Genomic DNA, 109,679 nt, shown 5'->3' on the forward strand with positions numbered 1-109,679 from the left:
CAGGTAATGCGCCACTGCTATAGGTTAAAACAGATTTTTTTCAAGATAGCAGGCACCATTCAAAGTTGTCTGGTAGCCTGTGTGTTTTGTGATTGACTCTTTCTTTGTATGGCATCTTGCGCAGGAATATATGATACCGGTATGTGAATATATGATATATCTATGTATATATGACTTTTGGTGAGGAAAACGATAATTGTCTTTTCATTTACTACATATTCCACTTTAATTAAATGTTGCAGTACATGCGCGTCTGTAAGGAGTTTTATTTTTAAAGGTGCAACCGGAAGTCATGTGTTGTATTCTGGCTAACTTGACACTGGTCAGAAACTAAGACTCCCTAAAGTTATAACGGAACCGGGGCATCACCGGTTGCGAGAACGTTTCATCCACGAATCCCACGAAGATGTGATTTAAGTGATTCCATATTTTAGTCTGTAAGAAGAAGAAGAAGAAAAGCCTTCTACGAGAGAGTCAACTTTCTTTCAACGTACTGTGCGTCATGATTTCCAAACATAGGCCGCCGCCGAGTGATACCAGAGAGGAAAAGTTTTGGACCGTTACCGTTGTTGAAACAAATGGGAGTTGAATGGAAACGGAATAACACTTTAATTTAGGAGATGAATTTTGGTGTCCCGGCCAATTCGCTGCTACTTTTCCGCGCCTGCGATGAAGGGGACTACGAAACGGCCCGGGGGATCCTGGAGCCCGGAGCCCCGAAGGAGTCCGGGAGGCAGAGCAGGCTGCGGTCAGAAGCGGGGTCGGAGTGCAACGCCGCGGACATCTTGTCTCTGGTACCGGTGGACTGTACCGACGAGGAGGGGAACACCGCTCTGCAGTTTGCCTCGGCCAGCGGCCACGAGAACCTGGTCCGGTTTTTGCTACGGAAAGGGGCCTCGGTGGATAGTCGGAACAACTACGGTTGGACCCCGCTGATGCAGGCTGCTAGGTGGGGCTGCGGACTGGAGCTCTGTAACCCCGTCAAACTCTATTAAAAATCTGACAATTTCATGTATCTCTCCTAATCGGCAACGGCACATACCTAATATAACACTGGTTAAGATCTTTTATAAATTGCCAGGAGCCACTCTTCAATTCGGTATACATATAATCAAAAAAGCAAAACGTCTTTCAGTAAAATGTCAACTTTTAGAATTGCTTCGCCTGTTATTCCAACGGGATTTCTTCCACCAAAATGCATTGCGGTAGGCGGTAACAAGCAGTTTGAGCAAATTATAAAAGTTGAGATTTTATCGTAATAAAGATATATTGGCAGATTATGTGTATGCCGAATTGAAGAGTGGCTCCTATCGATAAAAAAAGGTATTGACTCTTTACTTTATGGGGTATGTACAATTACCGTTATGCAAAGACGGTTTAAATTGCCAGATTTTTAAATGGACTTTGGCTTGATATGCGCTATATACACGATAAAACGGCAGTTTGAGAGGCTACGTGTATCCTTGTGTAGGGTGTTGCCGAGCCTTTTGTTAATTTTACTCTGTTCACTTCTTTTCTTGAATTTATAGCCAATTAATACCGTCCTGTCCTATTGTGCTTTTTATTATATCTTGGAATAAGTTAATTTTAACGGTGTTTATTTTAACTTAAAAGTTTAAAGGTCCAGTGCAATGAGAATCACATTTCCCATTATAACTGTCAGTGTTGTTTGAGAAACTGTCCTTCTGGTTGTCAACAGCAAGGAGGTTTTATATTAACAACAGAATCAAACTGTTTTCTATATAGTCTACTTCCTGGTATAAATTACATCAAATATACACACATTTTAATTAATGATTTGATTGGTTGACAGTATGCATAGTTAACGAGCTTGGGAGCCAGTGTGGAAGAAAGAAAGAAGACAAAGTCAACTCACACATTGCTCTCCTGACCGGTGAGAGCAACATAGGCTGGTGAAAAATGACAATAATGCAGTTATCTCTCTCTCTCCTCCCCAGGTTCGGTCACCTGACTGTAGCCCACATCCTCTTGGAGAACGGGGCAGAGATTAATGGACGTAACCGGCTGGGTGCCAGTGTCCTGACTATGGCGGCCCGTGGGGGACATACCCATGTGGTCAAGCTCCTCCTGGAGGGAGGCGCCTATGTCGATGACTACGATCACCTGGCTGTTGCTGCGGAGGCAGTCTCCAATGGCAACAACAACAACAGCTGCAGGTAATACGCCACGTTACAAGAAAATTCAGTTACACATTTACAGAGATACTGGCTCTTATGCTGTTTATAGGCTGTTTAAAAACCCGCTATGAATAAACAGAATTTCTGCCCATCTGTGTTAGTTACAACTACACTGAACTTGTGCAGACCACCTAAAGTGATGGCAAACAGGAAACAAACAATGTTTACATGTCAGTATCCTGCAAAATATAGGACTATCCCAAGTAGTTTATACAGGTTTCTCATTTCTGGGATAAGAATTTATCTGGATTACTGTAAATGCCTCCCATTTAAAATAACCCAGATAAGCTCTTATTCTAGCTATTAGAAACGTAAGTATTCCAATATTACCCGGGATGCAGGCACATGTAAACATGTTATCATGTTTACCGATGGTTTTCATGACCTGCACAATCTCAGTTTTGCACAGAATCATGGGTAAAGTTATTTAGTCAAAACACAGCAGGAAACCTTGGTAAGTTCAGGTCATCTTATATGCTGGGTGAAACAGTGCTTCCTGGAAAGTGTATGAGGCTGACAGATCAATAATACTGTAATAATATAATAATGAACTTTATTTATATAGCACTTATCTAAAAGCAGAGTTAACAAAGTGCTTTATAGGAAGGTATAAAAGCAATAATAGAACAATATATGTAAGGAGCTCAGTACCTCTGTGGCACTGTCCCTGTTGTTCCACAGCGCGACAGGTTTTGGAGGCGGTGAAGGCTGTGTGAGCGGTGGACTGGGGGGCTGTGGAGGCGGAGGAGGAGCAGGAGGAGGAGGCAGGGAGTTCATGGACATCACGGCCCTGCTGGTGGCCTCCCAGCACGGCCACGAGGCGGCAGTGCGCCTGCTGCTGGAGTGGGGCTCCGATGTCAACTTCTCCCAGAAGACCACCGGCTGGGGAGCACTGATGCTGGCCACACTCAGCGGGAAGGTGGGAGGGATGGATGGATGGATGAATGGATGGATGAAAAGGTGGATGGATGGATGGATGGTTGAGGGATTGTGGGCATCAGTTGGGTATGCCAAGGTATACTCTACCTTAAGTGGGTCCAAATTTGGTCTTGTAGTTTTTATAATCGTAACGATGAGCAAAGGTCAAGCAAAAATCCCCACAAATTTATATGGAAGCCAAATCTAAAAATACATGTTCTTATCAGGGGAATATTCAGGATCATTGTTCCTTCTAAATTGATATTTTGGTGACCTATGTCTTATAATATATCACATTTGACCAAATATCTTGTCATCGGTCATTGCTCCACTTCGTCCCCAGAAAATTAGTCAATATAAGTTTTAAAGGTTTGGAAGTTTTGGTAACAAATGATATTAGATGCAGAGACTTTGCCATAGTTTAGGGTGTAGTGAATTGATGCACCTGTGAGAGGATGAATGGATGGATGAACTCCTGAAATGCTGATCTGTTTTATGGATCAGTTGGGGAGGGAGATGAGAGAACAAACAAATGCTCTCTGCTCCAGAGAGAGGTGATCTCGGGCCACGCAGGAGCGATTGATATGAAGTCAGAATGTAAAAGTCAGACTGACCTCTCCAAATGTTTCGGTTTTTGTGTGTAGTTTGTTGAAAATAGCCAAACGATGCTAAACAAATCACAGAGTAAATAATCAGTCACTGACAGTGAACTTGGCAGCCAAAACGGGATGAAGTGGAAAAATTAGATTCTGTTTGTTTACACACCTCTGCTTGGTGAATCTTTTTTTTCCTAGTAAATGACTACACCGCACAACCACATGACATTGTTGATAAACCGTTTCATTTGTCAGTTGGCAGTGGAAAACATAACCTAACCATGGAAAAACTGTATCAACGTAACACTTTGACTTATTGGTTTGGACCAATTCAGACAAACTAGATGAGAGAGACAACCTAAAGCTAGAATCACACTTAATGCTCTGATGAACGTTCGATGAAGGTGTTACATGCATGAAATTGCTCAGCTCATGCATAATACATGGATAATGCATGTGTAAATGAAAACATGTTGTTTTGCCTCATTTCTTGCTAGCTCTCCAAGTGTTCATGATGAAAACGTTTCGCCAGTGAATCAGAGTTGCAACAAAAGGTTATGTTGTAATACTAGAACTGATAACCACATCTGCTCAATTCCAAGTACATTTGAGTCACGAAATCCTGGTGTAAGATTCAAGAAGAGCAAATTCTGCTGCTGTTGAGCTTTTGGTAATAAATAAAAAAAAATAAATGTGTGTGTATTTTGAAGGTGGGCGTGGCTCAGCAGCTGGTGGAGCGCGGGGCCGACCCGGACCGGGTCAACGTTCTGTCCAAGACGGCCTTCGAACTGGCCCTGCAGCTCAAACAGAGAGACATCAAGACCTACCTGGACTCCATCACCACCGTACGACCTCAGACAGGTAGGGCCTCCGTGTGTGTGTGTGTGTGTGTGTGTGTGTACTGCATTTAACACTGAGGTGAGAGCGAAACTGTTTGTCACTTTTCTAAAGGAACAGGCTGAGTAACACCTTCACACACTCAACCTCTTTGATGTCTGTGGGCTCTTCATGCCAGTAACACAGGATTTAGGTCAGTTTACCTGTCATAGGAACTAACCTTTAAAAGTTTGACCATGGCATTACTGGAATAACAGGGAAATCTGTGACCTTTCTTCTTTCTTTCCCTGTGTGCAAGTGCATTTGTGTTGTTGTGGTGAATTGCAGTGTCCAGTATTTGTGTAATTAACCCCCCACACTGGCTCATGGTGGTGTCTCTGTGGTTTCTGGCCACGCTGGACTGTTGTTTCAGCCTCTTTCAGTCTATCACAGCTCTTTTCTGTTCTCAGCGTTGCTCTTTCCTTCACAGACGATGAGAAGAGAAGGCCAGACGTGTTCAGCGCCCTCAAGTTGGGTGAGTTAGGATTGGATTGTAAAAAAAAACACATAAGACACACTTCCGTAATTTGTGCACGTTTATGCAATCGTATGCTTGTGTGCGTTTTGCTCAGGAAATTCCCAGCTTGTCAAAGAGATCTTGGAGGAAGACCCCGCCCAGGTGAATTCGTCCAATCAGGAGGGAGCGTCGCCTCTGATGATGGCAGCGGTGAGCGGCCAGTTAGAAGTGGTGCAGCTGATGGTGGAGAAGAACGCAGATATCGACAAACAAGATGGCGTCCATGGGTGGACCGCTCTAATGCAGGCCACCTACCATGGGTAAGCAGGAGCTGTTTTTAGATTTATCTGTCTACCTATCTGACACTCTGTTGATGCCCCGATTGAGAAATTCTCTTTCTGCTTGCCTACCTCCAAGGGGAGGTCAAAGGTCAAAGTCATCGACAGGACAGCACCCCTGGAGCTGGATGGGGTTCTTTCAAATATTGTAGCTTTTATTGCCTCGGGTTCCTGACATGAAAACCCATTACATCAGACTTTGAAATGTAATTAGTTAAATCTTAACACAATTACAACCTGTTATAAGAGGTGTGCACACTTAAGGAACCAAACTGTTTTAATTTTCCATTTTAGTACATTGTCATAAATGAGTAGTCTTTTGTTTTCACCTACCTATTTTGCTGGTTACTATATTAAAATGGAAAAAAAGCCCTGATTTAATAGGTTTTCATTTCATGCCTCAAGGTGGTAAAAACAAAAAATCTGAAAGTATGTGTAGATTTTTTTTTTTTACTACTGTATGTCAATATCATGATCGATCTCTTCCTTTCTTTCTTTCTTTCTTTCTTTCTTTCTTTCTTTCTTTCTCTCTTTCTTTCTTTCTTTCTTTGTGTCTTTCTTCCCTCCCTCCCTCCCTCCTCCAGTAATAAGGACGTTGTGAAGTACCTGTTGAATCAGGGGGCCGATGTCAACCTGCGAGCTAAGAATGGATACACAGCCTTTGACTTGGTCATGCTGCTGAACGACCCAGGTACCTTCACCCTCATCTCTCGCTTTTACGGCATGTTGGGTAAATTTACTCAGGCTTCCTTCCTTGCTTCCCTCTTTTTCACACGTCATTGTCTTCAGCACTTTTTTCTACAAATCATGTCTGTCCTTCACTGAGCAGTATGCAATTAATAAAAGGAAGTAGAAGTTGGATTATTGTGAAAGTTGAACCGTGCCTACGAATCATGACACCATAGCTGTGAATTTTCACATCCCATAATCCTCTTCTCACATTCAAATGTAAATTTACATAACGCATGAACTTACTTCCAGGTTCCAGGTTGCAATGCAGTGTTTTATGGCAATATATATATAGCTAAATCTTTCCATGATCATAAGATAGCACGCACTCTGGCATTTTATAATAAAGGAAATTGTTTTCTATGTAATAATGTTGCTAATGCTAATGTTTGTATGTAATATGTTATAAGCTATGTTTGCTGTGCTGTTACTCTATTCTCCATTGTTACTTTATTCTCCATTGCGGCAGCTGACCAACTAGGGAGCCAGAGATTTGAAATCACATTCAAATAAAAGTGATAATTTATTACATCTATATGTCATTGCCAGAAATGCACCGCGGCACTGAACAGAATCTATCTATTATCCCTAACTTTTGTTAATCCTTCCCTTCACTGCCTTCACTCACTGACTCCCTCCCTATTGTTCCCTGTTCTGTCTGTGGATGTGGTCAGACACGGAGTTGGTGCGTCTGCTGGCCTCAGTGTGTATGCAGGTGGACAAGGAGAAGTCCAAACACCGCGGCAGAGCCTCCATGACCCACTCCAAAAGCCGCCACTCCCTCAACAACGTCCCCGTGCCGCCTGACGACAAGGGAGGCCTGAAGGTAAACCGGTAGTCGGTGGTTTACATTTGCAAGTTCAGCTATTTAGCGCACACTCACGTATTTGACTCCGCCCCCCCCACACCCACCCCCTCCAGTCCTGGTGGAACAGGATGTCCAATCGCTTCCGGCGGCTGAAGTTGACCCACACCCTGAGGCACGGCCTTTCGTCCAATCGCCTGGCTCCGTTTCCCGACGACGCCGAGGCTCCCCTGGACGCCACGATGAAGGCGGACAGGAAGACGGCTAACGGGGCCAACGGGGCGCCCACTCCTGCCGTGGGAGGAAATGACATCAGCACCGCCTGGGCAGTCAAGACCAAAGATACCGGTGAGTCATGTCGATAGTATTGATCTAGCACATTTTTAGAGCTCAAATACTGCAGTCATTGTAAATCTTTAAAAGGCAAAAATCTGTATTAAGAGAATAAAACCTTGGGATGGCATTTTCCAGGTCTTGGCAGGGCGGGCTCAGAGAAGGAGGACTTTCTAATAACCACAATGGTAGGAATGTTTGGTTTAAAGCATGTCAAGCATGTTTCACTGTACACTTCTTCAAGCTAGGGCGGTTTTGTAATGACAGTGAGTCACCTTACACACCTATTGTGTGTATGTGTGTCACTGCTGTATGTAGAGAAAACCTGCCTTTATTTAATTTAGACTTTATATATTTGACTGCAATGCATATTATGCACAACGTTTGCTGCATCAATTTTGTTGTTTTTTTATTTTTGAAGTGCTTTGTGTTTTCAAAAGTACTAAATAAATAAAGATTATGACTATTATTAGTAGTAGTAATAGTACTAGCAGTAGTCATGGCTTTCTCCATCCCCTCTAGCTGAGAAACGGCGCTCCCCTGACCCGGCTGCCCAACGACAAGCTGAAGGCGGTGATCCCCCCCTTCCTGCCTCCGTCCAACTTCGAGCCGTGGAACTCGGACCGCTCGCGCCTCCTCAGGGAGGGCAAGAGCGAGGCGCCCCGCCTGCCCATGCCTCCGCAGAGGAAGCTCAACAGCAGCGGAAACTCCGATATCGTGAGTGTGTGTGTGAGAGAGAAATAGTTGATGATTTTCCGGGTTGGTGTTGGTGAAAACCCTCTTCATGTGTCCTCGGTTGTCTTCTCCCTCTCCGTCCCGTTTCATCAGACGTCTATCAGCCGCGTGGTGAGCAGGTCCATTAAGTTTCCCAGCATCCCTAAGGGGCCCTCCTCCTCCTCCCCCTCCAACTCCGGCCACTACCACTCCCCCCACTCCTCCGGAGGCTCCAACGGGGTGGCGGGGCTCAACCGGGACTCTCACAACCGCTCAGGTACGTACACACACACACACACTATGCACTTGCGTATTATTCATTCACACAGGAACAGGAACATGTCTGTAATAGATTGACTAATTATGTAGAGTTACTTTGACCATATACCACTACACTATGTGCCTCTAGTGACCGTATGGCTGTGTTTCCCTCTTCCCTCCACCAGGGGGCAGTGCAGACAGCGTTCTGTCCCAGATAGCAGCCCAGAGGAAGAGGGCAGCAGGCCTCATGGATGTGAAGGCCCAGGCTCCAGAGAAGCAGCCCAGCCAGACCCAGAGCCAAGCCCAGCTGCCGGCCTCGGTGTCCAGCCTGCCGCTGCCCGACATCAGCCTCCCCGACATCCACTCCCACCCCAGCCTGGTCACCTCCGACATCCACTCCAGACGGGTTCATGTTTCCTTTCCTCTTTGTCATGATTGAGATCATTGTATAAAATGCCCAAAGTTCAGGAATACTGTAAAATATCTGGCAGCCAGTTCAGACAGCAGAAATGGAGTTTAAATAACCGAACAAGTACCAGCACATTTGTATTGAAAGCATGGGTTTATGTAGAGAATACATAACATGGCAAGTGCTAAGGAGATAGTGCTGAGTCATAGGAAACATTTGGCATGCATGATTCCTGTTTTGAGTAAGATTTGGCCCCTCAGCATCTCTCTGTGTTTTAAACATGGCATTAATCATCATTAAGGCTCATTAGGACCACTAATGAGGCTTAAAATCAAAACAAGCCCAGAGACTTGTTAGAAAAAAAGCCCTTTTTATGTCAGTGCATTGATTCTGTACATTGTGTTAACCGTCCCCCCGCGCTCATTCCATGCAGAAGATGGAGCTGAAGAAGAGACCTCAGTCGGGGAACTCCTCCACCTCCAAGAGCACCTCGCCCACCCTCACCCCGTCTCCTTCCCCGACGCCCAAGCCCCCTGCCGGGCCGGGGGACTCTCTGTCCTCGGCCTCCTCCCACCCTCGCTCCAAGAGCAGCGGGGGCTCCAGCAGCGGGACCATCACCGACGAAGGTGAGAGCAGACCGGATTCAGGTTTTAACTGAAAGGATCGTCGACTGACTGACTGACAGAATGAGCCTCGTTACTGTTCTTTTCTTTTCTTTTCCTTTCTCTTATCATTTATTTTCTCTTTCTTTTCCTTTTTTAAGAAAATTGTGTATTGGATTTTTCATAAAATAACATAAAGAAAGCCATGTTTCTGACTGTCAGGGATAAATACATATCATGATGCATGTGTAGTCCACACAAGCCAAGTCTGCCTACAAACATACTTGCCCACTCAGCTTTTCTTGTCAGCCCTTATAACTCTTCAAGTTACTGCTTCTAGAGTCCATTTAATTTATCTGTAGCTACCACGTATTTAATAAAAAGTTGTGGACCCTCAGATCATATATTGTCTTTTTCTTCTCTTCTCCCAGATGAGCTGTCCAGTATCCTGAAGAAGCTGTCGCTGGAGAAATACCAGCCCATATTTGAGGAGCAGGAGGTATGCTTTCTTCTCCGTCAGAGGGGAATTCCACACAAATCGGGCGGTTTAGGTTGTTATTCTGTCAAAGCAGACATTTTCCTCAAACCATCAAGTATTTTTTCTTTCGTTTTATGAGTTATGAGCTCTCAATATGAAGGAAAATGCACTCCTATGATCAAAAGGCTGCGTCACTCGGTTTCTCAAATTCTCCAAGAAACTGTAGATGTTTAATAGACAGCACGGCTAAAAACTGCCTCCCATCATCAGTGCGCTCGTTGGCTGTGATGGTTCATATTCGTCTCTTCACCCCCCCCCCCTCCCCCCTCCCTGCCTCCAGGTGGACATGGAGGCCTTCCTGACTCTAACAGATGGAGACCTGAAGGAGCTGGGCATTAAAACAGACGGCCCCAGGCAGCAGATCTTGGCTGCCATATCGGAGCTCAACGCCGGGAAGGTGCGTTCGGGTTCACATACACGGCTATGGTTGTGCAGTTGGAATGAATCTCATTTTTGCTTTCAGTAAAGCTTTTCGTAAAACTATTTTAGGCCCTTCATATAATTGCAGTCTTCTGTGAATGAATTTAAAACCAGCTATAACTTGTTTTTATATCCCTCCACCATGGAACACAGTGTGCAGAACATTTTGTCGTCATGGTGGCATCTGTCTGTCTGTGTAGACACATACTTGGGAACACAGTAACTCCAGAACAACACATGATAGAAACTTCATACTTACACCACAGGTTCCCTCTGTAGAGTAGATTGGAGACTTGCTTACATATTAATGAGGAAAAACTGATTTTCTTGAAATTATAGCTCCTTAATGCTTTAAGATACGGAGTTCATATTAATACCACCCATCTCTTGTGTAAAATATGTTGACATAGAAGATATGTCCATTTATTATAACATGATGATATAATAAATGCCAATGGAGATAGGCAGTATTGTTTTGAGCAAAGATGGACATTGATAGTGAGAAGTTACTGTTGGCCATAAATGTTGGCAACATTTCCCGTCTTTTTTGCCTGAAAATGTTGCTGGTGTCTAATGACATAAGTGTTGGCTGTCTTCAGGGCCGAGAAAGGCAGATCCTTCAGGAGACCATCCATAACTTCCAGTCCTCCTTTGGCAGCAGCGCCAGTAACCCAAGACAACCAGGACAACCACGCTGTGAGTCTCAATCCTTTAGCCGCTGATGGAGAATTTCAAACTAAAAGCAAGGACAGCAGAGTGATCTCTCTCTCTACCTCTTCTCCCCATTTTTCTCTCTCTCCATCTCTCTTTTCTCCAGCTCCGACAGGCTGGATGAGACACCAGGTTCGTTCCTCCAACAAGAGGTAATCCCCCGCTGCCCCGACCCCCACTTGACGGAGCGCGACCTTTCCTGCCAAGTGCCCTAAAGGTACTTAAAAGGTAAAAATAAATGTAAAATGCCGGTGACCCCCAGCCAAGGCGCGAGCGATGTGGAGTCTCCTGGACGCCAGTGTCCCAGAGCACTAGAGATGTTAGTGCAGGAGGACGCTGCAGCAAAAGGACCGGTCAGGCCCTGAGAAGCCGCCCTCATCAGACCCTCCGGGACAAAACCGCCTTCCTGGCTTCTTCTGAGGGATCCTAAAGCAGGGGAGGTGTGACGCAGGGCCGGTCGAGTCCAGCGCCCTGCCGCTTTTTGACAAAGCACAAAGCGATGTGCGGTGAATAACACTCTTTGCCATAGCGATAGGGCTGCCACACATGCTGCTGATGCAGTGAATGGAAAATGTAGAGAGGGGAGAGAACAGGAACAGGAAAGACAAGATAAGCGTATGCATTATAAGATTGGCTAGTTAAACAGAAAGTCGAGGAAGAAGTGAGAGAATGTGAATATAGCATATGAATAAGATACATAATAGCTGTGATTGAGACTTTGGAGCGATTGTAAGGATCAACAAAAGTGTGCACTGACGAGGAAAGCAACTGGAGAGAGAGAGAGCCAGACTGTTTCTTAAGCCATCCAGTCTTTTAGACTGCTTTTACTGGTGTGTTTATGTCTAAGTTTATAGATCAGTATTTAAACAGATGATTTTAGTGTCAAGACTGTGCTGTCATGAATAAATAAACATTGTGATGATGCAATACATAAATGTTTTTTTTATCTTTTAAAATCTTATTGGACTTAAGATGAGAAGACATTGGCAAAAACATTTTAGGGAACATTTTATGAGCAGTATAAATTTAGTTTCAAACAGAGTGCATTGAGCAATAGTTTCCACTGGGCCTGTTCTCTTTTCATATCTGGCTCCACGATTCAACAGTCTGTCCGCATGCAGACAGATGGAGTGGTATATCATTCTTAAATATCAGTTACTCATACTCCATCTCTTAAATCCAAAGGATGGGTTGTGGATTTGTTCAAGATGGGTCTATTAAATATGGGATTTGACTTCTGTAAATCCACAACACTGAGATCACATCCTGTTTGGGACAGTATCTGTATGTCATGTACTGTGTCTGAGAAGTCAATATGAATAAACATGCTGTACCTCTTCAGCATGGACTCTGAGTCTGGATGGTGAATGCAATCAAGACAAGATTGTATGTGTAGTCAAGCTTATATGCAGCAATACAGCGTCTACTGAACAACCTATTAGCCTAATCGCCAGTTACTGATATAATAAATTGATGTGATGGTTTAGTTTATTTGTACATATAAAATGATGAAATAAAAAGAATGATAAAAGTGAAGAGGAAATGACAGTTTCAGTGCGTAATGTAAAAAACCCCCAGGACTTTTAAATAGATGACAACCAAAACATAACTGAGATGCAGAACAAAATAAAAGGGAAATGGAAAGTGTTCTTTGAGTATATGACAGCACAAATTTCATGGTCAAAAACTGTGAGAATACAAACTATTTATAGCGAATTGATTTGATTAATCGACACCAGGTATCAGGTCCAGCTTTGTTCCTATCAAAACCCTGGCCCTACCATCTAGAATGTAAAACCATCTCCCTTCCACAAGATGGCAGTGACCTTCTATTGATGCAATAAATTAACAGAGGGACAGTGTCCCATAGGAACTTTATCCTCCACAGACCTTGTTCTGTGACTGTGTGTGTGTGTGTGTGAGTGTGTGTGTGTGTGTGTGTATGTTTAAGTCATGTCCATCCCCCTAAGAATTTTATAAGTCATGTCCAACCCCCTAGCAGCTGTATAAATCATCTACAGACTCCTAGGAGCTGTAAAAGTCATGTCCAGCTCCCTTTGTATAAGTCATGTCCAGCACCCTAAGAACTTTATAAGTCATGTCCAGGACCCTAGGGACTGTATAAGTCATGTCCAGCACCCTAAGAACTGTATAAGTCATTTCCAGGACCCTATAGGAACTGTATAAGTCATGTCCAGGACCCTATAGGAACTGTATACGTCATGTCCAGCACCCTAAGAAGTGTATAAGTCATGTCCAGGACCCTATACGAACTGTATAAGTCATGTCCAGCACCCTAAGAACTGTATAAGTCATGTCCAGGACCCTATAGGAACTGTATAAGTCATGTCCAGCACCCTAAGAACTGTATAAGTCATGTCCAGGACCCTATAGGAACTGTATAAGTCATGTCCAGGACCCTAAGAACTGTATAAGTCGTGTCCAGGACCCTAGGAACTGTATAAGTCATGTCTAGAACCCTAGGAACTGTTTAAGTCGTGTCCAGGACCCTAGGAACTATATAAGTCATGTCTAGGACCCTAGGAGCTATATAAGTCATGTCCAGGACCTTAGGAACTATATAAGTCATGTCCAGGACCCTAGGAACTATATAAGTCATGTCTAGGACCCTAGGAACTATATAAGTCATGTCCAGGACCCTATAGGAACTGTATAAGTCATGTCCAGGACCCTAGGAACTATACAAGTCATGTCCAGGACCCTAGGAGCTATATAAGTCATGTCCAGGACCCTAGGAACTATATGTCATGTCCAGGACCCTAGGAACTATATATCATGTCCAGGATCCTAGGTGCTGAAGAGCAGTTTTCAGCACCTGAAACAACTTGAGAGAATCCGTGTTTGGCAAATACACCACAGTCCATGTTGGTTTTGAAAGACATGATGTAAACCTAGACACCGCAAAAATAAAGGTTTTAAGAAGTTGCAGTTGCAGTTGCTGAAACTACCGTCACCACATAAGTGAGATCCACTGAAAAAACATGTCGGTTTAAACCGGAGAGTGTTGCTAACCACCTCCCCTTCAGTCCAAATACACAGACCGTCCCACACATGGCCAAATAGCAACGCACTGGCGTTGCTGAAATCATTATTGATGACCTGGATCTAGACTGGCCCGACAGGCAGGCGACAGGGTTCCTGTAGAGTTTAATGAAAAGCATCACTCAGCGCAAAGACAGCTCGCCTCTCCGCCGGGCCCGGGCCGCCCGAGCGCTCAGATGTACGGTCACATGTGAGCTGTAACGAGAGAGACAGAGCAGGAGAAAGCGGAGACGCGAGAGAAATACATTTGGAATATATTAACATCTCTGTGGCATGTGGGAAGCAAATGGAGTGACTCATTCAATTTCCTCCCGATTGTTTTCAAACACATCGGGTTTTGATCGGTATTGGCCGCGCATGGGTGCAGTTATCTCGCGGAATGAATAACATTGTTTGTAACTGTCAATACGGTAGTCATGCAGTAGTAAAGGACAGTGCACATTGATCATGGGATGCCCGCAGTTCATAAAGTCCACAATAATAGAGATAGTGACTCAGTGATGTGACTATAAACCCAGGAATGAAGATGACTAACAGAGAGAAGCTAAAAAGGCAAATAACTAAGAACTCTTTGGATGGAGAAAGGTCATTGCTTTGAGGCCAGCAGCTAAAATCCTTCACGCACAAGATGACTGTCTTAATGAATAACAAAATAGAAACCAAGCTCTGTTTTCATGAGGTTCTAACCCGTTAGATCATTACCCCAGCTACTGGTAAAAAATCCCTCCGGCCTGAGCCAAGATGTCTGCCTCCCGGGCTGAAAGCGGTCTCTCGTCTATGGTGAAAACCTGCTGACTGAAGGGAACCGGGTCCGTCTGAGTCGAAGCCCAGGTTAAGCTTCCCGGTAGAGAGTCGTTTTCACCTCGGCAGCAGCTTTCCGCATCTTTATTCCCTCTACATTTGCATGTTCCTCAACGGTGACGCCAATGTGGCTGACCATCCGCTAACCCCTAACTGGAATAAGGTAGTTTCACAGAGCAGGATTGATCAAGAGTTCTGTTTCAAAGTCAGAAACATAGGGGAATCTAAATTGAACAGGGAAATTCAGAAAGTTCACTGAATGATGTAGTGCGCTGGAGAAATGTCCGTCTTAACAAGTCCTTTAGTCATATTCAGATTGAAATTCTTGTTTTTCTTAAGGCACGTAGGTACCCATCTTAGGTGAGATAATTCACCTTCAAACAAAAATATCTTCAATCAAGTGACAATATCTTGAAACAAGGCAGAATAAGGCAGATCCCTCTTCAAGAAAAGTCTTGAAACAAGTTCATTTGCATTGGAAACAACTTATCTCACCACATTGGCCGATTTTTTGTCCACTTGCTTCAAGAAAAATACGATTTTAGGACCCAATGCTAGAGTGAAAAATGATTCTGTAATGCGTTAGGCGTACAGTGTGTGGACAGATTTGGGGTTTGGGTGAAGTGCAGAGCTAATGACTCTTCCCCCAGCGGTGACACACTGTACCCAGTTTGCCAGGTATAGAGGGATTTCCCCTCCAAAAGCCGGGGTGCCATAACCATGAAATTCACTTTGTGGCCATCGGCCTCTGGCTGTACAAGCCGGTGCGGTTTTTTTGAGACGTGCATCACCTAAGGCAATAGCTTTACTGCCCTCTGTGTGTGTGTGTGTGTGTGTGTGTGTGTGTGTGTGTGTGTTCAAATGAAGGGGGGGGGGGGTCATCTAGGGCTCTGCATTTGAAAGTGAATGTGAACCAGACTGATGTTTGGTCTCAGCCTCTGTGATTTAGTGGGTAGCAGGGATTGCAGGATTGAGCCCTCTGGAGCTTTTCCTCCGAACCCAGTGACCTTATGTTTTACACACTCCCTTCCACACTGATGCATCTCTCTCTCTCTCTCTCTCTCTCTCTCTCTCTCTCTCCCCGTCTCCCTCTCTCACTCTCTTCCCCACTTGCCCTCCTGAATTATTCCTACCCTAAGCTGAGGACACGGCGACACTTGGAACACATGCGTAAAAAGTATATAGCTTTTCTGAACTCTCGTTAATTACGGCTGCAGCCCATAATGGACATGCGCTGTTATTATAATTCATAGCCTTTGCATATTGTTTGTGCAAACTACGTCCAAACAAACAGACGCTGCCCGATTTCACATTAGCGTTCCACTGTCAACATTCATCCTTGCAACAGTGACTCATTTGCTCCCAGGGTCTCCCAGCATCCCCGATGTTACACAACAGCGTGGCCCTCTCTCTCTCTCTCTCTCTCTCTCTCTCTCTCTCCATCTATCTCTCTCTCTCTCCTTCACACACACAGAGATACAAACATGACCACAAACACAGACGCAGGCCGTAAAAACCGGGCGCTGGGAGGGGAAGGCAGCAGATTACAGAGATGGAGGGGAGCAGAGGAGGAAGACAACCTCCGTCTGACCCTCGTTCTGACCGTCAAACGACCTCCGAAAAGCCCGAACCCGTAATCCAAATGTCAACAAAAGATTATCCCCACCGCACAGTCCCAAAACACAGTTTTCCCTCTCAAACTGATTGACACGGCTGTCGATACGGGGACGGACAGAAATGTGACAGCCAAGCGCGAGCTGTGGGTGTATTTTGTAATGCGTTGTGTTATATGGCTCATAAATAGTGTATAGTATAAGCATAATAAGACAGATGCAAGCCACTAATTCTATCCAAACCTAAATTGATAAATTATTCAAAACAGTAATAATTACAAAAAACTGGCTAATTGCGGGATGCAAAACCTGCAAATGCTTCTGTTCCATCTACAGCTCAAGCGTTGCGGATCTTTTTTTTTTTTTTTTTTTAAGATTTATTTTTGGCATTTTATGCTTTATTTTAGAGATATAGTGAGAGAGAGAGCAAGGGGAGGACATGCAGCAAAGGACCACGGGTCGGATTCGAACCCGGGTTGCTGCGGGAAGGCCTGAGCCAAATGGTACGCGCCCTACTTGGTGAGCCACCAGGGTGCCCCACGTTGAGGATCTTTGACATAATCTCAACTTCATGGATTATTGCTGTCTTGACCCTCCAGTGACCTGCTAGACTCAAAACACCAGCTTATTCCTGGAACAAGGAACTCTTTTTTTGAGAAGTTTAAATTCAGTTTCACACATCACACCCGTTTATCCAGAGAAAAAGAAGACGCTTCGAAGTGTAACAGTCCTGTCATAATGTGGAGACTTTTTTTTTTAAAGCACCCTGGTAGATTTGTAGCAGGATTTTGTTCCTTGAGTGTATATAGATTGTGGTTTGGACATTTTGTAAATTTTGGAATATTTGAAAATTTGAAATCTGTGATGCCCTTTCCTTTGTGTTTAGAATATTCTAGTCCTGTACCACTGGCCTGTTCACCAGATCTATACTGAGTCGAGACCTTTGTCCCACCAGAGATATTTCCTAGACATTTAGTCCTGGTCAGATTTTTTCAAATGAGTCTGTGTGTTGCAGTCCATTTCACCCCGTGCCATTCAGTTTTGTTGTCTAATTTTGTCCGATGAGTTGGGGTTTTGTCTCGTTTTATGCTGGATTTTTGGTTTTGTAGTCCTGGGCGATGGAGGCGGATCTATCCCTTGTCCCTAGAAGACCTTCAATCTGTTCAAATGTGGCATTAGACACTTTAGGGTCAGTGTGTGCGTATGTGTGTTTGCATCTGCGTCTTCGCATGTGCATGCGTTGGAGCAATTAATGCATGTATGCATGAAGGCTTGTGTGAATATCTGTGTGTGTGTGTGTGTGTGTGTGTGTGGCTGGAGCATGCCTCCTGTCTGACCTAACACGACCTCTTGAGCTAGACTTTTCCATCAACAACTCTCTACTGTCATGGATTACATTCTCGCTCCCCCCAAATCCTGACGGCACCGTGCCCGCTGTGCACCAATGAGAGCTCTCGTCCAGACCCATGAACCCCCCCCCCCCCCAACCCCCCCTTCCTGATCTGTGAATGAGGTCATCACCTCCCACGACCCCGCCCACTGTTAGGATAGGACCAAATATTTAGGCCAGCAGCCTCGATTCCACCATATGGTTTCTCTCTCTCCACGTTTTGTCACATATCCACAAGGTTGCACACTCATTAAAGTGTCGGGTTGCATTGCATCTATGTAGGATGATAAAATGCCTCTGATGTTTTATGTGTTAACTACATTTCAATCGTTTATTGTCTTATTTTGGCAAATAGCTTCGCTTCTCACTGAGCAATCACGCCCCGCTTAATGACCAAAAAAAAGAAGGCCTTGCCCTAAATGACAGTGACAGATATAAAACGAGTGTATGCTTTTTGATATCGACCGTCCCATCAATTATGAACGTCCATTAGAATCAAGCCTGTCATGTCACGGCTCTCTACATGTCTGCTGAAATCCCACAGCGAGGCAGGCGGAGGCATCTTAATCAATGAAAGCCACACTATTGCACCTGGCAGATGGCTATTTGGGACTATAGTCATTATTCTGAAATGTGTATTTAACCACACACATGCACACCAGGACACAGACACGCACACACACACACACACACACACACACACACACAAGGTTGCGTGCAAAGGTCTGCCCCTGCAGCGTTGGCCGGGGCTTACCACAGCTCTAAGCCAAGGCTAATCTGGAAGGCAGCTTGGATAGGGTTGCCAGTGGATTTGCATTGATACCAAAAGCTCCCCATAGCTTTAATGGCAGCCACTGACAGTGTTAACAGGACCTCAGGACCTCTTCAGCCCCCCCGGCTCCACCTGCCACAACAAATAAAACATCACCCCTGACGGACACTTTGATACCACGGCATGACGGACAGCCATCTGCTCTGGTCAAGGTATAATCCGGTCGGGGGGGAGGGGGGGGGGGGGCGGCTTCCAGACCGGAGAGTCCCGTGAATATCGCCTCAAAACAAGAGTCAGGAAAGTATGAAAAACCACGGTGGGGTTGTAGCAATCTGCCAGGTTCCCCTGCCTCACAAAGGCTGTTTTCCTGCTTTCTGTTTCATACACTGAATGTATTACTTCTGACATTAGTTTGAGCACCACTGGTGATTAAACAGTGATTTACTCTGTCGTTAACACACTGCCAAAAGTCCCTCTGGCCTCTGTTAGCTGTGGAAGGTTTGCTCATTAGCTCGCAGATTAGAGTTTTAGTTCTACAAACATTTCTCTGAGGCAGAAATAATCTGACTGGTGGAGTTAAACCTCAGTGGGCGGAGCCAAAGAACCACAAACAGGCCTAGTGAAAAAGGCAAGGAGAGGAGGAAGCTAAAGAAATAGATAGAAAGTCTATTGCTGTTGTACTGACTGAAAAAAAGTTCAAACTAGCTATACTAGACTATAGTTATCTAGGTAAAGGCCTTAATCAGTAACGCAGTTTATGTTTTGGTGAATGTCACTCCACACACACGAGACAAATTATCTATAGGCGCTACTGATGCCAGAGACAAATCATGTATCATGCCACCAGATCAGAAGCCCACAGCCCACATTCTTATCAGTATAAGATGTATGAAGTGAGTTCCTAATGTGGGCTTCACTCTTTCCTACTGTGACTAACACATCTCAACATCTCACCTTGAGCTGCACAGGACTACCATTCGGTACAATAAGTCGTTAAACTGATGTTTTTTAATTTTAAGCATATTTTGTACTATTATTAACCTTAAAAAGCTTGAGATTTACATTCTGTTGTCAGCAGTCTTCACAGGGCCTGTCCAAATACAAAGAGGCGGCCATGAAAACTATTTGCCTTGTTGACTTTTTGGACATTTATATTAAAAACAGATATATTAAGCAAAAATCTGGCAAACTGGATAATCCATTGATTCATAAAACAGAAAAAAAGAGGTACTTTTTAAAATAATTCACAATGTGTTTGTTTCATTTGGGTTACATTGCCTTGCTGGAACATATTTGTTCACCATTGCATGGAATTTATGAGATTCCATATCTTTAACTTAAATAATTACAAATTTTGAATATTGTTTCATTTCACCATTTTATAATTCTGTCTTTCTGGGTAATGTTTTTAATATCATTATTATTATTATTAGTAGTAGTACTAGTAGTGTAAAAACCTCTTCTGAAGGATTGAGAACCCGTATATGTTCTTCACTAACGTCCTCTATTGTTTCAATTTGACGAAACTCTAAACCAGCCTCAGGGGTCTTTTCTGTGTGTGTGTGTGTGTGTGTGTGTGTGTGTGTGTGTGTGTGTGTGTGAGTGATCATCTCATCACATGTAGCGCATCATCACCAAGGGGATTATCCTCTGCTATATCATCTTTATTTAAAGAAGACAAGAAGTGTATCCCAGCCACAGGCTTGCATGATTTACAGTAGATATAAATACACAATAAGCCATGGTTGTGCATAAAGTTGTTTATATGAGTGTTTGTGCAAGTGCACGCAATTGTACACTAGAGTGCAGTGTAGTAGATTATAGTAAACACTACACACAGATTCCCTATTGACTGTTCCTGTTGCTTGAGTGAAAAGACACACAATGGAATGCAATGGCAAAAACTTTATTCAGTGAAAGTTGTAAAAACAATACAAACAAAACATTACCCTGAAAAGTCAACAGATACAATGACTTATTTTACAAAAGCAGACCTACATACACAGAAAAATGAGGTTTCTTTTGTTGGGGTATTAATTAGATCCATGATGAAGAACCCAAGGTGGTTCTAAAATTTCTTTCAATCCTGATCATTTTGAATAATTCATGCATTCCTAAGGGGTTATTTACACCCTTACATTTGCAACCTAATTCCATTTACCATAACAGTCTTTTGTAGATCCATTTGAGTGAGCATGGTGCTATAATGAGCATTTCTAGTAGGGATCTGCTCAGGTTCAAGCTGAAATAACCATTTTCTGGCACTATATAGAACCGTTTTGGTTGTTTTCAGTACATCCTCCCTTATCCACTGATCACTGCAACCATTTACAGCAACAATAACTGTCCTGCAATTATCCAAAGATCACTCAACTAATCAGATGACCATTAAAGCCTGGAGAGCAAATCAACCCACTCTTTGCATATAATGAGGCACCATAATATGAGGCATTTGACTTTGCACCTTCATGCAGTGAGTGACCAACTTAATGCAGTGAAACTATGGATTAGAATTTGGCAGCAACCTCAAACTTTTTTTTTTACAATGCTGTGACCTGCACTCGGTTTGAGTGCAGGTCACATGTTTACAGTCATTACAATAACCAACAATATAACCCATTAAATACATACATAAACAGATAGGTCCGCTGCTCAGAAATGTTAATGTGCTGCCGCTCACCAAAAATACGGTACTTACAAGTTGCTTTGCAAACATGTCATATGTTTCGAGGCTGAAAAATGTTTTTTTTTTTATCATTTAATTGATTAAATAATAAAAAAAATTATTGGACATTTGGCTTCGTTACAATGGTGTGTTCTTACAGTAAAGCCACTCGAGGCAGTGACTTACGGACATCTAAAAGAGGTGTTATTCCCCTTCACGTCGAGCCTAACAACGCCTGTTAAATGTTTAAAGGTTACTGTAAACCACAGCTTCTCGTGGCCTATCGCTTAATTAATTCAACTGTGGGCGATGTACCCTACAGTAATCTATGCAGAAATGGAAACTAATCTTAAAAACAGTCAAGCCCGCCAGTATAAAACACAGGACTTCCGGCTATGACTTTCAAAATAAAACCATGATTGACAATGCAATGCATAGAGTTGGCAGGTTAAGAAAGTACCAACATGAAACGAAATAATTAATTTTAGGAGTACTCTGTAGTACATTAAAATACTCCTTTTCCCCAAAATGCCCTTTTCGCTGCATATGTTCGTACTTATGTAGGATGCAGATGACATTTTGTGTGATCTGCTGCCTACAAAACATTAAAATCACTCAAAACATATACCAGGCATGAAGGATGTCCACGACCTCGAAAAAGTCCTTTCTAACTCCATGCCGTTGTTTTTTCTCCGAGCGACAAGATTTCATGGTCATATTTTGAAGGCAAAATCGCCATATTTCCGGCAGTATTCTGCCTAACTATAATTAACTTGACGCAGCTGCTAAAAATGTCCAAACGAACCAACTCGATCTGGACGCTGCATTCAGCGAAATTATAATCGTTCAGAATCCCAGTCCGGTCCAACACGGCGTGATATCCAAACTCAGTAGCTTTCCGTGTAAAATATATGTATTTTTCCCGTTAACGCGTCGCTTCCTCAAAAATTTCCGTTCCGTGAGTGTCGTCGAGCGGAGAATGACTCGATGTGAATCTGGAGATTTGTTCCTCCGCTGCCCCTCGCGTGTGATCCCTCCCCTCGCGCTGTTCAGAATGTGTGTGTGCGTGTCCCGCGCGCCCTTCCTACACAGTGGGCTGCTGCTGCTGCTTTCAAGTGCTGCTCGTGAACTTGTAAATAACACTCACCGTGCATTAAAAGTGATTTTGGTCCGAAATAAGAGAACTAGACATATAATAATAACACAAATGGGAAAAAGTAGGTGTTTTGGTGGCTTTTTTTAATTTTAGAAATCGAGCCGCTCAGTGCTGGAGCGGCGGAAAGAAGAAGATATTATTTAGCAGTGTGCACAACACAGCACGATAACCTTAGTGATAACAAATTTGGTGTTGTAGGTTTTATCATTAGGGTATAATAGAAAGCAAAGATCGAGTAAAATTGTCACAAATGTATGTGGAGACCATGTCAAAAAATACATAAAAAATAAAAATAGGGGAGCATTCAGCACCAATGTTACTGGTAAACTGATAGTTTTGTGACTAACGTCTAATAATTTATAACATCGACCAAATAATTATATCTTGTCAGTCATCAGTCATTGCAAGATTTGATGGGAAATAGTGTGGCCGCTACTACTTTGTTGTGGTCGTTGTTGTGCTACCAAATCTTTATTCCCTTACTTTCCGACAGCACATGAAGGCAGCATAAGCCTCGGGTTTGCGTGCATATGTATGTGTGTGTGTGTGTGTGTGTGTGTGTGTGTGTGTGTGTGTGTGTGTGTGTGTGTGTGTGTGTGTGCGAGCGAGTGTGTGTGTGTGTGTGCGGGCGCGCGCGCTCTCTCGCTCTGTTTGTGAGGCAGAGAGTTGCGTGCGAAGAGCTCGACATGTCATTCAGAGGAATCCGCCACCTGAAACGCGAGGAAGTGAAGGCGACTCAATTGGGTATAAAGCATCAGCCAACATCTGCCCCGAGCAGTGCAAAGCTGATGAAAACATCAGCTCGGAGCTCGCGCAGGACCTCGCCGCCTCATTTGATTTTTCCCGTGGATTTATCATTTGGTATTGCCGGAGTCGGTGCACCCGGACAGACGCATCTCTTTTCTCCATTTAAACTGAATGTGACTCCACAGCAGAGACTATACTGGAATTAACTGACAGCCACACAGCGGCTCGGTGGGTGCTTTAATTTTGACGTTGTTTTTTAATCGGTGTCATCTTTTTATATGCATGTTGATGTAGCCTATTTATGCATTTATTTAGGCCTTGTGTATTTATTTTTATCGCATGTCAAGGATGCGACATGTCTTCTGCGCTTTTCTAAATGTGGATGCGATAAGTTGCAATATATATATATATTTTATTTTGCAACTATTGGGGTTTTTGGATTTTCCCAATACCGTAAATCTTGACACTTCGCTAATTTACACGGACTATTTTGTTTTAATCCTGATCATAATTATTTTACTTTAATTTTACGAATGCAGGCATTTACTGCACAATTCCCCCCCATGCAATCACTTTTTATGACTTATGTGCGACAACCGGCCTGTACTACATGTTTTCGCTCTCTCTCTCTCCATATGTAAAGTTAATGTCTCTCTCTCATCCGCAGCGCACCTGTTACCTCCGCGGAGCTCAGGATCATGATCCCTCCGGGAGACTGCATGTATGCGGGCAGAAAGAGGAGGAAGCCCATCCAAAAACAGTTAAGAAGCGCCGTTAAATCTGTTCAATCAGTGCTTATTGACAAAAAAGAAATGGAATAGCCGCATCACCCATTTTGTTGATGCGTAGGGGAAACTTGCTGTGAGTTGGTGTATTAAATGGTGAATTATTATGAATCATTAGCAGTGATGAAGTGGTAGCTACATGAAACAGTGGATAAACTACAGCAGGGTATAAGCTCCAGTTGATGGTGACCACAAGGCGTACAACCACCAGTGTAAAAAATAGTATTGATTTATGTTTATTATCATGTAGCTATCAGTTTGATTGCACTTATGATAGCCTGTTTTATTACTATAGCATGTTTACTACTTACTATAGCCTGTTTTATTACTATGCTCACTATAGCGTACTTAATAGGCTATAGCCTGTTTTATTACTATAGCATGTTTACTATAGCATGCTAAATATAGCCTGTTCTATTACTATGCTTACTACAGCATACTTAATATAGCCTGTGCTATTATTATATTTACTTAATATTTACATGTTTTATTACTATAGGATGTTTATTATAACATGTTTTATTAAGTAACTATCACTCTGATACTACTTACTATAGCCTAATCTAGGCTTTGAATTTCTATCATAAATATTTATATTAGCCTGAAAAAAATATAAAAAGATGGGTGAGTTTATAGGTGGATTCACCCTCCACTAAATCCCTGATTATTGGCTATGCGGTGAAAAGACTAACATGTTTGTAACTTTAAGTTGAGATGTTTTTAACTTTTAATTGGCATGCTTCAACCCAGAGTTCAGGATTATGTGGATGCTGTTTTCGGTGCCCTCAGTTTTTAATGCAGAGGGAAACTTTTTTTGGGCAGTCTTGTCAGCTGGTGTCATAAATAGTGAATCGCTGGTTATGTAAGATCTTCAGGAGGGAAGTGGTAATTTAACAAGGCCTGTGGCATTTATAAACTTTTCATGTTTTGCTATAACTTTGCTGCTGATCTGAAGGGAAATCCTTGCCACATCACATTGATATGTGTATTTGACAGAACTGCACTGGACTTTTGAATTTATAGCCTGCTGCTTCGGCCACTGGATGACATAATATTATATTATATTATTTCAATATGTGAAATTATTATCATTTAGTGCCTCATGCTGCAGTAATCTACTTGTTTTATATGAGGATCAACAATGCTGGTATTTCTCCACTGGTGCTTTTGCTTCCTCATATAACTGCAGCATATTTTTTATGTTTTATTCAGTGATAAATCCAAAGCGTCTGGCACATTTGAAACCCAGACATTCGTACATATCCTCTCTATCATTTTTCAACCGTTACTGGTGGAGAACGTGATGTGATTATTGATCAGGTCATCAGATGAGATCAAGTCAGAGATAGCGAGCGTTCATGTAAGAGTCCGCCTCTCTGGAGATGAACAGAAACTCCCTCGGCCGCAGAAATCGGACTCCACCAGCACATATGCGGATCATGTTTAGTTCAGCTGGTAAAGCTCTGGTACACCACTGAAATACACAGATAACTCTATCTCTAAGAAGCACTGTACACCCAATACCTCTAATATCAAGATCCACTGAAAGGAACTGATCTGCCACAGTGGATTTTAAGCGAATGGAGAAAGATCATACTGACGAAAACCTAGAAGTTTCATGCGAAGCTAAAAAAAGATCAGCTGATTTTGTGAGGACTCAAGCTCGATATGAGGGGATTACTCATACATCATTTATTGTGTCTTGGTAGGAAGTGGAAACAAATCTAACAGACGGAGGACAGACTGGTGACGGTGGTTCACGATGATGAAAGGACTCGATATAGAAAGAGAAATGCAGTAAAGAAAGAGGGAGGAGTGCAGAGTGTAGTTTATGATGGGTGTGGCTGGGTGTGGCAAGGCGTGGCACTCGCCATACCTCGGCCTAAGTGGCTTGTCGTTTTTATTATTATAATGGAGAGCAAAGAAGACCTGTGTGATTTAGTCTGAGTCAGCCTCAGACTTACACACTATCAGTAGCTTGGCTCATTAAACAGGTTATCCAATACTCCTGTGCTGCTGCCACTTACTGATCTAAATGAGGCGGCTCTCAATCTGGTCAGGTATTTAGTGTGAAACATGTGATTAAGTTGGAGGTAATTTAGCTAAAAACACTCTCGCTTTACACTTGAACGCATATAACACACACGCACACACCCTAATTCCCATTCAACCCCATCAACTTTTCTCTCACCTGAACCCAACTCCTTCTTCTCCCTCTCCCGTCCCGTCCCGTCTCCGTCCCGTCCCGTCCCGTCATCAGGAAGCCGTCCTCGTCCAACGAGAAAACCAACCCGTCCAAGCGGCACCGGGACAGGCTGAACGCCGAGCTGGACCGGCTGGCCAGCCTGCTGCCGTTCCCCCCGGACGTCATCTCCAAGCTGGACAAGCTGTCGGTGCTGCGCCTCGCCGTCTCCTACCTCCGCGTCAAGAGTTTCTTCCAAGGTAAAGGAGGTCGGGGGGCCCGCCGTTTCCAGTGGGAGGTGGAGGGGTTGGGGGGTTGTTTGTGTGTGTGTTTGTGTCCATGAGTTTGTAGGGAGTTGCTGGGTTTGGTGCTGAGTTGGGTTAGACCGATATATGGGGTTGATATTGGTCTTTTATTAAAAATGGGATCTGGTCCAGTCAGTGTTATCCACCTCTGATATGATGGATATGATGCAGCTTGATTGATTCCATATATATTGTAGAATTGATCAATACTACACTGGTTGACTATGGGAACACCTTAACCTGAATTGGGTCTAATGGGACTGTTTGACCAGATTCCACACAAGTAGGCATGAATATATCATTATTATTATTATTATTATTATTATTATTATTAATAGCAGCAGCAGTAGTTATAGTCACAAAATATAAGCACAAATTATCAGCTATTGGCAGCTGTAATACAAAAAAAATTTGGTATCGTCCTTCAAAAACCCATATACCCTACCCTGAGTGCTGAGTTGTGTTATGAGGTGGCCAGCATTGTGGTTGGCTTATGTGTGTGTGTGTGTGTGTGTGTGTGTGTGTGTGTGTGTGTGTGTTTGTGTGTGTGTGATGGCCAAATATGGTCTGAAAGGCTGATAGAAAGAGAGAGATCACGCCTGTTCATCTGGCTGGCTGATCATTTGTCAGTAGTTGCGTGTTACGGAGGACACCTTGCGGTATCGAGCGACACTCACTATTGCACAACAGTATCCCCCGGCTACAGACGCTCGTTGTCTGCTGAAATTGTCAGCGAGTCCACCATCACATGGCATCTTTGTCTAAAATAACAAGAGCCAAAAAAAGAAAAAAACGCAGCAAGCACACTGAGCAGCAGTAGCACTATTCGCTATGAGTCTATAATATTTATCTATACTGCTCAAATTACAAATCCAAGGAAGAATAAGATCTGATAATACATGCTTATTAAACTGAGATACTCTGTTGGAGTCCTGGAATAACCCGTGAACTTTTCCTATAGGCCTCATGACTAAGACTCCCCCAGGCTCCATGACATGAACTGACTCTCACTGAGGCCAACAGAGATACTGTCTGACAACACCAGGGGCCCTGGATAAACAGTACAGGGCACATTATAGGAGCTGTAGTCTTCTGTGTTGTCTGGATGCATTGTCTTCACCACTTTTTTTTTTTTACCTCGGTCACACTGTTTTGCGGTTGTGGCGTCTTTTATAAAAGATGTGGCTATGCATAATACAGTATTATCCTGTGGGATCGTGACATTTTAGTTCGGCCGGATAATTTAATTTTTAGCGAGTTAGCGAGGTTACTTTAAATTTGCAGAAGGCATCTGTAGTAACATCACAGCCATGACGTTCTCTTGAGGTGCACCGGACGATGAAATGGTTAGGGTTAGGGTTAGGGTCTTTTAGTCACATGTAATTAAAAGGTATATTGAGACGCACTCGTTGTCCCACCCTCCCTCCGTCTGCCGACTTCCTCCCGTCTTCTCCTTGCGTCCCCTCATAGCGCTCAAATATTCATGGCCTGCCTCAGAAAGCATTTTGCTGCCGGTGGCCTCGGCGGCTGCCATGTCAAAACAGAAGCTGCAGGCACAGCTGGATGTGACAGCGCTCAAGACAAGAGCTACCTCGTTTTTTTTTTTTTCCTTTCCTCTCCTCTTGTCAGGAAAAAAAAAAAAAACAACCTGCTAAATAAAATGCAAGGAGGACGAGGGAGGGAGGGCAAACAGAAGCAGCGGAGGGGTCTTCTGGGGCTCGTTGGCTTCCGAGTGCCGGGACTTGAAAGAAAGATCCTCATCGGAAGCGGTTTCTCAGAGGAATCGGGCTCAGATGATCCATGGTAGAGTCAAAAACTAGAGAGCTGCACTACTCTGAAGTGTTGAGCTTCAGTTAGAACCTAACCTAACCCAAGCAACATGTGAATACAACAGATGTAAAGAGAGACGCAAAGGCAGCAAACAGTGACATCAATGACATTGTAAGAGCTCTACTAGAAATGTACGTACATAAGTTCAAACCACAGGTGGCTCTTACAGTTCCAGGTAATATCACCATTCACTTCCAAATGTCCAGAGTTGCACCAGCCTAAAGTTTCTCCTTTGCAGCGTTGCAGTATCCTTAATCTGCCTCATCCGCTGCCTCGGTTTGGCATGGCACCCGACGACTTGACACCCTGGCGGTTGGGTTCACAAGCACACACACACACGTCCAACTCGCTCTTCGCTTTAGCCCGAACGCTCATTAGCTTAGGCATCACGCAAAGTTGCGGTACAGGTGCTAATCGGACTTGTTAAAGGTGCCTTTCCTGGATAAGAGATCACGCACAGCTGGGATCGGTACCGAGCGCGAGCTGCAAAGGGCCTTGATGGAAAGTGGAGAAGGTTCAGTCAGTGTAAAGTGTGCTGAAAGGTGTTGAAAGGTGTGTGGAAACTGCTGAAAGAGAGTGGTGGTATTGGCTGTTTCTTCTGTCTGGCAGTGGAAGAGCTCCCTGTGATCTGAACTCATGCACGCATCTCTCTTGGCTCACCTGGTATGGTGACACTAAGTTTTAAACCAGTCATGTCTACATTGAGGGACGAATGTATCTGGAGCTATTTAAAACCCTTCCTTTCTGAACTCTTTGAATGTCCCTGGATGTCGAGGCCTCTGCTTGTTCTCAGTGCCTCTCCTGGCTGCCGTGGGTCTCTGGAGCCTGTTGTTATCTGCGGCAGTAGTGACCAGCTTAGCTGTCTTTTGATGCTACTCTAATGAGATTAATGAGAGTGGAACAGGAGGGATTTGCTCCTCCATACGCTCTGCACCCTCTGCCCTCCCTCTACTTGGCAATTGTTTGTCAGGGTTGCAGTTTTTTTCCATTGATATTTGAACAGGGAGTGCGGCCAGAGCTTTTCCAGATAAATCTAAGATGAGCAATAAGGACATTTCCCCTTCCTTCCTGTGGTTTGGAGTGATATCGCAATCTTCTCTTTTCATTTGAAATGTGTGAGTCATTCACTGAAAACACGAAACCTGCAAACTTAGTTTCATTTGCCTTTCTAAACAGAAGCACGCAGCTTTACACAGCGAGTATGAAGGCTTTTCCACACATATTGATGCAGTTCTCCTACCAGTCCACTAGGGGGACTGTGTGAAGACCTATAGCCAGGATGCTGTTGTGACTGAACTGAATCCTACATTCACTTGTCACCCTGAACGGCTACGGCTGTGATTTGGCTGGACAGGGTGGACTCTAGATCTTGGCCAAGAGGTCATAGGTCGAACGAGCCTTTGTTTTGGTCTTTCAGAAACATTTTATTTCTTCTCTCTCACTGGAACACAGATGAACTCAATAGGACAGTTAGGGGAAACCCAAGTACAGCCTGTTAGCAGGTGGTTTTTGGAGGCTCCAGGAGACTCTGTTGTTGCGTGAGAGCACAAGGGTGGAGCACAGCGAACAGTGTGTACATTATGTGCTGTATGCAAATAATGCCTCCAGGCTGTGTGTATGTGTCTGCATGTGCGTATGTGTATGTGTAAATAAACAGCGACATCAGATAGAGATCCACTTCTCGTCTTAGTTTCCCTCGATCATCATATTCCATGAGATTCAACCTTGGCGCGATTCTTGACCGTCTCCTTGCTGTGTTTATGGGTAGGATGAGACGGATGACCTGGAGTGACTTTCTATATCAGTTAACCCCCCCACCCCCAACACACCCCATACACACACACACACACACACACACACAAATGAAGCAGTGCCTACTCATCCCTGTTATTTTTCCTTTTCGAGCGATTTTATTTGAATAATTATTAGAAGATGCCTAGAGGATGCAAATATCCATTACTGCACGAAAAAAAGAGAATTTATCACAAGGATGATAGACATGAAAATACATTTGGATATAAGAAATGTAATTATTCAGTTTTCAGGTTTTCTGTATGGCAACAGTTGAACTTGTATGAAGTGTTGATTTAGACGAGTTGAACTTATATGAAAAGTGTTAATTAAACGTTGAATTAAAAGAGGTGATGTGTGAGATGCTGGGTGGCATTTGAACTCTGAAGTTGTGTATGAGCGGGACTCATCATTGATCACATTCAGTCCTTCTCTAGCCTTGGAAACACACACACACACACACACACACACACACAGTGGGCATACAATAGGATCCTTGTATAGTTCCCAGCCTTTATGTTAGGAAGCTGTAAAGCATCAAAGCCCATTTCCTATCAGTGCTCTCAGTGGTCAGATATTTTTGTATTTTTTACTTATTTTTTTATTTTCCACTGGACAGCCCCAGTGGTCAGACCTCTGACCTATATTGTACATCAGCCGTATAGAATAGCGAATGCCTGCAGACTTGTACGCTGTTCACTGCTTGGTCATCCTTTCTTTGTGAGTCCAGAGGGACGAACCAAACCCCCCCCCAAAAAAATCTAGATCATCACTTCATAGCCTATAGGCTGTTTGGAACTGTTTGTCTGTCTGTAGTTGTTTATTTCGCTTTTATTTTAGGTCAGGGTTTCTATATTTTCAGCACTTTCAGGCATATGCGCGAGCGTGTCTGCCCGTGTGTGTGTGTGTGTGTGTGTGTGTGTGTGTGTGTTGACAGTCAGCGGGCTGTAATTCCCTCCTCTTCCATGTTAGGTCTCTGCCCTCGCTGTAATCGCTGAGCTCGTTAAATATTTACCCTAAGGATTAACTATCCCTCCTCCTTTGTCTTTCTGCCTCGATTGCCTTTATTTCTCCTCCTCCACCCCTGCGTATGTCTGTTTTTATGAGTGTGTGTGTGTGTGTGTGTGTGCGCGTTTCACTGCTTTTTATCTCATTGTTTGGAACGAGAATTCGCTTTGTATGTGAAATTCAATCTGCTTATAGTCAGAGTTTAGGAGGGATCAGGTAATTAGAGGGAAATCTTAAAGGGGATATACTGCGTCTTTAGTATGGTTGAAGCGTTCCTTTAGGTAATGAGTCTGTTAATGCTTAGAGGCTGACATAAGGTTGCGTTTTCTATCATAAGGATATTGAAATGGCATAAATTAATATCTTGTGAAGAAGTTGATGACTTGTATTCATCGCTTTGACTCAACATGAATCAGAAAATTGCGAGATATGATGTGTTACTAGGAAATGTGACATGAGATGCTTCTTGGTGTCTGCAGCTTCACTCATTTCTTCATTCTTTCGCTTTTCATGTCCTTTTTCCACTCTTCTTTTCTGCCTATTGGACTGTTATGAATGCTGATGGGGTCTAGCCATTTCATGGTGTGTGTGTGTGCGTGTGCGTGTGCGTGTGCAGAGGGCAGAGGAGAATAGAAGTCAACAGGGCTTGTGATGAGAATCAGATTGGGTTTTTTTTTTTAGGTTGAGGACCTGGAGCTCTGATAATAAAGCACATGGATCCAATAGATGCTAATGCATAGCTAGGGTTCCTATCAATGAGGCTAATGCATTGCACCGCCATAGGCTTGATATCAGCTAATGTAATTCATGCTAATGCATTATCATTAGCCGCTGGCATGATATGTTTCACAGTAAATTTATTTATACCGGCGCTCCTTCCATTGGACTGGTTTGCGTGCAGAGTGGTCACAACCTTGTGAGTCTGAGTCCAGCTTGTGGCTGCTGCTGTGTGTTTTCTTGTCTCACCCACACTCCCTGTCAGTCCGTGTCTCTCTGATAAAGCAGAAACTGCAAACAGAGAACAAAAAAAAAAGAAGTTTGTCAGTTCAATCCCCAGAACAGCTGGGAAAATGTGAATAAGCAACACTCTACCCTCCGTTTGAGCCTTTGAGCAAGGCATTTAAAGTCACAGTGCAACTGCATTTTGAGAGCATGTTGCCTCCTTAATGTAATGTATTTCCTGATGAAACAGGATATTGGGGCGGAGAGAGGGATCATTCAAAAGTGTAAACCAATGGGAGATCAGTTTTATTTGATGCGAGGGGTGGAGGGGCGGATTGTTTAACGGTTGGAATCTACATGATGAAGTCACCGTGTAAGACTTTTCCAAGTAGTATCTTATTTCTTATTTCCAAGTAATACGATTTTGATATAAAAAAAAGTTAAGTTAAGTAAAATTTCTGTCTTTTGTTTTGGTATAAAATGTCAAATAGGTGTATGGTACAAGTTAGAATGAGCTAAAAAGGCAAAAAAAAGTCATTTTTCATTTCAGTGTGACTTTAACTCCCAGCAGCTCAGTGTCTAACAGTAGAAGACTGTGGTTTTACTCGGCAGCTCCAGGTGTGAATGTGTGTGAAGCAGGGTGTTAACTGAAAAGAGCATGGCACCGAATTGATTTTTCCTGGATAAAAAAAGTTTAAAAACCCTGATGGCTAGGATGTGTTATGTACGTGTGTTGCGTTTGTCTGTCCTGGTGTGTGTGTGTGTGTGTGTGTGTGTGTGTGTGTGTGTGTGCTGGCCTTGGTGGCTATTTTGACTGTGGGTGCTGCGGTCGTCTGATGAGGTGCGACGGAGCCTTATTTTGACGGCGTCTGTCACCGTCTCCGGTCTCGACCCTCGTGGCCCGGCGATCCGATTCCCCATCGCTCCCTCGGGTGCAAATGGCGCTGGAGATAATCCATATGTCCCCCTCTCCGTCTCTCTCCCTCATCATCACCCTTGGGAGCGCTAGGAAGGAATGTATCCTTCAGCTCTATCGGCATGTATCCCTTACCCTCGCTGCTCCTCCGCTCTCATTATCGCCTCACGGGAATTGGTTTAGCGGAGCTTTCTGCCCTTCTTTTTCTCTTTTTTTCCCTCTACCACTCTCCCACACTACAGTAATACATACTGTATTTTAACAAGCCATTTAGTCTGGTATTGAACCATAATTCACTTGTTTCCAATAGTGGTTTCAAGATTTTTTTTTTAGTTTTCTTGATACTTGTGGAGTGATCTGCCTTGTTGTACCTTGTTTCAAGACTCAGACGAGTAAAACTGCATTGGAAACAAGTGAAATCATCCCACCCTCATTGGCTTTTGACATTTATATTTTCCCTCTTTTACCCCGTCAAGGTGTTTCTGTAGCCTGCTTGCTGTCTCGGAGCCCAACATCTCAGATATCATGGTTAATTGAGCACAAGCCGAGGCACGTTCCTTCAAGTGCTTCTGTCTCCGAGCATTTAGCAGCGGCTTTTCAACCAAACTGACAGCTCTGAGACCCAATTTGTGTCTGTCTCTTCCTACCATGTGGAACACTGTCTGTATGTAGGCTATCTGTGTATATGTGAGTGTGTATGTCTACCTATCTATCTGTCTTCCTCTCTCTATGTCCCTGTCTCTGCTCATTGGAGAATTGGCTGTGCACAAATAGCCTAATGTCTAAATATAGAACAGCTGGACAAGGAATAGACAGATACCTGAAAAAGAATGCTGTGCTGTGGGTGTTGCTCAGTTCAGTTATGTGAGTAAAAGTGAAAAGTCTGATGACGTAGATTTGTTTCAGATATAGGTTACTGTGACACAATAAACTGTCTTGTCTTTAGCCCAAAACACCCAATAAGTAGGCTATTGGTTTTTGGCTTTGATAGCTACCTAACTAGCTAGCAGGCTAATTTCGCAAAGCAATGCTAATGTTAACATGTGACTACTAGCCACTACTAATGCTAGCCTCTAGATACGTTAGCTAGTGCGCAAATCAGTTAATAACAGCAACAGTGTTAATAACAGTGTTAATAAGAAGATAGTGACAGTTAGCTGACCAGTTAGCTAGCTAGTAACTTTATCTTCCTGTATCAAGTTGTACGTTCAGAAACACAGTCAGTTGTTCACAGCTATTGTTGCCCAAGAGCTGAACCTCCAATATGGCCGCCAGAGAGTGAGTTTCATCACCTGAAAGCTCTCCATTGCACGGGAACATCAGGCATGTGAAGGAATCGTTTTCCTTTCGCTTAGCTCAAGCTGATGACTGACCTTCCACTGAGATGATAACCAATATGATATATATATCCAGCAGATTATGTTTGAGTATCTAAAATACCCCTTGGGCAGGGTGAGGTTGCACAAGGAGAGGAGGAGAGAGCCAGAAATAGATATCTGGAAGAAGTCTACAGAAGAGTAGGCTACACTTGAGTCACTGAAATCAGTCGCTCATTTTCAGAGTGTCACCTAAACGGCAAAAAAAAAGAGAGATCTTGACAGAATTGACACATGTATTCACACGTAGTCACATCCTAGATTGAACACACGCATGCACACACAGTCAGACACACTCCCATTTGCCTGTTTTTTTTGTTTTGTGCCTGTATTGCGTGCATGTTCACTTCCCCTTTTGTTTATTAGATTGGGCTTGCGGGCAATAGTCACAATAGTCATGCATTGATCATTATAAAGGAAACAAGGACGCCAGGTCACAGTGTGGCCACAGGCTAGTTCTGTTGTTTTTTAATGAAGTTGATGGAATGTCTTTTCCTCCACTAATTCATAAACCCGACATTCAACAGGCTGCAGTGAGATCCTCCAGGTCGGCTCTCATCCTTCTAATCTAAATGACTACAGCTTTCAGAAAATGATCTGCTGTGAAAATCATCAGTTCCTTATATGTCATATCAGCCCGTAACACCACCATTCAAAAAAATCGCATTCGCAGATATAAATGTCTGCGGTGTAACTCTATCCACGTCTGAGTCAAGTGTGTTTACAAGTGTGTGTCTGGAAGTTCTCTATTAGAGCCCCGCCTTCCCTCATAGCTGTCAATCCAGTCAGAGTGTTGACGGGGTATGAGGACACACACACACAAACACACACAGGCACACACACACACACAAAGGTGCTGAGAGTTGTTCCTATCTCTGCCAAGCCCAGTAACCTAAACTGCAGCTTACAAATACACAAACATACACACAACAGTCCCCGAGCCGGTGAAAGCCACAGTTTCTATATGTGTGTTGTCTGGCTCGAAATGCTGGATGAGCTGTAATAAAAAAGGGGAAGAGAAAGGCCACAGAGCCCACAGACTCACGCCAGGCTTACGTGAGCCGCTCATGACGTCAACCAGCAGACAGGAGACGGTTTTGTAACTGACCCGACTATCACGCTACGGAGGGAAGAGGGAACAAGACAAAACAAATCTGTCTGGATCTTTATTCTCTCATCTACGAATTTGAGAGAATTTCATAGGTGTAAACCGTCCCTTCCTGACTCATAAGAGGACATTTGGGTTCATCCTTGTCATGTCAAACCTGCAGCCAGTTCAAATCTATTATCTTAAGTAGGTAAAATCTCATCAATACAAGTCCAGACCATTCGATTTCACAAAGAGGGAAGTGCTGCAACATTGTTTCTGAATTGAGTCTTTGCTCAGGGGTGAAAATGTGCATCGGGTCACATTATGGACGGAACTTGTGTCGACTAAACTCTCAGTGACCCAGCACTGTCCCGTCCTTAACCCTGTCCGCTCTGCAACCCTTAGTCAGACGAGCTGGTAGGGCAGAGGCCATGATAAACCAGCAAGCCACACGGGGTAGAAATGAACATAGAAAGGTTTTGCACTAGAAAGGCCAAGTTGTGGTCAATTGACTGCTGCGTTGGATTTTAGAAATGAAATATCTCAGCTTTCAAAATGTCCCTCTGCGATTTTTCCTGGACCCGCTCTCAAACCAGAATTTCTAAATCATGCAAGAGTATAGTCATTTTAACAATTATTGACAGCTTGTTGGCTTTCTCTTAGACCTCGAAAAGCCATTGAAATTTGTTGTGTTAAGTATCTGCAGACCCATGCATATCTTTGCTCCAGACCTAAGATTTGTTCGCCCATTCATTTATTTATTCATACATTTTCTTACCCCACTTATTCCTATTATTCCTGGAGCCTATGCATTGGGCGGAAGGCAGAGAAACACCCTGGACCGGTCCATCCCAGTAAACCTAAGGATCCTTTCTGAGTAATTTTCTGAGTAATTGGAGAGATTTCTTGACCGCAGCCTGATGAGGCACTTGTTGAAATTTCGTTCCAGCCCATCCTCATGTTGATGCAATTAAGACTGGCAACAAACAAAGGCTTGTGGGTTTGACCTTTGGGAGTGGCATGCCACTGGGTTTCTCTGTGAATAGTGACATCTACCTTCTTTGAAGTAAACCCCCAAATCTGCTGAAGGTCAAACCCATTGACCTTTTCATACGCCCTGGTCGTTCCACCCAGCCGCGGTGTCAGAGGACAAAGAGTCGGCCAATAGGATCGTCGCTGTCAGTTAAACTTCCCGGTTAATTAGTATCAACTTGAAGAGTCGTGACTAAAATGCTGATTTCTTGGTGCCTTCGGTGTAGTGGACGGTTGCACATTTTAGTCCCACGGCACGCAATGCAGCAAAGCCAGAGGGAATGCAAGGACTTCAACCCATCAGCCCATCATATCAGTTGAATGTCATGTGTCAAAACAAGCCTGAAGACGGATACAAGCTGACTGGTCATCGCTGTTCCAGCGTTGGTGGCACGGAATCCGTAGTTTACCCCGAGCTTTACGTTACAGCACTTTTTAAGACTAAGCTAGGGGAAGATGTGCACGCAAAAGACACTGTATATGTAGGGTAAATCTCTCTGAAACGTCAAGAAAGTGGACAAAAGTGTAGCTCGAGATTTCATATCCCAGACTAACCAGAACTGTCCCACCAGCAGGTCATTAGATCATTTGATGAACCTTCTCATCTTGACCCATTAGGATTAGATCAATACACATCACTAAACCCATATACGTTTTGGTGATGTGTATTGATTGAGAGCATCCAGGGAGATAATGCATCGTAACATCCCATTCTGTCGGTGTGTGTGAGAGTGTGTGTGCTGGTGAGGCACAGAAAATGACCTCATGATTATCAACCTCAAACGGGGGGTACAGATTCACCCTGTCACCTCAATTTCTCTCCACTCTCTTTTGCCTTCCTCCCTTCTTTCTTTCTTTCTTTCTTTCTTTCTTTCTTGTCTTACTCTCTTGTTCTCCTCTTGACTGTGTGACTAAGGTTCCTTTGTCTCTCTCTCTCTCTCTCTCTCTCTCCCCTTCGCTTCCCTATGGGGATCTGCCCCTGTGTGTTTCACTGACCCCTGTGAAAGAAAATCACCTCTCATCTGCTTGTGCTCCATGAAGAGTGCGTGATCAGCCTAAATGCCAGCGCTCAGGCTTTTCTCCTTCCTCTTTACTCGGCATGCAACGTCTGTAATCCCGTGCCACGGGTTCTATATACAAAGGTAGATGTATGGCCGGTTAATCCATCTCCTGTGTAAATGTTAATGTGTTCTCGCTGTCATGGCTAACCTAATGCCAATGCTCAGGGGTTTATCATTCCTTTGCTTTATTTTGACATGCGATTACTGTAATTGTACGTTCTGAGTAGGGTTAGACCGATAGGGGTTTTGGAACACCCATAGAGATACTGATATTAATACCAATACTGATTCTTTGGATTAAAGCTGGCGATACTGGACATTTTGTGTAGATATTGTCTTTAACTTTGGCCCTTTTTGTGCCAAAAGAAATCTCATAATTGCAAGTTTTCAGTGTTTCCCTCAGAATTGCATTATTGTCAGGGTGGAAAAGCCTCTGAAACAGCATTTAGACCGTCATCGGACACTAAAACTCTCCATTGAAAGCCATTCTAATGGAATTCTTTTATGGGTCAGCAGCTCCTTAAAGCAGGGTGAGGCAGGTTTCACTGCAGGTTTTACAGACTGACACCCTGACGCTGTTGAGTAAAATCAGATCAATCATCTCCATCATATCAGAAATGGACGACACAGATTCTCTGCTACCCAAAAAGCTATTGCTATATTGACCCAAAGTATTGGCAAACCAATATATCAGTCTATGCACACTGGTTGAATGTTAATGTCTTCCTTCTGTTGCGAGTAGCGTAACGTTGTGACCCGCCCGATGATTCCATGCTAAACTGCACATTAGTTGCATGTCGTCTCACTCTCCCACCCACTTGCATGTGTCTTTGCCCCCTTCTACAATAATCTGCCACACAATAGCTGTTAACCAGTGCGACAGACCAGCCATGCTAATCCCTTGTATGTGTCGAGAGCGGTGAATGGGGAAGCCGCCGTATGCGTTTAGGATCCTCACAGCTAACTCATTAGTTGCTTGAATCAAAGGCGTGACACTGGCTTTGTCCCCGCCTGGCCTCTCGTGCCACGGACACTGAACTCGCCTGAGTGGACTTGTTCCAACAAAGCCCAGGGGGCCAGCGGAGCCCCCCGGGATCACAAAAGGCCATAAGTGAATTACTCAAATCAGTGCCGAGGGGGGGCCCCCCGTCAGACGCTAACTGTAACAGCTAGTGGCGGCCGAGCGGCGACGGGAGGTGTGCGTGTATGTGTGTGAACGGACAAGTCGAGTGTGTATGTTTGAGTTTGAGCGAGTGTGAATAGGCAGCCAGGACTCATGCAGAGGGAGCAGAAGCCTTTGTTGGCCCAACACTATTGTTGGAAGCTGTCTTGTGTAATTACTGTCACGGCTACCGCCTAGCGCGCCGCTTCGCCCGGGCCGAGGGGAGCAGAGAGGAGGAAGGAGGGAGGCGAGAGCACCGAAACCCCCGGAGTTTAGACTGATAATTATATTATGGTAGCGCTTTTAGCACGCAGCGGCACTACGAACGCAGTGACAAATCCTAGCTGTCATCGCACAGGCTCGTTTGTAATATCTTGACGTGTGGAATTCAATTAGAAATCTCACATGCTGCTCTGAAGAAAAGTGTATGAGCTCATCACCCTGCTAAGTATGCAAACTGTAGTTCATCTTCAGTTATTGAGCTATTATTTGACTTGCAGACAAATTTAATATTACAAACATTTGTTGTACTATGGCTTAGCAGTGTGGTTGTACTATTTTTAAAAGTACGCCACTCCAGCCATGCTCAACCCCCCACTACACCCCTCCTGGGTTAGATTTAACAATTTCACATTTCCAATTTATTTTCATCCCCCCACACAACAAACAAATAGACTTTGTTGATCTCCGTGCAAACATACAATATGGCTTACAGATTTAGTACTGCCCAAAGCCACATGTTGAAAGCCTATTTGATAACTCATTAAGCCTTGGAAAAGACTTTTCTTTTCTTTTTTTTGTGGTATGTGAGCACTTCTGCACGGAAAAAGCTTCCTGAGTTTAGGCAAAGTCTTGTGGCTGTTTATTGTGGCTTCGCTGAATTTTCAGAAAACTGAATCCATTTGCAAAATGCTGGAATATATTTGGCCAAAGAAAAAGTTCTGCATGTGATCTAAGAAAAAAGAATACATAATGTTTTCAAGTTTAGTTTCAGACCTCTCAATCAGGCCCGGGTTGGAATTTGATTTTGTATGACGCTGTAAATAAAAATGAACAAATCGATGGTAGCCTTGCACTTGTCACAGGTGGACAGGTTTGGACCATTAATCAGTCTTCTTCATTGTCAAGCTTGTTTGCGTGGATCAGAGACTTTGCACATGGTCGGGCCACAATGGACCGACTGAAGACACGACACAGATCGACTCCCCTGAACCCAGCGTTGGCCGCCATCCTGGCTCGAACCGCCACCGGTTTCCTCCCGGTGAACACCCAAGGCCTATTAGCTACAGCTCGACCAATTTAAAATGGCCGAACTCATAAAAGGCTCACTGGTGTCAGTAATGCGATCTGTTGATGGCTAAACCGAGCGGACGGGGAGCCTATTCACAGTGGCTGATGAATGAACTCTGTGACACCGGCCGCTCTGGCACGACACAGGGCAAAGCCTCGCCGCGGCAAACCATCGGCCGCTAGACCGTCCATGTGAAAGGAAGTAATCAACGAGAAAGTGACGACTCAATTTGGCAAAGTGCTGCGCTGCGCGGTCACACAGCACTGTACGCAATTTCTGACTGTGCACCGGTGTCTGACATCAATTTGGCTTCGAGCTGTTTCTAAGACGCTTTCAGGTTGATGCTCAAACTCTCATAGGGCAAAACAAAGGACACTGAATGCACAAAATATTAGGGACATCTTCCTGATATTGAGTTGCAGCCTCTTTCACACTGTCTCAATTGTCTCAAAGCTTCAAAATCCTTCTCAAACTTATCTGCTTCTCTGTCTCCTCCTTTGTGATTGGTTTAGATTTAATAAAGGAAATCAATAAGGGATAATGGCTTTTACCTGGATTCACCTCATCAGTCTTCATGAAAAGAATGTCCCAAATATTTTGTCCATTCAGTGTGTGAAATACCAACGCTGAGCTGCCACCAAACGATGGAATGAATGGAAATGAATTGAAACATCTGCCTTACATCGATTTTTTTCTACCGACCCATTCAGGATCATGATCATTTTGGCTCTTTGAAGCACTAGTACCACTATGCACATGCCTTCAGGTGGTGCCTGTACGCTGGGCACTTGGGCGTACTGTACATCGGGCCATTTGTTACGTCTGTCACTTCCATCTGTCTTAATTGAAGCGGCGGCCCGGGCCCCAGCGGCCTGCTGTTGTCCGCTAATGTAAATCGATATGTTTCCATGCGGTCGGAAAGATCGCTAACCAAAGGTGGCATATGACCCGATACAGCTCGATACGCTAACTCAGCCAGATGAGGTCCTCTTTCATCAGCATTTGATACGGGAAAACGGGAGTGGGGTAAGGCGCCCCGGTAAAAATAGTCCCTCAGATCGTGTCATATGAAGTTGGGGTTATTTGGGGAAGCTTTGGGGGTGCTTCGTTTTCAGTCTCTGATGAAGTTCGGGTTTGAGATCAATGTGAACTCCACATCCAGATCTCGCCGATACGAACCCAAAATATCTTTCCCCTTAAAAAAGCCGTGCACCTCAGTGAGAAAAAAAAGCCTGGTAAGGGCTAATTAAAGAGGACGTGTGAACGTGATGTAAGAGTGTTTAAAAGGGTTTGTGTGGGGGTTTTTTTTATATTGACTGGCAGGCCTTTCGCTGCACTCTGCACACCCAAAAGCAGCCTGAACTCTGGGTGAACTCCTTGCTCTCTCCCAAATTATGATCGAATGAGTGAACCTGACAAAATATTTTCGGGGGGCGGAGAGGGGCGCGAGCAGAGGGTCCGACGACGAGAGGGAGAGAGGGTAAAGACGACGCTCCCTCGTCTCACACACACACACACACACACACACACATGTTCCTGAGCACCCCAAAGAAAGAGGAAAGTCAAACCAAGCATCAGTTAAACAGTAGCAGGATCATATCTGACTGACAGCGTCCAGGCACATTATTAAAGAGGAACAGCTCTGGAGGGGGAAATGTCTCACCCCAGCCAGCCAGTCAGGACAGTGAGAGTGTGTGTGTGTGTGTGTGGGGGGAATGAATGCCCCAGTTCTTCCCAGAGAGAGAGAGAGAGAGAGAGAAAGAGAGAGAGAGAGAGAGCCCAGTTGCGTGACTAGTCCTTGGCTCGGCCCTCCAGCCCCCCAGGCATTATTTGTTAGCCAGCAGAAAGGAAGGTATGTCTTAAGTGTTCAACAGTAAACAGAACAGCGACGGGGCCCTAATGCTTGCTGGGATTTAGCCGGGATGTGTGTGTGTGTGCGTGTGTGTGAGAGTGTGTGTGTGAGTGTGTGTGTGAGTGTATTCTGCAAAAAGTGACAGGTTTGGCAAGGGGTTTTATCTTGTATCCAGACTTATCAACCTCACTTGACATTTCATCACATCAGTGATGTTAGTAAAAAAACACACACATACACTGTAAAAAAAAAATAGAAGCAAGGAATTCAAATTCATATTCAGACATATCAACCTCACTTCAGGATATTTTTAGTCAAATTATCTTACTGCACTGTAAGATAATTTTGCAAATTTCAATAAATGATTGTGAAACAAGGGATTAAATCTTGAGACAAGACATTGGTTGTAGGACAATTTCCATTATTTGAGTTACATTATCTGGAAAAAGGTTAAATTTCTTGATACCAGCAAAATTCTCTGCTAAAAATACCCTGGAATAAGCTTGATAAGTCTGGATACAAAATAAAATCCCTTGCCAAACTACTCATTTTTTGCAGTGCGTGCATGTGTGTGTGTGTGTGTGCGTGTGTGTGTGCGCCCGCAGGATCATTGGCCCCCACTGGAGTTTTTTACTGACATCACCGGCGCTAAAGGCCCGCTGGGGGAGTTCATGTTAAAAGCTCTCTGAGGCTTTCTGAGTGGCTTAAACTGTAGTTTCAGCCGAAAGAGAAGAGAGGAGAAGAGAGAAAAGGATGTAGTGAGTGAATAATGGAGGAGAAGAATGCTATTTTTAAAAAAGTTTTGTTTTGCGGTCCTTTCTGCTTTTTTCCGTGAGATGAGCTGCGGTTGTTTTTGTCTGTTCATGACATTCTTGTGATGTAAGGCGCTGGAGACCCGGTGTTGAAAACCAGCTCATTCCCCCACATGGGAAGTATCTTTACTATATAGAAATGTAAACCAAGATGCCAGTCTACAGCCACAGTCCATTCGTTGAAAGCAAATATATGAGTTACATTTACAGAATAATGGCACTGATAAATACATTTTAGCAGTCTAAAGTGGTTCGTTTTCATGTTTTTCTGCATTTTACAAACTGTCATTACTGCTGTCTGTCATTAATTTAGCTGGAAATGAGCTAATATGACCTAATGAATACAAAAAATAAAAATTGGGTGAATCTACAGTGTCTCAATTAGTGGGGATGGAATGCTCTTCTTTGTTGCAGCCCCATTTTGTGAATTAGGCTGATAAGACGGGTGTATTTTTGCCTAAAAGCTTTGATAAAAGGCCAGTATACCTATATATTGGTGTAACCCTGCAGTCCAACTTGACACTGACAACTCTGAGCGAAGTGTCCCACCGGATCACTCGTCTGTCATTGCGGCTCCTTTGTGTTCCGTGACCTTATTAGAAATCGAGCCGCCAGGCGCGGAGCCTCCGGACCTTTTCAGGAACGAACGGAGCGCCGATCTAATGACTTATTCATCGAGCACAATGGCACGAACTCTTAAAGACGGTGCATGACAGCGAGCGGGGGGCCGAGTCATATCATAATATCATAATATCATAATATCATGCGTGACGCGGCTGAGAGCTCGAGGTTTCAGGCCGGTGTGGGAAACTAAAAAGGAGCCTGGGACGCTTGCTGGCTTCTAAAGGTAAAGACTGTGAAAAAGGGTCGATCATGTGGAAGAAGAGAGAGAGCCAAGGTACTTCAAAAAGCCTTTATTCGCAGTTAAGTTGATTTACATTCATCAAGTTGATCCACAACTTAGTTAATGCAGACTGGAGCTGGAGAAAAGGGATGAGGAAAGGACGAAGGAATAAGAGGAGGAGGAGAGCAAGTGAAAAGGAGGGGATGTAGTCGACAGAGTAGCGCGATTAGGTAGAAAAAGAAGAAAGAAAGTGAGGAGAAAGGAGAGGAACGGAGAGGAGGGGGAAAAGAAGGAGGAAGAGGGGCAGACTGAGAGAAAACAAGGGAAGTGTCGGAGAAAAGAGAGAAAGCGACAGAGAGAGGTGGTGAGGAGAAGAGAAGTGTCGGGCTCCGTTTCTGTCCCCGAGGATCCTGTTTAAATTGGCATGTTGCAGAGTGAACACTGTTAGACTGAATTTAAACAGCTGCCGGGTTCACACCCACACACACGCACACACACACACACACACACACCGGGGCCCTCCCCTGGCCTAAGTTTGCGTGCGGAGCCGGGAAATTCTCCATGCTAATGTGCCAGGGTTTGTTTTCATCATCAGATTGCAAATGTTTTAAATATGCATCACACTCGCACACACACACACACACACACACACACACACACACACACACACACTTATCCAGTCGGGGCATTGACAGTCTAATCCTTGTTTTCATGCAGTGTCATCTGTCAAATATAGCGCTGCTTCATTTTGTTAGAAGTGGCTTCCACCCATGTTTATTTTTCATACACCACTCCCATAATTTTTCAATCACATTTGATTTCTAATGAAGGATTTCTCGACTTATAATAGATCTCAGTGCTTTCCCTGGCTGGCGTCTCCAGACGAACACATGTGAGGGCTTTTCACGTCGGCCCGATGCCGGGATACCGCTTAGCTCCAGTTCAGGGGAGATTAAAGGGAGAAATGAATGGCGTGTTGGCATGTGTGTATGTTGACTGTATTAACTGGCCAGTTATCTCAACGGCTGATGGAAAAAAGATTTTTCATCTCAGGCCCTGTCAGCTAAAAACACAAGTGGCTGAACGATGAGTCAAAGAACGCGCTGCGAGAGATATCCGTGTTAACAAGTCATTTAGTCTTACAATCTTGTTTTCCTAAAATCAAGCAAAACAATCTGCTGATGGGATAATTCATCTCTTTCCAAAGTGGTTTCACCTGCTTCAAGAATTGTCAAGACTGTAAGACTCAATACTAGACTAAATGACTTAAGACAGATATTTTTTGCAGCGTTATTTGACAGTGCGAATTTGGCGAAATTGTCATTCTGAAGTGAAAAAGCAGTGTAGAAATAGCACCAAAATGAAAGTCGGACGTCTACTTTTTGAAATCAGGACCTGAATCTTTCTGATATCAGTTCAAAACAGTTTGCAGAGCAGTTTTAATATGAGTTTCTGCCGTGCCTTGGCCATCTCCTGCACATCGCTGCCCATGAAATGCTTGCTGGGAGGCTCGATTTGATTTCCGAGGGTTAAACCCCGGCTTAAAGTCGTGGATAACCCAGTTTGGGATGAGTTTGCCTAGGGTCAAGAGAACCAAGTTAACCTTGGGTCAACATGTCAGCTATCACTTCAGAAGTCATTTTTCTATTACTCTGTTACTCCCTGGGAGCAGTAATTCATCCCAGTAGTTGTTATACAACTTTTCCATTACGCCCCCCAAAAATCATCCTTTCTACCTTGTAATCCTAATGTTCCCTCTCCTGCGAATGATCAGGAAAACCACACAGCGCTGACGTGCGACGTTCTTGTCATCCTTTTTTAGTGAAAACACTTCCACCCAGTAGAGACGTCAACTTCATGTTTTTTTTTCACCGAGGGGAACGGGGATGATCATAGTTCCTGGATGATTCAAGTTCAATCTAATTCTTAGAGGGGGTCATAACAAAAGATTGGTAGCTGGAATAAAATGACTGGAATTAAAACAGCGATTCGTCCAGCCCCTACCATGAGTAATATGAGGGTAAACAAGAGATCGCTGGAGACTCCTTCCCTGTGACTCATGAGCAACAAGTTCTCAGAAAGAGAGAGAGAGAGGGAGAGAGAGAGAGAGAGAGGGAGAGAGAGAGAGAGAGAAAGAAAGGGGGGGGGGGAGACCATAATAACATCATTGTGGCCGTTTGAAGTCGCATCAGCCCTATTTACCAGATACAGTAAGTACAGGCTGTCTGCATGTCTGCTGGCCTCTCGCCACTCAAAGGCCACATTCATGGAGGCGCTGCCGCCCTCACAGAGGGCAATTGGATCCACCGGATACCCTTCCCTTCTCACGCAATGTTGTGTAAACCCGGGGAAAATGACCTCAATATGTCCTAAACGAGTTAAGGATGAAGATGCCGCGCCCGCTCACATGTTTCAGGCATGATAATGTGATGATGGTGCGGTGAGTGCGCGCGCACATGCACACAGACACAATATTCTGCTGATTCTTCTGTGTTGGCTGTCAGTGTGATTTTATTGTCGGATCTCTTTTAAGGCGAACAGATCATCCGTCTGTTTGTATTCAAAACCTTTGTCTTTCATGCTGCCCATGGCTTCTTATATAAACTAGTCTAGAACATTTTTTTGAACCAAAAAAGTGTCAGAAGTGCACTAAACTTACAAACTGAGATTTCTTTGTCAATTAAATAGATTAAAGCAGGTTTGGCCTGCAGGTTTGATATTGGACTACTGCTTTTTGGAGCACTTGCATAGAAAATTTTACTTTTTAATTTCATTCAGACTTGATACATTGTTGTGTGCTGTTGGTCTGCAGCTTTTGTGTTTGTGTCGATGCTGCTTTATTGATCAGGTCTCCCTGGAAAAAGAAGTTCTTAATCTCAGTGGCACTAACCTGGTTAAACTGAGGTTTACATAAAAAAAAAATGGAAATGGTAATTGTTCACCAGAAGAGGCTAAATACTATTAAAACATTTCAATACACCTTACACAAGTCGCTTTCTTTGGGATGTACCTTATAAAACACACCTTTTCTCTCACTTGTTTTCTCATCTCACGAGCAATTCCACTGTTTTGACACGTGTCTCTTCTGTTAACATTTGTTTTTTTTCTTGATGTTTTTTTTTCCCTGAGTCCATGTGTCGAGACCTCAGGTGACGGTGTATTCTTTTACCTTGTTTTGCCAACCGGGAGCCTGTGGATCTGTATCTAATCCTCCCTCTCTGGCGGTGCCACCACTCCTTGGCCTGGAGGCCTGGGCAACCTCAGCCTGACTGCCGGCTCCTGGCGCGGCTTCAACCTGCCTCTCTCTCTCTCTCTCTCTCGCTCTCTCTCTCTCTCTCTCTCTCTCTCTCTCTCTCTCTCGCTCTCTCTCTCGCCATCTCGGCTGACTCACCCACCTCCCGATTGTTTCTATCTCAGCGATTGAGGCCTCTGTCTCTTTTTCCTCACCTTTCTCCTTCACGCCATCCTGCTTCTCCTTCTTGCTGCCCCCCCCCCCCCCTCTCTCTCTTTGTCTTTGTCTCTAATGAGTTTTCTAGACAGAAGAGGGGAGGGGAGCACTAAGGTTTCATTGAGCAGACACTGGAAGTGAGCATCGCAGCGCTGGCGGCAGATGGACGCTGCCAAACAAGAGGAACCCTCGCATCGGGGGCCATCGTGTCACGCAACAAGATAATGCCATGAGTGATTTTAACACAATGGCGTGTCAGGAGGATGGAGGTGGGGGGGGGGGGGGGGGGGGGGGGGGGCGCAAGGCAGAAAAGAGGCGTAAAACAGAGGGAGAGATGGGGGAATGAAAAAACACAGAGGGACCCTATTGCATAATTCATTGGGCCATCCTTGGACCAACGTCTTCATTAGATGTCAGATGGGCTAATTCATGTAGAAAACTCTCTTGACCCAATTGGCACAGCCATATATATATACACAATAACTGGATTAACCGTGATTCAGATTTTCCAGAAAAAAAACAAACCCATTCATTTAAGCCATTTTGTTGAAAGTTTTGCCACTTATGGTGATCTGGTTGCCTTTTATCTCTCCATCTACCAGTCAGTGAAGTATTTTCAAATATTTGCAGAATTCTTAACTCTTCGTGGTAACATCGCGGCTCTGTTTAAACATTTCGTGAAGTTGTTTTGAAGATGGATTTCAGACTAGAGTACAAATTGCACTGAGATCCAGGGTCTTAAAAGTACTCCTCTTGCTATGTAGAGACCCGCCTAGATAGGACCGTGGCTCATTTTCGTGCCAAGGAATAGTGGGGGGAAAAAAAAAGCCACCGACCTTCTGTAGAAATGAATAAAAAAAACAGTTAAGACAGCAGATTACAGAGATTACGGCCTGTCTCTCCGTACAGCGAACAGATTCTCCCGTAACACCTCCCATGTTTGCCGTCAGCAGCTGGATGGATAGCAGAGACAAAACACCTGCCAAAAGCCTTCGGGGCCTGAGCCTTTTCTCTTGGCAGGCCTCTCCTCCCTCGCTACTTCAAGTCCTTCTCCTTCTCATGCGAGCCCTACTCGCCGCCAAAATTCCCAGTCGATTCCCAGGCCCGTACCGAGGCTGTCTTCTGGCCCGGTGATGTCGGGGAGGGGGTTTGATGAGCTGGAAAATCTCATCCCAGAATTGTAAAAGAATTATCGTGCGTTGTGAGCGGGGTGTGCGTGTCAAAGTGTCGAACTTTGGTTTCACGGCTACGGCGCAGGTAATGATGTTTGAAATCATCCAGGTTTTTTCGGTGCATGGGTTTGTGTGTCTCTGTGTTCGCGATTGAGCCTTTTTAGACAAATTTAAGACAATTAGCACGGCACAATGCGAGATCAAGTGTCCACAGCCGCCCATCTGCGTCCGGCTAACGGTCCCAGTAAGGGCTTTGGATTCAATTAAGCTCGGCCTCATGCAACCGGCTCTCATCCCCCCCCCCTCCCCACCCCCCCCACCCCCGGTCTTCTCATGCAACTCGCCGAAGAAGGTGCAAACGACAAGCAGGCCTGGGTGGAAGTGGCCCAATTCCGATTTTTTTTTTTCCCCCCTTTCACATGTGACACAGATCTGATGTTTTCCAATCAGTGTGAACAGCAAAAACGTTTTTCAATTTCAATCTGAGATATGCGCCTACATGACGCTCAAATCAGAAATCAGTCGTCGTCATTTTTTTTTCCAGTTTGACTGTGAAAACCCCAACGGCCGACTTGATCGGTGCTTTTGGAGAGAGACGCCGCAAATTCAAGACTCGGAAACCCGGAATGTGCTGAAACAAGCAGCTGGAAACATAGGTACAGAAGCGGGCTGTGGCGTCCTTTTTTTTTGTTATTGTTACTCCGCGGCGTGCTTAGTCTTTTCGCCATTCGCTGTCGGTTCACGTTAGCGTCACGTATCGGCGGCCTCCGAGAATAGATACAAACGGGCGTCCAACGAAAATATCGCATAGGAGCAGCCATCGGGAGCGGAGCGGTATGAAGGGCCCCGCCGAGTGAACGGAGCCTTTGTTTGTCCTCCTCGCTCCTCCCGTCTGGCTCTGTCGCTCTCCAAATCCCCTCGCTTCATGTTCGCTGCCACTCGCGCGCTCTCTCTGTGCCCGCTCTGTCTTCCTTCTCGCTCCCCCCTTGTCTTCCCCACTTCCATTGCTCCTCGGGGCGATGGAAAGGTGACGGAGGGATAGAGAGGTGTCGGGAGAGGCAAAGAGACAGAAAGAGAGGGGGAGAGAGAGAGAGAGAGAGAGAGAGGGGGAGAGAGATGGACAGGCCGGGGTCAGGGCCGGACAATGTGAGGCTTTGTTTTCCCGGGAGCCGGCAGAATTCGGCGGCTCCAGACGGTCACTACCGTGTCACACGCGCACGCACACACACACACACACACACAAAGAAAGAGACCATCAGGGACAAAGGGAAATCGTAAAAGTGAAAATAGCAGCTCGAACGGACACATAATCTTTTGGTCTTTGCCTTGCCTCAGTAACAATCCTGTGAAAGTGTGTGTGTGTGTGTGTGTGTGTGTGTGCTTTGCGTGCATCGCTGCAGCGTTGACTCTCACCTACACTTAACAGCCGACATCATTAATTCACTTGTGGTTCATGAGGTAAAAGCAGAGCAATTGCTTCCTAAGTATGTGCTAACCGCATAGACAGACGTGTCTTAAGAATCCCCTCTAGCAGAATGTTGAACTCATATTACCAGTGTAAGGATGTTTTTCACATAAAGTTCATGGTATTTTGTGCAAAAATGCATGACACTAAAATTTATTAAAACAGCATCATCAGTGTAAAATGTAAATATTAAGTAAAATGCATTGGAAATTCATGCAGGTTAAATTATTATTATTATGCTCAGATTTCCGTACATTATCATGCATTGCAAAGGAAATGTAAAAACATTCCGAGATTTAGACTTAAAAATAGCATTTGCCGATGCTGCATTTGCACTCGGCAGCCACAGGTTGCATGTGTGATGCCAGCAGCCGAGGAATGCTTTGAAAACGCAGAGCCAAAAATAGACAGGCTGACCCTTTAAAAGAGGAGTCTGTAACATGTTGTGGCTGCAAGAGAGAGCGGCGCGCTGTCTCTTTAAGGCTGAGTTTAGTGTAGTGTAGTAGTGCTCTGTGTGTGTGTGTGTGTGTGTGTATGTGTGTGTGTCAGGCTGACTGAGCCGGCGAGGGGTTGCGTGACTACTGCAGACGAGGCTGTGACCTCAGAAAAGTGGTTATGAAAACGATCTGTCGAACTGAGAGAGAGAGAGAGAGAGCGGGGGAGAGAGAGAGAGAGAGAGAGAGAGAGAGAGAGAGAGACCAGCCCTGCAGAAATGAGTTTCCTACACTTGATCAACTGACTGTTAGGAGAGCAACAGCCACACACACACACACGCAATCACATTTAATTCCACACCTAGTCCTACAGGTATTTAAACGGCAATGCAATTGCACACACACACACACACACACACACACACACACACCTCTTGGTCTACTACTACAGGCTAGGATCAGTCTCTCTGTGCTGATGAGTGTTACAACAGAACGAAACTAAAGGCCAGATAGCGTGTTCGGACAGCAGCGATATAAAAAGCTGGGGATAAAAAAAGGAGAGAGAGAGAGAGCGAGGAGGAATATTCCTGTCACAGAGGCTCAGAGGGAAAGAGAGAGAGAGAGAGAGAGAGAGAGAGAGAGAAAGTCAGGTATCAGATTCCTACTGTGGGAATGGCATGCTCTGAATATCAAGGAGAGATTCCTGTGGCTGTGATGGAGGCCGACCGCATGGAAACAATTAGCGAGAGATGGACGGAAGGAAGGAAGGAAGGAAGGAAGGACTTATACTCTTCTCATGTATTACATATAGATTTTGAATATTTGGCGCATATTTTCCATTAATTTTGCCCTTTGTCTCAGTATGTTTAACCGCTATCTAATGCTATAGTTCATTTTTTCACACTTACATGCATTTCTACTTAATACATTCTACTGTTTAAATTGTCAGTTTAATTATGTTTAATACTTCCCATTATATTCTATTTCTCTTTGCTCTATCCTATTATTATTTTCCTGCTGCAATGACCCAGCCACACCTTGAGGATCCATGTCATTTATGTCACATGGAGAATACAGCACCACATTAGGTTATTTTATGTAATGTGTGTATGATTAGACCAGTGACAGGTCCTTGCTCACTTCTTGGCAAGCAAGAGAGGCTGTGAATCTGTGGTGGCTGTTTAAATAAAGAGAGGTGTAAGTTATGAATCTTGTCTGTCACAGCAGATAGTGTTTACTCTGCTAACCAAGCTCTCCGCACTCTGGGATCAACTGCATGTGTGTATCTGTGGGCTTTTTACCCTAAACATGAAATATGTTACTTATACTTTATTATTCCCTGGGAATTCATTGCAGTTATATCTCTGTTACATCCCCCAAAATTGGTGATTGCGTCCTCTCTTACATTTATAAATCAGGATAACTTGTAGTGAGTCACCCAGAGAAAGCTAAATAACTTTTCTGCAATTTCCCATCCAGACTGAGAAGACAACAACTCATTTTGAGGAAAACAAATTAGAGGATGGGGGTAATTTGATACTTAGAGGCCCTGATAACATAAGCAAGAACTTGTTTTTTTGATTGGTAACTAATATTAGCAGTGAAATTGAAGGGGAAATACACTACAACGTTTTAGTTATTGGGGAAATGAAGAATATTACTGTAACTCAGCCAACTCTGTCTGTGAAAGAGGGATAGAGAGGGGATGAAAGAGGGGACAGAGGGGGGAAAGAGAGAGAGAAAGAGAGCGAGAGAGAGAGAGAGACAGACATATCAGTGTACTGTGCAGATTGCGTGTGAACCGTAATGCTAGCCTTCAGAGGAAACAGTGGAGCACATTGTATCCCCACATGAGTCGCTCAACAGGGACAAGCAGCATGACGGAGGGAGGGAGGGAGGGAGGGCAGACCGGGACGAGGCCTGGGAGAGAGGGAGATGGAGAAAAACTGTGTGATGACTATTATAATCTTTGTTTATGTAGCCCTTTTTCAGAAAAACACACTTACTGCAGTGAAAACTAGCTTAGCGCTTGTTAAATGCTTGGCAGCTGCGAGCGTCTTGGCAAATAATGTAGTAAAATTAAATCACCAATAATAGCTGCAACTCAGAAACTAACATAACTGCTAACATAATAATAATAAACTTTATTTATACAGCACTTATGTCTATCTAAAAGCAGAGTTTACAAAGTGCTTCACAGGAAGGCAAAAGACCAGAATAGTAAAATACATTCTGGAGAGATAAAATAGGAACTCGGAAGTGTAAACACAGCGGAGCGATGCTAGGAGAGGCTAGCTGGCTAGCTAGCACGTCGCGCAAGAGGAGCAGCGTTCAAGCACAAAAACACAAAACGCAGCACAACCAAAGACAGTGTAGTCGTCGGACTTAGTTTGTCTGTTAAAAAGTTAAAAAGTCCATTAAAAGTCTGTTAAAAAGTTATGAATAGTTATTTAATTGTATGGAGAGCAGCATAGAGCTCAGAGGATGTTATGTCCACTTAGCAAGGCCTGCTATGCTAACATCACATCTTCAACAAAGGATTAAGCCTGCTTCCAATGAAAAAGACCAGAAAACAATATTTTATACCTAAATCAAACCATCTAATGTTGTGAAATGGCTTGACTTACCTCATCAGGAAACCAGGGAACTTGAAATAATATTTTTCACTAGACTAATGCTCCTAAAAGTTGAATTGTAGAGAAATGCAAAATGGAAAAAGCGATCTTCCAATGCAGCTAGAGTGAAAACTGAAATAGGAACAGTATGACTTAGCTGGCCTATAAAGGTTCCTACTACAGGTATTTCAGTCATAGCAGTTCAGCAAGGACCTGATGAAAATACTACAGTCTCTTACACACATCAGCACATGGAGACTGTCTTTCTGACAAGCATAAAAACAAAAACAAATGAATCAACAGCAAAATTAATGAAATCAAGGTAAGAAATGTAAAAGCAAAGCAAGAAACATAAAAGTAAACCATAAATGGGACGTCAAAGACAATTAATTAAAGGTTATTACATAGAATTACATCTAGAAAGGTGTGTGTGTGTGTGTGTGTGGCATCCTTCCCCCCGCTAGTGCAGTGTGACTGTTTCGCCCTCCTCTCCAGGTTCAATATTTACTGTTCATTCTATTCTGTAAAATGACTCACACTGCCTTACAATCTCTCCCTCCCTCCCCTCTCTCTCTCTCTCTCTCTCTCTCTCTCTCCCCCCCCACTCTCTCTCTCCACTGCCTGTCACTTTTACTGTACGTCTCAATGGCTGAGCGTGATCTAGGCCAATTATGGCTTGTTTTGAGCGTGCGGGGCATCCTGTGGAAGCAATACATTACTGGCAGCTCGTGCCAATCCATCCCTCCTTCCATATGTGTATCCCTCCCTTCATCCCTCCATCCCTCGCCCTCGTACTACATGCAGCAATTCATTCTCCACACAGCTGTTGCGTCAAGTCAAGAGTTGGAGTAAATGTGAATTTAATGGCACGTCGTTTGCGATGTATATAGAGGCTTTTCTCTGCTGTCCCGGGGCTTCTGTACCCCTACCTCTGCGTTTCCAAAGAGGATTCTTGTGTTCCGCGTTCTTGCACGACACCGAGGAGATCTGGTGACCAGAGCTGCTAAAGTTGCACCTTTTGTAGATTTTCTCCTTGGATGGTGCAGAAAAACACATACTGTAGTCGCACGAGACGGCGCGAAGAGTTCCAAAAAATGAAATATCCGCCGCTTAACATCAGAAAACCCCGCCGTTTGATCCGTGCGCTGGGTTCAGAGTTGTCAGGCCACTGGCGCCTCATTGACGAAATGTTATGGAAAAAAATGTAGCGTGCAAAAGGGGGCAAAACACTCATAGGCAATAACCAGTATCATTAGAATGATCTAAATGGATAACGGATGGAGGAGGAAAGGGAAGACATTCACACGTATAGCCTGTTGCTCTGGTGCTAAAAGAGATAGAGAAATTGTTAAAACTGTATTTATTTTCCAAATCTATTTTTTAGAATTCTTAAAATTCTGGCCTTTAAAGCTGAATTATATTTGAGAAAAATCATGGGAGGATAAGGATGATTGTATATACAGTGTTGGAGAAATGTAATTTTAAATCTCAATCTTGGCCTTTCTAGTGTTAAAAAGCTGGACACTTACTCCTTAACAGGATTAAAATAACAGGATAGTATTGAAATAAGCTGTTTTTTTGGTCAGCGCCTTCCCTTCATATGTTTTGGCGTGATACGGGCCTTACGCTTAAGCTTATCTTACAAAGCAAAAATACTTCAAACAGTAGTGTAGAGGTAAAAAAAAAAATCTGTTTCTATTGTTGTGCGTCCCTTTTAGCTGTAGTGTTGGTCACCAGAGGCAGCAGGTAGGAAGGAGGTGGCAGCCTGCAGCACACAAGCACACAATGGTATGGTTTCCCTCTGCTTCTCCACAGGATGCTGCCTACACATACTGTACACACACACACACACACACACACACACACACACACACACGCACACACCCTCGTACTCAAACGCAGAACAATGGATCCACACATGTTGCTCCCATTTACTTTACTACTGCTGACTCTTCTCTTGTAAAAAAAAAATCGCTCACATTTAGTCAACTGTTGATTCAGATCACCTGCTGGCTGCGTTCTCCGATTTCCCATCAAATTCAGCTTGTATCTGCTTAATAAGATGGAGGAGAGGATTTGGAAAACGAGTGGAGGAATCTTGGATTTCACAGCGTCCTCAAACTAGTCCGACCTCTTCTTTCCCCTCGATCCTGTTATATCCTGCATGAAACAGACTTATACTTGGCACAAGCTTCTATCTACAATTTATTCTCTCATTTGTTCTGCATTCTGGAGCATTTTAAACTCTACTCTGCAAATAAAGAGGTATAAGCAGAGTTTAGTCCACTACATCCTTGATTTTGTCCAAATCTCACACCAAATTCATCACGGTTACGGCCTCTTTGGTGCTCCAGCACGAACCGTCCTGCCAAATTCATGACAGAATGCCTGTAAAATTCCAGTTGCATAATAAATGCGGGTTCCTAAGATGAGGATAATCGAATCATAAAATCAGTGTAAACGGCTCTCCGTGCCAGCTCCCCTAACACACCTCCCTCATAGTCCGATTTCTTAACATTTGGGTGAGTAAATCGGTCGAACCTACGCATTTCATTGGAAATTGCTGCCTCTATCTGGAATCCCATTGGTTCGTTTCGAGCGGGTATGAAAATCCACAGCGCAACCCTCCACCTGGCTTGCTGCCATTCCAGTGTGGTAGCGATTACATGAAAATTACACAGCATTACAATACCTCAAAGAAGTGTTCAGATGCTTCATATCAACCATTAAGTACATGCTTTAGTTCTATTCATTGCCTCCCTTGGCCCTAGGACATCACCTCAGCAACCTGTACTGTGTCAAATCCAGATCGGTGCCGTTTAATTCTGTTCTGTCGCACTTTTCTAGCCCTTTTTTTTTTCTATTCAGTCACGCTCGGCGCAGATATATATACGTTCCGAGCGCTCGACGGATTGCTTCCTATTTTCATCAACGGCTCTAAAAGAAGAGGCCATCGCGTGTCCGTGCCGCAGCGCAAAGCCTGTTTAAGACCTGGACTTATGTCGGGGGGAAAAAACTCAATGGCATGTTGCTGAGCTAATAGTGTCTGACCGCATTCCCTGTGAGCTGCACAAGTGGTCCTTTGGGAATGAGAGAGAGAGGGAGAGAGAGAGAGAGAGAGAGGGAGCGGGTAGAGAGAGATGCAGAAAGAGAAGAGAGAGAGGGGAGAGAGAAAGTAGAGGAGAGAGAGTTTCTCCGGTGGATAAAGTGACCTCTCTGCCGTTGCGTGCCACGGTTTGTTTTCAATACTGGCCACATGTTTGAACATTGCATAACTTCTCAGAGGCGGTTTGTAAATCATGATGAATTTCTGGAGAAGAGAGAGGGGGGGGTGTATGTATGTGTGTGTGTGTGTGTGTGTGTGTGTGCGCATGCGTGTGTGCGCTCATTGCTAAGCATGTGTTTGAAAAGCTCACCTCTTCCCTTATGCAAAATTAGCAACACACTGACTAACAAGTCTTCTTGAACTTTAAATCTATCTTCATTGTCTATGCTGCAGCATATTTCGCACACACAAGCTTGTATATCTTGCTATTTTTGAGGAAACAAACACCTAAGTCATCATTTCTCTTTGAACTTTTATTTCCCAGAGGAAGATTAGTCGAGCCTGCATGCTCTTTTTCTGCAAGATCTTGCTCCTTCACGCATGCACTTCTCCGTAATCATCACAAATGCTGATCACACCATTGAGAACGGCTGATTAGTGACCGGTTGATGTGGGGAAAAGTAATTTCCCAGCCATTCATACAGTAAAGCTCCCTCCTCTGTGCCTGTCCGTTCCACAGCTGCCTGGTTCTGCCTCACTGTCTTAACTGTGGGAGCTGTGGCCCAATTAAAGGCTAATTAAAGGGCCAGTCCGTGAAAACAGGGAACTCTTTGTAGTGCTGTTTGCACAGGTGGCGCACATCACATGTTGTAATGGTGTCAGGTTTACACATCAAGGCAGCGCACATGGGCACATGAGCACATATGGACAACGCGCATGCACACACACACTTGCTGCATGCTTCCAGTAGCATGGGTTACTTTTCCCTTAATCCTGTTCATTTCTGAATAATTCAAACTGAAATTATGAAAGCAAAACAACTGTCTACATGTGGTAGTAAATCTGTCAAAGATGCCATCACTGGAGTTTCTTATCTGCTACCTATTACTGAGTAGTTTGACAGATAAGGGGGTATGTATACAGTATCTACCATGGTGGTTCACCTCCACACAGTGAAGACTGTTGTGATATTGATAAGAGAGTACAGAAAGATGGAGTCCTGGTATGCTTCCTAAGAATTGAGGGGTGTAAAGCGTAAACACTTCACTCTGATTTCTTACAAACCACACAACAGGAGGGCTTTTATTTTTGTAAATTCCCGCTCAATAAATTGACAAGTATTACATGAACACCTAGTGACAGCTGACGTCAGGATGGAATCAGCATTCATAAACATGCCGAGTAGCTGTTACGAGGCTCTTGTTCAGAGTTCATGTAAAATGTTTCCCATGAAGACGTTGGACTGCCGACCCATCCCATAATGCAATCCCAGCATCAGAGACGTCACAAGAGGCAGATGTTGATATTTAGAGGCTTTGGATTGGGGAATGAAAATTGAAGAAGCGGTAATGCCAAGCCAAGAAGCTGCCATCTTCTTCTTGATTCCTGTGCCGTACATGCTTTTAGCCACAAACCACTGTTACAAACGGTGTGGTAGTTTGTGATTGGTTAGCTCTAAGAGAGTTGAACCATCTGAACAATAGCAGCATCAATACCATACCTGAGGAGTTCCCAAAATTTTTCCTGTAAGGAATGCCCAAAGAGAGATGCTTTAGATCACAAAAATTGGACACATCTTCCATCTCAAGAACCCCTATCTAAGAAAATTGTCTCTATTGTAGGTGCGTGTGTGTGGGTGCGCGGGGTGGGTGCTTGCCGACATGGGTGCTTGAGCCCAGGTCCTCCAGTTGAAGGATGGTTTCTCCACCCCACTATGCCACCTTGATGCCAAACAAACCCCAGTTTGGGAACCACTAAATCCACCCATCCAGCTACTCAAGACCATTAACACCAAAAACTGGGCGTCAACTGGGATTCCAATTTCAGAAATCCCCCAATTCAAAATTCAAATTCCCCAATAAACGTTGCTCCAGTCAAGAAATGAAACAGCATTTTTGTATGTGGAGTTTTTGCAATAAGATACATCAACGGTCCAAAATGAAATGTACATGGGGCTGTCCTCGCTAAGCTTCGCTGAGAATACTTTGGAGGTGGAGAACCAGCCATTCTTCAGCAATGACATGTTTTGGTGTAGTCGGCCCATAATAGACCGCACCCTCTCCTCACCCCCCATGCTGCTCTCTCACACACACACACACACACACACACACAGAAACAGTTCAACCGGTTTTTCCTGTCAGATCCATTGTGGACTGACCACCCACGCTGCAACGAACGCTTTTTTCGCCAAGTGAGATTTATCGGCCCGACGGGTTCTTTCACTTCAAAAACCACAATTGTCACAAGGTGTTTTTTTTTCGATGCTGCTGTTGACAAAATTGCAAACATTTGTTTTTAAAAAAAGTCCGACAAAATATTCCGGAATGAACCCAAAAGCCAGTCTTTCTTGGAATCCTATCCAGCTCCGCCGGATCAACGCTCTCGTATTTTCATGAGATAAGTATCGCTCTGTGTTGCCGTGAGCGCTGCTGCGAGTGTACAGGGGTTATGCATTCCCACTGACATACATTGTGGAGAGCGGGGGGGTGGGGTGGGGGGTTGAGGTTAACCAGATGAGGGCTGTTACGGAGATAAGAGGTCTCATTTGGTCACGGAAGGACAAGCTATGGATTTAATGGGGATGACAGGTGAATAAATGGTTGAAATCCATTAACCCTCCCACGACACCGGCTTAAGCCTTACACCTCACCGTTACACTGGTCTCTGTTATGAGCTGCCGGTGTGTGTGTGTGTGTTTGTGTGTGTGTGTGTGTGTGTGTGTGTGTCTGTGTCTGTGTGTGTGTGCGAAGGCGTGGTTTAGCCGGGGGAGTCCCGCCCCGCTGCACGCGATGGCTGGGAATCCGTGCCGGTTGAGGATTTACTGAACACGCTTTGGGAATCCCAGCTCTCTCCCTCCTACACACACACACACACACACACACACACACACACACATATACACAGACACAGACACACACACACACACTCACCTCCGGGATGCAGAGCTGTCGTAGCTCGGTAACACTGATCAGGTGCACTCACACATGCAACGATACAACATGCACGCACACACACACTCTCTCTCTCTCTCTCTCTCTCTCATACACACACACCTCCAGGATGCAGAGTTGTCATAGCTTACACTGATCAAAAGTCACACACACACAAATCCACACACACACACACCATCTGCACCTGGAAAGGCAATCAGTCAAAGAATAAAGCGTTTTGTTCTTTCTTCCTTTCCTTTCTTCCTTTCTATTCTAGTCTTTTATTTTGCTCCTTATCACATCAAAACACCAAAGTTGATGATACTGAATGATTATGTGCCAGATTAATAATTTAAACTCAACCCAGATGAGAATCGAGTGTTAATGCCGGAGTGAAAAATTACAAAGTAGCCGGAAGCAAAACAGTTTCTAGTCCAGTTGGCAGTACATCAAAAGGCTCATTAAGCCTTGAGTCAACAAAATATGGAGTCAAGGTAAGGCAAGTGTGGCATTAGAACTATAGCAGTGTTTCCATCCAACTGCCAAACCAAAGTAAATATTTGAAATGTCACAGAATAAAATGCAAATTAGATGTAAATCTGTAAATAAATCAGCATCCTGAACATTAAAGAAATTCTGTTTATCAGTTTTTTTCAGCTAATGTCATATTTCCTGCTGTCTGAACATGAAAACAAAGAAATGTATTTGGCATTATAGTAATGTACAATCTAATGGCCATGCAACCACAATGGAGACTTAAACATGGGAGTGACAGGTTGTTTGACATTTCTCGGAGGTTGCGGTGGTCAGATATTTCACAGTCAATCTTTTAGAAATTTCCAAAGCCACTTCGGAATTCTTGAATTGTTGTACAATGAAACTGAACGAAGCCTATATGTCATTATGTATTCCACAAATGCAATTCCATCGCTATTTACTGCATAATTACTCTAATTTTCTAACTTTTCTGTGATTAAATTTTATAAAAATGTGCCACTTCCATTCTGCTATTCTAATTCGATATTCACATAAAAATACTTACATAGAAACCCAGCTTATGTAGCCCTGCTTTCTTTCTTTCTTTCTTTCTTTCTTTCTTTCGTTCTTTCCTCACTCCCCTCGGTTCCTTGAACTTGGTTGCCGCCAGTGATCGGTGGTGAATTTCTCTGTTGTGGCAGAAACGGGCCAAATATTGAGACAGATAGCTGTGAGGAGAGAGACAGGAGAGGAAAGGTGATGTCAGTCGCTGGCTCTCACGCTGGGGAGGTGTTACAGTATCCTCTGCATCTGCTGCCATCGCTTTCCCTTCAATTTCAGACACACGGGTCCCTGGAAAGCAGAACAACCTATACAGAAAATAAAATGCATGCATTTCACATATACTTCAGAATATGTTTAGAGGTATGTTTCAAAATCTACCAAAATTAACCAAAAAATTTTATTTGTTGAAATATTGAAATATATGCATTTCTTGTACACTGCTAACAATATTTATCTGCAAGTATACCAAAATATATTCTGGCCACTCAAAATGTATTTTGAATGAATGCCATGTACAAACATATCTCTAAACATAAAGAAAAGAAGAAAATGCTTGGATCTGGTCAAAATGCAAACAGGTGCTAATTCTGAAGATAGGTAAGAAAAACAAAAACTAACAAAAAACATTATATACATGAGATACTTGCTGGTGAAAATCTTGTTTCAAGGACCGTCGCTTGTTTTTAACTTTGTAGCCACAAAGCTAGAAGGGAAGGTTTTTTACAGTAAATGTTCTACCTGCATAAAGAGTGCCTTATTTGGCTTTTTTGAATTGGGGATGTAGGTAGACACAAAAAAAATCAACAGTAAATATTTCCACTTGTAGTGTCATTTTTTTCTTTATCTCTAAACTAACTCTGAGGTATGTGTGAAATGTATTATTTTTCCCTGTGGGGGATTCATGCATGGCCTGCATGAAGGTGCTGGACACAAAAAGACCCAAAAAGTCAAGTGCAATTAAAGTAAAAGTACAAAATACAGCCTACATGAGCTTCTCAAAACCCATAAACAGTGCATTATATATGATGTGTCCCAATAGGCAGATTAATAGATCAATAGATGGGATTTCCATTGTGTACAGGGATGCTTCATAGGTTTAAATCAAATATGCTTGTACAATTATCTTGAAAGAAAAGCCAAACCCAGGTCCAAACTGTGAGTGCTGTCTAGCATATGCTGACCATATGGTTCTGCCTGAACATGGGCCAGGCCGGGCTGCGTTGGGTTTTTATAAGAACCCCGGGTCCGGTTCGCTAAGACCCACTAAGAACCACTATGAAACCCGAACCATGTTTGAGACACATCTGGAGCGCTGTCTATCTCTCACAGTGCAGCGGAGCCGTGAGAGGATTTCTCCTTCCTCCTAACACATACTTTTTCATGTTTTATCGTCCATCGGGGGAAGGACTTTGAATCTCATTCTCTGTTCGTTTTTTTATGACAACTCCCTCTCTTCTTCTTTTCCTCTCTTTCTTTCTTTCTGCTTTGTTTATCTCCCTAAAGGAATATGTTCTTCTTTCCTCCCACCTCTTCCTTGTTAGTCTGACTTTCAGCTGGTAGCATGGGAGTCGATGCCTGAATTGACCTGCCCTCCGGGTTTCGTCTGAAACCCCAAATGTGACTCCAAGTCTAATTGCGTAAACAAGTTCATGATGGTTATTAGGACAATTCTCAAATAGCCTAACAAATTGTCTCAGAGTAATTGAAAGCATTTTGTTCTAACCTAAAGCAACTGGAAGGTAATACCTCATCATTTCACACATTTTCCTTATTTATTTGGACACTCTAGTCTTTGCTGACGATTAGAGTTCATTGTAAAATTTGCTTTAACACTAGAAGTTCTGCCTGACTTTAGTTTGGAAAAACATTGAACTCTGATAGCTTCAGCGACACGCAGTGAAAGTTCTCCAGGTCCCTTTTCCACTGCTGTTCATCCCCCAATAGGTGTCATGAAAACCTCGAAGGACGATCTGATCTCAGAACAGCGGATTTCAACCCGCGCGGCGCACTGTAAAATCCGGTTTAAATCTAGATGTGTGTGTGTGTGTTTAAATGGATAGATTACAGGCTATATAAAGATGGGGGGGCCAAAGCCTGAACGACAAGACCACACACTGTCATGGGGAGACAGTGGTGGAGCTCTGTCTGTGTGTGTGTGTGTGTGTGTGTGTGTGTGAGAGAGAGAGATAGAGTCCATACTTATGGGTATGTCTGGGCCTGTGTGTGCAAATGCAACCGCGCATGTGTGTGATTTGTCACCGCTAATTTGGAGCTAATTTGGCGTTACCTTGATGGCGATTTCTCCCGAGACGGTGACATCACTGAGCGTTTCGGAGCCTCGCCGTGAGCAGATCAGGCGAAAAGCGAACGCGCCGCCTCGTCCTAACCGCCTCGTCCTAACCGCCTCGTCCTAACCGCTCCGGACGAGACGCAAAGGTGTTTTGACTTCCCTAAAAGCGGCTTGGCGGCGCCGGTAATGATCACTGGTGCTTTTTCTAAACGGCCGTGTCTGAAACGCCGAGGGTGTCCCGTGACATCCTGGCATCGTCTGCCGCTTAACCTCTTCCTTCTGATTTTTCCATGAAATGCCCAATTTGGCTTTTCCCCTAATGGCAGGAGCCCGACCTTTTCTCTGTACTTTCTGGCTTTTTCTGCTCGCATGCGACTCCGTTCCCCTCTCTAATTTTCTCTCCCCTCTTTCCGTGTTTTAAAAACGGCGATCCTCCGAGATCCTTGCGTTGTTTTTTTTTATTTAGTCGCCGACTTTGGTGCTCGCTCGCTCGTCGCTGCGGTGTTTCCGCACCGCACTTCCCACAGATCACCTGTCAATCAAACAGTGTGTCCAGTACTGTGACTTTGTGTCTTTTTTCCTTGGATTTTCTGTTGTTGCAGTTCTGTAGGTGTTGGATGTTGCGGATTGTTACTTTAAACTCTTCCTTCTGATTTTCCCTGAAATGTCTCTTATCATCTATTCCTACTCCACTTTCTCTTCTCTTCTCTCCTCTCCTCTCCTCTCCTCCTCTCCTCTGCCCTCACCGCCACAATGGAAAAACCAGTCACAGTAATTAATAATTATGAGCTGTGGCAGGCGATAAAAAGAAGAGTAGGGGTGGGGGGGGGGAGAGAGAGAGAGAGAGAGAGAGAGAGAGAGAGAAAGAAAGAAGAAACAGGTTTCTCTCTGCCGTCCCTTCGGAGATGTAAAGCGTGTAAACTTGGCAGGGGCAAATTTGTTGATTGCGGGCTACTGATGTGACCCATCTGGGGTTGAAACGTTGCATTAGGCCTTCGCACGCTATTCCCCGCCACTCCCTCCGCTCAACGGCTCACCCCCCTTCTGTCACATGAGGAACAGTTGGAGTACTGTTGTTGGGCGAGGAGGATGTGGGTATTTGGTGTGTGTTTATTTTGTGTGTGTGTGTGTGTGTGTGTGTGTAGTGAGAGACTGCCCTCTGACTGGATGGTTCGATCCCGGCAACGTCTAAATAAAAATGTAAATCTGCGAGCTGCTTGCATCATGCCTCCATGTGAATCGGGGCGTGTCCGTCCGCATGCATGCCGAACTGGAAGTGGATCAGGACTTGGAATGATGTGCGACAGTCCCTCCAAACTGCATCAGTGGTGTAGCGCTCTCTCTCTCTCTCTCTCTCTCTCTCTCTCTCTCTCTCTCTCTCACTTCCTCGCTCTCTTTTGCAACGAGAAGGGCCGTAAAGAGTTTTGTGTTTCATGCTTTTTCATGTCCAGAGGCAGCTTCCCATTCCACTTTCCCACTGGACTAGATCAGATCTGAATAGTGAAGGCGGTGGATGTCAGACCGGAGCTTCTAACTTGTTGAGTCATTGCTAGGGTTCGATGGATATGGGGTTTCTGAAGCCTGATACAGATATTTTGCGCAAATATTCAATATCTTTAAATTTGGCCATTTTCATGCCAGAAAATTGTTTTAAAAATTAGGAGGATTCAGTGTTTTCCCCAGAGTTTTATTCTCATCAGGGTGGAAAAGCCTTTAGACCATCATGAGACACTACAACTCTTCATTGACATTGAGAATAACCATGCTTAATTATGTGGAATCTAATTAAAATGTCACATTAGAATCAATTATCCTTGTTTTTTTTTTTAATCAGCAAACCGATATATCAGTCTAATGCTTGTGATCGGCAAGTCTCTTCAGGTAAGAATGAGGGAAAGTCGCTCCCAGCAGACCCAGATTGACCCCGAGGGATTTCACAGCTCACTGCTAAAACACAATTAAGGCAGAAGTGATGAGTAAAGGAATAGAGAACAAGCCACAACAGAGAGAGAGAGAGAGAGAGAGAGAGAGAGAGAGAGAGAAACGCCTCGCCTTGTGTGAGCCGCTCACAACGAAACCGAGGAGCGCTTCGAGCCGCTAATACTTCCCCAAAATCGCCGATATTCCGGCTCATCCTGAAGCCATCGCCGAGGAATTCCTGCGGTCGCGGCTCGTAAATCAGGCTCCGGGCTGCGGGCTGAACGCTCTGCAGGACTCGTGATCCAAAGACCTGCTTCGGAAACACATGTTCTTCCACTTTGACCTCAGACATGTTCGGTTTGAGGCGTCGCAAACCGTGGTTTCTCGAACCTGGGAATCACAACCCCCGGGTTCTTCAAACGCAATCTATCGATCTATCATTTAGAGATTTCTATTAGCGAGGGAGGAGGGGTCGTATCGGGTGATTGACGGGAAGACTCAGGCCGAACCAAATATCGAGGGGTAAACCAAACCATAATACCGAAGTTGATTTTGGAGCTCACGATGGCCAAAGCAGCGACTTCATCTCTTGAGTCCGGGTGCCAAGCCACGAGACCTCAGCGCATTTTTCAATTGAGACGTCTCTTCCAGAGCATTTTGTCTTATAAATGCCGCCATCTTGCTTACCGCACCATAGTTAGATTAGATTACATGGAACTTTGATGACTCTTCTGGAGAAATTCGGTCATCGCAGCAGCAGAGAATAGGATATAGATAAGAATAAGTACAGATAGCGAGCATATTGACAATAATAATGATTTCACAATAAATAAAAATACAGCATCTTTAATGACAGATTTACAAGTTTGAAGCGTATGTGCAAGTGTGCATCAGTAGCTATTCACTTTATCAGGTGTACAGGTGGGAGAACACACATAAAGAAATGTGCAAGATTTACAGATGGAGGCACATGCAGAAATATGTGCAGAGTGTGCAGATGTGCATTGTCAGCTATCACCTTGTAAAAGTCTACAGCTGGAAATGAGTCTGGGTGTGCACATTTGCTTTGATCATATTTACACATGGAAGTAGCAAATGCACAGAAGTTGCTGCACATTGTGGCTGTTGCGTAAAAAACCTTGTATCTGCAATGTTGTTTTTAGCTTTATGGCAAATATTAAACCAGTTTCGAAGTGTTTCGTAAGTCCGAGAGGTGTGGGAATTTTCTCAACCCATAGAGGAGCATGCGATTCTTCAGTTGAAGTGAAAACGTGACAGTCACCAAAACTGGAGTTAGGAGGTTTTCACACACCAACAGCGGTGTGTAGTTGCGATACGGGCGGCCGGTCCAGCTGTGTTGCCCACAGGTCGCAGCTGTACGCCTGCCACCGAAGAGCCGGAATGGAGGTTTATTTGCCGCTGAGCCCGAACGGTGGTTTAGTCGCTCAGGGTGGTATGTGAAGTTCATTAGTGCGGAGGCGATAATTGCTACTGGGTTGTTTGAGGAGCGTGCCGCGCATTAGGTGCTGAAATGCCGCGTGCAGCATTCATAATAGTTTCTCCTCTTCCCTTTAGTCTTCTCCTCTTCTTCTCAGGGAAAGAACTTGGTTTTGACCATATGGAGGGGCTTTCTGAACCTTGAACTTTGAAAATTCAATGATTCCCGGTTGCTAAACGGACTATTATCCAAATACAGAACTTTTAGTCAGGAATCCTTATGCACCGACTTTGATGGATGCATGAATGAGTTTCTATTTGATTACATTTCTATCTCCAGCTTGAAAACAAATATCAGATGCATATGATCTCACAGTGCATTTCATCCAGGATTTTGAAAGAGGCTGCCTTTAGAAGTCACATAAATCACAACAAATCAAATTATAGCATTACTGGATGTTACATACAAATTACATAAATCAAATTAGCCTGCAATATTTGCGCTGATTTTTTTTCCACATTTATCCCTCGCCTCAGTCTTACAATAATATGCTCTTCTCCATTGGCAGATTACCACAAAGCACAAAAACGGAATGAAGGCACCAATTTATCATTTAAATATATGTTGTTTTTTTTTATACTAAATAAGGCTTTTCCATTGGGAAAGTTGAGCTGCATTTTGGATCGAACCTCTGATACGATGGGATATGATGCAGTTTGATTAAATAGATTTTGTAGAATTGATCAATACTACACTGGTTGTCTATGGGAAGCCCTTAACCTGAATCGATTCTAATGCAACATTTTGATAGTTCAAATCCAGTCTGGGACCCTGATTGCATGTCATCCCCCCCTGCCAATAACATCACATAAAGCCAAAAATGTCAAGCAATTGTTTTAAAAAAAAGTACATGTATCATTATTATTATTATTATTATGGGTTTCAATGGAGAGTTTTAGAGGCGTTTCCACCCTGCCAAGAATAAAAATTCTAAGGGAAATACTGAATAGTTGGCATGAAAAACATAATGAATACTGGCACAAAATATCAGTATCGGCCTTCAAAAACCGATTTCGGTGGAACTATATTTTGGACTATATCCAGAGACTGAAAAAATCCAGAGACTGTAGGTTCCAGCCTGTGAAAGATATAGTTCAGTGTTTTAGGAAGCCCCACAGCCGGCTGTATTGTGTCTGAACACGGTGATTCAGGGACAGGGAAGCTTTTGGGTCAGCGGATGGAGAGTCCCGAATCTGTCTGCTGACCCTGCTGTGCCCTACTGTACCCTGCTTAGCAGTCTAAAACAATCCTCCTTTCTCCCTGACACACATACACACACACACACACACACACACACACCAGGCTTCCGTGAGAAGCAGGGTTTCATTTTAGCTGACGGGGAGATCAAACCGCATGGTAATGAGATCATCACCAGGCTTAGACACACACTCACACACAAACAGACAAATGCTTTGTCACACACACACACATACACGCACACACAGAAAACAAATAAATACAAAGTCATACACACACAAACCTACATTGACATGCAGATTAATTCAAATACATGGCAGAAATATAAACAAAAACAACCACATACACACAAAGACATGTTTCTATTGCTATACTTGTAAGGACCTGCATTGACTACATTCACTAACCCCTAACCTTAGCCTTATAACCTCTCCACTACATGCCTAACCTTAACCCTAACCTAAACCTAAACCTAAACCTAATTCTAATCTTAACAATAAACCTAAATCCTAACACTAAACTCTCTTAAACTAAACTAAACTCTGTCCAGTGCGCATGCTAACGCTTTAGCATATAGTATGTTAAGCAGGCTAATAGTTTGTGACTAGCATTATCCTAAAAGCCAGAAAATGAGAACTTGTAACTCTACTAATGAGTTATATTGAGTTTATAAGATTTTGTTTTCAGAAGGTGTGAATCTACAGGTCATAGAATAAAAACCAATACCAATTTTGGATTACTAAAAGGTCTGTCTTCATACTTTGGATAATGCTAACTGCCTACGGTTACTTAGCATACTGTATGCTAATGTGTTAGCATGTGCACCGGACACTATCTACTAGAGACACAAAGATGATTTTGGTGCCAATCCTCTCATCAGATATTGGGTAAGGTGACTAATGGACTAAACTCCCAAAAAGTTGGTGTGGTCCTAATCTAATCTAATCCTAATATTAACCCTAAACCCAAGTCTTAACTCTATACTAGCCACTTAGAATTGAGGAGCGGCAGCATGTCCTCACTTTGGAGGATTTCCCTCATCTTTCTATCCTTGTGAGGACATTCGGTCCTCATATCACACATATACACACCCACTCCCAGCTCTCCTATGCATTGTATTCATGGTTTGATTACTCCCTGGAGAAGGAATGAGAGAGAGAGCGTGTTCTACAGTCAGCTTTGCCTGTACAGCGAGAACAGTCCTCCTATTTAGAATGACAGCCTGTTTGGCGAGGGCAGACGAGTCGGTGTTTGTTTACACTCTGGAAATCTCTTCAGTTGGTTGGGAATTAAACGCAACACACACACACACATATATACACTCGTAGCATCACGCTAGCACCAGATGCCAGTGAGCCGAGTGGTGACTGAGTGGCGTCTGCAGTAAAGCCCCACCATGCGTGACTCTCCTGACTTCTCCTCTTTTAGCAGGCTTGCGTGATCCCACCATCGCTCCCCCGTCAAGCCCTCCCTCCCCATACCATCCACACACACACACACACACACACACACACATATCGCCCGGCGGGAGAGCGCACAGGGGGTATGTGTCCTCCCTCCCTGTGCCAAATGAAGTGATCAGAGCAGGCTGTAGGAAACACTGTTAGTATAAACAGGGTTGGATTAGAGTGTTGTGATGACATGTGAGAGGCACAGATGGGAGAATGTGAAGTGGACAGTCACGATATGCCCAGACCTGAGAAAGGCTCTTTCACCGTACCCCAACCCCCCGCCCGTCGCCCCGGCATCCCGCTTATTTTTGCCAATCCTGCCAGAAATCGCATGTTCTTTGACTCCGATATTCACTCAATTTTTGTCTAATTTGGAGGATGTTTCTACAGGCGTCCTGTGTTCGCCTGCTGCCCAGCTCAATACCCTGCAACACGGGGATGAGGTGTTAGTAGAGAGATAATCAGATTGCTGTTGGGTTAGCGTGGCGCTTAATGAATTAGCTCTGTCAGAGGCCACATTGTTGTGTAACATTGTTGGTGGGAAAGGGAGACAGATGCCACATGAGTCACTGGTGCTAGAGTGAAGTTGACAGGTGAATGCTAATTGAAATCAAATCATGATGTGAGATCAGGTAACCATGAGGCCTTACATCATACACTTATGAAAATCCATCCGCACAAGCCATTTAATGTAGTACTGAGTCTTAAAATCTTATTTTTCTTAAAACAAGTGAAACTTAGTCTCTCACTTTATCTCACCACCACACTGACTGATGGGATATAGCACTAAGTTACAACTTGGCCCCTGCATTACACTACTTTGCTCTGTATTACCTGCTTTACAGATTGGTCCTGGACACACACACACACACAGTGGACACATAATACCTGTGATAGTGCCCACTGACTGACAAGTTAATGGCTTTCATGCATAAAGCATGATCTGCATCGGGGCTATCGCTTCATCACTTGATCCCCCTCAACCCCAGATACATTAACCACCTCACACCCATTTAATTACACTTGCTGGGGCCTTTGTGTGTGTGTATGTGTGTTATGTGTTGACATGGACTCTGAGAGTAATATATTATAATAAGTTAGAAGCAGTTTTTTTAGCTTTGCTGGTTGAAGCAACTGTCACTATTGTACCTGGTGTTCTTTTTGAGTAGTTGTGGAAGTCAGTAGCCTAATGCTGAAGTTTTTGCTTAAGTATATTTTGACTGAACAAACCTGGAATGTTCAAATTTGTCCATGATTGTAGCTTAGCCTACCCAAAAAGCTAGAGCATTATCATTTTTATATTTTCCTTGTTAGTTGAATAGCCTTTCTAGCTTCTTGGATAGCTAATGGGACAATGATGTAATAATGTTATTAAATAATTTGGACATGTGGCTGCAGGCATTTTTGTAACAGATCACTAAGTTACTATAATCATATCAAACCATAATTTGATGATACATTATTTACTTTGTTTATGCAATTTTTTTTCAATGATAAGAAACTAGTTTGAACTCTGTCCTTTTCTCCTTTAGAGTAAAATCTCCTTTAGAGTAAAAAAGAGTCAAATCTCAGCAAACTAACAGTGCTTCTACTTGAGTAAGATATTATACTCTTTCCACCCCTGCTTAGCGGTTAGCATTTGTTTAGCATCCCATGCTACAGCAGGATTAGCATAGCTTCCCTCATCCTCTTGTATAGACTATAACTCAGTATAACTTTTACTCTGAGTAAATTTTAAATGAGCTACTTTTTACTTTCACATAAGTTGATTTTTACACAACTAATTTTACTTCTCCCTGAGTAAAAGCTCAGCAAATTACAGCAAATTAACAGTACTTATACTTGAGTGGCAAACATGTACTCTACCCATGCTTAGTGGTTAGCATTTGTTTAGCATTGCGTGCTACGGCAGCATTAGCGTAGTTTCCCTCCCATCTGGATTCAGCCTGAGGGACCATCTGCCCATTATTATTTGCCTCAATGAGCCGAAACGGCCCCGTAATCTTTTTAACAGATTACTCCCTTGTTATAGAGAGGCTGTATGAGTGAAAAAAAAAAATGCTAAGGGGATTGCTGGTGAAACCAATGTTGTATTTTCACAAAAGGTGTGGTTCTTCCCCAGTAACCTGTTGAATGTGCTGTTTGGTGACCAGAAAACAAGTGATGATTGCTTTTGACTGGCCAACGGGGAGGAGAGCATGGGAGGGATATACCAAGGCTTGTTGTACTTTTCTGGCCCTGTTATTTTGAATAATGTGAGTGACACAAGTTGGCACGCAGACACGGCCAGGACCAGCCTGTGTCGTTTTCTAAAGTGGAGGTGCATGTGGTCGCACTGTAGACGACTGTACCCTCCTTCTCTCTCTCCGCTCTGTCTCTCGTGCAGGAATGCAGCTAGACTAAAATACAGGGCTAGAAAACTAATAATTATTCCCAGAGTTGTTTGACTTGTCTCAAGCATTTCCTTTTTCAGTATGAATAAGCAGGAGAGAGAGTCGAAGGAACCGGTGCTTCTTGTAATGAAAAGCTCGGCCGCAGTTTTAAATAGCGCAGGACGACTGAGTGAAACGAGTGAGATGGATAATATACAGTGTTTTTATAAAAAAGGAATGATGCCTTCTTTATGGTTGTTTATCCTATACGTTGCGAGCCGGAGGCCCTGCGCTCTGCAGTACATTTGTTCGACTCTAGATTTTGATGAAGTGAATTTACTTTATGGGTCCTTGGCCCAAGACCAAGACTTGTGCGGAGCCAAAGAATCATTCCTTCCCTTTCACTCTATCACTTTCTCTCTCTCTCTCTCTCTCTCTCCTTATCTGTCTTTCTCCCTGCACTTCCAATCTTTTATAAATAATTTAAAACATTAAAATCCCCCACTTGTGGCACATCTGTTTCCCAGGTTTCTGTTTGTTTATGAAGCACGAGGGGTTTTCATTTCGAATTTCTCTCTAAATAAACTCAAAGTCAGTGACAAGGGGTTTACAGCTTTTTGAATATGGCAACATATGGGAGTGTGTTGCACATAAACTGTACACCACAAAGTTTAAGGGCACGTACATTAAGTTCAAGCCCTTTTGAAACAATTACATCAGTCCTGAATTATATTTCAGACCGGCTGTGAAAAGAGAGATTATGTGCGGACAGGAATAGCGTACTGGCGCTTTATTGTGGCCAGGTGGGGTTGCTGAACGTAGCTTTTATTAACCGCCGACTCCTCCACCACCTCTCCCATCAAAACAAGAATCCAAGGATAAGCTATTTATAGAGTAACCACACACACGCAAACACACGTATACATACAGACACACACACATCACAAGTGTGTTAATAGGAGCAGATGCCTCCGACAATAATGCAGCGTTCAGTGTGTGAGGTCTCTGTTTCAGATGCGAATGTTGCTGTTAAAAGCAACTAGTTGGCCTCTATCTCTAAAATAGATTTTACCATCATTACACACACACATACACACACAGATACACAGAATAACTCAAACTCCACACCCAATAACTGTGATGGGAGCAAAACAGATATGCATGCTCCAGTGTTCCAGTCTTTTATTATGCTTGTAAGGACTAGAATGTTCTTACTATTTTACATTTTTCAGTTGTCTGACCACAAAAAGATCACTTGCTATGCACCAGCTATCTAAAAGGAAGTGTGTTTTTGCTGATTTGGTTGGAGTGGGGTAGGAGCTGTACCCTTCGCAGGGGGTGTAGTTACATAAATGGAGTCCCAGCCCTTCCCGGTCTAGTCTGGGACAGTCTCCGTCTGCAGAGCCCAACTTTATCGCCACAGTCTCGGTGTCTCCAAATGAGTTATGTCACTGTTTGAGCGAGCCTATCACAGGAAGTGTGACAAATATAGAAGCAGAGGAGACGAGTTGTGGCGAATCGGCCTCCGCCTAACAATGGAGTTTCCCCCTCGACTCCTAGAGAATGCGCTCCCAAAGTGTGTGTGTGTGTGTATGTGGAAGTGCGTACACGTGTGTCCTCGCCTCGCCTCGCCTCCGGGTGGGATACTAGCTGGAATATACAGTATGTGTGACTCATGAAATCGTTTCGTGTCCCGAGTTCACCCCCGCTGACCGGACGGAGAGCCAGGCTCGACGTTTGGCCCGGCGGATCGCGTCGGATCCCTGGCAGCGGCGGGACAACTGGAGCGTCTTGTTGTCCTCAATTAGAAATACACTGGTGTATTCATTTGGGTTCAGTCAGAAAAGAAAAAAGGGCCTTTCCTGCGTAACTGGCTCGTCTCACGCAACGCAACTGTCGCCGCCTGAGTTCACAGTGTGTGTGTGTGTGTGTGTGTGTGTGTAGAAAGTGCAGCATCTCACGCTATAGAGCTTCTTCTCCTTAGGCCTCCATCCATTTGCATTCTGTTAGTTTTCTTAATTGTCTGTGTAACATGGGCCTTGTGTTGTGGTTGCTTTTCCCACGGCTTGACAAGCAAACTTTAGATGTCGCTTTAGCAGGATCTTTCAGCAGGATCTGCCTATTTGCCACTGTTGTCATTTCCCGCGGGATTTTGACTCGTTTTATGAGCTTGTTGAACAAGTTAGATCCGCCACAAAAAATGACAACTGGGTTTATCAGAAAACCAATTTTGCTAAGAGAAACACAGAATGCTCACATAAAACGTTTGCACCGCAGCAAGGCATTTTTTTGTCTATTTATAGAGCCAATTAGATGACTTTCATATTATCATTGCTATTACGGTCTTACACTCTTAGCTCTATGGCGCCAGTTTTATGATGCCCTCTGTAGTGAAGCCACATACAGTAGCGCGGAACATGTTGTACAGAAGTTGCAGTACAAGTCGGTTTTGCCCAAGGGCCTGAATGTGGAGACGCATTACTTCTGTACAACATGGTGACTGGTGCGTCCGCCTGCCAAGCCAAACAGAGAAGTGGAAACAATTGAGTTTACATCCCGACCTCCATTCTGTGTGATCCCATGTGCTTTGTCATAATATCACTTCCCCTTAGCCTCGGTATCTAGGCGTACAACCGAAACCTTTGTTTAGATTCTATTCAGAGAGGAATCAGTTTCTTTTTTTTTCTCTCCTTCCTCAGAGATAGGCTTCCCCTAGCAGCGCCGCATGCACACGCCGTCCGTGAAATCACTCACTCATGTTATAATCTCCACTGAAAGATCAATTTTCCTGATCTCTCCCCAGCCCCCCCCCCCTCCAAGAAAGCAACTTTTTTTGTAGCTGTTTTGTTAGCAGACAAAGGGAATTTGCTCTAAATCCTGGCAGGCCATCTCCTCATATGTAATCTTATATGTCACAGTGGAAACAAAACATTCTCCTCATTGTTCCAAAACAATATCGGACAGATTATAGACCTCAATCCAACCTTAATATTGGGCCCGGGATGATTGAGGATCGTAACATTAGAGCATAATGCATTTATATCCAACCAGTTACAAGAACCGCCGGCAGAATTAAACAAGTGGAAAAAAATCTGCTCCTGTTTCTCCTCAGAAAATCATGAAAACGCCAAAAACTCTGTCTGAGCGAGACGTTTTTTGTGTTTTTTTCTTCTCCTAGTCTGCCATCCTTCCATTTCAAGCCACATTGCCAAAACAAGAAGAAAAAAGTAGAAAGAGTAAGGGTTGGATTTGGATGGGGCGAGATCCGGACATTTGATCTGTGGCATAATGAAGTATTAGCTTCCATTACACTGCAGGCTTAACCTTTTTGCGGAGCGCCATTGAGCGCTTGCCAGCAGTCATCAATATTTAACAGCTGTTGCTATTATGAAATTCTTTATGGGCTAATGTGGCTCGCCGGCTTGCACGCAAGGCCTTGGCCGGCTGCCAGCACCCTGTCAGGAGGAAGGGGGGGGAGATTGACAGACGGCTCGCTCGCGTGACAACCAGCCCTTGATCGGCCAGCTCCTCTCTCTCTCTCTCTCTCTCTCTCTCTCTCGCTCTGCAGGCACAGGAAATCCACAGCAGAGAGAGCAACACCAACAGAGAGAGAGAGAGAGGAAGAGGGTTGAGGGAAGGGGGCGGGAATAGGCAAAGGAGGTGGCTGTAAGCCAACCCGACCTCAACACACACACACACACACATTCACACACACACACACACACAGTTTTCTCTACTCACGCAAGGCTTGTGGGAGGGGAGGGACTGCAGCGCTGCACAGTGTTTGCATGTTCAGGTCCGGAGCTTCTCTTTTACAAGCCGAACGCACAGCAGAGGCTCGGCTGCCAAAAGATGGCACCCACGCTGCTGGAGTCAGACAGACAGAGAGAGGGCCTGGACACACATACACACACACACACACACATTACCTGTTGCTGTAGAGAGTTTTGTTTTCTCGGTTGAGTCACAAAGCTGATATTTTCTCACTTCTGAAACTGACGGTTGTTTCAGGGTTGGACAAAATGATTCAAACTGGATAAGTGAATTACTACAAGTGACTTAATTAGACACAAATGCAACCCAGCTACAAATACAAACAAACTGATTACAATAGCCACCTGTTGGAGTTTACCACATATGAAGCCCTACCTGCTCCTCACTGTACATCGCATCACATAAATGCCCACATTGTATTTTTTTTGCACAAAGAGCATTTTCATGTGCTTCGAAACAGAATGGGCCTGGAACCTTGTCTGCCATCCAGTCCAGAGAGAGTACTCCTCTGGTGCTCATGATTTACAGCAAGCTGGCGCTGCACGTCAGAGGCGTGCAACACTCTCCAACATAATGTCAGGCTCTGCCATCTTTGAATCTTTGAATCTTTCCTAACCTACACGATCGCACTGAATTATTCATTTCTGCGTTTTTCGTCATTTTGTGTGATTTGCTCGTGTTTTAACTCCATTATCCCCAGAAGAAGAGCATGTCAGGGGGATTGTGGATGAATTGAGCACTTGATCTAATGGCATTCTCTCTCTCTTTATCTCTCTCTCTCTCTCTCTCCCTTTCACTGCCAGTGTCTCTCCCTCTCTTTACCCCCTTCGCCAATATTTCTCAATATCTGCCCGTTTCTTTCTCTCGCCGTTTTTTATTTTTTTATTTTTTTTATCTCTATCTCTATCTTTTCTGTCTCTTTCAGCTTCGTCACTGTTGTCGGGAGTGCGGGAGGAAGTGGTTTTAGAGAGGGGATTTCGAAAACACACACACACACACGCACAGGCTGCACTCTGCACACCGCGACACGTGGCCAAACTCACCTCACCCCCTAGAGGCTGCAGAGATTAATGTCTGATTGATCAGGCAAATATTTCTTACATACTCACAGACACACACACACACACACACACTCCACTTTCCTCATTTCCCCCTGTTTACCCACTCACAACTAAAAAGCCTAAATTCATGTTTGTTGGTTAGGAGTTAAGCAGAGACTGAGTGAACTGTGTGTGTGTGTGTGTGTGTGTGTGTGTGTGTGTTCGGGGTATGCATGTGTGTTTTGTAAGGCAGGAAAGCTTCTCTACCTGAAGCGGTAGAATCAATTCTTCCGATGCACAGGAATCTAAAACAATCACTAACAACTGTGAGGCTTCTCACGTTTCACATCCAGTCTTTCTAGCTCTCGCTTCCCCTCATGACATCAAACTAGACTGACTTTATTAGAGGCCCCGCAGTGGCTCATTGACTGTGTTAAAACAGCTTTGATCAGGCCAGTGGCCCTCTAATAGTGGGTAAAGTATCCTGCATTGTTTTGTGAAATTAGGACCCGAATATCGTTCTGATGTCAGTATAAAAGTTCCCAAAACTTGTTGAAAGTGAATTTCATCATGCCATAATTGAAAATGTGAAAATTTCGTGCTGGGAAAATTACAATGATCCCTTATTGATCCCCATTTAACTCCACTTCCATCATGAAGATGAAGTGGGTTAGAGAGGGCTTTCTATAGCTTTGAGACAATTGAGACACAGATTGTGCAGAAAGGGGGCAGAGGGGGCCACGGCTTCATATTTGGAAGGTGGTCCTGATGTCCTGTGCGCTCCCGTGGAAGTGGAAAGACGGGCCCCGGACTGACTGGATTAGCTAGACACTCGGAGCCCCACCCTTTGGCAGCATCCACATCCCCGCTGCTTGTCACTTTTTTTTTTTACTTAACACCCTGTCCTCACACAGAGCACATAAACGCCTCGACCATTACCTACTCTGTTTTCCCTTTTTTTTTGCGAGAGAAAATAGAGGCAAAGAAAAGCAAAGGCCCGAAGACGTGAGCGGCGACGAATAAAAGGCCGGCGTTGTTGGCAGAGGAAGCGCCGGCCCTCCGATAATTAATCATCCCGCGTGTTTGTCTTTCCTGACGCCGCATCCTCTCCAAAAAGCTGCCGTAAGAGAGAAAACAAAAATACGCGGGGCGTTGAGGGAGGGAAATAAAGAGGCTTATTAGATTCCCCCCCACCTCTGCAATGCTTTCCACCGGTCGAATTATATTGCGGTGATTGAGGAGAATGGTTCGGCGCGTGCGTGTCCGTCTGAGCGTGTTTTGTTTGTGTGCGTTTCGCCGCCCCGAGAAGGCGATGACAGAATACTTAACGTTATTACTGGCGTTTATGAGTTTGCCTCCGTCTCAATTCAGTCGTCAGCGTTTAGCCCAATTTTCACCAGTAGAAACTCACACTGAGGCCCCTTTTATTTCCACTTTGTTTGAATAGAGCCACCGTTGGATCCGGGAGGGGGGAATAAACTATTATAAAGTTAATCCAGACGAAAAGCACGAGTAGAAAAAAAAAAAAAGATAGGATGGATACATTAGGTTTGCGTGCCTCGGATGGGGAATTAAGCGAAGGGGAAACTCACGAAATCGGCTGCCGATCGCCTGCGATGTCGGAACGAGGGAGGCGTGGGGAGAGAGGAGGAGGAGGAGGAAGGAGGAGGAGGAGGGAGAGAAAGGGATGAGGGTTGATGGGGAGGGGAGGAGAAGCATCGGAAGATAGACGGATACATACATACATACTTAGATCCTTCGTCGTAACGAGGCTGCGATGTATGTGTTATGTGTGTGTCTGTGTGTGTGTGTGTGTGTTGCGTGACTAATCTGGCCCCGGCTACGATGAGTGACGGGGGGGGGCGAAGGGGGCTGATCTCTTGGAGTGAGCCACATGCCCTCTGACAGCACACCCGGGGACAGAAACACGCAAACATGCCTGCCGACACGCAAACGCACACGTCACACGGGGTGAGCCCGCTGCACATGGGAGGGCTCTGCACGCCACGGCCATGTGGGCTAATTGCGTGTACAAAAACACTCTCAGATAACAGTAGGTGAGCCGTACTGTAAGTGAGGGGAAAAAAAAAAAACATACAGCACATGCACAGGAGACTGGTTCATAACAATGCTAGTAATAATGTACTGTATTGATATCTATAAGACAGTGATGGACCCCTAATTTAGTCCACATTAGGGCCACAGATCCCCATTTTGATGAGATTTTGTCTCTTAGATCCAAATCGTGTGGAGAATATTTTTATTGTTCGATATGATTTTGTCCGGAATTCCATGACTATCTGTATTGTAAGTAGAGAGATAACAGAGAAACTATGATCAAAACAGTCATTCTTCTACATTCTCTAATTGTGTTCACTTCTTGTAAATGAAGTAATGGTGAAGATTAACAATTCATCAATTTGCTGGGGACCCCTTGGAACCCTCTCAAGGACCCTTGGTGGTCCCCAGACCCCACGTTGAGAACCACTGCTATAAGACAGGGGTTTTCAAATGTTTTCATGTCACTGACCCCCCAAATAGACGCACACTAAACCACAGATCCCCATTTGTGTCCCCATATAGGAGGATTTTTGCTCTCGATTTAGTATTGAACCGTCTACATGGGGAGATAACAGCAGAGAGAGTGTGTGATCTTTCTCATGCAACCCAACAATCAGCCAAAATCCGACGTCAACGCTCGATCGTGTGGCTGCTGCCGTGCGAGAGGAATCCCGTAAAGACCAGAAATCCCACACTGTTTTCTCTTCTTAGACGGGCCCACCGCGCGGGCTAATACCTGGCATTAGGTAGAGACGCTCGCCTGACACGGTTAATGTGTCCGCCACATGTCTGAGTGCGGGTCCAGCTCTCTCTCTCTCTACTGCGATACCGCCGAACATACTTGGGGAAAACAGATTATTACCCGGTCAACTTTTTCCATGTCGACACTGCTTAGTTTACGCTCTGTATCTTCTAATATATTCATTTTATGCTGATGATCATGGGAGCACAGGACAGGATTTAGCAACAATATGTTTAAGAAATCGTTTTTTAAGTGTATGACCTATGCAAAGTGTTGATTTTTACTTTCCAGACACCAAAATGAGCGCATATCCCTTGTATGAAGTCATAAAAATCAACAACTCTCTATGATTTTCTTGACTTCTTCTGTTTCTGGCTGCTTGTTTTCATTTCCACCTGCACTTTCACCCAGCCACTCAACACCTTGCTTAACATTTTCAGAGGTTAATGTTTCCTCTGTTCACTTAACATCCTCGCTTATCCTCTACTATGACTAAGCTGTATAGTTACGACGTGAATAATCTGCCCGCGTGAAACAGCACATTCATCTTTCTGTTTTTCTCTCTGTTTCCAGCCAACCAAGAGAAGCCCTCCAGGAAGCACATCGTCAGCCCCACGTCCTCCAACCCTGAACCCAGGAAAGAGAGCCTTCCGCTGGGCACCGGCGTCACAGAAAGCGGCCTCCTCCTGGAAGTAAGTCGTCTCTGTGTGTGTGTGTCATGTGGCTGTCAGTAGTTCTATGTGTGTGTGTCCATAGCTGCTACCCGCATCATTTTGTGAAATCAGGACCTAAATATGTTTCTGCTATCAGTTCAAAACAGTTTCCAAAGCTGTTTTAAAGCTTGGCCATCTCATTCATATTGCCGTCCATGAAATGCTTTCTGAGTTGTACCGCTGTGCCCATAGCAGCCTTTCAGGCGACCATGCATATATATATGAGTGTGTGTGAGTTGGGGGGGGGTTGGGGGTGTTCGTGTGTGTATGTGCGTGTGTGCCCTTTGCCCTTCGACCTGACCTGCTTTGCAGAGCTGTGGTGTTGCGTGACAGAAGGGTGAGACGCGAGTGTCGGAGCTGATGATGGAGGTGGGGACCAACAGACGCTGGAGGCTTCAGCGAACCAATGAAGTGTGTGTGTGTGTGTGTGTGTGAGACTGCGTGTGGATGTGTGAGGAGAGAGACAGAAAAACAGAAAACAGCGAGCCTGTGAACAGTAATGAGAGCAAATCTAAAATCTGTTTCTCATCAGTTGTAAACAGGCCTTGGGCATGACGTGTCACCAAGAAGACAATGAAATCAGATTTCAATTACAGATCAATTAGAGATTACAATGATCTCACCATGCGTACATATGTCATTTACTTTTGTATTATAGAAGGAGTAGGGGTGTAACGACGATATGCAACACACCGCTTATGATGAAAAGTTGTCACTAAATCCGAAATTAAGCTTTAAAGTTAAAGCAAAGTTGCTCAGGTCAAAGCGGCTTTGGGTTTGGCTTCTTCTTTTGCTTTCTTCTTGTCAGTATGAGAGATTACATGGTTTCAGAATCAGCGAGGGAGGAATAATTTCTCGGTACTTTGACGTGAAATCGGGACACCCAGTTGTACTTGGCTATCGCCGATATCTCACACATTTTTTGGGATGCGCAATGCATAATTTGAATATTTGGGGATGAAAACATGTGGCGAGAGGTTGTTACATTCCTGGGGAGGAGAAGAAGAGCGATAGAGCGGTAGCTACATGGGAATTGCCTTGGCATCAGATCATTGTTGCACACTCAATTTCCTAATGGCTATCTGTCAAACAACGAATTATGACACTGTTCATGACCCAACGATCTTGCACACACACACACACACACAGAGAGAGAGAGAGAGAGAGAGAGAGAGAGAGAGCAGCGCTGATTCACTGATGCTGCTGTTAATGTGTTAGGTTGTCTCCTAGGAATGGTAAACAAAGGGCTAGATTGACCGTGGCGATGTGTCGCCTCCCGTTGCGTGACTCGACCTGCACCGGGCCCCACAGCAAACTGTGCATTAGTTGTTATGGTGATGGGATCCCAAGAGAGAGAAGAGAGTGGTGTGTGTGTGTGTGTGTGTGTGGTTGGGGTTGGGGAGGGGTTGCCTGTTTTTATATGTGTCATTTGTGGTGTGTGTGTGCGTGTGTGTGAGGTGCTTTTATACATGCTTGTACATGTCTGTGTATGCATGAGCCTGTGTGCATGGAGCTGCACTGTATGTTTGTGTGTGTGGGGTGTGTGCACGTGCATGTGAGTTTGACATTGTGTGTGTGTGTGTGTGTGTGTGTTAGCGTTAGCTGCCGATATATGGAGCTGATATTGTCCTTTTATTAAAAATCAGATATCATCCAGTCATTGTTGTCCACCTCTAATATGATGGATATGATGCAGTTTGATTGATTACATATTTACTGTAGAATTGATCAATACTACACTGGTTTTCTATGGGAAGACCTTAACCTGAATTGATTCTAATGAGACATCAGATTCCACACAAGATTGTATGAATATGTTTATTAGCATTATTATTATCCTGTGTTTCAATGGACAGTTTTAATGTCCCATGATGGTCTAAATGCTGTTTCAGAGGCTTTTCCATCCTGACAAAAATAAAACTAAATACACTAAACACTTGTAATTTTTTGGCATGAAAATGACCAAAAATAAAGAATATCAGCACAAAATATCAGATATCGGCAGCTTCAATCCAAAACATATCATTATCTGTCTTCAAAAACCCATATCGGTCGAACCCTTGCATGTGTGTGTGTGTGTGTGTAGGATGTGTGTGAGTTCCTGGTGGCAGAAGGTCTCCCGGTGTGTCGTGACCTCCTCCTCGCCGCTTTCATCTCTCTCTCTCCCTCTGACACCGAGGCGGCAGGAAAACCAGAGAAACCCTGTCGAAACAATGAGACGAGGACGGCCTTCCTTTTCTCTCTCTCTCTCTCTCCCTTTCTCTTCCTCCCTCCTCCTCCTCCTCTTCCCCCCGTTTCCAAATCCAGCGAACATATATTTTATTTTTGGGGGGCTCTAGCGTGCAAAGCGCCTCTTAAGATTTGTAAGTCGGAGCTTTTTAACCTCCCAGGGGCGGTTATGGGAGCCGGGGGCGTCGTTGGTGCAGATATGCGGCGGGCCGGGCCAGCAGCAGGTGCCTGTTTCCATTACCTAAAGACTTCAGCATGCGGGGAACCGGAGGAAATCTGAATGAACAAAACCCACAGAAAACAGCACGCAGCACAGTGCAGCCTCTGTGCAGGAACATTAACAGACAGACTTTCTTTCCGTCTTTCCTTCTTTCCTTCTTTCTGTCTGTCTGCCTCTCTTTTTTTATTGTTCTTTCATACTCTATTATCACAGAGGTATAAAGGTCAACCCCCCCCTCCCCGACCTTTGACCTTGCGTCATCAATAATAGAGTGTCTGCCCCTCTTCTCGTCTCTTTGTTTATCTCAGATCAGTTTGGACCATGGTGAAGTTCATCTTTTTTTTTTAATTCTAACAGATTAAACAAAGAATAAATAAAGTAAAAATGAAAATAGTCCATTGATAATTGTTAATATGTGTTCAGGATGAGCAGAATTGTCGAAACGGAGCATTTCTTTTACAGTCTTAAATTGTTTATAGCTCCTGTCCAATATATTGGAAATGTCCCTTTAATGGTTTTTTGTCAAAAGTAATGGCACTGCATTCATTACTAATATATTCGACGCATATGGCTTTTGGAAAGCCAATAAAACATAATCAATCGACAAAATTCACTAATTTCTGCCTGTAAATGCTCTTGCAGAGTCCAAGTCCAAGGCCTGTGTTTTTTCCCAGAAGTAGAGAAATGCCAAATTCCTTCAAAAAGAAAAGGGGGTCCAGAGCTTGAAATGTATCCTGGCATTTCAAGGGCTGGGACGAGAAATGGGGGAATGGTGAACTGGCTGAATAAATCCAAATGAACCCAGCATGTTAATTTTGGCATTTTTATGGCCTTTTGGGACCCCGTAAAGGCAACATCACATTCCAGTGCATTCAAGTCATTTTTATATCCTTTTTTTTTAGACATGCTCTGTACAAATCCAATAGAGTTCGGTCATTTCTAAGACTTTTGGACGTATCGACGAAAGGTGCTAGAGGCTTTAATTAAGCATGTTTTCATTATACTGTATATGAATGAATGGGACACATTTGAGTTGGACAAGCAAGATCACAGCTTTGGATTACAGTACACACCAAAAACGTGCGCCGCCTCAACACCCCATCCCACCCCAAACACATGGTTTCAATACAGCAAACATCCCAGAAAATGGAATGTCTTGGTCGAAAAACCAGACATTTTCATATTTTCAGCACCGACATATTGGATTTGGACACAATATACTGTTTTCAGCATAAATATATTCGATTTAACCTGACATACTGTTACCAGATGTTTGCGCAGCCCCCATGTGACCAACAATAATACTTTCAACACTAATATATTGGAAAATACACTAAACTATATTGATCCCAAATCGTCCTAGCTCCATTTCAAAAGATTCAGAGCGGTCCAGAAGACACTACACGACCTTTTAACTGCGACACCCTTAATGGTATCTGTTTCCCTGATGCTAAGAAGTAAGTGCGTCCAAAAAGCCATCTTTGATGTCCAGACCTGGCTTAGTGAGTGGGAAGCCGGATCCAAAATCCAGAGTCAGATCCCCCATGGCGATAATTTGTAAACCAGCAATGCATTCCCAGCAGGATCCGTTGTTCCTGAAGTCATTGCAGCGGTACAGCCTGATGTATTTTTGCTGAGGAGTGCTTGCTAACGCTGGGATAGCAGGAGGATGTGTGTGTGTGTGTGTGTGTGTGTGTGTGTGTGTGTGTTGGTCGGTCAGAGTCTTGTCAAACAACGTCTGCTTCTACGCCGCAAGGAAGCTGGTGGCTGCGATCTCATCATCCCGCCTCTCTCTGTTTCTCTTATTCTCTCTTTATTCTCTATTTTCATATTCTTCACATACTTTCATATCCAACATATTTTTCCATTCACTTTCTTTGACTCGGTTTGTTCCACTGCTGTGCGTTTTGCACACCATTCATGCTGTAATTTGTATATTTTCCATACTTCTCATTCATGTATTTCCACTTAACACCTTCGAGTGGTGTAATGGTTGGTGGCGTCATGTTTAATAACCCCTCTCTGTTTTTCTAAGCCTCTTCTCTCCCTGTGTCTCACTCTTTTCTGTCTCTGCATCTCTCTCGGACACTAAAAAGATTGAAACAGCGGATCGCTTGCTGGCACAAACGAACATTATGAAGTGGCGGCCATGTTTGATTTGATTGGGGTTGGAAACACGACAAAGAAGACAGCAAAGCAGATGGAAACAACGGCAAACTCAACCGGTCTTCGGACAAAAATATTAAAATATAATCAAAATGTATCAAAATTATCCTTTGATATCATTGAGAGATGAGCAGAGATGGAGAAGGCCTAAACCAAAGGCCACAGCAAGGGAACATCCATGAAGTTAATCCTTAATGTTAGCTAATGCCAGCAGTTAGCCACTTCATGTTGTTAACGTTATATTTATCTAGAAACCAACTAGGTCAAAATCTTATGAATTGTGAACACTAACAGCCTTTATCTTCAGTATTAGTAATATGCTAACATGTTTCATAGCCTATCTGTGGCACCTCAGTTAAATGTTTTGTTTCATAGCCTGTAACAACTTTTGTTGTTAGCTAGCTGTGTCTGCTATCAAGCGCTAGCATTAGGTGCCTTCAGGTGGTTAAAATACAAAGCTAATTATCAGCTACTACTTACACAATTTAACTTAGTTGGTTTAGAGTTTGGAGATAAATATAACTTTAACAACATGAAGTAGTTCTGCCAAAATTAGCTAATTTTGTTGAATATTTAACATTTTTTGTCCAAAGACCGGTTGAATTTTCCTCTGTTTTTATTTGCATTGCTGTGTTCCAGCTAAAATTTCCCGCTCCGAGTGTAAATGAAACATGGCCGCCATGTGAGTCAAGTGAATTGTCCGAAGTGTTTTTACTCATGGACAGGTATCGGTGTCCATTAGGCCATTAGGATGGAGCGGCTCCAGTAAACAGAGGATTGCACTGCATGCCAAGGCAATGAGATCACTATGAGGACAGAGAGAGGGAGAGGGAGGCAGGAGAGTGAGAGAAACAAGAGGAGTGAGAGAATATGGGTGTGAATTTGGAAGCCGCAGGGGTACACACCACATAAAACACACACACACACACACTACACGCACACACACACACACACACACACACACACACACCAGGGAAGACCTGCATAGTCTCGCAGTAAACTAGAGGTGACAGACTCTGGCAGCAGCAGTCACGCAAGTCAAGTAGCACTGCAGTAGTCACGCTATCACAGCAGTGAGCATGCACACACACACATGCTTACACACACACACACACACACACACACACACACTGGGAGACCTCTTCCACCTTTCCTTCCTGTACTTTCTTCTCTCTCCTTCCACTCTTTTTTCTCTCACACTCCTTCCTCTCTTCCATCTGTCCATCCCTCCATCTGTATTTGAACAAAGCCTGTTGTGCATTTGTTGTACAAATCCTGTTTAATGAGCACTTGTCACTGTAAGCTGTGTTAGCCTTGTCAATGTGTGTGTGTGTGTGTGTGTGTGTGTGTCAGAGAGAGAAAGAAGGAGAGTGTGTGTGTGGAGTCGCTCTGTCACATATTTCCCCGCTTTTAATCAATGTGTCAGAAATCAGGAATCAAAGGGAAAGTTCCCTGTCAAATAGACTAAATGATCAAAGTTTGAAACTTTTGAATATGTAGCTCAGTCATTACATCTCTTTCTTAACCGAGGGACACTGTAGGCGTGTATGGGTGTGTATGTCATCTCCAAGTTATTTGCTGGAAAAATGATCCGGAATATAAATTCCACCGGGAAATATAATAAAAGTCTTAGTCGAAAGTGATATTTCGCACCACAAATCAACAGGTTTTTATTTGGCCAACTCGGTTGCACAACCACCTGTCTTTCATTCCCTCTCCAGTGTTGTGTTATTGTATCTTTTGTTCCATACGTACTGCAATTTGCTGTTCGGAGAATAATGGAAATATTGATGTTTGAAATTGGGCATCGCGCTATAAAATAAAGTCTGGCTAGAGTGGCGTTCTGGCTGGCGTTGTGACTGTGGCTTAAAAAAAAAGCAATGGTACAGTAATGACTGCAGCCAGATGTAGAAATGAATGAAGCCATTTGACTCTCCATAGAGATTGCACTCTTCTTCTACTCACTGCATGCTCACTATGATATATTTACTCCTGCCATCTAAAGTTAGTTTCAGAACGACGAGCCAGTTAAAATGGGGTCGTTTGTGTTTGTGTCAATAATGTATCTGTTACTCTTGTTCTTGTTTGCTGCATGGACTACTTTGAATCACTGATGGTCTCTCTGTGTCTCTGTCTGTGTATCTAGTCTCTGACAGGCTTCGCCTTGGTGGTGAGCAGTGATGGGATGGTCTTCTACGCCTCCTCCACTATTGTGGACTACCTGGGATTCCATCAGGTGGGTTGGACCTCTTATTCGCACGTTATGTAACAAGTGACACATAATGCAACGTCAACAAGTGTGTAATGAAGAGTGGTGTGTTTGACAGTTACAGGCAGAATAGCAGGCAGTGTGACTTTTAAAGCCACAGTATTCAACTTTTCACCTTGAGGCAGCAAGTGTCTTGTTAGCCCCGCCCTCCTCCCCCTCAGTTGGTCAAGGTCCCGCCCCCGCAGTTGTCAATCATCTCGATGAGCCGTCTGCCTTGACACGGCATCTAGCCTGAGGCAGAAGAAGCAGACGGCTGAACGCAGCCAATCTGCAATTAAAAACAACTCATTTCCCTCCCTCAGTCCATCCTTCCTGCTTTTCTCTCTCTTATCTTCCTTTCCCCCTCTTCGCATTTCCCCTCCTTTTTAACCCGCAGCCAACTAGACGCAGTAAAAAGTTTCTGTCTGCCTCCCCGCTGCCTGATAACCTGTCATCTAGAAGCCAGTTTGAACCCACTAAGTCGAGGCTAAGAGGCCACAGCAAGGTCAAGACCGCTGTTTCACCCTGGAATAGACTGTGTGTGTGTGTGTGTGTGTGTGTGTGTGTGTGTGTGTGTGTGGGCGCTGACACGTTCGCCGACAGCTAAGCCTCCTTCCTCTCCGCCAACCATACCCAGCCGGTCATTAATTATGGATGATATCAACACGGCCTCGCCTGTCCTGCTACGCTTAAATCACCCCCCTCCTTCAAAACCATGAATAAAGTGCTTTTCACTGTTAAAAATCCCTCACTTTGCCCTCACGTCTGCTTACACACACACACACACACACACACACACACACACACACAGCAGGTTGACACTTTGGAGTAGAGATTCTTCTGCTACGGCGCTCCCACTTGGCTTACAAGCGGCGAGGGGCAGTAACACAGCGCCATGAAATCGACATGAAAACCAAAAGTGGTCTGAAAGATGCTGCTCTGCTCTGCTCTGTGTGTGTGTGTGTGTGTGTGTGTGTGTGGTGAGGGTTGAGACAGTAGAGACAGACAAAGGAGCTTAAAAACGTCGAGCACTTTGCTTAATGTGTGTGTGTGTGTGTGTGTGTGCGCGCCTGTGTTTGAGTCTCAGCCTTTACTACTCCGCTTGATCGTTTTCACTTTGCGATGGCCCGAGACCTAAAGCTCTGCCTTTTTAGCGTTATTACATAAGAAACCCCCAAAAAAATCCATCTTGTCACATATTGTCGGGAACTCTGTGGACGTGCTGAAAAAAAAAAAAAAAAAACGTGGGCGGATCGTGACTTTTAACTGACTGAAGGAACAAAAAGAAGGAGAGAGAATATCTAATGCGTTATAAAAGCAATGATTCCATTCCAACTGTCGAGCACATTTTACGCACATTTCTTTGGAAATGTCGCAAGAAATAAAATGCGGTTAGGTGCGTCTCCTTCAGCTTGAAGGGAATAAATCGGAATTTCAAGAATTGATTAGTATCGGGCATGTTGTTCTTCTTCTTGTGCCAGTAATGTTGGCCATATTTCATTCTGTCTGCAATGACGAAATGAAGAAATACTTGGCAATATTATAACGCCCATGGAACCACAATGGCTGCCTTATACAAGGGAGCGGCCGCATGTAAGACATCTATTGAGAGATCATGGTGAACAGATATTTCATAAACTAGTTCAGGAACTCCCAAGCCACTTTTTTTTTTTTGCAATGAGCCAGAACCATTCGTCAGTGTCGTTATTAATCTGATACATGCAACAAGTTTTTGTCAAACACTTCCAATCCAGCTCCAGAGAAAGAGACCAGGTACTGACTGTTTAGATAGGCAGTGAAAACCCTATCTGGTCTGTTCAGGCCTGAGCCAAAGCATCCCAGCATGCAAAGCAGCCAAACCGTTTGGTGCGGTCAGGTTAGGTGCGATCGGTAGAGATAGAAAATCGCCTTCCTATCCCCAACACTATCAACTTGAAAATTCAGACTGTGCTGCTGTCTGTAGTTTAATTTGTCAGTGTTGTGAGTAATTATGTGAGAACAAACAGCCAGGATACAGAACATTGAAGACACATTTTTTGAGAAAATGAAGTATGTGTGTGTAAACGTTAGAATTGGCTGTCATCAAAACATTCTCCCATCCTTTTTCGCATGCTCACTTTTTTTTGCGAGAGCTGCTGCTGTTTGTTTGTGAGTCTTATTGTGCCTTGAAGGCCTTGGCAACACAACACATCATTTTGAGCATCCTAGTAAGAAAGACACTTATCCCTAATATGCCACAGAGCAAACTAAAATAAGAGCGCTTGACTAAGTAGCGCCACAAGAAAGCTCCGGAGCGGAGCAGAAAACCCCCCAGTGGCCTTTGATCCCATTTGTTACTGCGGCGGCTCACCCTTTGAAGGTCAGCGAAAATATCACTTATTCTCCCTTTTTTTTCTCCTCTTTTCCTCTCTCTGTCTTTTACGAGAAACATAAACAATAGTCACTCGATCCGTCTGTCTGCCCGACTGCCGGTAGGGAAGCAAACCGCAGGGCCAAGCGCGCGCCCAAAGACGGTGGGAACGGATTGTGTTTGCAGAGGCAGACGATCAAAAAACCTCGCGTGCCTCCAGTGTGGAAATTATGGAGCGAGCGGGAGAGGGAGGGAGGGAGAGGAGGGAGGAGGGAGAGGAGGGAAGAGGAGAAGGTTGAACATTTTAGCGAGGAATCTGTCATGGAATGACAGAAAGCAAAGCTATTGCTGGAAAAGAGAGAGAGAGAGAGAGAGAGGCATGACGAGAGTGGGCTGGAACCCGACTCACTGTGTGTGTGTGTGTGTGTGCGTGTGTGTGTGTGTGTGTGTGTGTGTGTGTGTGGTTGGGGAGGGTAAGCCGGGCTGGACTGCTCTTCGGGAGCCGGTGTCACGCGATGTTTGACAAACACAGCTGCCCTCGCTGGCCCTGCAGCTGCCCTTAGACTTTTACTGTACTGGGACTGTAAATGTTCCTGGTGTGTGTGTGTGTGTGTGTGTGCATGTGTGTTCATGTGACTTTCAATGACCTTGTGATCATGTTCCTTGTGTGTGTGTGTGTGTGGGCAGTTCACACGCTCCCTGTGCATCCTGAGGCAGACTTCATGTATGTGAGCAGCAGCGACAGGAAAGCACAGTCGTCCAAACAGCAGCTACCAGCTGCACTGATGGCAACACACACTGATCCAGAGTCACTCTGTTGCCGTTGCTGGGAACACGCGATCCCATTCAAACATCGCATGTCTTGACTCATTCATGAGATGACTTCATGCAAAAATGTGAAAACTGATATTATATTGGAAAAATGCGAGTGTAAAACCAGAAATGTCTGTTTGTCAAGAGAGAGAGACGGAGAAATGATTATAATTGCTTCATCATTTGAAATGTAAGAAAGCGTCAGTTCCTTCAGCCGGTCGTATTTGCTCTGTAACTGTTGTCTGTAACCGCTTAGAGCCCAAAGATGTTCGGCAGGGGTTAAGCGGCGATGGCGCCGCATGATACAGAGTGTCCGAAAAGCCTTGGCATCGTAAGGGAAACCGCCAACCGACTGTGTATCGAATGTGTCACATCCGTTGTCTGACCCGTGCCTCCTTTCAGAGAGCAGAAAGCCTGTCAGCCCGAACCGCTCAGCCATCCTGTTGTGTGGAAAATAAGCGCAACAAAAGAAAAATATATAGTGTTACTTATCCATGTGATTGCATGAAGAGTGATGGTGTAAGTTTGGAACAGAGAGAGAAGAGAAAGAGTTCATTCCCCATTCCTTTTTTAGATTATTTTCATGACGTTTGCTTCAGTGGATAGTTTCCCAGTGGAAGCAGACAGGGAAGATGGGCTTCATGTTCCGTTTCGATCACTCCCTGAATACCCGTTTCATTAACTATTCCTAACTGTTGTGACATTTCTGATCGCGTACCGTCTCGTTTGTCCCCGGCAGACCGATGTGATGCACCAGAATGTGTTTGACTACATCCACATCGACGACCGCCAGGAGTTCAAGCGCCAGCTCCACTGGGCCATGTGTCCTCCGCAGCACCAGGGGGCGGCGCACCAGGACGGCCAGCTGGCCCCAGGGACAGGTGGGTACACGCTGCACCGGGGAGGGAGGGGCCGAATCCCTTCATGTGGATATGGCGATTAGTTTTGTCTAGGTTTTTATCTTCTTCTTAGATTTGATTTTAAGGTTTTGCTGGTTACTCTTGAACTATGGCTGGTCTACTTCATCAATATTTTGACCTCATATTGGTGGGAGCGCACCTTGTCTGATAGTTATTTCAGTTTAGGTGAATAAAAAGATTTTGGCATAATCTTCCCGATGAGAGCAGGCTAGCAACATCAGTATATTTTGTGAAATCACTTCTTAAATCATCTGTTTGAAGAGCCAATTTCCTAAAAGTTAGGAAAAAATAAATCATTACCTGAATTTCCTCATTCAATATCTCTAAAATACAGAGGATTTGGTCAGTGAAAGGGATATCATTTGTCAATCAAGAACTTAGGTTACCTACTATCCTTAAGTAACATAATATGTTCCATTTTGTGCTGCCAAGCCTGTTGTAAGAGTAGGTGTCATTTTTTTCCAATGGTGACAACTTTATTTTAGAATGCTCTTCTTGTTTTTTTTTGCCGTTGTTTCATTGATTTCCATTTTACTTTCCTGACTGTGAAGCACTTTGTAACTTTGCTTTTAAAATTTCTACACAAATCAAATTTCCTCATCCCTCTCTGTACCTGCCAGGTGAGGACTTTGTCGTGAGCAGCCTGTTCCACTCTCCGGAGGCGGGAGGGATTCCTGCGGAGCTCTCCTCCTTCCTCAACAGATGTTTCATCGCCAGAGTGCGCTGCCTCTTGGACAGCACCTCTGGATTCCTGGTAAGTGGTCTGACCCAAACATCCAGCTAAGCTAAACTTGCAGCTTCAGCTCTCGAGTGCAATTTTGCAAAACTGAAAAAGGTAGAAAATGTAGTGAAAATGGAGCTCGGAATTGGAGAAGACCCAGGCCCATAAAAAGTAATATCTCCCATTTGGTGCAACAGAACTTCATTTTTAATTGCGGTGTGTGTAGTTATTTATAGTCCTATTGCAAGGCATTATGAGGGTATTTGGACACGGCAGCAGTGTAAAAGTGTGGTTCGCCCCTCATGGCTGTGACCAGAGTGGTTTGGAGAGCAGCAATGGAAACCCATGAGGTCTGATGATAGAGAACCAAGAATAATGGGTTTGGACCATTTGGTCAGGGTCACTAGAGTTCACTGTCACCAAGTCCGATCTGGTTTCATTGATGTTGGCTGGACAGCAAATTCTAGAGAACAGTTTTCTGACATTGTTAACTAAATGTACTGGAACAGCTTGTAGCCATGTAGTGAGCATTTGCTGCTTATACTTTCCTGCTTTCCTCATCAGTTGACTCCAGCTAATTGCAGTGATGACACAAAGATTGTGTTTTAACGCATAATCCTCAAAAATAGGATTATTTGCTTTATTATGTAAAATAATGTGAGCAACAGGGTCCCTAGTGTGGAGCAGTACATCACAGATATTGCTTTCTCTGAATTGTCAAATGAAGGTACAGGGTATTTGCAGGTTTCAGAGAGCAAAGTTTCACACTTTTTAAAGACCTTTTTAAAGCTAAATGGAATTATTTTTGTTTTTAAAAACAGAAATATAAAGAAACAATGCAGGCAAAACCACATTATTTGACATTGAACACAGGACAAAAAAGATCAGGATGTGAGGATGTTAAAGTTGAAGCCCAAGTTTGTTAGTAAAGCAGCACAAAGACACCCAATAACTGTATTTAAGACATATTATTAATTTTTAAGGCTTTGACATCAGATAATTTAAGACTTTGTGTCCACTTTTATAACATTCAAAACATTTTTATATCAGAGTTTTTGTCTCTGAGAAATCAGCAGCAGCCTTCCTTCTGTTAGCATTTGTTTGCAATGCTAGTGCAAGTCAATGAGTAACCACTGCTTTCAAAATCCCATTCAAGTGCTTTGAGTGAGTTCTATTACGTATTCTTACTATTACTCCAGCTATGGAAGTATATGGAATGGCTTGAAAGTGATGTCAAGATGTATGGTTTCATACCCCATTGACTTGTGCTAGCATTGCTAACAAATGATAATAGGAAGTGGTTGCCGATTTCACAGAAATGCAAGCTCTAATGTAAAGACTTTTGGCACATTCTAAGAGGGGGCTTGATTAGTGATTAATAGCATAGTCTTTTAAAATCGCTGAACCTTCCCTTTAAGGAAACGCAGATACTCTGCATTAATCAAGTCAAGTCAGTCAATCAGTCCTCTTTTCTATTTCCAGACTATGCAGTTCCAGGGCCGGCTGAAGTTCCTCCACGGGCAGAAAAAGAAGTCGGCCTCCGGGGCTCTGCTGCCTCCCCAGCTGGCTCTGTTCTGCGTCGCTGTGCCCCTCCTGCTGCCCTCCATCACCGAGATGAAGATGAAGAGCATGCTGATGAGGGGAAAGAGCAAGGGAGGAGGAGGAGGAGGGATTATCTCTCCACTGGAGCACGGGTAAGAGGGATCGATGGACGTTGTTAACTTGTTTACTTAGATGCACGGTTTAGATATGGGCCGAGAGAGTTCCATGATCCGAGGGCCTGTGAAACCCATTGGAGTGTTTCACAAATACATGGGCACCAATGGGAAAATTAGCCAGGGTTTTCATGTGAGATACCAGCTTTTCACCCAGCAGCAGCTAAATGAACACACTTGTACATCAGCGTACGCACTCTCTCACACACATTCAGCCTTTTACCCTGAAACCCAACACAAACATAAGCCCTTTTCTCACCCCAGCAAACCCTTTGCCGACTTCTGACACCAAACCAAATGAGTGCTGGACGGCATCCCTGTGGCCAATTAGGAGCAGATACACATCTCAGCTTGGATAAGGCCCTCTCTGCTTCATGCATCATTACCAACTCTGGGAGGCTGAGAGGCCAAGAGTTAAGCTGTTGTCCATCAGTCAGAGCCCTACCACCCCCTCTGCCGTTCACGTCTTCCCAAAAACACTGTTGTCCTGCACGTTGCCATGGAGAGTGGTAGTTTCCTCAGCAAAATACCAATGACTTATATCTGGACAGCAGGTTGGCTGTTTGGATTGGGAGGCTATTAAGTATCTGAGGTTAGGTCCAGTACTGCCATATATGAGTAACTCTCTCCCAAGGTTGAGTACTGGAAGCTAGCTAATATTAGGTGCATCCTTTGATATAATACAACGCTTGAGATGATGAAATCGCTTCCATGTGTGCTTATCAGCTCTTTAGGTGAACGCATGCTCTATGAATGTACAGTCAGGATCCACGCAGATGATGCCATTGCTTTGGGTCTCCACCTGCGCAGCATATGATTTCACATCATAAAAGCCGTTGACATGAATATATTGTAATAGGACAAGATTGTTTTAAGCGATTTCTCGGAGCGCAGATATTGCCACGGAAAAATACTTTAAAATACTTAACCTGCAGAGCTTTGATAGAGCTCCAAAGCCATGTCTGCTATCTGTTATTCTCTCTTCAGCTGAGAGAGCAGAGGGAAGCTAAGGAGAGGTGGAGTGATACACGAGGGCACACACTGAACACATTACTAAAGACTTACAGACTTTCTGTCAGACTTTTTGATAGAATGCAATGGATATATACTGTAAAAAGTTGATATGTTAGATTAATGTATTAACTTGAGAATACTTTCTGAAGCTGTATCTGGGGCTTGTAATAGGGTTGGACCGATGTATCGCTTTGCTGATCTATCGGGCCGATATTGGCATTTCATAAAAAATCCGGCCAGCCAATGTTGTCCACCTCTGATATGATGGATGTGATGCAGTTTGATTGATTACATGTAGAATTGACCTATACTACACTACAGACATTGGTCACCAGCCTGGTGCTTAATGAGCCACACCTGGTCTGTATCTACCAGACATCAGGTATGGCTCATTAACTATCAGGGAGGAACAAAAAGGCTCAGGTCTCACCAACAGGAACAGAAAATAAGATTATTTCAGTTCAGCACCAAATGTATCAGAGGACTTCTCTTGGGGATTTATTTTTCTGGCGTTCGGGAAGTCAATTAATTCACTTCAGCCCAGCTGATGTAGAGACAGAACTCACATTTTATGTTTTGCAACATTTCCAAAGTTTGGGTGAAATCCACTTGACAGTTGGATGGAAACACAGCTAGTGAAGGCTCGGAGAGAGACTGAACAAGTGGAAAGTCTTGACCCACTTCAAGACCCCCCTGTCTGGAACCCTGCTTGGTATCATTACTGTCAATAGTTTCCACCTTATCTGGCCGTCTATCTGTGATCGGAAATCCAATAAGCTTGGTGGAAACAGCAAAGTGCCAGCTCACTGACGACAGCAATGTTATGAGCTCTGAACCACCGAATCCATCGATTGATCATTGAGTTGACATTCATAGCGCATGAAGTTCAGTAGTAAATGAACTAGCATGAGTCATCAGAAAGTTCCCTAGGGATGTTTTAAGATTTTCTTCTCCCTGCTCTGATGCTTTTCGGTCATGGAATGTGTAAATTGAATTGTGTTTTGATTGTGAATTGCTTTTTTTTCTTTTCTGGAGCTGTGCATTAATTGAGCGGAACAAATAAATAAATAAATAAATAAATGTTATGTAGTTCCTCAGTTATATAGACACCCAGCTGATCTGTGGGTTCTGGCTGTGGCTCTGCTCTCATTTTTCAGAAGAGACAGATCCTGGGAAAGATGAGTCACTTCTGGAAAGATGCTCTCATGGACTGAAGTGAACCAGCTCTAGATATTTGTGTTTTGACTCATTCATCAATCAGTAGAAAAAGCAGTCAGTAGTACGTAGGATATTTTGCGGTATATTTCTTGTAGGGAGAATACTTTGTCCTGTATGTCCTAAAGAAATATGACGACATGATAGAATCTATATAGATTTATCTTGTTGTTTCGTGACTAATGCTCTGACTCTTCTTTTTTTCTGTAATCCTACTCTTCTCCCCACCCCACTTTTCATGCCATCCCTCTCCCTCACAGTGAGCGAGGGGAGCACCTCCGGAGACACTCTGTCAGCGGAGGAATGGGTGACATCGGAGACCCTCTCCTCCTCTCCTGTCCCACTCCTGGCGGCGCCCAGCGGGGCCACCACACCCCCTGGACCCCTCTCTCCAAAGACAACCTCAAGTACCGCCCCGATGGTTACTACAGCCAGGAGGAGCCCCTCAACTACTGCAAGACCTCCATGGCTCCCCACAAAGGCCTCAGCCCGGGCCTGGGCGGTGGGTGGCCTCTGCGGCCCAGCTCAGGACCCCTCAGAGCGGGACAGGGCGTCGGCTACATCCCCTCTAACCGCATGAACAAGGCCGGGCAATACGGGAAGCCGTACCGCCTTTCCCCCAGCTGCCACAGCAGCAGAGGTGGCGAGGTGTTTGTCTCCAAGCTCTATGGGAACCTCCAGAGTCCCACAGATCCAGACGTCTACTGCGTGGACCTGGTGAAGAGCGAGAACGGCTACGGCGAATGCTACGACGGCCACCTGATGCCTGAGATGCCGCCCATCAAGGTAGAGCACGACTCCGACTCGGAGAACGGCTGCGACGCCTACGGGCGACCCTGGGTGTGCCGCGACCCGGAGGCCATTGACCGTCGTTACGGAAACGGGGTGTATGACCCGAACTCCGGCCTCCAGCTCAAATCGGAGGCAGATTATTACGATCAACAGTACTCGCCTTGTCAGCGAGGGAAAGCAGGCATCAGCCCGCCGTACAACAACGGCCACTATCAGAACTATGCAGTCAGCAATAGCGGAAACACCGCCGGGCGTCTGTTGAAGTGCGACAAAGACCTGGGCAATAGCAACAACAACGACAACACTCAGTTTAGTCCTCAGAGACTCTCTCACTCAGACCCGCTGTGCAGCAGCCAGTCGGTCAACCTCATGGACTCGCACGTCTATCCAGGCGCTACACTGGACCCCCACAAGGCCTACATGCACCAGGACTACAACAAGCATGGCAATTATGAGTTCAAAGGTCACGGGCTGATCCATTCGATCAAGCGGGAGCCCATGGACTCCCCCCCGTGGTCAGAGAGCGGTCACGACATGGGCCAGTCCATGATGGTTGGTCCGAGGAACGTTATGCCATGTGTGATGAGCACAGGGCATCACAAATCCAATCCCTATAGTTATATGCAGTAAAAGAGTGACTGGTGCATTACTGTAACACCTCAGAACTTGAATTGATAGAACGGTCGTTCCCATTCAAATCAACGTTCCTGGATGGTCGGAGCGGCGGCCATTTTGATTGGTTTTGTTGGGCTAGCTTCCGTATGAACTGATTTACGGCAAGTCGCTGAGAGGAGAGATTTTGCAGCAAGGACCAAAGGAGCTTCTCTGTCTCCTTGCTGCCATGGATTGCTAATAGTTAATGTTGACTAGAAGAGCTAGAGAGAGAAGTACAGTCCTTGATAAAGCTACGTTAGCCTTGTCGCTAACGTTAGCTTCCAGTAGGGTTTCGACAGTTTGCTAAGCACTCGTGCAACAGACACATCTGCACAGTTCTCAAGCAACAGACAGTGACAGACTTTATGGTCTTACTCCCTAGACTTGCGTTAAAATTCCATAATCGCCATTTCATGCTGTACTAGCCAAATTACCATAGCAAACAGTGGAAGGACTGTTCTATCCATTCAAATTCTGTGTGTAACACATAAACCACAGATAAGTACCGAACCCCTCCCACAAACACTCTGAGTGTGTACATTATAGTACATCATACCATTATCACTTTCATACACATGCACCAAACTACCAAGGACTCCCAGGATATCAACATTTAAATTACTTCTTCGATTTGATGAAGAGGTCACAAACCAGGCTCAGGTTCTAAAGGACTAGTGTTGTGACAATCAAAATCAATCATGTGGATGCAGTTTTTGGATATTTGCTTTTGTTTTTAAGGTACATTTTGTAGTTATTGTTTCCAAGCACTTTTGGATATAGTGACAATGATGCAAGTCTTGTCTAGACACACAGTTTTGTTTTGTTTTTCGTGTTGTGTACACCTGGCTTTTGTGGGAGGTTTGAACAAAGCTTTTGCTGTAAAAAGACTTTTGTTTCATTATTTACTTCGTACACAAGAGGCGACTTCAACCTACTGGGCTTATTCAGGAGAGATGGGTGATTTTGAAAAAACACACTTGGGAGTCAATGGCAACAACTTAAGGAGCAACCAGTCTTTATGATTTAAGTATATTCACTCAGAGAAAAGAGGATTTCCCTATGGGGATGAATAAATTATCATATTGTCATCATTGAATGAAACATCACAGTGTATTTGAAAGGCTAAATACCAATAACTTGTGGTTGTAATGTCCATATTCTGTCATCAATTAAAGTGTGTACAAAGCTACAGCAGCACCAATCACTGACTGAGCGGACCTTTAAGTTGCAGGACCTTAGTTGTTGACCATTTACCTAAAAAGATGCTTACCACTGGGTAAAATTACCTATGTTATCAATTGAAGGATTGTTCAGAGTTTTATGTGTGTGTCTGTGTGTGTGCGTGTGTGTGTGTGTGTGGGGGGGGTTATATAGTTTGCATGGAATGAAAAGAAGGCAGTCCATTGTTTTTGAGGTTCGAGTTTGATCTTTTTATGCGCACAATTATTTCATCATTTGAAGTCACCACCATGAAAACTCCTGTTGAGCATACAATATCATATTAATTTATGTCATTTTATGTCAAAACTAATGTTGTACAGCTTTGGATTAGCATTTACGGCAAGATCAGCATTTCAACTTGATATAGCCTCTCACTGCAGAAATGTGACATTTCCATTGAAATGAATATACACGTTTTGTATTGTGTCTTTTCAGTCAAAAATCATTAGTTATTGTCTTCACAATCAGTATTTTTGCACAAATGAATTAAAAGCACCAAATTATGAGTCAATATCAAAGTCTCAGATCTGTGAAGCTACTGTTGTAGTTTCTAAATTGCACTATTGGGAGTAGTTCAGTTCAAGTTCAGCCTACCCAGACAGGTTGTCGACTCGACACGCACAATTGTAAATGGTGTCACCTTTTTGAATTTATCTTTCTCTTTTTGTGTGTTCTTTTCAATAAATGTTTGATGATTCGTATTTATTGTAAGAGGCAGAAGTGTATATTTAAAAAACTAAAGTTTTGAAGGCTTTGCTGTCTCAATAAGGACAATAAATAAGGCTTTTTTTCCCCTCGCTATCTTTTTGATAAATGTTGATAACAAGACTCTCTCAAACAGACTTGTCTTATGGAGGAGGTAGCTGCAAGGTAGCGAATACAGTGTACAGATTGCAGTGTCTTCCAATGTTTCTACGTGTTTTTGCAAATGGGACTTATCTATTAAAAGACTGTTCTTTATATGAAAAAAAAAAACGTGTTCAAGTGTTTTCATTCTCTTGCCATTGGGTAGAAGATGATTAAGAGGGCAGGATATTACTGCCAGCTGGGCTGGCGAGGAACGTATTACATATGGCCGCATTCCTGTAGGCTACTATTACAGAAAAATGTTTTGCTGTAATCTGTTTGCAGTTATTAACAAAGTCACAGTAGTCAGATACTTTGAAAATTGGTGATTACTAATTGGATTACTCAGAAAATATGTTTGAAAGGTATTTTTGGAATTACACAATGCTACAATGTTATAAATGATTAATACTTCTATTCATCTTATGGTTTGTCATATAAACTCTCCTTTCTATAGATTTTAGAAGCAAAGCAATACTAAGGTCAGTAGAAAGATTCTATGATTCATTACCTTGATTGTTGTTAATGCGACATTACCTCGTTGGTGACCTCCATATTTGATTATTCTACTTGCCTAAGGCCACTTACACTCATAAAACCCTTCCAGTACAAACTGTGAGCAAATTCTATTGTTTCAGTAGAAAGCTCACGTCTATTTAGGTCTTTAGCCTTTGAATTTTTAAGATACCAAATGTGGTCTCATCCTTCAGATTTGTGTCTCTATTAATAATGAATACTCAACAGAACAGGATACTGCATATCTCTAGCCACATCGCCTGTATGATTAATGTGCTGTAAAGTCGTCGTGACAGCTCCTTCACACGATCAGGGGAACTGAACACCCATCTCTTACCACTGTCTGGGACAGGGGCTAGAGCCAGGGGAATATGGCCATCCAGAGAGACGACAGGAGGGAGAAAGAGGGCAAGAAAAGAGAAGGAGTGGGGCAAGAAGAGACAGAAACTTGCCTTGTGTTACCTTGAAACAGTGGTTCTTAATCCTGGACCTCAGGACCCAGAACACTGCTTTCCACTGGTTTTCTATCCTACCAGGTAGCCAAACTGAATTCACCTGGTGAGCTAACAGAGCCAAAACCAACAGTTTGAGCTGACTCCTCTCAAGCTACAACTCAGAGTGTTTTGGAGTAAAGACTAAAGACAAGACATTTTACTGTGACAACCTACATTTGGAAAAAAAATCTATTTATTTTTACTGAATTGAGCTGACCCACCCACACCACAACTTTCAGGTATTGCTTTTTTTTTAGCCTAATTTTTTACATATAATTTACGCACAGCCAATGGACTTCCAAGAAGGCGCCAGCCGTGGTTGCTGATAGATTTGTGACACAGCTGCAGCCTCTATTGCAGTGATGGGAGCAAACATCGACACAGCAAAGCAGAGTCGGAGCCACCGCCAATATGATGGAAGGTTCTCCCTAAATAAAGTATAGTAGTAATGCTCATAGCACTTTAAAACTGATGGATGCAACTTGGATATATGGAGTATTTTCCTAACCCAGAAATCAGACTCACAGCAGCTGACAGAGGGAATTAGGCCTTTGATGTTATTACTGTGATCCCTTACTTCAGAGAGTGTTACCCAGAGAATTACTACTGTAGATTATAGTGGCGGGAGTCCAGGGTTGAAACAGATCATTTTGTAGAAAGTAATAAGAGGTCAGAGTTAAACGCAGACTCAGATCCCTGTGGTCTCATCCCCCCCGCTTATGACCCTTGACCTCTCGCTGCTACTGTTTTTGACATATCTAGTGTCTAGCTCAACCTGTGCAGCTTCAAGATGAAAAGCAAATGTTTTCCATTTCTACAACAGGCTTGCATTGTCATCAGTGCAGTTCCAGCTCTCTTGGGTCAGCTGGCCATGTCATTACACATAATACATTACATACAGACCAGATCAGAGCAGGAACTTCCCACGGGGGAATTGGGTCAGCACAGTGGCAGATAATAGGATACCGAGAAGAAAAAATAGGATATACATAGGTTAAACATAGCGGTTGGCCTATGTTATATTTGTCATCATTTACTGTTACAGCCGATTGTATGTGATCCTTACCTGCAGTAGTATTGGCTCGCTAACTGGTTCTTAATGGTTTCCCCTGATCCCAAGGCAGTCTCATCTCTGCCTGCTAATCCTTGTGAGAAGCCCCCAGTTTGTTTCACCACAGTTAGCGTATAGCTTATAGGGAATTACAGGATATATGAGGATCAGTTAGGGGGGATTTTACTCATTGGGATGATTATGAGTGTGTGTGTGTGCATGCATGCAAGTGTGTGTGTGTGTGTGTACTATGCACTTGTATATCTGAGATCTACTAAGCACCAGTTTGCGACAGCTTACAGACAGTTGTTTTACAAACAGGCTCTGTGGCTAATAGTGAAATTAGAGGGAATCCTATTGTGACCTTCACACATGCATGACTGAGTGTGTTCATCATCTAATCGCAGCACTGTGATTATTGTGGCCTTGTCAATGGTCTCATGTTCACTGCAGTATGGATGTGGTTAGTTTGGCACCAGATGTAATATCTTAAACTGCTTGACTCCTTTCATAAAGGGCACAGTATACTGTTGCAAATATTTTCCTGATCCCAAACCTAAAGACAGTTGAGGCATGGAAACTGGTTCTAAGTTTCACAACTGAAAAAAATAAAACACTGTCAAAATTGATCGTAAATGAGAGGCCTAATTTTACATCATAGACTGTAATCTTACATCTTTTTTTGTTTCTTGTGAAATATAACTGAAAGGTCCAAAGCCAACATACATACATTTGTGTGTATGGTATCCCATTTATGAGTGAGTAGGCTTTTATAAAGGATTATTTCATTCATTTTATTATGCCTCATAAGCAGCTCCTAAAAATGTTGACAAACGAAAACTGACAATTTGTTACCTGAAATGGTGATTTCTGTCTTTCAGTCTGACCTTGAATGTAGTGTTTAAAACTTTTAAGAATGACTAAAATTCCATGTACAGAATGTTGTTTAAGAGAGAGAGGGCGAGAGAGCTATCCACCATTTGAAAAAGTTGACTCATACTCTTAAATTAATGCTGGAATTAAAGTAAAATTCCCTTTGGAATATTACAGAAGGTAATCTATCTATTTTTTTCTTTTTCCCTTTTTTGAGAACCAGCCAACTGAGCCACCAGGATGCCCTGTTTACAACACTGATCAATGTTTCATATCACATAATATGTTTGTTTTTGTTTTGTTTTTCAAAATGGATTTTGGAATGGAACCTTTGTGTCCAAACTAGCCTCTAGAGGACATGAGTGCTAACAACGCCTTGAATGACAACAACCTCCAGGTATGGGTGGATTTGGGTGTGTTGTGTTGTGTTGTGTGTAATACCAGGTATTTGTGTGTTTTGACAAGAAGCCAATGAGAGCCATCAGAGCCCTTTTTGTACAAGAACATCCAGAGCATCACAGTTTGAGCTGTTCCCTCCTCTGGTAAATTTCCTATGAAGACACTCAACATGCAGCTAGCACGATACCTATTGTACTGTGTGTGTGTGTGTGTGTGTGTGTGTGTGTGTGTGTGTGTGCATGTGTGTGCACGGACAACTGCTTGTGTGTATGTGTGTGTGTGTGTGTGTATAGCAAGCCAGCAGATTTTCCCGCCAAATCCGACATGGTGGCACACTGTAAAACGCAGTATAGAGGCTGGTAGAGGCTGCCAGTGTTCTCAGTGATGGTCTTGTTTCTTTTACAGTTATTATACTAATGTCTCCAAATTCATGTGGTAATGATTTATTGATGTTAAAATGCTTCACTTGGCACCTTTAACGTGAGTGTAAACCCACCAGTCCAGAATAGCGGTAAAGGGCCTCTCTGGTGGGCATGGATTCAATATGAAAGCTGACAGATCATCATTATAGGTAGGCACTCGAGCCATCAGCATGTCAGGTTAGGGTTGGAGCGCTGCACACACACACACACACACACACACACACACACACACGGGTCCAGACAGAGGCGAGCTCTTTCTGGGCCTTCACTTGAACAGGGAGTTTCCAAGGATTTCCCTTTGCATGCAGAGTTTGAATAGAAACGCTGAAGGCCTAGGTGTACCAGGTTAGGAGTGACTACCAGAAAATTGATGAGATTCGTTACTTGCCAAGGAAAAAGACATTTCTTTTCATGGGGAAATACAGCAAAAAAAAAAAAAAAAAATCTACCTGATATTCGTAACTCATTCTAATTCATAATCATCCATGAAAACAGACTGCGTTATAGAGTTTCATAGCTCTGGCCCGCACCGCGCTCTTTCCGTCGCAGGACAAAGATACATATGTATATTTGCTATTTTGCTAAGTGCGCTTGCATTCAAACCGTGGAAACAAAAATATGAAGAGGTATAATGGAATATGCACACCACTCAATTTATGGCTACATGGAGCCAGAACAGCTCGAATGAGAGGCACGGCTCTTTCCAACAGCTTCAGGGGGAGATATAACATGAATTACCATATGCAATTGTGTCACACACACACACACACACACACACACACACACACAAAGACACACACAGTTCTCCAAGAGTGACTAACAACTAGCTTATGTGAGTCTCTCTCTCTCTCTCTCTCTCTCTCTCTCTCTCTCTCTCTTTCACTCTCTCTGGAGTGCAATTGCTTTTGTCTCAGCGTAGTTCCACGACTGACGATGTGACACTGTGGGGGGTGGGGGGGTGTGTGTGTGTGTGGGGGGGCTCACTTTAAATGTTTAATATTCGTCAGCATGCATGCAATCTTCCAGCACGCCATCTGTATGACACTTGTTCTCTACAGGGAGACGAAAGGGGGTGAGAATGACAAAGAGAGAGAGAGAGAGAGGGGGAGAGAGAGAGAGAGAGAGGTGAGAAAAGAGAAGTTAGGGTGAAAACAATGAAAAGAGCGAGGCCAAATCGAGAGGGAGGAGTGAGAGCTGAGGGCCACTGTGGTGTAAGCAGAGTGTTTGATGCTTGTTGACAGCTGTATCTGTGAGGCGGAGAGGGGGCGGGAGGGGCTGATGCGCGCACACACACACACACACACACACACACACACACACACACACACACCAAGACCTATAATCCTATACCATGCAAGGTTGCGTGACCATTCATACCCACTTCTTGCTGCTCCTCACACACACACACACCATTTGCCCTAATTGCTTGCACCCACTCTTTCTCACACACACACACTCACACACACACACACATGCTCACACAGGAGCAGGCAGATGCACCAATACATACACAGACACAACATTGTGTGCGCATCTCCCCTCCCCACATCCCCCCGGTGGTGATGCGGGGAGTCCTTAAGGGTATCTCACACACACACACACACACACATGCACATGATCACGCACACATACACACAGCCTATTAAGCAAATAGAAGCCAGTCACGCAACCCCGCCACTTCTCGCTTCCTGACTGCAACATTTAGCTAATGAACCCCGAACACACACACACACACACACACACACACACACAGACCTTCTAAGGATTTTAACATGAATGCAATGTAATGCTATTCAGCAGGATGCAGCGGTTAAATGAAATGGTTTATGTATGTGCCGAGGGGCAACTAGCCAGTTGAAAGGTTACTGGGTGCAACCTGGTGATTCATAAAGGGGCTATGCAGGACCACAGCTGACCGTGAGTCATGCGCACAACACACACACACACACACACACACACGCAAGCACTTATAACCACACAGACGCTCACAGTGCTTTACAAAAATGTCTCATGAGAGCCACTGCATCTGCCCTCTATCTCAACTTTCCTTGTGCGAGCTCACACACACACACACACACACATGCACCCGCGCAATCAATCCCATGGGGCACTGCCAGCCAACGCTCAGAACCTACAGGACCAAAGTGAATGCTCTAATAATTTCCATGTGAGATTAGGGGGGCGAGTACAGTGAGATTAGGGAGCGACTGCCAGCGCTGTTTGTTTTGGGTTGTGTTCATGCTCCAGTTGACTGATTAATCTGGGAGGGTTACGTGAGGATAGGGGCCGGAGCCGCTTCTTCACCTGGCAAATGCTTCTACCTACTGGCCGCAACCGCACACTGCAGCTGAAGAGGAGTCAGATTTATTATGGCTCACCTCCCCATGATGCGTTTCAACACTGATTTCAAACCACTGCGAACAGAAAAATGATGGCGGTTCCTATATAACAGCATAAAAAAAAGATGTTTCGAATGATGTAATATGGTAATACAGCATTCAAATCGGCTCACTGGGTTTTGAGCCGGCCGGACTGTGACTCGCAAGTGAGATCACCTGTCAATCAAACAGTGTGTCCAGTACTGTGACGTCTTTTTCCTACCCAGTTCTTCTTCTGTTTATTTCACTCAGCCTTTCTTCTACTATCCTGTAGAAATGACTTCTATCCTAGTTTGACCTGGTACCTTTGGATCACATCATGGTTTCAGTCCTCATTAGTGTACATCTAGTCCGTCACTGCATCCAGATAATACAAGAGTACCCTCCCACTAATGAGTTTAGCAAACCTCAGCCACTGAACTTGCTCCAGGGCTAACGCATTCATTAATTTACTATAGAGTAGTGTACTCTATTTGCAAATTTTCAGGACTTAATGAGATTTGATTGCTTTTAATGTTGAGCAGTGCATTTACTTTCATTCTTTTAATTGTATTTATTGTTGAACAAGAATGATGAGTTATGAAAGTTGAGTTGTTTGCAGCATAATTGTTTCATCCAGCTGTCTAAACTTGTCAGTTACAGTAACCCATAAGCATTCTTTTGGCCTTATTGCCAGTTGCCAACATTTTTCTAGTCTATACTCATCAGAATTTGCCCCAAATGAATAGTGACATACTTGGCAGGTTTTTGGGAAACTGTGACAGGCAACAACAGAAGTCAAAATATCTTAAATCTAAATGTCTCCGTACAAAAAGATGCTTTGATTCCTGTGTGATATAGTATGCACTGAATATATTCGTCTAACTGAAATGTTAGCTGCACTGCACCTTTCACTTTTTGTTCTTTGGAATAAAGCAGACTTATATCTCTGACAAGATATTTATGTGATTACAGCAACAATCCTGAAGCAACTTCTTTCCCATCATCATTCCTACAAAATGTTGCCCTGGGTATCAGTCAAACAGCATCAGTTTGTATCAGTAAGTATTGAATTCTATTGGCATCAGTGATCCATCAACACAGGCATTTTATCTCCCATAGCACTGAACATCTACATTACAATCTTCCTCCCTGAACCCTGAGGACAACCTCAGTTCATTAGTATGCCACAAGTATTAACTTTGTTTTAATGCTCCTAAACCTATTCTGCAGTTGTGATTTTTGCAGTAGTTTTGATAGTTCTGTAGTTTTGATTTGTAACATAGTGCCTGAATATCTATAGATTGAATCGAGGGGGGCAAAGTCATCTTTATCACAGTTAAATGGTAAATCTTTTGAGCTGCAATTAAAATGTAAGAGGCTTATGTTACGATTATCTCATTCCCTTCAGTGTCATTCATGCTTTAGTAAGGACTTAAAGGTAAGGTTTTTTTGTTTCAGGCCCACTCCAAAACAAAACTGTTAAATTGACTCTCATGTTCTATAATGACTTGATCTCGTCTATTTTTTTGCAGGAAAGAAATGCTGGTGCAAGAAGAGAAGAGACACTGAGGCAGATACAGACTGTCCCACCACTAAATATGTCAAATCTGAATGGTGCATCCCAATCCCCGTTTCAGATGTGAGTGTCAGCATGAAAATGAGAGATATTATGTTTGAAGGTTGAATGGTGCTCAACTCACTAGAGGCTGACAGTTCTCCCTATCAGTCAGTCACTTCAGTCAATAACACATCAGCACTTCAACTAGTAACTACACAGTCAGGACAGGTTCTGAGAATGATAATGAACTGGGTTTCAACTTCAATCACTTTGAACACCATGGACCATCTGACTATATTTTCCTTCTCTTTCTGGGTTGAGAAGGTCCTTTCCATCCAAGGAATGGTAAATAGTTCTGTCCAGTGCGCATGCTAACGGTTTAACATACAGTATGTTCATTAGCTTTATCCTAAAAGTGAGAGAATGAGAACTTCTAGCAGCTCTAAGACTGCATGGTTGGTTCATTTTGAATGACACACATAAACCTGCTAGGGATTGGCAAAATAGACACAAAATTCGACAAAGAGGAATGCACTGTCAATGGCAGAATATCTCTCTTCCCGCAAGACTTTAGGCGTAATACAGAGGAAGTGGGTGAAGTTAGCCAGACAGCTGAAGTTTTTGCACCGTTGATTTGTAATGGACTTAAAGGATACAGCTGGTGTTTTTAAATACATTTCTTATTGTCAACAAATCCTGTGAAAATAACTAAATCAACAATGCTGCTCTACTTTCCGACTTCCCGCGTAGGCCTACCCTTTTTAGCCTTCATACCAAAGGTTATTGGCTCCAATTGTAGCCTAAGCTAAAAACCTTTAAATACAGCTCACAAAGACATAGTTTCAATTTTAAAAATCCGTACCTGTTACCATGAAAAGTCAGGCTATTGTAGTTAAATTCAAATGGGAACAAATTCTTCATTACACCGGGGACTATTTTCGGGACTATGGGACTACTTTCCTGAGATGGAAAACGTGTTTACAGCCGGCTTAGTAAGTTGTTAGACTTAGACTTTTTCCTTAGTAAGGAAAAAGTCGGCCGGCCCGGTTCATCGCAATGATAAAATATGCTGCCAGAGCAATGGCATGGCTCTGTGACGGGTTTTTAATCGGTTTTTTTTATACAACGGAGTTCTATGGCTACTGGGACTTTAGCAAAACAAATTCATTGCTGATTTTGTTACTTTCATATGATTTGTTGATGGTAAGAAATGCATTAAAAAACACCAGCCTTATCCTTTAATGATGAAGATGAGATTTTGTTTTCAGAAGTTATGAAGCTACAGGCCATTGAGTATAAACCAATAGAAACTTTTTGGATACACCACACTTTTGGTCATGCTAATGCTAATTAGCATTTCGAAACAGTGAAGCACCCAGCAGTCATGAAGCATCTGTTATCCACAAGCAAACAGTGGCAAAGGAAAGTAACCTTACAGAAGGTGAAACAGTGAATGGTACTAAAGATGAGTGTTCATGAGCTTTTAGTGACCTACCTTTGTTAACTTATTCCCTCTTTTCAGGCAAAAACACTCGAGAGCATTTAGCCCTCAAGTCAACAGCGAACACATGGCACAGGAGGGCAGTTTAAAAAATGATGTGTGAATGTTTGAAGCACAAATGGTCTCACCATACAAGCTATGAGCCACTACTGCTTTGCAAGAGGATTGGTTGCACCTATTTTGAAGGACTAAGGGTAAACATCATTTACCAGTTGGCCACATCCACTCCTCACAGGTGCAAATTGTTCACTTAGAATCAGAGCTTTAGCACTATAAAAAAGGCCACAGGTGCGCTCTCTTGTTTTTGAGAACAATGGAAGCCAATGTTGCAGTGAAAGCTAGAGGAAGAGGAGTGAGAGGAAGATGACAAGGAAGAGAAAGGAGAACAGTTGTCTCACCAACCAATCACATCATGTTTTTGGATCTTCTGCAGAACTGAGAGACGACCAGTTCTTCTATGGTGGAAGACACCGGCTGTTCACACCAGAACAACCGGAAACAGCAATGGAGAACATGGTGGTGGCGAACAATACCATTCGACTGAGACAACTCCAAAATCATATCATAGGAGACAATGCCATATTCAATAACATTAACCGGGTGAACTTGTCGATATTGGACCGTGTCCTACAGCGCAATCAAATCCGTATGAAACCGCTATACAGGGTGCCATCTGAACGGGACTCAGTGAGAGTCAAAGAACTGCACAATGAATATGTGCAAGTAAGAACTATACTGTCATTTGACTGTATCCTATCAGCCCTGTATAGACATATTACTGTAATCCAGTATATTGTTTTCACCATATTGACTACTCTAGCTATTCCTGATATTGTCCTCTAGTCTGTTTCAGAGAGTCTTGGAGCTAGATGCTGCTGCAATCCAGCATGAATACATTTTTATCGATGAGGCCGGGTCTAGCTAAAACAAGGCGATGGGCAAAGAACATCATTGGCCACCGTGCCATTGTGAATGTCACTGGACAGCGTGGGGGAAACGTCACAATGTTTGCAGCCATTAGCCACCATGGCGTCCTCCATCACCATGCCACCCATGGTCCTACAACACTACCCATCTCACCAACTGGTTCATTGACCACCCACAATGTTTGGTGCTGTATCTCCCACCATGTTCTCCGTTTCTCAATCCAATAGAGTTCTTTTCAGCATGGCGATGGAAGGTGTATGACCGCCATCCCCATGTGCGCATGCCTCTTCTGCAGGCAATGGAGGAGGCAAGATATAGATGTGGGGACTTTCCAGTGCTGGTTACGTCACTAAAGACATCTGGCCATACCTGGGCGGAGCTGGAGAAAATTACCCAGAACAGAATCCGGTGGAGGACCATCGTCAATGGCCTATGCTCCACTAGGAGCGATGGGCTTAACTAACTTAACTCCAGGTGATATTTACCCCTGCTGTTTGGCCAGGGAGAACATGTCTTGTGATGTAGATGAGGTGCTGTGGTCAGACCCAAATAGGAGGCAGGATGCAGCCTCATTTGTTTTCTTCTTTTTTTTACAGAAAACCTTTTTTTTTTTTCTCCTCCTGCATTGTATTTTGTATGTAGAAGACTTCACATATCTAAGTGTTGATTTGAAATAAAGCATTTGTGATTGAAATAAAGTGTGTGTTACTGTATTTGTATTTCATTGTAACAGTCTTTTACACAAGGCTGCTGTGCACAAGTGTAATTCTGAAAATGCAGAAGGCATAATTCATAGTGTTTTTTGTTGAGCACATCAGTGTGTAGTTTGTTGTTAGTATTCATGTATTCATATGATGGCTTGTGCGTGTCATTTTTTTCCAATTGATTTAACACATTTGTCCAAATTGCAGTGACTGTTCTCAAACACTTAACACAGAAATCGAAAGACTGGATACATTTGCAAAACTATTTGTATATTTTCATTGTTTCCATACATATTACAAAACTTAAAAATAAATTGTATAAAACATTACAAGCAACTCTCTACATGAGACTTCAGTTCAACACTCACATTACATTTCAACCACATTTCAATGACCATCCTATTGATGTCACCTGGGATGGTAAAGCACACAGCACAGGTGGTACTGATTGCTTAATTTTTCACACACCAATCAGAAGAATTGGAAGAGAAAGAGGGAAGAACGCTGCCAAGATGTAAAGACTCAACACTAGAATGACTTGTTAAGATGGAGATTTTTACTGTAGGTTGCTTGCTGTTCACCACTGCCTAGAATTGCCAACATGAAACAGTGTAAAGAATCCAGTCGACAAAAGCCTTACAGCCTGATGTTGTCACTTAGCAATCAAAAGGCTGCAATAATCTCACAACTACAAAGCGCACAGAGATATTTACATTCAGTGCACATTTAAATTGAGACTTGCACATCTGTGAGTTCAATGCTTAACTCTTTATTTTTGTTCAGGAAAATATGCAAATCCAGAGTGCAACGTCTCTGAGTTGACTGATAATATTACCACATATTATTATTGTTATTATAAAATTCTCACAGCTTAATGTTGATGTAATTTACTAATTGATTGTGCAGTAAACAAATGGCCTATTGTATTGGA

The 109,679-nt window shown here is 43.8% G+C and overlaps 2 protein-coding genes across 2 annotated transcripts; both read left to right on the forward strand.

Moving 5' to 3' along the window:
* Positions 1–397: 397 nt before the first annotated feature.
* On the forward strand, positions 398–12,083 carry LOC139666090 (ankyrin repeat and SAM domain-containing protein 6-like). The gene is made up of 19 exons (XM_071545188.1): positions 398–949; positions 1,959–2,177; positions 2,880–3,117; positions 4,423–4,573; positions 5,019–5,063; positions 5,161–5,365; positions 5,968–6,074; positions 6,787–6,938; positions 7,034–7,213; positions 7,253–7,265; positions 7,389–7,438; positions 7,773–7,975; positions 8,102–8,241; positions 8,411–8,544; positions 9,068–9,260; positions 9,668–9,735; positions 10,055–10,171; positions 10,794–10,890; positions 11,012–12,083. The coding sequence occupies exons 1-19, from the start codon at positions 621–623 to the stop codon at positions 11,059–11,061; spliced, it is 2,691 nt and encodes an 896-aa protein (XP_071401289.1). The 5' UTR covers positions 398–620; the 3' UTR covers positions 11,062–12,083.
* Positions 12,084–23,096: 11,013 nt separating this feature from the next.
* On the forward strand, positions 23,097–98,044 carry LOC139666089 (uncharacterized). The gene is made up of 9 exons (XM_071545187.1): positions 23,097–23,340; positions 23,780–23,872; positions 26,158–26,339; positions 78,680–78,798; positions 85,581–85,670; positions 89,585–89,726; positions 90,386–90,519; positions 91,969–92,180; positions 94,691–98,044. The coding sequence occupies exons 2-9, from the start codon at positions 23,811–23,813 to the stop codon at positions 95,850–95,852; spliced, it is 2,103 nt and encodes a 700-aa protein (XP_071401288.1). The 5' UTR covers positions 23,097–23,340; positions 23,780–23,810; the 3' UTR covers positions 95,853–98,044.
* The last annotated feature ends 11,635 nt before the right edge of the window (positions 98,045–109,679 follow it).

Source organism: Centroberyx affinis, unplaced genomic scaffold (genome assembly GCF_046629955.1).
Source record: "Centroberyx affinis isolate AG114_WGS23_722 - 3 ecotype Tasmania unplaced genomic scaffold, CSIRO-AGI_Caff_v1 ptg004798l_1, whole genome shotgun sequence".
Classification (NCBI taxonomy): Eukaryota; Metazoa; Chordata; class Actinopteri; order Beryciformes; family Berycidae; genus Centroberyx; species Centroberyx affinis.

Coding starts and splice junctions, on each gene's coding strand:
- LOC139666090 (XM_071545188.1), top strand. CDS start 621: ATGAATTTTGGTGTCCCGGCCAATTCGCTGCTACTTTTCCGCGCCTGC. Junction 3,118..4,422: donor TGGCCACACTCAGCGGGAAG/GTGGGAGGGATG, acceptor TGTATTTTGAAG/GTGGGCGTGGCTCAGCAGCT. Junction 6,075..6,786: donor CATGCTGCTGAACGACCCAG/GTACCTTCACCC, acceptor GGATGTGGTCAG/ACACGGAGTTGGTGCGTCTG.
- LOC139666089 (XM_071545187.1), top strand. CDS start 23,811: ATGATCCCTCCGGGAGACTGCATGTATGCGGGCAGAAAGAGGAGGAAG. Junction 26,340..78,679: donor CGTCAAGAGTTTCTTCCAAG/GTAAAGGAGGTC, acceptor CTCTGTTTCCAG/CCAACCAAGAGAAGCCCTCC. Junction 89,727..90,385: donor CCAGCTGGCCCCAGGGACAG/GTGGGTACACGC, acceptor TGTACCTGCCAG/GTGAGGACTTTGTCGTGAGC.